Source organism: Taudactylus pleione, unplaced genomic scaffold (assembly GCF_031769625.1).
Source record: "Taudactylus pleione unplaced genomic scaffold, aTauple2 ptg001026l, whole genome shotgun sequence".
NCBI lineage: Eukaryota > Metazoa > Chordata > Amphibia > Anura > Myobatrachidae > Taudactylus > Taudactylus pleione.
In genome coordinates, this window is record NW_028285427.1 from 1 (window position 1) to 144,179 (window position 144,179).

Sequence of the window (144,179 nt, forward strand, 5' to 3'; positions counted from 1 at the left end):
CCCCCCTCTCTCTCTCTCTCTCTCTCATCACTGTGAGTGCATGTGCCCCCCCTCTCTCTCTCTCTCTCATCACTGTGAGTGCATGTGCCTCTCTCTCTCTCATCACTGTAAGTGCATGTGCCCCTCTCTCTCTCTCTCTCTCTCTCTCTCTCTCTCTCTCTCTCCTCTCTCTCTCATCACTGTGAGTGCATGTCTCCCTCTCTCTGTCTGTCATAGTTTTAGCATGCCCTAATAGCAAAACTGTAGCAGTGCATGCTGGGTTATGTAGTTCCATAACAGCTGGAGTGTCAAGGTTAGCCAACACTGCACTACACCATAAGTTACCAAACGTGGTCCTCAAGGCTCCCAACAGTTCAGGTGTTAGATCTCCATGGCTGAGCACAGGTGGTTAAATCAAATTGACTGAGGTATTAAATAAGTTACCTATGCTCGGCCACGGCCCTCTCTAACGCCTGTGCTGTTGGGGAGCCTTGAGGACCGCGTTTGGGAACCTCTGCACTACACAATATTTTGACCGATTTGGCCAATTCTGACACGGGACGGCAAATCGTTCAAAATGTGTAGTGTGTACCCCCTATCATGATCCCGATGTGCCCTCCAACCGCTCCTACTTTGCATTCTCACATCTTTTGTACATGCAGCAAGATCTGAGGATGTCGTTAGCGATATCAGCATGGCCCCCGCTACCCCCCTCTGCCGTCGCTCCATCACTGCCGCCATCGGCAAGTGTGTATGCACTTGCCAATGCCGGCACCCCTGCCGGGTTTGTCGCTGATGAGGTTGGTACACGTTCGACATCGTCTGGTGCAGTGGTTCTCAAACTTGGTCCTCAGGACCCCACACAGGTCACGTTTTCCAGGTCACCCAGGTGGTGCACAGGTGTAGTCATTACTCATTGACACATTTTAAAAGATCCACAGATGAAGCTAATTATTTCACTTTTGATTCTGTGAGGATACCTGGAAAACATGCACTGTTTGGGGTCCTGAGGACCGAGTTTGAGAACCTGTGGTCTAGTGTGTACCGGTCTTAAGTTTGTTATTTACTATTATTTTCTTACATGTAATTTATGTCTATTTTTACAGCTGTCTTTTAAAAAAGAAAAACTGCTCCTGATGTCGTCTGATCAGCAAGATATAAACTACTGGTATCAGTGTTTGCTGACAGCGGTGAGGTCAGTGTCCTCTGTGTCAGTGTCCTCTGTGTCAGTGACCAATGACCTTTGTGTCTGTGACCTGTGTTTGTGTCTGTGACACGTGACCCGTGTGTCTGTGACACGTGACCCGTGTGTCTGTGACCCGTGTGTCTGTGACCCGTGTGTCTGTGACCCGTGTGTCTGTGACCTGTGACCCGTGTGTCTGTGACCTGTGACCCGTGTGTCTGTGACCTGTGACCCGTGTGTCTGTGTCCTGTGACCCGTGTGTCTGTGACCTGTGTCTGTGACCTGTGACCCGTGTGTCTGTGACCTGTGTGCCTTCTGTCCCTGCCTGTCAGTTACTGCCAAGTTCCAGACACCCCTCCACTTAGTCCTGTTCATAAATACAGAATTTGCCCATCCCGCACATTTATATTCCCTTGCTGTATTACCTCGGTTAGGATAACATTCATTTATCCATTACCTTTTTGATGATGTAATTTTTCCTCAAAGTTTGCCTAATCCCACCAGTCTCCAGTGTTAGTACATGTCCTCCTATTCTGTAGAATACTCCCCTCCTGGATCTTTGTAAATCCATTGATATATGTCATTGGGTTCTTTCCTTTCCTCCAAGTTGTACATGCTTAGACTAGCGGTCAAGGTTAACACTTCGGCTCGGGGGCCCGGTGAGAGGGCTCCCCTGGCTGTGGCATTAGCCCCCCGCTAGAAAAAGTCCGGTGCTGGTTCTAGATAATACAGGGGAACCTTACTCATTTTTTCCCCCTGTATTTCCAGAACTAGGACCGGATAAGAGCCCAGAGCTGGTTGCTCAAAGTACGGGGGACCCCTACGTCGTTTGTCCCCCGTATTTTGGCAACCAGGGATGGCTCTGATTAGCCCAGTGCTGGTTGTGCTTAAGTATAGGGGACTCCTACATCGTTTGTCCACTGTATTTAAGCACAACCAGCACTGGGTCACTAAAAGCCCGGAGCTGGTTGCTCTCCTTTGGGGGGTGGGGGGTCACGCCATTTTTTTCTTTTTTTACATAGGTTTTCATTTTTACCACAGCAGAACAGATGGGGGTCTATGATCCCGTCCGTGCTCTCTGTCAATGACACAGATGCATGTAGCACGGATCTCCCTGGTCCATGCTACATGCATCTGTGTCATATCGCACTCGATGTAATGATTATACAAATAGACCGTGCAGGATAGATTGGGTGAACATCATTCACCTCAGCTGCGGGAGAGAGTTCTAGGGCGATTGCTTATGAGATCGCATCGTGTATGGGCACCTCTAGGCCTGAGATGTTGAAGTACTTCCTTGACATAATTGGAATAATGGAGCGCTTATCAAACTGCTATGCACTGATAAAAATAATTCAAGTTTTAATAAGATTAATAGAACACTCCTAAAATACACTTCAAAAATTTTCATAAAAAGCACAAAATTCAAATGGTGATTCCTAAATAATAAAATCATAACCATCAAAGTGACTTCACATTTGGATTAGTTTCTCTATAGAGTTTAAAAAACTCTGCAATTATGAATACCTAATGATCTACAGTCAGGTGCATAAATATTGGGACATTGACAGAATTTTCAGATTTTGGCCTCTATTCACCACCACAATGGCTTTGAAATGAAACAAACAAGATGTGATTTACCTGCAGACTTTCAGATTTAATTTGAGGGTAATTACATCCAAATCAGGTGAACGGTGTAGGAATTGCAACGGTTTCTATATGTGCCTCCCACTTTTTAAGGGGCCAAAAGTAATGGGACTATCAACTCAAAAGCTATTTCATGGACAGGTGTTGGCTATTCCCTCGTTATTTCATTATCAATTAAGCAGGTAAAAGGTCTGGAGTTGATTCTAGGTGTGACATTTGCATTTGGAATCAGTTGCTGTCGACTCTCAATATGAGATCCAAAGAGCTGTCACTATCAGTGAAGCAAGCCATCATTAGGCTGAAAAATCAAAACAAATCCATCAGAGAGATAGCAAAGACATTAGGTGTGGCCAAATCAACTGTTTGGAACATTCTTAAAAAGAGAGAACGCATCGGAGAGCTCAGCAATACCAAAAGACCCGGAAGACCACGGAAAACAACTGTGGTGGATGACAAGAATTATTTCCCTGGTGAAGAAAAACCCCTTCACAACAGTTGGCCAAATCAAGAACACTCTCCAGGAGGTAGGTGTATATGTGTCAAAGTCAACAATCAAGAGAAGACTTCACAAGAGTGAATATAGAGGGTTCACCACAAGATGTAAACCATTGGTGAGCCTAAAAACAGGAAGATCAGATTAGAGTTTGCCAAACAACATCTAAAAAAGCCATTACAGTTCTGGAACAACATCCTATTGACAGATGAGACAAATATCAACTTGAACCAGATTGATGGGAAGAGAAGGAAAGGAACTGCTCATGATCCAAATCATACCACCTCATCAGTGAAGCATGGTGGTGGTAGTGTCATGGCGTGGGCATGTATGGCTGCCAATGGAACTGGTTCCCTTGTATTTATTGATGATGTGACTGCTGACAAAAGCAGCAGAATTAATTCTGAAGTGTTTCGGGCAATATTATATGCTCATATTCAGTCAAATGCTTCAGAACTCATTGGACGGCGCCTCACAGTGCAGATGGACAATGACCCGAAGCATACTGCAAAAGCAACCAAAGAGTTTTGTAAGGCTAAAAAGTGGAATGTTATGCAATGGCCAAGTCAATCCCCTGACCTGAATCCGATTGAGCATGCATTTCACTTGATGAAGACAAAACTGAAGGGAAAATGCCCCAAGAACAAGCAGGAACTGAAGACATTTGCAGTAGAGGCCTGGCAGAGCATCACCATGGATGAAACCCAGCGTCTGGTGATGTCTATGTGTTCCAGACTTCAGGCTGTAATTGCCTGCAAAGGATTTGCAACAAAGTATTAAAAAGTGAAAGTTAGATTTAGGATTGTTTAGTTTGTCCCATTACTTTTGGCCCCTTAAAAAGTGGGAGGCACATATAGAAACCGTTGTAATTCCTACACCGTTCACCTGATTTGGATGTAATTACCCTCAAATTAAATCTGAAAGTCTGCAGTTAAATCACATCTTGTTTGTTTCATTTCAAAGCCATTGTGGTGGTGAGTAGAGGCCAAAATATGAAAATTCTGTCAATGTCCCAATATTTATGCACCTGACTGTATACACCCTAAATGTCGCTATTTAGCGTTATAAGTCGCACAAGAAATAATTGCTTTCCAGACTTGGATTGTGGTTCCGAAGCACATAAAGATATTATTCACCAAAAAGCAGATAGTTACACGCTGTGATCTAAATACAATTAGCGCAAACAAATTATACAATCACAAGGTACAGTCGATACATACGCATGCGCTCTGAATCCAGATTCCCGGCATCAACTATGAAACCTCCATCAACAGCAAAGAAAGATGACTGACTAACAGATCCAGGTGCTTGCATATAAACCCTTGCAGAGATAGGCAATTCAATAGAACAAGTTGGCATAATCCCATTGGTTCTTCTTCCTGGTTCTTCTGTTACGATGCAGTTCATAGGTCAGTTTGTATTGTTATAGTTCAGCCTCCAACAGTTCTTTGTGTCTGTTTTCCCGCCGAAGAACAAGTCTAAACTGGCTGCATTGTAGAGTACATTTCAATGCCTAACTCTCTATGATCCATAATTTGCAGACGCATGTTGCGATTTCCTCGCCGATGGAACTGGGAATCTGCAAATAAAGTGGTTCAGAATGGCACCAAACACCGTCTGCTTATCATGTACTAAACCTGAGATCTTAAATAGTCGCTTTATTGCATAATTAATAATGAATAAAACCTTGGATATTAACCTTAATGCTAGGGAACCTTCCTATGTAAGTGTGCAGTGTGTAAGTGTAAGGATATTAAGAAAAGAAGCTAGTTAGCGTTGTGCGTCTACATGTTTGTGGAGTACACCGTGGTACGTGTTTTGCAGGATTGTTCATATTATATGTTTCAGTAAATGTATGTATTTATATAATGAGGACTTTTAACATTGTTCTATTGCGTGGGAATCGCACGACGCTAAATAATATCAAATAGTCTGTACTTATATTGTGTGAGATTCGCTAAAATGGCTCTGGGCAGCCATTCGCAAAATGGCGTCGTGTTGCCATTCGCAAAATGGCGTCATGCAGATTTAAATTTTAACAGATTCTGTCTCAGCCACTTATGCGGCTTCGACACAATTGGCCATACAAGATATGCAGTGTGTTGTTAATAAAAATCAGTTTATCATTCAGCATTAATAAAAGTAAGTAGCAGCAGAGTTAGTATCCCTTCTTTCTACTGCAGGGTCCATAGGGTATCCACAGGGATACCTTGGAGTATAGGTGATGGCTCTGCCGTCGGGCGCCACATAGTTAAACTTTCGGTCCCAGGATGCATCGGGGCCTCCTCTCCTATACCCCGCCCCCAGGCCAAGGCATCCTCAGTTTCGTGGGTGCCCGGCCGGAGATCGGGTCACCGCACAGAGGGGCTGCTCCGACAGCCCCTTAAGAACTTCAAGAATGGCTACATGGACAGTCCAGTGGACGTCCGTGATACCACTCAGACACCCCGCCGGCTACGACCACCGATATGGATCCGGGGAACTTGGCAGGCACCTGGGCGGTCCAGCTAGCAGGGAACCCCCAGGGGGCCTGGGACTGTGGCCGGACTTCACGAGGGACATTGAGGTAAGCAGCGGGCGTCTGCAGTAGGCGCCCGCTGACACACACTCCTTATTTTTTCCCCAGGGTTGGGGGCTCCCTGGGGACAGCTGCTTGTGGGGCCAGGTACTAACCTGCGCTGCCACTGAACCTCCTGGATAGGGGGCTAGAGCGGTGTGGATTCTCGCATCCTAGAGGTTAAATGCATGCCAGGGGAGCACGCTTCCCTGTTCAGCACAGGCGGCGCCTCCCCAGCTGCACACAAACCGCTTTACTCATTGAGTTCAGCGGGCTGTCCCAGCGTTACTCTCCTGGGCCTGCCCACTCAGAGTTCTTCGGCGGCCATCTTTTTTGTGCAATTCACCGGTCTCTGCACGCGGTGCCTGGGTCCCCCTGCATACCTCTTCTCTAGTCAGATCGGTGTATGTGGCGCTTTTTCCTAGTGCACATAATCTATTGGTTGATAATAGCGCTATTGTGCAGGCTGTTTCTGCTTCGTGTGTGATATGTTAGCGCTGTGTGTCTGATTTCTACTGCCAGACATTTTACTAATCTTCCTCCCTTTAACCCTCTCATTACCAGTACTGTCAGCAGGACTTACTGTGCGGTGGGTCACACTGTTTATGACGATTCCCCACAATTTGGCGCCCCTCCCCCAATCGCTGCACTAAATGTAATGTGGATATGGGTGAGAGTGATGTGTTTCAGGAGGTCTTGGGTACATCTTGCTATGCCCTTTCCTGTACTCCAACTATGCCAGTGATATCACTCCCAGGGGCTCAGGACCCGTGGGCTTCCCTGGCCCAGGCGTTACATGTTGGTGGATTGGTTGTCAGCCCCTCCTGCGTTCCCGCCAATGGGTTTCCAGCAGCAGGCGGTCATCCCGTCCCCCGTTATGGGGGTCCCGGGACTCATGATGGTGAAATGTCCCTCTTAGCAGACGCTTCCCCCTGCGGAACCTGTCTGGGTGAATCCGCTGTCCACTACGGTGCAGAACCTGACGGACATGTTACATGATCCTCCGTCTAGGTCTGCTAAGAGACTGTTTTTGTCACATCTCATCCCACAGTATAATGATGCTGTTGACATATCTTCTGCTGAAGGTGAACTCCTGGACGTATCGGAGTCCACTCCCAAGGAAGTGGAAGCCAAGTCTGCAATATTTATTCCAGGTCTAATTAGGGGCCATGCTAAATCATGGACGACGGCCATCCCCCCAGGTGGATTCTCATGTGACCCGTTTAGTGAAGAGTGCAACTCTGCCTACGCCGTCCATCTCTGACTGATGCCATGGACCGTAGGGTAGAGGTGTGTCTCAAGTCCATTTACTCCATTGCCGGAGTAGCCTCCAGACTGGCCAGGGCCGTCTGGTGGGTGGCCCAGGCCATAGAGAGTTGGGCGGATGCTCTGGAGGCGTCTTTTCCTCCAAAGGCTTCCAGTGAGCAAATTGTGCTGGTGGGCAAACTCCGAGATTCAGCTGTGTACATTAACGAGGCAGCTTTGGATATTGGTCTACTTACATCAAGGATTTTCGCAGCAGCAGTTTCTGCTAGTCGCTCCTTGTGGTTACGGTCTGGGAGAGCGGATGCTGAATCCAAGAAGGGATTAGAATGCTTACCTTATAATGGTCAGGTTATGTTTGGCCCTGATTTGGATGACAGCCATATCTGCTTGTCTTCCATCTGCTAAAGCCCCATCTGGGCCAGGGACCTCGTCCTTTTGGCCTTATCGTCCCCAGGGTAAGCCTAAGGTCAGTCCTTTCCGAGGCCCTCAGGGACCCAGCAAACAGGCTTGGAGCACCAGGCGTCCAGCCACCAAGCTGGACGACAAACCCTCAGCCTGACGGAACGGGCCTCCCCTTGGGGACCCCAGGGTGGGAGGCCGACTTCTACAATATGCCCAGTGCTGGTGTCAGACACTTGAGTAAGGGAAGTGGTCTCTCAGGGGTACACCCTCTTCTTCCGTAGCAGGCTTCCCCTCAGACACGCTCTATGCTCTAGTCAGGGGTCATAGTGCGGTCCTGTTCCCTCAAAGGGGGACGGGTATTATTTCAATCTCTTTCTGGTGCAGAAACCAAACTGTTCCTACCGTCCTATTCTCAACCTAAAATCCCTAAACAAGTTTCTCAAGGTACCCCGGTTCAGGATGGAAACCCTACGTTCCATTATTTTGGCTATGGAACCTGGGGATTTTATGGTGTCGCTGGATATTCAGGATGCTTACCTCCATATCCCAATTGCCGCAGCTCATCAATGGTTTCTCCAATTTGCTGTGCTGGATCACAATTACCAGTTTCAAGCTCTGCCGTTTGGCCTCTCTACGGCACCGCGGGTGTTTACCGAAGTAATGGCGGTCATGGCGGCCCATCTGCACTTACAGGGGGTTCGCCTACTCGCCTACCTGGACGACCACCTCCTATTGGCTGGGTCTCCAGAGGTGTTTTGCTGCCATCTGCAACTGAAGATATCAGTGTTGCAGGCTCACGGCTGGCTGATCAATTGGAAGAAGTCCTCCCTCATCCCATCCTAGAGAAGGCTATATCTGCGTGCGCTGTTATACTCTCTTCAACAGAGGATCTTCCTGACTGAAGAGAAGATCTCTTTGTTACATACAAGGATTCGCACTTGTCTCCACAGTCGCCGAGTGTCCATTCACTCGGCGATGAGATTACTGGGCTCCATGGTGTCGACATTCGACATGGTGGAATATGCAGAGGCTCTCCTGCTAGACGCTCTGGCAGTTCGGTGGACCTTCCAGTCTGCGTATCTGTTTCCTCAGTTCTCCCTTCCTTGAGTACTTCGCAAGTTCAAGCAAGAAGGGGGCAAGATCCTGCTGGTGGCTCCAGCTTGGCCCAGACGTCACTGGTACTCAGATCTTTATAGTTTCTCCATCGACACTCCTTTGCTGTTGCCTCAACGTCCGGACCTGTGGTCTCGGGGTTCTTGCCTTTACCCGGCTCTGGGTCATTTGTCTTTGACGGCGTGGCTCTTGAGACATGCCTCCTAAGGGCAAAGGGGTTCTTCAGCTATGTGGTGCATACCATGCTCGGAAGTCCGTTTCTGCCAGGATTTACCACAGGGTGTGGCATACCTACTTTGACTGGTGTCGCCCCAGGGGGTACGATCCCCAGGGATTTCGGATATCCATGGATTTCCTACAGGCGGGCCTGGACAAGGGTCTCCGCCTCGCCTCTTTGAAGGTAAATGTGTCCGCACTGCCAGTGTGGTTCCAGCGTAGGATTGCTTTGCTTCCTGATATCCACACCTTTATGCAAGGTGCTCTTCGCTTTGAGCCTCCCTTTGTCCCTACAGTGGCTCCTTGGGAATTGGTTGTGATCCTTTGGGCTCTCCAAGGACCTTCATTTGAACCCCTGGGCTCAGTGGCCTTCAAATGGCTTACAATGAAGATTAATTCTTCTAGCAGTGGCTTCTGCTAGAAGGGTGTCTGATTTGGGGGCTCTGTCATGTTACTCTCCTTTTCTGATTTTTCACAGGAACAGGGCGGTACTTATGACTCGCCCTGGTTTCCTTCCTAAGGTGCTCTGTAGTTTCCACATTACCAGGGAAATTATAGTACCGGCCCTTAACTCACCAGACCTTTCAGCAGGTGAGGCCTCATTGGACGTGGTACGTGCCCTTCGAATCTGCATGGACCGTACTAGTTCCCTTCGGAAGTCGGACTCTTTGTTCGTACCCTATGGTTTCCATAAGAAGGGTTGGCCGGCCAACAAACAGTCGTGGGTCAGGTGGATTCGCTTGGCAATCTCTGAGGCTTGCACTCATGAGGGTCTTCAGTGCCGCCCTCTGTTTCTGCTCATTCTACTCGGTCTGTGGATCCCTCTTGGGCAGCTTTCTGTGGCGCCTCGGTTGTTCAGCTTTGTAAGGCGGCCACGTGGTCTTCTGAACATACCTTTTGAAGGTATTATGCATTTGATACCTTTGACTCTCAGGATGCTTCCTTCGGGCGGCGGATTCTTTTTTCTGCACAGAAGCGTCCCCACCCTTGAAGGTACTGCTTTGGGACATCCCCAAGGTATCCCTGTGGATACCCTATGGACCCTGCAGTAGAAAATGAGAGATGGCAAGAACTTTTGTTATCTCTATTTCTATGAAGTCCATAGAGTTCCACAGGACACCCACCCTGTCGCCCTGTGCTTCAGATGGGTTTGGTTCTGGTCACCGGTTTCCCCTCTCCTTCTATGTGAGAAGACTTTGTGTTCCAGACTTCCTTCTCTCTGTTCATTCCTCCTCCGGCCTATGGCTTGGTACGAAACTGAGGATGCCTTGGCCTGGGGGCGGGGTATAGGAGAGGAGGCCCCGGTGCATCCTGGGACCGAAAGTTTAACTATGTGGTGCCCGACGGCAGAGCCATCAACTATACTCCAACGTATCCCTGTGGAACCCTATGAACTTCGTAGAAATAGAGATAACAAAGGTAAGTTCTTACCATATCTCTCATTTTAGGAACACTTAAACAGACAAGGAGTTAAATCCTACTAATCAGTGGGAAATGGTTAATCAGCTGGATCATTTTTGAGTGGGAAGTAGTGAGTCATTTGCAAATTGGCACAGTCCAAAAGTTAGATGTCATCCACACACTATCACATCAGTATACGAGTCTCTATAGACAATCAGACAGCGCAGGTGTCATCCACACACTATCACATCAGTATAGGAGTCTCTATAGACAATCAGACAGCGCAGGTGAGATCCACACACTATCACATCAGTATAGGAGTCTCTATAGACAATCAGACAGCGCAGGTGAGATCCACACACTATCACATCAGTATAGAAGTCTCTATAGACAATCAGACAGCGAAGGTGTCATCCACACACTATCACATCAGTATAGGAGTCTCTAGACAATCAGACAGCGCAGGTGTCATCCACACACTATCACATCAGTATAGGAGTCTCTATAGATAATCAGACAGCGCAGGTGTCATCCACACACCATCACATCAGTATAGGAGTCTCTATAGACAATCAGACAGCGCAGGTGTCATCCACACACTATCACATCAGTATAGGAGTCTCTATAGACAATCAAACAGCGCAGGTGTTATCCACACACTATCACATCAGTATAGGAGTCTCTATAGACAATCAGACAGCGCAGGTATCATCCACACACTATCACATCAGTATAGGAGTCTCTATAGACAATCAGACAGCGCAGGTGACATCCCACAATCCATGTCTCACAGCTGTGGTAGAAGAAATACTCTGTACAGTTTGCTGCCTTTATTCCGGGTATCATAGTAACTGCTGGCAGATGCCAATGGGATGCACTCAGGAAGCTGACGGTGGAAATGCCGACCGCCGGCTTCCCGGCTGTCAAATCCCGGCAAGGTACTAATAGTCATCGATATCCCGACTCCTGTCATTATACCTAGTCCGGGAGCCCGATGCCCGGCATACCGAACGAAGGTTAGCTGGGCACGGACAGCTGCAAGGATTTAGGTTTTAGGGCTCCCGGGAGGACTTAGGGTTGGGCACCCACCCCGGGAGGGTTAGGTTCAGGCTAGGGGAAGGGGGGGTTAGGGTTAGGTACTAGGGGGGGAGGTTAGGGTTAGGCACCCATCCCGGGAGGGTTAGGTTCAGGCTAGGGGAAGGGGGGGTTAGTGTTAGTTACCCCCCTCCCCCCCCCCCCGGGAGACTTAGGTTTAGGCTGCAGGGAAGGGGAGGTTAGGGTTAGGTACTAGGTTGGGGAGGTTAAGGTTAGGCACCCCTAAGGGAGGGTTAGGGTAGGGTTAGGGGTACTTACCAAATTCAGCTGTCGGGATCTTCACCCCTGCCGGGCTTCCGCTGTCGGGATTTGAACCATGCGGCCGGCGGTGTTACATACTGAATCCGCTGCCAATGAGCAGTCAGATGAGGGTGAATGAGAAAGATGTTACCAGCCCTCTCTGACCTTTCCTGCTGCTATTAGCAGTGATAAGATGTTTCCAGCCCTCTCTGACCTTTCCTGCTGCTATTAGCAGTGATAAGATGTTACCAGCCCTCTCTGACCTTTCCTGCTGCTATTAGCAGTGATAAGATGTTACCAGCGCTCTCTGACCTTTCCTGCTGCTATTAGCAGTGATAAGATGTTACCGGCCCTCGCTGACCTTTCCTGCTGCTATTAGCAGTGATAAGATGTTACCGGCCCTCGCTGACCTTTCCTGCTGCTATTAGCAGTGATAAGATGTTACCAGCCCTCTCTGACCTTTCCTGCTGCTATTAGCAGTGATAAGATGTTTCCAGCCCTCTCTGACCTTTCCTGCTGCTATTAGCAGTGATAAGATGTTACCAGCGCTCTCTGACCTTTCCTGCTGCTATTAGCAGTGATAAGATGTTACCAGCCCTCTCTGACCTTTCCTGCTGCTATTAGCAGTGATAAGATGTTACCAGCGCTCTCTGACCTTTCCTGCTGCTATTAGCAGTGATAAGATGTTACCGGCCCTCGCTGACCTTTCCTGCTGCTATTAGCAGTGATAAGATGTTACCGGCCCTCGCTGACCTTTCCTGCTGCTATTAGCAGTGATAAGATGTTACCGGCCCTCTCTGACCTTTCCTGCTGCTATTAGCAGTGATAAGATGTTACCGGCCCTCTCTGACCTTTCCTGCTGCTATTAGCAGTGATAAGATGTTACCGGCCCTCTCTGACCTTTCCTGCTGCTATTAGCAGTGATAAGATGTTACCAGCGCTCTCTGACCTTTCCTGCTGCTATTAGCAGTGATAAGATGTTACCGGCCCTCGCTGACCTTTCCTGCTGCTATTAGCAGTGATAAGATGTTACCGGCCCTCGCTGACCTTTCCTGCTGCTATTAGCAGTGATAAGATGTTACCAGCCCTCTCTGACCTTTCCTGCTGCTATTAGCAGTGATAAGATGTTTCCAGCCCTCTCTGACCTTTCCTGCTGCTATTAGCAGTGATAAGATGTTACCAGCGCTCTCTGACCTTTCCTGCTGCTATTAGCAGTGATAAGATGTTACCAGCCCTCTCTGACCTTTCCTGCTGCTATTAGCAGTGATAAGATGTTACCAGCGCTCTCTGACCTTTCCTGCTGCTATTAGCAGTGATAAGATGTTACCGGCCCTCGCTGACCTTTCCTGCTGCTATTAGCAGTGATAAGATGTTACCGGCCCTCGCTGACCTTTCCTGCTGCTATTAGCAGTGATAAGATGTTACCGGCCCTCGCTGACCTTTCCTGCTGCTATTAGCAGTGATAAGATGTTACCGGCCCTCGCTGACCTTTCCTGCTGCTATTAGCAGTGATAAGATGTTACCAGCCCTCGCTGACCTTTCCTGCTGCTATTAGCAGTGATAAGATGTTACCGGCCCTCGCTGACCTTTCCTGCTGCTATTAGCAGTGATAAGATGTTACCGGCCCTCGCTGACCTTTCCTGCTGCTATTAGCAGTGATAAGATGTTACCGGCCCTCGCTGACCTTTCCTGCTGCTATTAGCAGTGATAATCGAGCTGAGCTACACGGAATCTTGATGCTAAAGGTGCACACACAGGGTCACACTTTGTAGGACGATATGAACAATATCGTTATTTCGTTCATTTTTTGCCCCCTTCCAACCACCAAACGACGGATGATGCGCGGGCACGGATGAACGATAACGACCATCGCCCCTGCATGCAGTCCAACCTGGTCGATATCAACCAAGTGACTAGAGGGACGCGTGATTGTTGATTTCGGGGTGTTATAGTGGTTTGGGGGTTGGTGGTGTGCTGGATGATCGATATCTGACTGTGTATGCACTATAAGAGCTGAGTGTAGATGGTAACTGCTGTCTGTTCCTTTAGCTGGCAATGACTTAGCTGGCAGTGAGTGCTTCTTAGTGTGTGGTAATGAAATGCTGCCCTCTCCTGCTTCTGTGTGCTGAGGACTTCCGCATCCGTCACAGTGGGGGGCCTTGCTTAACCTTCGTATATCCAAAATGGGGTCAAAGATTTTTATATGCATACTGAATAGTATTTATACATAATTATTGATAATTTTTGTATTTTACTTTTAGTCAGTAATGCTATTGTGAATTTTGATCTAAAAAATAACACAATTATTTGTTAAAATCAATTAGTATTAGTCGGGTCAAATCTGACCCCATTTTGGGATGCTGCGTCATGACTTGCATCGGTGCGAATATTTATTTGTCTAGTAAAAGGAGGGGTTACCTGCACCACATTATAATGGTCAGTTGTGACACGTGCCAGGGCATCACATAAACTTGTGGCGTCTAACAAATCATTCATTTCACATGTTTTTACAAAGTTCATTGCGTAATGTCGAGATTTTTGACCCAAAAAGAGTTGGAGAAAGAACAGAAAATGTGGAAGATGACCTTTCGTGGTTTTCATGAATTGCATTGATATTGGAGCAATAAATGCTTATATTTTATATTGCATCAAGAATCCCGATTATCAACATGCTCAAGAGGATTATTCCTGAAAGAATTGATGCGTCCTCTGGTGCAGCAACGTGTAGAAAGAGGATTCACCGGAGTCCAGAAAAGTATTCAACGTGCTATAAAAGTTGTCGTCAATGTCAAAGTCGTCAGTGAAATATCTCAGTCTAGATGAGCTGTGAAATGAGGACGTTGTAAATTATGCCCCAGGGAGAGCGGCAGAAAAAGCTCTGAACGATGTGAGGAAAGCGACGACTATTTCTGTGAGGACCATATACAAATAGAGATTTATAAGCGATGTTGTGACTGCAACAAGTGAATTTAGTGTATTGCTAACCACACTCACTTACCAGCTATTACAAGTACATTTTGATTTAATTGTCTGTGCAATGTATGAATTGTATTTCATTAAATTTCGTTAATTAGATTACTGGGGGTAAATTTACTAAAGTGAGTTTTTAGAAGTGGAGATGTTGCCCATAGCAACCAATCAGATTCTGCTTAACATTTAACCAACTAGAACAGGGTTTCCAACCGCGGTTCTCAAGGCACACGAACAGTCCAGGTCTTAAGGATAACCATACTTGAACACAGCTGACTTAATTAGTACATCAGTTATTTTTACTTAACCTTCTGTGCGTAACCATGGATATCACTAATACCAGGACTTGTGCCTTGAGGGCCGAGGTTGGGAATCACTGTTCTAGAAGATAATAGCTAGAATCTGATTGGTTGCTATGGGCAACAGCTTCATTTCTAAAAACTCTCAGTTTAGTAAATATACCCCCTGGTGTTGCGTATTATTGAATATAGTAGGTATAGGATAGCCTCACCATACATTTCAATGCAGAATAACTCATTTAACCTGGGGTCAACTTTGACCCCATATCGGGCTAAAGTACACACGAGAATATTTTGGGCACCCGAAGGCTGTTTCCTCAGAAGCAGTAACAGACCCTCAGGGCCTGATTCAGAGCCGCTCGTTCGCTCCGAGCGATGTTCGCACATCTGCACATGCGTATGGGTTGTAATACGCATGCGCGAACCAGTCAGTGCGGTCAGAAATCGTGTGCTCGCAAAATAGCGAATGCCTGCTAATTTGAGTGACAGGATGAGGCGTTTGTGGGTGGTAACAAGGGAAGGTGCTTGAAAACGGGGAGTGGCGATCCGAACGCAGGCGTGCCAAAAGGTCAAAACGGGCGTTTTAAGGGTGTGCATAATTAACAAAGCAGCGTCATCGACCACGTCACTTGGTTCACTTTTAGCCTGAACTGCTCGCATGATTGCAGTAGGAAAATGCAACCACAAGAATAGCGAGCAGTTCATACGCCGTTCAATGTACTCGAATAATCTAATAAATGGCGGAGATGACTTATGATGCGAGCGGGCAGGGGGCGTTTTTTACAAAATAGCGAGCGCATGTTTCGTTCATTCCTTCAGACATAGAGGTGTCAACAGACCGCAAAGAGTGAGTGCTCAATTTAAATAGCCAGACCCTTTTGCTGAATGAGCGAGCGCAAATAGCGTCCGGCTCTGAATCAGACCCTCAGTCTCTTCACATAACCAATCAACTATCTCAATTAACCCATATTGTTCCAAAGCAAAAAGTGCTCCATAGAGAGGAATCACTTAAAAGCCAGCATGGCATAATAAAAAAATATATACAGTACATTTACCACTTAAAAGCATCATTATATATAAAATTCAAAGTTTACAAATAAAAAGAGTGGTTTTTAAAGCATGTCTGATTGAAGTGTATTAGAATAAATTAGATATGGAGGGATGGGAGATATCTGCAGAATTTACTCAGATCATAGTACACAAATATAAATAAATAAAAAAATGTAAATGAAAAAAAAAATTAAGAAAATTAAAGTGTTTAAAAAAAAAATATATATATATAATATGGTCCTCCCTGCCTCGCAGGTCTTGACACGGCCTCCCACTGGCCTGGCTTTGCAAACTGGGCTCTATAGCTGCCACAGTCCCACTTAGTCTCCACATTCAGCCTGATTGGTCTGCCTCAGTCCTACCTGGACTGACTCCACTCGGCAGGCATTAGATGGGGTGAAAGCTCCTTTTTCTTCCATGTGTGGACGGCCTCTCCTGTCCCACACAGAATCCTTGGCTCAGTATAGCCACCTAGCTTTATCTTGCCACACCTGTCAAACAACTCTGAAATTAATGGTAAAGGATATTAACCTTTCACTGTAATTTAATTGAGGCCACAGTAATTGATACAGGGGCGATGACTGCTATCCTTTTTCTTAGCAAAGAAATAACCGCTCTGGCTGGAGATGTAGCTGGTCGCATAAAGCCCATTTTAATGTACTTCGAGATAGCTAGTAAGGAGAGTGGGTAAATTTGGCCTCTAGGTGGTGTTTTGCCTGGAAGCATATCAATGGGACTGCTCCAGTCCCTTTGTGGAGGCAAAGTCTAGGATGCCTGTTTATTGAAAACATCCAGATATTCCCTATAGGTAATTGGAGAGAGTGCTGCATCTAGTAATAGACTGATGTGGCAAAACCCTTGCATGCAGAACCCCAAGACAGCACTTGGAGTGAAGACCAATCGATGTGTGGTTTGTGTCTCAGGAGTCAAGGGAATCCAAGCACCAGCGAGTTGGAAGCTTTAAAATGATGAGGATTGGCAGTTCCGAATGAAGAGGCCCCACCTCAGCACTTAAAAGGAAAGTTTAGTGGATACAACGGTTATCCACAGCCATGAGATAATTGTTCATAGACAGGGGAATTGGAGGATAAACCAGTTCCTCAGCCAAGGCTGCTGTCATAAATTTCCTGCAGCTCCAGAATTACTCAAAGCTGGTAGATACTTAGACCCTAAAGGGTACTTTAAAGTAACATAACTGGTACAGTCAAAAGAGCTTGTGCAGACACACCTCAACTGACCTCACCCGATTCAGGTGCTGACGGTTCCTGATTTTTTGGGTCATGAGACCAGAACATAACAAGGACCGCATAGTACAAAGACAGATTTTCACGGGAACGTCTTTGATGTGAGGCATGCCCAGTTTACTTGCATGGGTTCCCCCATGTTTTGAGATGATTGCTGTAAGCGAGGACTTAAGCGGGCTTTAGGACGCTCGTTACTTCCCATTTCTTGTACTTGTTTTCTGAAGCACAGACCTACTTTGTTATATAGAGATATTGGATCATTGAGATCAGTGGGTAAGTCCCGAGCAGATAATTCATCTTTCAAACTATCTGAAAAAACCTTGCCAAAAGGCAGCAAGCAGTGCCTTGTTATTCCACTTCAATTCTGATGCCAATGTATGGAACTGAACTGCATTCTGGCCCACCCTGCAATACCCCTGGCACAGCCGCAGAATGTAAAAGGCAGTAAATGTACTCCTGCCGGCTTTATCGAAGATCCTTCGAATTGTAGTCACAACCCGATAATAATTGTATAGTAAGGTGTCCCAAAAGTGGTGATACCCGGGGCTAAGGCTTGCCCGGAGAGAAGAGACACAATATAGGCAATCTTGTCAGGAGCGGGAAGGTTAGATGAGGCGTAGAGGACGGAGAGCTGAATCTTTTAAGGTCAGCTTAGAATCCGGACTCTATCAAGGATGACTTGAATACTGTTTATCCAAGATGAGTTGCGTCTTGGTTCCCCAACCGTTTAGCCGGACTCTGTATTGAGTCCACCATTTGGGTTTGTCCACCTGCCAAGTACATTTGATCCAGAATAAACTGTCAGGTCACTGGGGATTTCTGAATTCAGTTTTGGACTCGGAGGGTCGACTTGGGTATTATGAAAATGAAGTAAGTGAGGAGGCTTGATGAGACTCCTCATGTGGAAGACGATTGAGTACCAGGGTTTACGGGGTGTAGCCTGGTAAATAGGGAGTGCTACAGGACCCGCAATCAGTCCTAAGATGGATGCTGAAACTGGTATAGAGACACCGTGTAGAGTGAATGTCGACACTTACAGGAAAATAAGCTCCACTCACTGTAGTAATAGAGCCTTTGAGAAGTGGAATACACCACACTGAGTCTTAATAGATGAATGCACAGTGAGGAATGGATACTGGTACTTGCAGACTGAACAAGGAACACAACTAGTAACCAGGACATACCAGGGAATAGTGGGTGGGAGCCAGTAGCAGGTCCCAGGAGTGAAGTTGTTCTGGCACCATCTGCTCATCGGAACAGCCTTAAATAGCTGATCCTAGAGCGGCTTCTTCTTGCTGATCAGATAATCAGCTGATCGGAATCAAGATGGCGGCGCCCATGCACTGCCAATGTGAGTGATGATCCCATTTATATGCCTATCACCTGGCTGATTGGCAGATACCAGAACCAGAGATGTCTTCGGCGGCCCACGGAAACTCCCAAGGCAATGAAGTGGCAGCTCTAGTATCGAAGCTTGGAAGCACGATGTGTGACATTATTATTCATTGGGAAGGGTGAACTAGAGGTACTGCACTATGGTCTTACATTTATACATTACAATAAGGAATCGCCAACCCTGGAGGTGCAACGTAAAAGCCTCAGTTTCTCCCTCCGAAAACCACATTAATGCATACTTCTAACTGAATAGCAAAATGTTGCTGCCATGAAGTTTACCTGCGTAAAATATGTGTTCCTAGTTAATGCACCATGCTATATTAGAATATATAAACGCTGATTCTCACATTGTGGGCCACTTTCTAATGTGACATCAAATAGAGCAAATTTATATTGTATGTATAAACAATGCTTTGTACAAATGTGCTATGCCTTCCAGCTGTACCTTACTGCTATGGCTTTGTTATTTTTGTATCTTAAAACAATGTTTTTTTGTACCATTAGGCTGCCATTTTGTGTTCTTACTGTCCAAATTCATCCAACATGTAACAAAACAACTTTAACACTAGAGATTTATCACCTTTGAGTTAATACTCTGTGATGAAAACTTTTTGAAAGGAGAATTTCAGGTTTATAACCAATAAGATCTGGTTTTGCAGGAAACTTCACCCAGACGGCAGCAGTAATTCAAAGAATGACGGCCTGCAGATGTCTCAGCGATGTCCTCAGTTACCACAAAACCTTTCTTCTACTCGAGCTCCCAAGAGACAACATGTGAGAAATGTGTGCTGAAGGTAGAAGAGTGGAATGCTGGAGAATGTGGAGGTAGTAAAGGAATAGTGGAGGAAGTCCAGAAAGAGTGTGACAGAATGTAATGGTAGTAAAGTATGAGTAGTGACAGAAAGTAATGGTAGTAAAGTATGAGTGTGACAGAATGTAATGGTAGTAAAGTATGAGTGGTAGAATGTAATGGTAGTAAAGTATGAGTGTGACAGAATGTAATGGTAGTAAAGTATGAGTAGTGACAGAAAGTAATGGTAGTAAAGTATGAGTAGTGACAGAATGTAATGGTAGTAAAGTATGAGTGTGACAGAATGTAATGGTAGTAAAGTATGAGTGGTAGAATGTAATGGTAGTAAAGTATGAGTGTGACAGAATGTAATGGTAGTAAAGTATGAGTGGTAGAATGTAATGGTAGTAAAGTATGAGTGTGACAGAATGTAATGGTAGTAAAGTATGAGTGGTAGAATGTAATGGTAGTAAAGTATGAGTGGTAGAATGTAATGGTAGTAAAGTATGAGTGGTAGAATGTAATGGTAGTATAGTATGAGTAGTGACAGAATGTAATGGTAGTAAAGTATGAGTGGTAGAATGTAATGGTAGTAAAGTATGAGTGTGACAGAATGTAATGGTAGTAAAATATGAGTGTGACAGAATGTAATGGTAGTAAAGTATGAGTGTGACAGAATGTAATGGTAGTAAAGTATGAGTGTGGTAGAATGTGGGTGTAGTGCAGCAGGAAGAGGAGTTGGTAATAGGAGAGTGCAGCAGAAAGGAGTTTTTTAATAGAAGTATGTAGCAGGGAGGAGTTGGTAATAGAAGAGAGCAGCAGGAAGAGGAGTTGGTAGTAGAAGAGAGCAGCAGGAAGAGGAGTTGGTAGTAGAAGAGAGCAGCAGGAAGAGGAGTTGGTAGTAGAAGAGAGCAGCAGGAAGAGCAGTTGGTAGTAGAAGAGAGCAGCAGGCAGAGGAGTTGGTAATAGAAGAGAGCAGCAGGAAGAGGAGTTGGTAGTAGAAGAGAGCAGCAGGAAGAGGAGTTGGTAATAGAAGAGAGCAGCAGGAAGAGGAGTTGGTAGTAGAAGAGAGCAGCAGGAAGAGGAGTTGGTAATAGAAGAGAGCAGCAGGAAGAGGAGTTGGTAGTAGAAGAGAGCAGCAGGAAGAGGAGTTGGTAGTAGAAGAGAGCAGCAGGAAGAGGAGTTGGTAGTAGAAGAGAGCAGCAGGAAGAGGAGTTGGTAGTAGAAGAGAGCAGCAGGAAGAGGAGTTGGTAATAGAAGAGAGCAGCAGGAAGAGGAGTTGGTAGTAGAAGAGAGCAGCAGGAAGAGGAGTTGGTAATAGAAGAGAGCAGCAGGAAGAGGAGTTGGTAGTAGAAGAGAGCAGCAGGAAGTTGTAGTATAGAACATATGGATCACCCAGACTGAGACCCACATGTCATAAAGGACATTTTGTTCATAAAAATTACACATCTATGTAAATTATTTAATGCTTAAAGGTAGACTAAAGCCTCTGTTTATCATTTATATGTATGCCAGTCTATACATATCTAAGTAACTGCAGTGCCCATATATAGATAATTATGTCCCCTGAGCTCTCCTACCCACATACAGTAATTATAATGATAGGTCAGACTTTGCAGTGTACATTGGTGATTTATACACATGTGCTCGGTAAGTGATCTGAACTGAATCAGACATGACCAGGACATTGTCCTAAAGATATGGTAGAAGCTGGAGTTTGATGCTGGGTACACACTGACCGATATATTGGCCGATGAATTGATCGGCCAATATATCGGGTGCCCGTCGACCAGTGTGTACCAGCGATATGTCTGTGAACGATGTTCAGACATATCGCGCCGGCTCTGCTGAACAGCCGATGGCAGATATATCTGTCCATCCAGCAGTGTGTATGGGCAGTCTGCCGACCACCCGCACACTTGCAGCAGAGGCCGTGGGGAGGGGGACGGGACCCGAGACCAGAGACAGATGATGGTCATTGTGTATGTGTGCCCATCAGCTGCAGATATCTGGTGAGTGTGTTCCCAGATTGAGGTAGAAATATTTCTCTTTGTGGTAGAGCTACATTGGATATTGGGTAATAATGAAATAGCTCTTTTACCTCTGTGGCTTGTCCAACGTAAAGTTTTTTAAATACTGCAATGAAAAACTCCACATTTATCCTAAACTTATGCAACACAGGTAAAACCACCTCAACCTCTCCTTACAGCAGATCCTCTAACATTGAAACTAACTTGTCCCCTCCACACGGCCTAAGAGAAGCATTGCAGTAAGTGTGTGATTCTTTCTCTAGGTGGACGGTGTGATCCCATTTGACGCCACAATACTTGGAGACACATCAGCCAAGAGACTGAAAACTTCAGAGTGGTACGTTCTTACTCACACAGACATAGAACATTCCGCACTAACTGAACCAAACAGCCATGAGACTGTCATTAGTCTGATAAGATGAGACAGGGATGTGAGGGTTAATAGGGGGTTATTTAGTGATAATTGTCACGCTCCGGACTATTAACACCACTTTCTTACCTCTCCGGTGCCTGTCCGGGATAGCACAGAGGTCTGCTCACGCTGCACATTGCTCCCGGCTGGTGCTGAGATCTGTCCAGGATAGCACAGAGGTCTGCTCACGCTGCACACTGATCCCGGCTGGTGCTGAGGCCTGTCCAGGATAGCACAGAGGTCTGCTCACGCTGCACATTGCTCCCGGCTGGTGCTGAGGCCTGTCCAGGATAGCACAGAGGTCCGCTCACGCTGCACATTGCCCTCGGCTGCTGCTGAGGCCTGTCCAGGATAGCACAGAGGTCCGCTCACGCTGCACATTGCTCCCGGCTGGTGCTGAGGTCTGTCCAGGATAGCACAGAGATCTGCTCACGCTGCACATTGCTCCCGGCTGGTGCTGAGGCCTGTCCAGGTTAGCACAGAGGTCTGCTCACGCTGCACATTGCTCCTGGCTGGTGCTGAGGTCTGTCCAGGATAGCACAGAGGTCTGCTCACGCTGCACATTGCTCCCGGCTGGTGCTGAGGCCTGTCCAGGATAGCATAGAGGTCTGCTCACGCTGCACATTGCTCCCGGCTGGTGCTGAGGTCTATCCAGGATAGCACAGAGGTCCGCTCACGCTGCACATTGCTCCCGGCTGGTACTGATGTCTGTCCAGGATAGCACAGAGGTCTGCTCACGCTGCACAACACTCCCGGCTGGTGCTGAGGCCTGTCCAGGATAGTACAGAGGTCTGCTCACGCTGCACATTGCTCCCGGCTGGTGCTGAGGCCTGTCCAGGATAGCACAGAGGTCCGCTCACGCTGCACATTGCCCTCGGCTGCTGCTGAGGCCTGTCCAGGATAGCACAGAGGTCTGCTCACGCTGCACATTGCTCCCGGTTGGTGCTGAGGTCTGTCCAGGATAGCACAGAGATCTGCTCACGCTGCACATTGCTCCCGGCTGGTGCTGAGGTCTGTCCAGGATAGCACAGAGATCTGCTCACGCTGCACGTTGCTCCCGGCTGGTGCTGAGGCCTGTCCAGGATAGCACAGAAGTCTGCTCACGCTGCACATTGCTCCCGGCTGGTACTGAGGCCTGTCTGTGCTGCTCCTGCCCCGTGTCTTGTCACTGAGCATGGAGAGGGCTCTCTGCAGCCTCTCGGTCACAGCGTGTCTCCCCAGTATGATGTCACACAGGCTGCACACCAGAGCTCCCTCCTAAACAACAGTATGGGCGCAGCCATGTTGTACTCAGTCACCTGACACTCTTCCTCTACTCAGAGCGCTGCTCCCAGACCAGCTGATTGCAGCAACCAATCCCTGGGGATCCTCTCCTATAAATTCTAGACTGGTCTCTGTTGCCAGTACAACGTCGCTTCTTGCTGAAGTTACTCTCAGTGCTGAGCTCCCAGGCCTGATTCACTACGGATCGCGATATTGCGTACGCACGCAGTTGAACTGTGATACCATGCTAATACATTGCTCCCTCCTGGTGCTGAGGCCTGTCTGTGCTGCTCCTGCCCCGTCCGCTTAGTTTCCCTGTTACTGAGCATGGCAATGGCTCTTCGCATCCTCTTGGTCACAGCGTGTCTCCCCAGTATGATGGCACAGGCTGCACGCCAGAGTTCCCTTCTAAACCGACAGTATGGGCGCAGCCATGTTGGACTCTGTCACCTGACACTCTTCCTCCACTCGGAGTGCTGATCCCAGACCAGCTGATCACAGCATCCAATCCCTGGGGATCCTCCCCTATAAATTCCATTTCCAGACTGGCCTCTGTTGCCAGTACATCTCGTCTTGCTGAAGTTATGCTCAGTGCTGAGCTCCCAGGTACTATGTATCTGTACGGTCCCAGTTGGTTATATCCCGTTCCTATATCTGGTAAACAAGTCTCCTATACCATCTTGCACACCAGTCTGGTTTTTACCACTGAGACTTGTTCTCACAGTCACCATTAGTTCCAGCCGATACCTCCAACCATCGGTCTCATCCAATGCTTCCAACATTGGACTCTTATCAATTAAGTTCCTCATTTCATCAACATCTGTTCCAACTGATCAAGTTTGTCAATTCATCAACATCTGATTCAAATCCGTCAAGTTTTTAAAATCAACATCGGTCTCATACCAATTCAGCTCTTAATCCAGCATCATTGGTCCCAATCTGATTCTGCTCATTCATTCAGTATTATCACCTCCAGTTCTCATTCCAACCTGCTGTTTAATAAAGATATTATATTTCTGTCCTCGCCTTCGGGCCCATCATCCACTGCTGTATTTCTGTCTCCTCACATCATTACCCGAGGAAGTCCTGGCTCAAACCACCCAAGTTCCTTCACACATCTCTGATCTTCCCTTCAGCCTCCCACGTCTGTACCTACCCAAACCAACCCTCAGGCGTGACAATAAGATAACATTGGGATGTGAGGGTTAATAGGGGGGTATTAAGTGATTAAATGAAACAGGGAAGTGAGGTTTAATAGGGGGACACTCAGTAATTAAATGAAACCGGAATGTGAGGGTTAATAAGGGGTTATTTAATGATCAGATGACATTGGGATGTGAGGGTTAATAGGGGGTTACTCTGATAAAATGACACAGGAATGTGAGTGTTAATAGGGGTTATTCAGTGAGAAGCAGAGACATGGATGTGGCTGTTAATTATTATCCTTTATATGGCGCCAGAAGGGTTCCGGAGCGCTTCACAAAGTACATAAACAGTTGACCAGAACAAGAGAACAGTGACTTGCAGGACAAGTACATGGTACAATGCCGCAACAGCGGCCATAACACACAAATAAGTTGCAGGGTGGCAGAAGTCCAGGGTTAGGAACCTTTGTAAGGTGCATAGAGTAGATCACAGGTTCTCAAACTCTGTCCTCAGGACAACAAACGGTGCATGTTTTGCAGGTCTCCACAGAATCACAAGTGCAATCATTTGCTCAACTTGTGGATCTTTTAAATTGAATGTGAGTAATGAGTACACCTGTGCATCTGCGAGGTGATCTGCAAAAAGAGAACTCTCTTTGGTCCTGAGGACCACTGGAGTAGATAATAGTATAAGTAAGGGAAGGAAAAGCACATGGGGGAAGAGGGCCCTGCTCATAAGACCTTACATTCTAAAGGGGGAGGGTCAGACATACAAGGGTGACACAGATTGGGTAGACAGTGAGTATGGAATTGTGGGTTAGGATGAGAGATGGATGGTTTTGATGAAAACGTGGGTCTTGAGAGCCCATTTGAAGTTTTGTAAATAGGTTGAGAGTCATAGAGGAGAGGTAGAGAATTCCAGAGGTAGGGAGCTGCCCAGGCAAAATCTTGGCGGCTGGAGTGGGAGGAAGTGATCAGTTGGCAGGAGAGACGGCATTCATTTGTAGAGTGAAGAAGAGCGGGCAGGATTGTGAAGGAAGATGTAAATGGGGGATTTGTTAGTGAGTGTGAGATGCTTGAATTAGGTTCTGAAGGGGAAGGGGAGGCAGATGTAATACTTCTTGAGAGTAATATGAGCTGGGTAGCAGAATTGAGAACAGATTGGAGGCAGGAGTGAAGGAGTCCAGATAAGAGGAGGTTACAGTAGTCCAATCTGAAGATGACCAGTGAGTGGATGAGATACTTAGTTGCCTCCTGGTTGAGAGAGGGTCTGGTCCTGGAAATGTTTTTGAGTTGGAAACTGCAGGACTGCGAGATATACTGAATGTGTGGTTTGAAGGAGAGGGAGGAGTCCAGGATAACTTCAAGACAGCGCACTTGGACGCTAGAGGAGATGTGCTGGCAATAGATTATGAAATTGTGTGAATGCGGTTATGCGGGAGGATGGGAAGATGATCAGTTCACTCTTAGACATGTTAAGTGTACAAAAGCACTGGGACATCCAGGAAGAGGTAGCAAAGAGACAGTTGGAGATACAAGTGAGGAGGAGAGGTCATGGGAGGAAAGGTAGATCTAAGTATCATTACCATAGAAATTTTTTTGGACTCCTAAAGAGCTGATGAACTCACCAAAAGAGGCAGAATAGGTGAGGTCCAAGTATAGAACCTTTGGTGACACCTACTGTTAGTGGAAGTGGGGTTACTTGAGTCATGAGAAAGAGCGGTCAGAGAGGTAGGAGGATAGTCACGAGAGGGCTGTATCTTGTAGACCAAGAGTGTGAAGGATTTGCAGGATGAGAGGGTGGTCCATTGTGTCAAAAGCAGCAGAGAGGTCAAGAAGCAGAGAGTAATTCCCTTGGACCTGGCAGCAAGGAGGTCATTAGTGACTTTCGTCAGGGCATTTTTAGTGGAGTGGAGAGGACGGAAGCCAGGCTGAAATGGGTGAAGCAGGAAGTGGGAGGAAAGAAAGGTGGTAAGGCGGTTGTAAACGATACACTCAAGGAGTTGGAGGAAAAAGGGAGGAGAGAGATGGGTCTGGTAGTTGGAGAGTGTGTTAGGATCAAGGATAGGTTTTTTAAGAATGGAGGTGACAAGGGCATGTTTGAATGCAGTGGGGACAGTGCCTGATGAGAGGGAGAGATTGAGGTGGGCAAGATGGGAACAGGCAGAAGGAGAGAGGTAGCGGAGGAGGTTGGAGAGGATGAGGTCACGGGAGCAGATAGAGCAGGGGTCTTCAACCTTTGGCCCTCCAGCTGCTGTGGAACGACACATCCCAGCATGCCCTTCCACCATTTTAATATAACTGCATGCTAAAACTGTGGCAGGGCGTACTGGGATCTGTAGTTCCACAGCAGCTGGAGGGCCAAAGGTTGAAGACCCATGAGATAGAGGGAGGGGTGATATTGGATGAGGGCCATCTCCAGATACCTTGGAAAAAATAGCCAGAGTTGGTAAGATGGATGGGGAGGGGTAGGCTGGCAAAGAAGGGGGTGGGGTGCTGTGGGTCTTGTGGATATGTCTTGACTTTTGGAGGTTCTTAAAATACGACTGTATAAAGAGGGAAAGGGCAGCATTGTAGGATGAGGGCATACATTTGAAATGGAGGTAGTCAGTCTTAGAGCAAGATTTCCTCCTCTGATGCTTGGCAGTTCATGAACCTTTTTGTAGGTATCTGGTGTATTTGGAATACCAGGGTTGAAGTGTGTCTCTGCAAGGCTGAGTAGTGATTGCTTTAGAAAGTCCAGAGCAGAAGTAAGAGAGGCATTGTATAGGGAAGTGGCTTTTTATGGGCAGTAGAGAGAATGAATAGGGGAGAGAAGTGAGGATAAGGAAACGGTGTCTATAGCCTCAATGTTATGTTTAGTTATGGTAGACTTAGGAGGCAGAGGTGGAGACGGAGAGAGGGGTAAGTTAAAAGAGAAAAAGTGATGGTCACCGAAGAGGAATGGGGAGTTGGTGAATCAGAGATATCACAACGGTGAGTGAAGACCAGGACAAGTGAGTGTCCACTCACATGGGAGAGTGAGGAGGTCCATTGGGAGAGACCAAACGATGATGTTAGGGTAAGGTATTTTGGAGCAGAGGATTATGTGGGGATATTGATATTGAAGTCACCTAAAATAATGGAGGAAAGATCTGAAGAAATGCAGTTAGGGAACCAGTAGCTTATGAAACCAGGGATATCTGTGTTAATGGGGGTTACGCAGTGATAAACAGATACAGGAATGTGAGTTAATATGGGGTCTCCCAGTGGTTAGCATTTAGGGAATGAGGGGTTAATATGCAGTCACTAAGTGATAATCACACACACACAAAGCAAGGTTCCCTAAATCTCCTGGTCTTTGTTACTGATGGATGGGTTTTCTTCCCTTGTCAGCCATGAAGAGCAGATGGAACCTTCCCCTGATGTAGCTGCCGGGTGGAGGTGTCTGATCCTGTAAGAGACTGAAGGGATGGAGTTGTATAGAGAGCTGGCTTATCCCTTAGCTCTCATCTTCTCACGTTGGACATGGATGGGAGGAGGTGCAGGACCTAGGTGCAGAGTGTGTTGTTGAAAAGTATTAGAAGAAAGTTGTACCCCATAATTACTTTACTATTTTTTATTTCAATAAAATTGTGTAGTAATTGAATTTTAGTCATCATGTTTTCAGTCATGGTGCTTTTTATGTGAGATAGATGATACATAGCCCATCATGGCTGCAATATACATCACATGAGATTACAGGGTGTAATATACATCACATGAGATTACAGGGTGTAATATACATCACATGAGATTACAGGGTGTAATATACATCACATGAGATTACAGGGTATAATATACATCACATGAGATTACAGGGTATAATATACATCGCATGAGATTACAGGGTGTAATATACACCACATGAGAGTACAGGGTGTAATATACGCCACATGAGATAAATGATACATAGCCCATCATGGCTGCAATTTACACCACATGAGATTACAGGGTGTAATATACACCACATGAGAGTACAGGGTGTAATATACACCGCATGAGATAAATGATACATAGCCCATCATGGCTGCAATATACACCACATGAGATTGCAGGGTGTAATATACATCGCATGAGATTACAGGGTATAATATACACCACATGAGATTACAGGGTGTAATATACATCACATGAGATTACAGGGTGTAATATACATCACATGAGATTACAGGGTGTAATATACATCACATGAGATTACAGGGTATAATATACACCACATGACATTACAGGGTGTAATATACGCCACATGAGATAAATGATACATAGCCCATCATGGCTGCAATTTACACCACATGAGAGTACAGGGTGTAATATACACCGCATGAGATAAATGATACATAGCCCATCATGGCTGCAATATACACCACATGAGATTGCAGGGTGTAATATACATTGCATGAGATTACAGGGTGTAATATACACCACATGAGATTACAGGGTGTAATATACACCGCATGAGATAAATGATACATAGCCCATCATGGCTGCAATATACACCACATGAGATTACAGGGTGTAATATACATTACATGAGATTACAGGGTGTAATATACATCGCATGAGATTACAGGGTGTAATATACACCACATGAGATAAATGATACATAGCCCATCATGGCTGCAATATACATCACATGAGATTACATGGTGTAATATACATGACATGAGATTGCAGGGTATAATATACACCACATGAGATAAATGATACATAGCCCATCATGGCTGCAATATACACCACATGAGATTACAGGGTATAATATACACCACATGAGATTACAGGGTGTAATATACACCACATGAGATTTCAGGGTGTAATATACACCACATGAGATTTCAGGGTATAATATACATCACATGAGATAAATGATACATAGCCCATCGTGGCTGCAATATACACCACATGAGATTACAGGGTGTAATATACATCACATGAGATTACAGGGTATAATATACATCACATGAGATAAATGATACATAGCCCATCATGGCTGCAATATACACCACATGAGTTTACAGGGTGTAATATACATCACATGAGATTACAGGGTGTAATACACCACATGAGATAAATGATACATAGCCCATCATGGCTGCAATATACATCACATGAGATTACATGGTGTAATATACACCACATGAGATTACAGGGTGTAATATACAGTACATGAGATTACAGGGTGTAATATACATCACATGAGATTACAGGGTGTAATATACATCACATGAGATAAATGATACATAGCCCATCATGACTGCAATATACACCACATGAGTTTACAGGGTGTAATATACATCACATGAGATTACAGGGTGTAATACACCACATGAGATAAATGATACATAGCCCATCATGGCTGCAATATACATCACATGAGATTACATGGTGTAATATACACCACATGAGATTACAGGGTGTAATATACAGTACATGAGATTACAGGGTGTAATATACATCACATGAGATTTCAGGGTATAATATACATCACATGAGATAAATGATACATAGCCCATCGTGGCTGCAATATACACCACATGAGATTACAGGGTGTAATATACATCACATGAGATTACAGGGTATAATATACATCACATGAGATAAATGATACATAGCCCATCATGGCTGCAATATACACCACATGAGTTTACAGGGTGTAATATACATCACATGAGATTACAGGGTGTAATACACCACATGAGATAAATGATACATAGCCCATCATGGCTGCAATATACATCACATGAGATTACATGGTGTAATATACACCACATGAGATTACAGGGTGTAATATACAGTACATGAGATTACAGGGTGTAATATACATCACATGAGATTACAGGGTGTAATATACATCACATGAGATAAATGATACATAGCCCATCATGACTGCAATATACACCACATGAGTTTACAGGGTGTAATATACATCACATGAGATTACAGGGTGTAATACACCACATGAGATAAATGATACATAGCCCATCATGGCTGCAATATACATCACATGAGATTACATGGTGTAATATACACCACATGAGATTACAGGGTGTAATATACAGTACATGAGATTACAGGGTGTAATATACATCACATGAGATTACAGGGTGTAATAAACATCACATGAGATTACAGGGTGTAATATACATCACATGAGATTACAGGGTGTAATACACCACATGAGATAAATGATACATAGCCCATCATGGCTGCAATATACACCACATGAGATTACAGGGTGTAATATACAGTACATGAGATTACAGGGTGTAATAAACATCACATGAGATTACAGGGTGTAATAAACATCACATGAGATTACAGGGTGTAATATACATCACATGAGATTACAGGGTGTAATATATAGTACATGAGATTACAGGGTGTAATATACACCACATGAGATTACAGGGTGTAATATACACCACATGAGATTACAGGGTGTAATAAACATCACATGAGATTACAGGGTGTAATATACATCACATGAGATTACAGGGTGTAATACACCACATGAGATAAATGATACATAGCCCATCATGGCTGCAATATACACCACATGAGATTACAGGGTGTAATATACAGTACATGAGATTACAGGGTGTAATATACATCACATGAGATTACAGGGTGTAATAAACATCACATGAGATTACAGGGTGTAATATACATCACATGAGATTACAGGGTGTAATATATAGTACATGAGATTACAGGGTGTAATATACACCACATGAGATTACAGGGTGTAATATACACCACATGAGATTACAGGGTGTAATATACACCACATGAGATTACAGGGTGTAATATACACCACATGAGATTACAGGGTGTAATATACACCACATGAGATTACAGGGTGTAATATACATCACATGAGATTACAGGGTGTAATATACATCACATGAGATTACAGGGTGTAATATACATCACATGAGATTACAGGGTGTAATATACATCACATGAGATTACAGGGTGCTTCCTAATTGTCACTAGAAATGTATGACAGGAGCTCTTGATCAATATGACACTATTCAGGCAAAGGAATCGGTAACGGCAGATTTACCTGGATATCCCAGCAGTGTATTCACTTCAGATGTGCTCATCATATTATGGTAATAATTAATACTCTTATTGTATTAAATACGAAACATATATATTATTATTATCCTTTATTTATATGGCGCCACAAGTGTTCCGCAGCGCCTTACATAGTACATAGAACTAATAGGTGAACAAGAAACAAGTAACATACAGTACAGGACAAGGACACAACTTATATACATTGCTGAAATAGTGATTAAAGCACTCACAATAAGCTGCCGGGAGTTGGCAGTCACGTGTTAGGTGCCCTAATGGGGAGTAGAGAGTAGAAGAAAATGTAAAGAGAAGCACATGAGGGAAGAGGTCCCTGCTCGTGAGAGCTTACATTCTAAGGGGAGGGGCAGACAGACAGGCGTGTCACAGAAGGGGAAGATGGGAAGGAAAGAGCATGAGGTGGGTTAGGATGAGTGCTGGAAGGCCTTTATGAAGTAGTGGGTCTTGAGAGCCCGTTTGAAGATTTGTTGAGAGGGGGAGAGGGAGAGCATTCCAAAGGTAGGGAGCAGCACGGGCAAAATCTCGGATGCGGGAGTTGGAGGAAGTAATCAGTTGGCAAGAGAGGCGGCATGCATTAGTTGAGCGAAGTGGGCGGGCGGGAGTGTGAAGGGAGAGAAGGTCAGAAATGTATGCGGGAGAGGATTTGGTGAGGGCTTTGTAGGCGAATGTAAGAACCTTGAATTGGCATCTGAAGGGGAAGGGGAGCCAGTGTAGGGCTTGAAGGAGAGGGGAAGCAGATGTAGAATGTCTGAAGAGGAAGATGAGCCGAGCAGCAGCATTAAGAACAGATTGTAGTGGAGAGAGGTGAGAGACTGGGAGGCCAGCTAGGAGAAGGTTACAGTAGTCCAATCTGGATATGACTAGTGAGTGGATGAGGGTTTTAGTGGCATCCTGGGTGAGGAAGGGTCTAATCCTGGAGATATTTTTTAGGTGAAAACGGCAGGACTGCGAGAGGTGCTGAATGTGCGGTTTAAATGAGAGGGAGGAGTCTAGGATAACTCCAAGACAGCGCACTTTGGGGCTAGAGGAGATAGTTGTGCCATCAATAGATAATCAAATTGTGTAAAGTGATGTAGTGGAAGAGGGTGGGAAGATGATCAGCTCAGTCTTAGACATGTTAAGTTTAAGAAAGCGCTGGGACATCCACAAAGAGACAGCAGAGAGACAGTTGGAGATACGGGTAAGGAGCTCAGGGGTGGAAAGGTAAATTTGAGTATCATCTGCATAGAGATGATATTGGAGGTCAAAGGAGTTAATGAGTTCACCCAAAGAGGATGTATATAGGGAGAAAAGGAGAGGTCCAAGAACAGAACCCTGGGGAACTCCTACCTTTAGTGGAAGTGGAGGGGAAGAGGAGTCATGAGAGGACACAGTGAAGGAACGATCAGAGAGGTAGGAGGAAAGCCAGGAGTTTGCAGTGTCACGTAGACCGAGAGAGTAAAGGATTTGCAGGAGGAGAGGGTGGTCTACAGTGTCAAATGCAGCAGAGAGGTCAAGGAGAATGAGCTGAGAGTAGTGGCCCTTGGATTTGACAGCAAGGAGGTCGTTGCTGACTTTCGTGAGGGCAGTTTCAGTGGAGTGGAGAGATCGGAAGCCAGATTGAAATGAGTCAAGGAGGGAGTGGTAAGAAAGAAAGGTGGTAAGGCGGTTGTAGACAATACGCTCAAGGAGTTTGGAAGCAAAAGGGAGAAGAGAGATGGGTCGATAGTTGGAAAGTATATTAGGATCAAGGGTAGGTTTTTAAAGAATGGGGGAGACAAGAGCATGTTTGAATGCAGAAGGGACAGTGCCAGATGATAGGGAGAGATTAAGGAGGTGAGCCAGATGGGAACAGGCAGATGGAGACAGGTGGGAGAGGAGACGGGAAGGGATAGGGTCAAGGGGGGAGGACCGGATGAGGGCCATGACTTCCTCTCCAGAAGCAGGGGAGAAGGATGTCAGAGTTGGTGAGACAGAAGGGGAGGGGTGGTAAGGGCAAGGAGGGGGAGGAGTGCTGAGGGTCTGATGGGATATGATGTCCTCACGTATGGAGTGAATTTTAGATGTAAAGTAGTTGGCAAAGTTGAGGGCAGAGAGCGAGGAGGGAAGGCAAGGAGGGAGTTGAAAGTGGCAAAGAGACGCCGGGGGTTTGAGGACTGGGAGGAGATGAGGTTCTTGAAATATGTTTGTTTGGAGAGAGACAAGGCAGCACTGTAGGAAGAGAGAATAAATTTGAAATGGTGGAAGTCAGCCTTAGAGCGTGACTTTCTCCACTGACGCTCTGCAATTCTTGAACACTTTTGTAGGTATCTGGTGCATTTGGAATGCCAGGGTTGTGGTGTGGATCTGCGAGGGTGACTGGTTATTGCTGGAGCAACAGAATCAAGAGCAGAAGTAAGGGAGGAATTGTACAGGGAAGTAGCTTGTTCAGGACAGGAGAGAGAAATGATAGGGGAGAGAAGAGAGTCCAGCAGGGAGGAAAAGGCAACAGTGTCAATAGCCTCAATATTACGCTTAGTAATTGTAGCTTTAGGAGTTAGAGGAGGGGAAGGAGAGAGGGATAGGTTAAAAGAGAGAAGGTGATGGTCAGAGAGGGGGAATGGGCAATTGGAGTAATCAGAAATATCACAACGGTGCGTAAAGACCAGGTCAAGTGAGTGCCCACTCACATGGGAGGGTGATTAGGTCCATTGGGCGAGACCAAATGAAGAGGTGAGGGTAAGGAGTTTAGCTGCAGAGGATTCTGTGGGAATGTCAATAGGAATATTAAAATCACCTAGGATAATGGAGGGAAGATCTGAGGAGAGAAAGTGAGGGAGCCAGGAAGCGAAGTTGTCAAGGAATTTGGAGGGAGAGCCAGGGGGACGGTAAATGACAGCTACTCTGAGGTTTACTGGTTGGAAGAGGCGTATAGCATGAACCTCAAATGTGGGGAATGTAAGGGATGGTTCAGAGGGTATTCGGAGTAACTGGTTGATAGAAGGACCCCAACACCACCACCATGGCGACCCCCAGGCCGGGGGGTGTGGGAGAAGGCGAGGCCCCCAGAGGATAGAGCAGCAGGAGAAGTGGTGTCAGAGGGTGAGATCCAAGTTTCAGTGATGGCTAGGAGATTCAGAGAGTTGGAGATAAAAAGGTCATGGGTGGGGACCAGTTTATTACAGACTGACCTGGCATTCCAGAGGGCACAGGATAGAGAGATAGCATTTGTGGGGGAGATGTGAATAAGATTATCCGGGTTGCTGTAACGTGTAATAAATATATTATTACATACTAAAGTAGTCTGTTTGTATAAATGTGACCACGGCCATAGAATATTGTTACACAGCTAGTTACTGAGAGAAGTCTCATGTAGCATCATATATGTCAGACCTCGGCGTATGTACCCTGTGTTACTCAGCACTGTCTCCTGGTACATGCTAGTTACTGAGAGAAGTCTCATGTAGCATCATATATGTCAGACCACGACGTATGGTACCCTGTGTTACTCAGCACTGTCTCCTGGTACGTGCTAGTTACTGAGAGAAGTATCATGTAGCATCATATATGTCAGACCACGGCGTAAGGTACCCTGTGTTACTCAGCACAGTCTCCTGGTACGTGCTAGTTACTGAGAGAAGTCTCATGTAGCATCATATGTCAGACCACGGCGTATGGTACCCTGTGTTACACAGCACAGTCTCCTGGTACATGCTAGTTACTGAGAGAAGTCTCATGTAGCATCATATATGTCAGACCACGACGTATGGTACCCTGTGTTACTCAGCACAGTCTCCTGCTACGTGCTAGTTACTGAGAGAAGTCTCATGTAGCATCATATGTCAGACCACGGCGTATGGTACCCTGTGTTACACAGCACAGTCTCCTGGTACATGCTAGTTACTGAGAGAAGTCTCATGTAGCATCATATATGTCAGACCACGGCGTATGGTACCCCGTGTTACTCAGCGCAGTCTCCTTGTATGTGCTGGTTACTGAGAGAAGTCTCATATAGCATCATATATGTCAGACCACGGCGTATGGTACCCTGTGTTACACAGCACAGTCTCCTGGTATGTGCTAGTTACTGAGAGAAGTCTCATTTAGCATCATATATGTCAGACCACGACGTATGGTACCCTGTGTTACTCAGCACAGTCTCCTGGTACGTGCTAGTTACTGAGAGAAGTCTCATGTAGCATCATATATGTCAGACCACGGCGTATGGTACCCTGTGTTACTCAGCACAGTCTCCTGGTATGTGCTAGTTACTGAGAGAAGTCTCATGTAGCATCATATATGTCATACCACAGCGTATGGTACACTGTGTTACTCAGCACAGTCTCCTGGTACGTGCTAGTTACTGAGAGAAGTCTCATGTAGCATCGTATATGTCAGACCACGGAGTATGGTACCCTGTGTTACTCAGCACAGTCTCCTGGTACATGCTAGTTACTGAGAGAAGTCTCATGTAGCATCATATGTCAGACCACGGCGTATGGTACCCTGTGTTACACAGCACAGTCTCCTGGTACATGCTAGTTACTGAGAGAAGTCTCATGTAGCATCATATATGTCAGACCACGGCGTATGGTACCCCGTGTTACTCAGCGCAGTCTCCTTGTATGTGCTAGTTACTGAGAGAAGTCTCATGTAGCATCATATATGTCTGACCACGGCGTATGGTACCCTGTGTTACTCAGCACACAGTCTCCTGGTATGTGCTAGTTACTGAGAGAAGTCTCATTTAGCATCATATATGTCAGACCACGACGTATGGTACCCTGTGTTACTCAGCACAGTCTCCTGGTACGTGCTAGTTACTGAGAGAAGTCTCATGTAGCATCATATATGTCAGACCACGGCGTATGGTACCCTGTGTTACTCAGCACAGTCTCCTGGTATGTGCTAGTTACTGAGAGAAGTCTCATGTAGCATCATATATGTCATACCACAGCGTATGGTACACTGTGTTACTCAGCACAGTCTCCTGGTACGTGCTAGTTACTGAGAGAAGTCTCATGTAGCATCGTATATGTCAGACCACGGAGTATGGTACCCTGTGTTACTCAGCACAGTCTCCTGGTACATGCTAGTTACTGAGAGAAGTCTCATGTAGCATCATATATGTCAGACCACGGCGTATGGTACCCTGTGTTACTCAGCACACAGTCTCCTGGTACATGCTAGTTACTGAGAGAAGTCTCATGTAGCATCATATATGTCAGACCACGACATATGGTACCCTGTGTTACTCAGCATAGTCTCCTGGTACATGCTAGTTACTGAGAGAAGTCTCATGTAGCATCATATATGTCTGACCACGGCGTATGGTACCCTGTGTTACTCAGCACAGTCTCCTGGTACATGCTAGTTACTGAGAGAGGTCTCATGTAGCATCATATATGTCAGACCACGACGTATGGTACACTGTGTTACTCAGCACAGTCTCCTGGTATGTGCTAGTTACTGAGAGAAGTCTCTTGTTGCATCATATATGTCTGACCACGGCGTATGGTACCCTGTGTTACTCAGCACAGTCTCCTGGTATGTGCTAGTTACTGAGAGAAGTCTCATGTAGCATAATATATGTCTGACCACGGCGTTTGGTACCCTGTGTTACTCTGCACAGTCTCCTGGTATGTGCTAGTTACTGAGAGAAGTCTCATGTGGCATCATATATGTCAGACCACGGCGTATGGTACCCTATGTTACTCAGCACAGTCTCCTGGTACGTGCTAGTTACTGAGAGAAGTCTCATGTAGCATCATATATGTCTGACCACGGCGTATGGTACCTGTGTTACACAGCACAGTCTCCTGGTACATGCTAGTTACTGAGAGAAGTATCATGTAGCATCATATATGTCTGACCACGGCGTATGGTACCCTGTGTTACTCAGCACAGTCTCCTGGTACGTGCTAGTTACTGAGAGAAGTCTCATGTAGCATCATATATGTCAGACCACGGCATATGGTACCCTGTGTTACTCAGCACAGTCTCCTGGTATGTGCTAGTTACTGAGAGAAGTCTCATGTAGCATCATATATGTCAGACCACGGCATATGGTACCCTGTGTTACTCAGCACAGTCTCCTGGTATGTGCTAGTTACTGAGAGAAGTCTCATGTGGCATCATATATGTCAGACCACGGCGTATGGTACCCTATGTTACTCAGCACAGTCTCCTGGTACGTGCTAGTTACTGAGAGAAGTCTCATGTAGCATCATATATGTCAGAACACGACGTATGGTACCCTGTGTTACTCAGCACAGTCTCCTGGTATGTGCTAGTTACTGAGAGAAGTCTCATGTAGCATCATATATGTCAGACCACGACGTATGGTTCACTGTGTTACTCAGCACTGTCTCCTGGTACATGCTAGTTACTGAGAGAAGTCTCATGTAGCATTATATATGTCAGACCACGACGTATGGTACCCTGTGTTACACAGCACAGTCTCCTGGTAAATGCTAGTTACTGAGAGAAGTCTCATGTGGCATCATATATGTCAGACCACGGCGTATGGTACCCTGTGTTACTCAGCACACAGTCTCCTTGTACGTGCTAGTTACTGAGAGAAGTCTCATGTAGCATCATATATGTCAGACCACGACATATGGTACCCTGTGTTACTCAGCATAGTCTCCTGGTATGTGCTAGTTACTGAGTGAAGTCTCATGTAGCATCATATATGTCAGACCACGGCGTGTGGTACCCTGTGTTACTCAGCACAGTCTCCTGGTACGTGCTAGTTACTGTGAGAAGTCTCATGTAGCATCATATGTCAGACCACGGCGTATGGTACCCTGTGTTACACAGCACAGTCTCCTGGTACATGCTAGTTACTGAGAGAAGTCTCATGTAGCTTCATATATGTCAGACCACGGCGTATGGTACCCTGTGTTACTCAGCACAGTCTCCTGATACATGCTAGTTACTGAGAGAAGTCTCATGTAGCATCATATATGTCAGAACACGACGTATGGTACCCTGTGTTACTCAGCACAGTCTCCTGCTACGTGCTAGTTACTGAGAGAAGTCTCATGTAGCATCATATATGTCAGACCACGGCGTATGGTACCCTGTGTTACTCAGCACAGTCTCCTGGTACGTGCTAGTTACTGAGAGAAGTCTCATGTGGCATCATATATGTCAGACCACGGCATATGGTACCCTGTGTTACTCAGCACAGTCTCCTGGTACGTGCTAGTTACTGAGAGAAGTCTCATGTAGCATCATATATGTCAGACCACGGCGTATGGTACCCTGTATTACTCAGCACAGTCTACTGGTATGTGCTAGTTACTGAGAGAAGTCTCATGTACCATCATATATGTCTGATCACGGCGTATGGTGCCCTGTGTTACACAGCACAGTCTCCTGGTATGTGCTAGTTACTGAGAGATGTCTCATGTAACATCATATATGTCAGACCACGGCGTATGGTACCCTGTGTTACACAGCACAGTCTCCTTGTATGTGCTAGTTACTGAGAGAAGTCTCATATAGCATCATATATGTCAGACCACGACGTATGGTACCCTGTGTTACTCAGCACTGTCTCCTGGTACATGCTAGTTACTGAGAGAAGTCTCATGTAGCATTATATATGTCAGACCACGACGTATGGTACCCTGTGTTACTCAGCACACAGTCTCCTAGTACATGCTAGTTACTGAGAGAAGTCTCATGTAGCATCATATATGTCAGACCACGACATATGGTACCCTGTGTTACTCAGCACAGTCTCCTGGTACATGCTAGTTACTGAGAGAAGTCTCATGTAGCATCATATATGTCTGACCACGGCGTATGGTACCCTGTGTTACTCAGCACACAGTCTCCTGGTATGTGCTAGTTACTGAGAGAAGTCTCATTTAGCATCATATATGTCAGACCACGGCGTATGGTACCCTGTGTTACTCAGCACAGTCTCCTGGTACGTGCTAGTTACTGAGAGAAGTCTCATGTAGCATCATATATGTCAGACCACGGCGTATGGTACCCTGTGTTACTCAGCACAGTCTCCTGGTATGTGCTAGTTACTGAGAGAAGTCTCATGTAGCATCATATATGTCATACCACAGCGTATGGTACACTGTGTTACTCAGCACAGTCTCCCGGTACATGCTAGTTACTGAGAGAAGTCTCATGTAGCATCGTATATGTCAGACCACGGCGTATGGTACCCTGTGTTACTCAGCACAGTCTCCTGGTACATGCTAGTTACTGAGAGAAGTCTCATGTAGCATCATATATGTCAGACCACGGCGTATGGTACCCTGTGTTACTCAGCACAGTCTCCTGGTACGTGCTAGTTACTGAGAGAAGTCTCATGTAGCATCATATATGTCTGACCACGGCGTATGGTACCTGTGTTACTCAGCACACAGTCTCCTGGTACATGCTAGTTACTGAGAGAAGTCTCATGTAGCATCATATGTCAGACCACGACGTATGGTACCCTGTGTTACTCAGCGCTGTCTCCTGGTACATGCTAGTTACTGAGAGAAGTCTCATGTAGCATCATATATGTCAGACCACGACGTATGGTACCCTGTGTTACTCAGCACAGTCTCCTGGTACGTGCTAGTTACTGAGAGATGTCTCATGTAACATCATATATGTCAGACCACGGCGTATGGTACCTATGTTACTCAGTACAGTCTCCTGGTATGTGCTAGTTACTGAGAGAAGTCTCATGTAGCATCATATATGTCAGTCCACGGCGTATGGTACCCTGTGTTACTCAGCACAGTCTCCTGGTATGTGCTAGTTACTGAGAGAAGTCTCATGTAGCATAATATATGTCTGACCACGGCGTTTGGTACCCTGTGTTACTCAGCACAGTCTCCTGGTATGTGCTAGTTACTGAGAGAAGTCTCATGTGGCATCATATATGTCAGACCACGGCGTATGGTACCCTATGTTACTCAGCACAGTCTCCTGGTACATGCTAGTTACTGAGAGAAGTCTCATGTAGCATCATATATGTCAGACCACGACATATGGTACCCTGTGTTACTCAGCATAGTCTCCTGGTACATGCTAGTTACTGAGAGAAGTCTCATGTAGCATCATATATGTCTGACCACGGCGTATGGTACCCTGTGTTACTCAGCACAGTCTCCTGGTACATGCTAGTTACTGAGAGAAGTCTCATGTAGCATCATATATGTCAGACCACGACGTATGGTACACTGTGTTACTCAGCACAGTCTCCTGGTATGTGCTAGTTACTGAGAGAAGTCTCTTGTTGCATCATATATGTCTGACCACGGCGTATGGTACCCTGTGTTACTCAGCACAGTCTCCTGGTATGTGCTAGTTACTGAGAGAAGTCTCATGTAGCATAATATATGTCTGACCACGGCGTTTGGTACCCTGTGTTACTCTGCACAGTCTCCTGGTACGTGCTAGTTACTGAGAGAAGTCTCATGTAGCATCATATATGTCAGACCACGGCATATGGTACCCTGTGTTACTCAGCACAGTCTCCTGGTACGTGCTAGTTACTGAGAGAAGTCTCATGTAGCATCATATATGTCAGACCACGGCGTATGGTACCCTATGTTACTCAGCACAGTCTCCTGGTACGTGCTAGTTACTGAGAGAAGTCTCATGTAGCATCATATATGTCAGAACACGACGTATGGTACCCTGTGTTACTCAGCTCAGTCTCCTGGTACATGCTAGTTACTGAGAGAAGTCTCATGTGGCATCATATATGTCAGACCACGGCGTATGGTACCCTGTGTTACTCAGCACACAGTCTCCTTGTACGTGCTAGTTACTGAGAGAAGTCTCATGTAGCATCATATATGTCAGACCACGACATATGGTACCCTGTGTTACTCAGCATAGTCTCCTGGTATGTGCTAGTTACTGAGAGAAGTCTCATGTAGCATCATATATGTCTGACCACGGCGTATGGTACCTGTGTTACACAGTACAGTCTCCTGGTATGTGCTAGTTACTGAGTGAAGTCTCATGTAGCATCATATATGTCAGACCACGGCGTGTGGTACCCTGTGTTACTCAGCACAGTCTCCTGGTACGTGCTAGTTACTGTGAGAAGTCTCATGTAGCATCATATGTCAGACCACGGCGTATGGTACCCTGTGTTACACAGCACAGTCTCCTGGTACATGCTAGTTACTGAGAGAAGTCTCATGTAGCTTCATATATGTCAGACCACGGCGTATGGTACCCTGTGTTACTCAGCACAGTCTCCTGATACATGCTAGTTACTGAGAGAAGTCTCATGTAGCATCATATATGTCAGAACACGACGTATGGTACCCTGTGTTACTCAGCACAGTCTCCTGCTACGTGCTAGTTACTGAGAGAAGTCTCATGTAGCATCATATATGTCAGACCACGGCGTATGGTACCCTGTGTTACTCAGCACAGTCTCCTGGTACGTGCTAGTTACTGAGAGAAGTCTCATGTGGCATCATATATGTCAGACCACGGCATATGGTACCCTGTGTTACTCAGCACAGTCTCCTGGTACGTGCTAGTTACTGAGAGAAGTCTCATGTAGCATCATATATGTCAGACCACGGCGTATGGTACCCTGTATTACTCAGCACAGTCTACTGGTATGTGCTAGTTACTGAGAGAAGTCTCATGTACCATCATATATGTCTGATCACGGCGTATGGTGCCCTGTGTTACACAGCACAGTCTCCTGGTACGTGCTAGTTACTGAGAGATGTCTCATGTAACATCATATATGTCAGACCACGGCGTATGGTACCCTGTGTTACACAGCACAGTCTCCTTGTATGTGCTAGTTACTGAGAGAAGTCTCATGTAGCATCATATATGTCAGACCACGACGTATGGTACCCTGTGTTACTCAGCACTGTCTCCTGGTACATGCTAGTTACTGAGAGAAGTCTCATGTAGCATTATATATGTCAGACCACGACGTATGGTACCCTGTGTTACTCAGCACACAGTCTCCTAGTACATGCTAGTTACTGAGAGAAGTCTCATGTAGCATCATATATGTCAGACCACGACATATGGTACCCTGTGTTACTCAGCACAGTCTCCTGGTACATGCTAGTTACTGAGAGAAGTCTCATGTAGCATCATATATGTCTGACCACGGCGTATGGTACCCTGTGTTACTCAGCACACAGTCTCCTGGTATGTGCTAGTTACTGAGAGAAGTCTCATTTAGCATCATATATGTCAGACCACGGCGTATGGTACCCTGTGTTACTCAGCACAGTCTCCTGGTACGTGCTAGTTACTGAGAGAAGTCTCATGTAGCATCATATATGTCAGACCACGGCGTCTGGTACCCTGTGTTACTCAGCACAGTCTCCTGGTATGTGCTAGTTACTGAGAGAAGTCTCATGTAGCATCATATATGTCATACCACAGCGTATGGTACACTGTGTTACTCAGCACAGTCTCCCGGTACATGCTAGTTACTGAGAGAAGTCTCATGTAGCATCATATATGTCAGACCACGGCGTATGGTACCCTGTGTTACACAGCACAGTCTCCTGGTACATGCTAGTTACTGAGAGAAGTCTCATGTAGCTTCATATATGTCAGACCACGGCGTATGGTACCCTGTGTTACTCAGCACAGTCTCCTGATACATGCTAGTTACTGAGAGAAGTCTCATGTAGCATCATATATGTCAGAACACGACGTATGGTACCCTGTGTTACTCAGCACAGTCTCCTGCTACGTGCTAGTTACTGAGAGAAGTCTCATGTAGCATCATATATGTCAGACCACGGCGTATGGTACCCTGTGTTACTCAGCACAGTCTCCTGGTACGTGCTAGTTACTGAGAGAAGTCTCATGTGGCATCATATATGTCAGACCACGGCATATGGTACCCTGTGTTACTCAGCACAGTCTCCTGGTACGTGCTAGTTACTGAGAGAAGTCTCATGTAGCATCATATATGTCAGACCACGGCGTATGGTACCCTGTATTACTCAGCACAGTCTACTGGTATGTGCTAGTTACTGAGAGAAGTCTCATGTACCATCATATATGTCTGATCACGGCGTATGGTGCCCTGTGTTACACAGCACAGTCTCCTGGTACGTGCTAGTTACTGAGAGATGTCTCATGTAACATCATATATGTCAGACCACGGCGTATGGTACCCTGTGTTACACAGCACAGTCTCCTTGTATGTGCTAGTTACTGAGAGAAGTCTCATGTAGCATCATATATGTCAGACCACGACGTATGGTACCCTGTGTTACTCAGCACTGTCTCCTGGTACATGCTAGTTACTGAGAGAAGTCTCATGTAGCATTATATATGTCAGACCACGACGTATGGTACCCTGTGTTACTCAGCACACAGTCTCCTAGTACATGCTAGTTACTGAGAGAAGTCTCATGTAGCATCATATATGTCAGACCACGACATATGGTACCCTGTGTTACTCAGCACAGTCTCCTGGTACATGCTAGTTACTGAGAGAAGTCTCATGTAGCATCATATATGTCTGACCACGGCGTATGGTACCCTGTGTTACTCAGCACACAGTCTCCTGGTATGTGCTAGTTACTGAGAGAAGTCTCATTTAGCATCATATATGTCAGACCACGGCGTATGGTACCCTGTGTTACTCAGCACAGTCTCCTGGTACGTGCTAGTTACTGAGAGAAGTCTCATGTAGCATCATATATGTCAGACCACGGCGTCTGGTACCCTGTGTTACTCAGCACAGTCTCCTGGTATGTGCTAGTTACTGAGAGAAGTCTCATGTAGCATCATATATGTCATACCACAGCGTATGGTACACTGTGTTACTCAGCACAGTCTCCCGGTACATGCTAGTTACTGAGAGAAGTCTCATGTAGCATCGTATATGTCAGACCACGGCGTATGGTACCCTGTGTTACTCAGCACAGTCTCCTGGTACATGCTAGTTACTGAGAGAAGTCTCATGTAGCATCATATATGTCAGACCACGGCGTATGGTACCCTGTGTTACTCAGCACAGTCTCCTGGTACGTGCTAGTTACTGAGAGAAGTCTCATGTAGCATCATATATGTCTGACCACGGCGTATGGTACCTGTGTTACTCAGCACACAGTCTCCTGGTACATGCTAGTTACTGAGAGAAGTCTCATGTAGCATCATATGTCAGACCACGACGTATGGTACCCTGTGTTACTCAGCGCTGTCTCCTGGTACATGCTAGTTACTGAGAGAAGTCTCATGTAGCATCATATATGTCAGACCACGACGTATGGTACCCTGTGTTACTCAGCACAGTCTCCTGGTACGTGCTAGTTACTGAGAGATGTCTCATGTAACATCATATATGTCTGACCACGGCGTATGGTACCTGTGTTACTCAGCACACAGTCTCCTGGTACATGCTAGTTACTGAGAGAAGTCTCATGTAGCATCATATGTCAGACCACGACGTATGGTACCCTGTGTTACTCAGCGCTGTCTCCTGGTACATGCTAGTTACTGAGAGAAGTCTCATGTAGCATCATATATGTCAGACCACGACGTATGGTACCCTGTGTTACTCAGCACAGTCTCCTGGTACGTGCTAGTTACTGAGAGAAGTCTCATGTAGCATCGTATATGTCAGACCACGGCGTATGGTACCCTGTGTTACTCAGCACAGTCTCCTGGTACATGCTAGTTACTGAGAGAAGTCTCATGTAGCATCATATATGTCAGACCACGGCGTATGGTACCCTGTGTTACTCAGCACAGTCTCCTGGTACGTGCTAGTTACTGAGAGAAGTCTCATGTAGCATCATATATGTCTGACCACGGCGTATGGTACCTGTGTTACTCAGCACACAGTCTCCTGGTACATGCTAGTTACTGAGAGAAGTCTCATGTAGCATCATATGTCAGACCACGACGTATGGTACCCTGTGTTACTCAGCGCTGTCTCCTGGTACATGCTAGTTACTGAGAGAAGTCTCATGTAGCATCATATATGTCAGACCACGACGTATGGTACCCTGTGTTACTCAGCACAGTCTCCTGGTACGTGCTAGTTACTGAGAGATGTCTCATGTAACATCATATATGTCTGACCACGGCGTATGGTACCTGTGTTACTCAGCACACAGTCTCCTGGTACATGCTAGTTACTGAGAGAAGTCTCATGTAGCATCATATGTCAGACCACGACGTATGGTACCCTGTGTTACTCAGCGCTGTCTCCTGGTACATGCTAGTTACTGAGAGAAGTCTCATGTAGCATCATATATGTCAGACCACGACGTATGGTACCCTGTGTTACTCAGCACAGTCTCCTGGTACGTGCTAGTTACTGAGAGATGTCTCATGTAACATATATGTCAGTCCACGGCGTATGGTACCCTGTGTTACTCAGCACAGTCTCCTGGTATGTGCTAGTTACTGAGAGAAGTCTCATGTAGCATAATATATGTCTGACCACGGCGTTTGGTACCCTGTGTTACTCAGCACAGTCTCCTGGTATGTGCTAGTTACTGAGAGAAGTCTCATGTGGCATCATATATGTCAGACCACGGCGTATGGTACCCTATGTTACTCAGCACAGTCTCCTGGTACATGCTAGTTACTGAGAGAAGTCTCATGTAGCATCATATATGTCAGACCACGACATATGGTACCCTGTGTTACTCAGCATAGTCTCCTGGTACATGCTAGTTACTGAGAGAAGTCTCATGTAGCATCATATATGTCTGACCACGGCGTATGGTACCCTGTGTTACTCAGCACAGTCTCCTGGTACATGCTAGTTACTGAGAGAAGTCTCATGTAGCATCATATATGTCAGACCACGACGTATGGTACACTGTGTTACTCAGCACAGTCTCCTGGTATGTGCTAGTTACTGAGAGAAGTCTCTTGTTGCATCATATATGTCTGACCACGGCGTATGGTACCCTGTGTTACTCAGCACAGTCTCCTGGTATGTGCTAGTTACTGAGAGAAGTCTCATGTAGCATAATATATGTCTGACCACGGCGTTTGGTACCCTGTGTTACTCTGCACAGTCTCCTGGTACGTGCTAGTTACTGAGAGAAGTCTCATGTAGCATCATATATGTCAGACCACGGCATATGGTACCCTGTGTTACTCAGCACAGTCTCCTGGTACGTGCTAGTTACTGAGAGAAGTCTCATGTAGCATCATATATGTCAGACCACGGCGTATGGTACCCTATGTTACTCAGCACAGTCTCCTGGTACGTGCTAGTTACTGAGAGAAGTCTCATGTAGCATCATATATGTCAGAACACGACGTATGGTACCCTGTGTTACTCAGCTCAGTCTCCTGGTACATGCTAGTTACTGAGAGAAGTCTCATGTGGCATCATATATGTCAGACCACGGCGTATGGTACCCTGTGTTACTCAGCACACAGTCTCCTTGTACGTGCTAGTTACTGAGAGAAGTCTCATGTAGCATCATATATGTCAGACCACGACATATGGTACCCTGTGTTACTCAGCATAGTCTCCTGGTATGTGCTAGTTACTGAGAGAAGTCTCATGTAGCATCATATATGTCTGACCACGGCGTATGGTACCTGTGTTACACAGTACAGTCTCCTGGTATGTGCTAGTTACTGAGTGAAGTCTCATGTAGCATCATATATGTCAGACCACGGCGTGTGGTACCCTGTGTTACTCAGCACAGTCTCCTGGTACGTGCTAGTTACTGTGAGAAGTCTCATGTAGCATCATATGTCAGACCACGGCGTATGGTACCCTGTGTTACACAGCACAGTCTCCTGGTACATGCTAGTTACTGAGAGAAGTCTCATGTAGCTTCATATATGTCAGACCACGGCGTATGGTACCCTGTGTTACTCAGCACAGTCTCCTGATACATGCTAGTTACTGAGAGAAGTCTCATGTAGCATCATATATGTCAGAACACGACGTATGGTACCCTGTGTTACTCAGCACAGTCTCCTGCTACGTGCTAGTTACTGAGAGAAGTCTCATGTAGCATCATATATGTCAGACCACGGCGTATGGTACCCTGTGTTACTCAGCACAGTCTCCTGGTACGTGCTAGTTACTGAGAGAAGTCTCATGTGGCATCATATATGTCAGACCACGGCATATGGTACCCTGTGTTACTCAGCACAGTCTCCTGGTACGTGCTAGTTACTGAGAGAAGTCTCATGTAGCATCATATATGTCAGACCACGGCGTATGGTACCCTGTATTACTCAGCACAGTCTACTGGTATGTGCTAGTTACTGAGAGAAGTCTCATGTACCATCATATATGTCTGATCACGGCGTATGGTGCCCTGTGTTACACAGCACAGTCTCCTGGTACGTGCTAGTTACTGAGAGATGTCTCATGTAACATCATATATGTCAGACCACGGCGTATGGTACCCTGTGTTACACAGCACAGTCTCCTTGTATGTGCTAGTTACTGAGAGAAGTCTCATGTAGCATCATATATGTCAGACCACGACGTATGGTACCCTGTGTTACTCAGCACTGTCTCCTGGTACATGCTAGTTACTGAGAGAAGTCTCATGTAGCATTATATATGTCAGACCACGACGTATGGTACCCTGTGTTACTCAGCACACAGTCTCCTAGTACATGCTAGTTACTGAGAGAAGTCTCATGTAGCATCATATATGTCAGACCACGACATATGGTACCCTGTGTTACTCAGCATAGTCTCCTGGTACATGCTAGTTACTGAGAGAAGTCTCATGTAGCATCATATATGTCTGACCACGGCGTATGGTACCCTGTGTTACTCAGCACACAGTCTCCTGGTATGTGCTAGTTACTGAGAGAAGTCTCATTTAGCATCATATATGTCAGACCACGGCGTATGGTACCCTGTGTTACTCAGCACAGTCTCCCGGTACATGCTAGTTACTGAGAGAAGTCTCATGTAGCATCGTATATGTCAGACCACGGCGTATGGTACCCTGTGTTACTCAGCACAGTCTCCTGGTACATGCTAGTTACTGAGAGAAGTCTCATGTAGCATCATATATGTCAGACCACGGCGTATGGTACCCTGTGTTACTCAGCACAGTCTCCTGGTACGTGCTAGTTACTGAGAGAAGTCTCATGTAGCATCATATATCTCTGACCACGGCGTATGGTACCTGTGTTACTCAGCACACAGTCTCCTGGTACATGCTAGTTACTGAGAGAAGTCTCATGTAGCATCATATGTCAGACCACGACGTATGGTACCCTGTGTTACTCAGCGCTGTCTCCTGGTACATGCTAGTTACTGAGAGAAGTCTCATGTAGCATCATATATGTCAGACCACGACGTATGGTACCCTGTGTTACTCAGCACAGTCTCCTGGTACGTGCTAGTTACTGAGAGATGTCTCATGTAACATCATATATGTCAGACCACGGCGTATGGTACCTATGTTACTCAGTACAGTCTCCTGGTATGTGCTAGTTACTGAGAGAAGTCTCATGTAGCATCATATATGTCAGTCCACGGCGTATGGTACCCTGTGTTACTCAGCACAGTCTCCTGGTATGTGCTAGTTACTGAGAGAAGTCTCATGTAGCATAATATATGTCTGACCACGGCGTTTGGTACCCTGTGTTACTCAGCACAGTCTCCTGGTATGTGCTAGTTACTGAGAGAAGTCTCATGTGGCATCATATATGTCAGACCACGGCGTATGGTACCCTATGTTACTCAGCACAGTCTCCTGGTACATGCTAGTTACTGAGAGAAGTCTCATGTAGCATCATATATGTCAGACCACGACATATGGTACCCTGTGTTACTCAGCATAGTCTCCTGGTACATGCTAGTTACTGAGAGAAGTCTCATGTAGCATCATATATGTCTGACCACGGCGTATGGTACCCTGTGTTACTCAGCACAGTCTCCTGGTACATGCTAGTTACTGAGAGAAGTCTCATGTAGCATCATATATGTCAGACCACGACGTATGGTACACTGTGTTACTCAGCACAGTCTCCTGGTATGTGCTAGTTACTGAGAGAAGTCTCTTGTTGCATCATATATGTCTGACCACGGCGTATGGTACCCTGTGTTACTCAGCACAGTCTCCTGGTATGTGCTAGTTACTGAGAGAAGTCTCATGTAGCATAATATATGTCTGACCACGGCGTTTGGTACCCTGTGTTACTCTGCACAGTCTCCTGGTACGTGCTAGTTACTGAGAGAAGTCTCATGTAGCATCATATATGTCAGACCACGGCATATGGTACCCTGTGTTACTCAGCACAGTCTCCTGGTACGTGCTAGTTACTGAGAGAAGTCTCATGTAGCATCATATATGTCAGACCACGGCGTATGGTACCCTATGTTACTCAGCACAGTCTCCTGGTACGTGCTAGTTACTGAGAGAAGTCTCATGTAGCATCATATATGTCAGAACACGACGTATGTTACCCTGTGTTACTCAGCTCAGTCTCCTGGTACATGCTAGTTACTGAGAGAAGTCTCATGTGGCATCATATATGTCAGACCACGGCGTATGGTACCCTGTGTTACTCAGCACACAGTCTCCTTGTACGTGCTAGTTACTGAGAGAAGTCTCATGTAGCATCATATATGTCAGACCACGACATATGGTACCCTGTGTTACTCAGCATAGTCTCCTGGTATGTGCTAGTTACTGAGAGAAGTCTCATGTAGCATCATATATGTCTGACCACGGCGTATGGTACCTGTGTTACACAGTACAGTCTCCTGGTATGTGCTAGTTACTGAGTGAAGTCTCATGTAGCATCATATATGTCAGACCACGGCGTGTGGTACCCTGTGTTACTCAGCACAGTCTCCTGGTACGTGCTAGTTACTGTGAGAAGTCTCATGTAGCATCATATGTCAGACCACGGCGTATGGTACCCTGTGTTACACAGCACAGTCTCCTGGTACATGCTAGTTACTGAGAGAAGTCTCATGTAGCTTCATATATGTCAGACCACGGCGTATGGTACCCTGTGTTACTCAGCACAGTCTCCTGATACATGCTAGTTACTGAGAGAAGTCTCATGTAGCATCATATATGTCAGAACACGACGTATGGTACCCTGTGTTACTCAGCACAGTCTCCTGCTACGTGCTAGTTACTGAGAGAAGTCTCATGTAGCATCATATATGTCAGACCACGGCGTATGGTACCCTGTGTTACTCAGCACAGTCTCCTGGTACGTGCTAGTTACTGAGAGAAGTCTCATGTGGCATCATATATGTCAGACCACGGCATATGGTACCCTGTGTTACTCAGCACAGTCTCCTGGTACGTGCTAGTTACTGAGAGAAGTCTCATGTAGCATCATATATGTCAGACCACGGCGTATGGTACCCTGTATTACTCAGCACAGTCTACTGGTATGTGCTAGTTACTGAGAGAAGTCTCATGTACCATCATATATGTCTGATCACGGCGTATGGTGCCCTGTGTTACACAGCACAGTCTCCTGGTACGTGCTAGTTACTGAGAGATGTCTCATGTAACATCATATATGTCAGACCACGGCGTATGGTACCCTGTGTTACACAGCACAGTCTCCTTGTATGTGCTAGTTACTGAGAGAAGTCTCATGTAGCATCATATATGTCAGACCACGACGTATGGTACCCTGTGTTACTCAGCACTGTCTCCTGGTACATGCTAGTTACTGAGAGAAGTCTCATGTAGCATTATATATGTCAGACCACGACGTATGGTACCCTGTGTTACTCAGCACACAGTCTCCTAGTACATGCTAGTTACTGAGAGAAGTCTCATGTAGCATCATATATGTCAGACCACGACATATGGTACCCTGTGTTACTCAGCACAGTCTCCTGGTACATGCTAGTTACTGAGAGAAGTCTCATGTAGCATCATATATGTCTGACCACGGCGTATGGTACCCTGTGTTACTCAGCACACAGTCTCCTGGTATGTGCTAGTTACTGAGAGAAGTCTCATTTAGCATCATATATGTCAGACCACGGCGTATGGTACCCTGTGTTACTCAGCACAGTCTCCTGGTACGTGCTAGTTACTGAGAGAAGTCTCATGTAGCATCATATATGTCAGACCACGGCGTCTGGTACCCTGTGTTACTCAGCACAGTCTCCTGGTATGTGCTAGTTACTGAGAGAAGTCTCATGTAGCATCATATATGTCATACCACAGCGTATGGTACACTGTGTTACTCAGCACAGTCTCCCGGTACATGCTAGTTACTGAGAGAAGTCTCATGTAGCATCGTATATGTCAGACCACGGCGTATGGTACCCTGTGTTACTCAGCACAGTCTCCTGGTACATGCTAGTTACTGAGAGAAGTCTCATGTAGCATCATATATGTCAGACCACGGCGTATGGTACCCTGTGTTACTCAGCACAGTCTCCTGGTACGTGCTAGTTACTGAGAGAAGTCTCATGTAGCATCATATATGTCTGACCACGGCGTATGGTACCTGTGTTACTCAGCACACAGTCTCCTGGTACATGCTAGTTACTGAGAGAAGTCTCATGTAGCATCATATGTCAGACCACGACGTATGGTACCCTGTGTTACTCAGCGCTGTCTCCTGGTACATGCTAGTTACTGAGAGAAGTCTCATGTAGCATCATATATGTCAGACCACGACGTATGGTACCCTGTGTTACTCAGCACAGTCTCCTGGTACGTGCTAGTTACTGAGAGATGTCTCATGTAACATCATATATGTCTGACCACGGCGTATGGTACCTGTGTTACTCAGCACACAGTCTCCTGGTACATGCTAGTTACTGAGAGAAGTCTCATGTAGCATCATATGTCAGACCACGACGTATGGTACCCTGTGTTACTCAGCGCTGTCTCCTGGTACATGCTAGTTACTGAGAGAAGTCTCATGTAGCATCATATATGTCAGACCACGACGTATGGTACCCTGTGTTACTCAGCACAGTCTCCTGGTACGTGCTAGTTACTGAGAGAAGTCTCATGTAGCATCGTATATGTCAGACCACGGCGTATGGTACCCTGTGTTACTCAGCACAGTCTCCTGGTACATGCTAGTTACTGAGAGAAGTCTCATGTAGCATCATATATGTCAGACCACGGCGTATGGTACCCTGTGTTACTCAGCACAGTCTCCTGGTACGTGCTAGTTACTGAGAGAAGTCTCATGTAGCATCATATATGTCTGACCACGGCGTATGGTACCTGTGTTACTCAGCACACAGTCTCCTGGTACATGCTAGTTACTGAGAGAAGTCTCATGTAGCATCATATGTCAGACCACGACGTATGGTACCCTGTGTTACTCAGCGCTGTCTCCTGGTACATGCTAGTTACTGAGAGAAGTCTCATGTAGCATCATATATGTCAGACCACGACGTATGGTACCCTGTGTTACTCAGCACAGTCTCCTGGTACGTGCTAGTTACTGAGAGATGTCTCATGTAACATCATATATGTCTGACCACGGCGTATGGTACCTGTGTTACTCAGCACACAGTCTCCTGGTACATGCTAGTTACTGAGAGAAGTCTCATGTAGCATCATATGTCAGACCACGACGTATGGTACCCTGTGTTACTCAGCGCTGTCTCCTGGTACATGCTAGTTACTGAGAGAAGTCTCATGTAGCATCATATATGTCAGACCACGACGTATGGTACCCTGTGTTACTCAGCACAGTCTCCTGGTACGTGCTAGTTACTGAGAGATGTCTCATGTAACATATATGTCAGTCCACGGCGTATGGTACCCTGTGTTACTCAGCACAGTCTCCTGGTATGTGCTAGTTACTGAGAGAAGTCTCATGTAGCATAATATATGTCTGACCACGGCGTTTGGTACCCTGTGTTACTCAGCACAGTCTCCTGGTATGTGCTAGTTACTGAGAGAAGTCTCATGTGGCATCATATATGTCAGACCACGGCGTATGGTACCCTATGTTACTCAGCACAGTCTCCTGGTACATGCTAGTTACTGAGAGAAGTCTCATGTAGCATCATATATGTCAGACCACGACATATGGTACCCTGTGTTACTCAGCATAGTCTCCTGGTACATGCTAGTTACTGAGAGAAGTCTCATGTAGCATCATATATGTCTGACCACGGCGTATGGTACCCTGTGTTACTCAGCACAGTCTCCTGGTACATGCTAGTTACTGAGAGAAGTCTCATGTAGCATCATATATGTCAGACCACGACGTATGGTACACTGTGTTACTCAGCACAGTCTCCTGGTATGTGCTAGTTACTGAGAGAAGTCTCTTGTTGCATCATATATGTCTGACCACGGCGTATGGTACCCTGTGTTACTCAGCACAGTCTCCTGGTATGTGCTAGTTACTGAGAGAAGTCTCATGTAGCATAATATATGTCTGACCACGGCGTTTGGTACCCTGTGTTACTCTGCACAGTCTCCTGGTACGTGCTAGTTACTGAGAGAAGTCTCATGTAGCATCATATATGTCAGACCACGGCATATGGTACCCTGTGTTACTCAGCACAGTCTCCTGGTACGTGCTAGTTACTGAGAGAAGTCTCATGTAGCATCATATATGTCAGACCACGGCGTATGGTACCCTATGTTACTCAGCACAGTCTCCTGGTACGTGCTAGTTACTGAGAGAAGTCTCATGTAGCATCATATATGTCAGAACACGACGTATGGTACCCTGTGTTACTCAGCTCAGTCTCCTGGTACATGCTAGTTACTGAGAGAAGTCTCATGTGGCATCATATATGTCAGACCACGGCGTATGGTACCCTGTGTTACTCAGCACACAGTCTCCTTGTACGTGCTAGTTACTGAGAGAAGTCTCATGTAGCATCATATATGTCAGACCACGACATATGGTACCCTGTGTTACTCAGCATAGTCTCCTGGTATGTGCTAGTTACTGAGAGAAGTCTCATGTAGCATCATATATGTCTGACCACGGCGTATGGTACCTGTGTTACACAGTACAGTCTCCTGGTATGTGCTAGTTACTGAGTGAAGTCTCATGTAGCATCATATATGTCAGACCACGGCGTGTGGTACCCTGTGTTACTCAGCACAGTCTCCTGGTACGTGCTAGTTACTGTGAGAAGTCTCATGTAGCATCATATGTCAGACCACGGCGTATGGTACCCTGTGTTACACAGCACAGTCTCCTGGTACATGCTAGTTACTGAGAGAAGTCTCATGTAGCTTCATATATGTCAGACCACGGCGTATGGTACCCTGTGTTACTCAGCACAGTCTCCTGATACATGCTAGTTACTGAGAGAAGTCTCATGTAGCATCATATATGTCAGAACACGACGTATGGTACCCTGTGTTACTCAGCACAGTCTCCTGCTACGTGCTAGTTACTGAGAGAAGTCTCATGTAGCATCATATATGTCAGACCACGGCGTATGGTACCCTGTGTTACTCAGCACAGTCTCCTGGTACGTGCTAGTTACTGAGAGAAGTCTCATGTGGCATCATATATGTCAGACCACGGCATATGGTACCCTGTGTTACTCAGCACAGTCTCCTGGTACGTGCTAGTTACTGAGAGAAGTCTCATGTAGCATCATATATGTCAGACCACGGCGTATGGTACCCTGTATTACTCAGCACAGTCTACTGGTATGTGCTAGTTACTGAGAGAAGTCTCATGTACCATCATATATGTCTGATCACGGCGTATGGTGCCCTGTGTTACACAGCACAGTCTCCTGGTACGTGCTAGTTACTGAGAGATGTCTCATGTAACATCATATATGTCAGACCACGGCGTATGGTACCCTGTGTTACACAGCACAGTCTCCTTGTATGTGCTAGTTACTGAGAGAAGTCTCATGTAGCATCATATATGTCAGACCACGACGTATGGTACCCTGTGTTACTCAGCACTGTCTCCTGGTACATGCTAGTTACTGAGAGAAGTCTCATGTAGCATTATATATGTCAGACCACGACGTATGGTACCCTGTGTTACTCAGCACACAGTCTCCTAGTACATGCTAGTTACTGAGAGAAGTCTCATGTAGCATCATATATGTCAGACCACGACATATGGTACCCTGTGTTACTCAGCACAGTCTCCTGGTACATGCTAGTTACTGAGAGAAGTCTCATGTAGCATCATATATGTCTGACCACGGCGTATGGTACCCTGTGTTACTCAGCACACAGTCTCCTGGTATGTGCTAGTTACTGAGAGAAGTCTCATTTAGCATCATATATGTCAGACCACGGCGTATGGTACCCTGTGTTACTCAGCACAGTCTCCTGGTACGTGCTAGTTACTGAGAGAAGTCTCATGTAGCATCATATATGTCAGACCACGGCGTATGGTACCCTGTGTTACTCAGCACAGTCTCCTGGTATGTGCTAGTTACTGAGAGAAGTCTCATGTAGCATCATATATGTCATACCACAGCGTATGGTACACTGTGTTACTCAGCACAGTCTCCCGGTACATGCTAGTTACTGAGAGAAGTCTCATGTAGCATCGTATATGTCAGACCACGGCGTATGGTACCCTGTGTTACTCAGCACAGTCTCCTGGTACATGCTAGTTACTGAGAGAAGTCTCATGTAGCATCATATATGTCAGACCACGGCGTATGGTACCCTGTGTTACTCAGCACAGTCTCCTGGTACGTGCTAGTTACTGAGAGAAGTCTCATGTAGCATCATATATGTCTGACCACGGCGTATGGTACCTGTGTTACTCAGCACACAGTCTCCTGGTACATGCTAGTTACTGAGAGAAGTCTCATGTAGCATCATATGTCAGACCACGACGTATGGTACCCTGTGTTACTCAGCGCTGTCTCCTGGTACATGCTAGTTACTGAGAGAAGTCTCATGTAGCATCATATATGTCAGACCACGACGTATGGTACCCTGTGTTACTCAGCACAGTCTCCTGGTACGTGCTAGTTACTGAGAGATGTCTCATGTAACATCATATATGTCTGACCACGGCGTATGGTACCTGTGTTACTCAGCACACAGTCTCCTGGTACATGCTAGTTACTGAGAGAAGTCTCATGTAGCATCATATGTCAGACCACGACGTATGGTACCCTGTGTTACTCAGCGCTGTCTCCTGGTACATGCTAGTTACTGAGAGAAGTCTCATGTAGCATCATATATGTCAGACCACGACGTATGGTACCCTGTGTTACTCAGCACAGTCTCCTGGTACGTGCTAGTTACTGAGAGATGTCTCATGTAACATATATGTCATACCACGGCGTATGGTACCTATGTTACTCAGTACAGTCTCCTGGTATGTGCTAGTTACTGAGAGAAGTCTCATGTAGCATCATATATGTCAGTCCACGGCGTATGGTACCCTGTGTTACTCAGCACAGTCTCCTGGTATGTGCTAGTTACTGAGAGAAGTCTCATGTAGCATAATATATGTCTGACCACGGCGTTTGGTACCCTGTGTTACTCAGCACAGTCTCCTGGTATGTGCTAGTTACTGAGAGAAGTCTCATGTGGCATCATATATGTCAGACCACGGCGTATGGTACCCTATGTTACTCAGCACAGTCTCCTGGTACATGCTAGTTACTGAGAGAAGTCTCATGTAGCATCATATATGTCTGACCACGGCGTATGGTACCTGTGTTACACAGCACAGTCTCCTGGTACATGCTAGTTACTGAGAGAAGTATCATGTAGCATCATATATGTCTGACCACGGCGTATGGTACCCTGTGTTACTCAGCACAGTCTCCTGGTGTGTGCTAGTTACTGAGAGAAGTCTCATGTGGCATCATATATGTCAGACCACGGCGTATGGTACCTGTGTTACTCAGCACACAGTCTCCTGGTACATGCTAGTTACTGAGAGAAGTCTCATGTAGCATCATATGTCAGACCACGACGTATGGTACCCTGTGTTACTCAGCGCTGTCTCCTGGTACATGCTAGTTACTGAGAGAAGTATCATGTAGCATCATATATGTCTGACCACGGCGTATGGTACCCTGTGTTACTCAGCACAGTCTCCTGGTACATGCTAGTTACTGAGAGAAGTCTCATGTAGCATCATATATGTCAGACCACGGCGTATGGTACCCTGTGTTACTCAGCACAGTCTCCTGGTATGTGCTAGTTACTGAGAGAAGTCTCATGTGGCATCATATATGTCAGACCACGGCGTATGGTACCCTATGTTACTCAGCACAGTCTCCTGGTACGTGCTAGTTACTGAGAGAAGTCTCATGTAGCATCATATATGTCAGAACACGATGTATGGTACCCTGTGTTACTCAGCACAGTCTCCTGGTATGTGCTAGTTACTGAGAGAAGTCTCATGTAGCATCATATATGTCAGACCACGGCGTATGGTACCCTGTGTTACTCAGCACAGTCTCCTGGTACATGCTAGTTACTGAGAGAAGTCTCATGTAGCATCATATATGTCTGATCACGGCGTATGGTGCCCTGTGTTACACAGCACAGTCTCCTGGTACGTGCTAGTTACTGAGAGATGTCTCATGTAACATCATATATGTCAGACCACGGCGTATGGTACCCTGTGTTACACAGCACAGTCTCCTGGTACATGCTAGTTACTGAGAGAAGTCTCATGTAGCATCATATATGTCAGACCACGGCGTATGGTACCCCGTGTTACTCAGCGCAGTCTCCTTGTATGTGCTAGTTACTGAGAGAAGTCTCATGTAGCATCATATATGTCAGACCACGGCGTATGGTACCCTGTGTTACACAGCACAGTCTCCTGGTATATGCTAGTTACTGAGAGAAGTCTCATGTAGCATCATATATGTCAGACCACGGCGTATGGTACCCTGTGTTACTCAGCACAGTCTCCTGGTATATGCTAGTTACTGAGAGAAGTCTCATGTAGCATCATATGTCAGACCACGGCGTATGGTACCCTGTGTTACAAAGCACAGTCTCCTGGTATGTGCTATTTACTGAGAGAAGTCTCATGTAGCATCATATATGTCAGACCACGACGTATGGTACCCTGTGTTACTCAGCACTGTCTCCTGGTACATGCTAGTTACTGAGAGAAGTCTCATGTAGCATCATATATGTCTGACCACGGCGTATGGTACCCTGTGTTACTCAGCACAGTCTCCTGGTACATGCTAGTTACTGAGAGAAGTCTCATGTAGCATCATATATGTCAGACCACGACGTATGGTACACTGTGTTACTCAGCACAGTCTCCTGGTATGTGCTAGTTACTGAGAGAAGTCTCTTGTTGCATCATATATGTCTGACCACGGCGTATGGTACCCTGTGTTACTCAGCACAGTCTCCTGGTATGTGCTAGTTACTGAGAGAAGTCTCATGTAGCATAATATATGTCTGACCACGGCGTTTGGTACCCTGTGTTACTCTGCACAGTCTCCTGGTATGTGCTAGTTACTGAGAGAAGTCTCATGTGGCATCATATATGTCAGACCACGGCGTATGGTACCCTATGTTACTCAGCACAGTCTCCTGGTACGTGCTAGTTACTGAGAGAAGTCTCATGTAGCATCATATATGTCTGACCACGGCGTATGGTACCTGTGTTACACAGCACAGTCTCCTGGTACATGCTAGTTACTGAGAGAAGTATCATGTAGCATCATATATGTCTGACCACGGCGTATGGTACCCTGTGTTACTCAGCACAGTCTCCTGGTACGTGCTAGTTACTGAGAGAAGTCTCATGTAGCATCATATATGTCAGACCACGGCATATGGTACCCTGTGTTACTCAGCACAGTCTCCTGGTATGTGCTAGTTACTGAGAGAAGTCTCATGTAGCATCATATATGTCAGACCACGGCATATGGTACCCTGTGTTACTCAGCACAGTCTCCTGGTATGTGCTAGTTACTGAGAGAAGTCTCATGTGGCATCATATATGTCAGACCACGGCGTATGGTACCCTATGTTACTCAGCACAGTCTCCTGGTACGTGCTAGTTACTGAGAGAAGTCTCATGTAGCATCATATATGTCAGAACACGACGTATGGTACCCTGTGTTACTCAGCACAGTCTCCTGGTATGTGCTAGTTACTGAGAGAAGTCTCATGTAGCATCATATATGTCAGACCACGACGTATGGTTCAGTGTGTTACTCAGCACTGTCTCCTGGTACATGCTAGTTACTGAGAGAAGTCTCATGTAGCATTATATATGTCAGACCACGACGTATGGTACCCTGTGTTACACAGCACAGTCTCCTGGTAAATGCTAGTTACTGAGAGAAGTCTCATGTGGCATCATATATGTCAGACCACGGCGTATGGTACCCTGTGTTACTCAGCACACAGTCTCCTTGTACATGCTAGTTACTGAGAGAAGTCTAATGTAGCATCATATATGTCAGACCACGACATATGGTACCCTGTGTTACTCAGCATAGTCTCCTGGTATGTGCTAGTTACTGAGAGAAGTCTCATGTAGCATCATATATGTCTGACCACGGCGTATGGTACCTGTGTTACTCAGCACACAGTCTCCTGGTACATGCTAGTTACTGAGAGAAGTCTCATGTAGCATCATATATGTCAGACCACGGCGTGTGGTACCCTGTGTTACTCAGCACAGTCTCCTGGTATGTGCTAGTTACTGAGAGAAGTCTCATGTAGCATCATATATGTCAGAACACGACGTATGGTACCCTGTGTTACTCAGCACAGTCTCCTGGTACGTGCTAGTTACTGTGAGATGTCTCATGTAGCATCATATGTCAGACCACGGCGTATGGTACCCTGTGTTACACAGCACAGTCTCCTGGTACATGCTAGTTACTGAGAGAAGTCTCATGTAGCTTCATATATGTCAGACCACGGCGTATGGTACCCTGTGTTACTCAGCACAGTCTCCTGATACATGCTAGTTACTGAGAGAAGTCTCATGTAGCATCATATATGTCAGAACACGACGTATGGTACACTGTGTTACTCAGCGCAGTCTCCTTGTATGTGCTAGTTACTGAGAGAAGTCTCATGTAGCATCATATATGTCAGACCACGACGTATGGTACCCTGTGTTACTCAGCACTGTCTCCTGGTACATGCTAGTTACTGAGAGAAGTCTCATGTAGCATTATATATGTCAGACCACGACGTATGGTACCCTGTGTTACACAGCACAGTCTCCTGGTACATGCTAGTTACTGAGAGAAGTCTCATGTGGCATCATATATGTCAGACCACGGCGTATGGTACCCTGTGTTACTCAGCACACAGTCTCCTAGTACATGCTAGTTACTGAGAGAAGTCTCATGTAGCATCATATATGTCAGACCACGACATATGGTACCCTGTGTTACTCAGCACAGTCTCCTGGTACATGCTAGTTACTGAGAGAAGTCTCATGTAGCATCATATATGTCTGACCACGGCGTATGGTACCCTGTGTTACTCAGCACAGTCTCCTGGTATGTGCTAGTTACTGAGAGAAGTCTCATGTGGCATCATATATGTCAGACCACGGCGTATGGTACCCTATGTTACTCAGCACAGTCTCCTGGTACGTGCTAGTTACTGAGAGAAGTCTCATGTAGCATCATATATGTCAGAACACGATGTATGGTACCCTGTGTTACTCAGCACAGTCTCCTGGTATGTGCTAGTTACTGAGAGAAGTCTCATGTAGCATCATATATGTCAGACCACGGCGTATGGTACCCTGTGTTACTCAGCACAGTCTCCTGGTACATGCTAGTTACTGAGAGAAGTCTCATGTAGCATCATATATGTCTGATCACGGCGTATGGTGCCCTGTGTTACACAGCACAGTCTCCTGGTACGTGCTAGTTACTGAGAGATGTCTCATGTAACATCATATATGTCAGACCACGGCGTATGGTACCCTGTGTTACACAGCACAGTCTCCTGGTACATGCTAGTTACTGAGAGAAGTCTCATGTAGCATCATATATGTCAGACCACGGCGTATGGTACCCCGTGTTACTCAGCGCAGTCTCCTTGTATGTGCTAGTTACTGAGAGAAGTCTCATGTAGCATCATATATGTCAGACCACGGCGTATGGTACCCTGTGTTACACAGCACAGTCTCCTGGTATATGCTAGTTACTGAGAGAAGTCTCATGTAGCATCATATATGTCAGACCACGGCGTATGGTACCCTGTGTTACTCAGCACAGTCTCCTGGTATATGCTAGTTACTGAGAGAAGTCTCATGTAGCATCATATGTCAGACCACGGCGTATGGTACCCTGTGTTACAAAGCACAGTCTCCTGGTATGTGCTATTTACTGAGAGAAGTCTCATGTAGCATCATATATGTCAGACCACGACGTATGGTACCCTGTGTTACTCAGCACTGTCTCCTGGTACATGCTAGTTACTGAGAGAAGTCTCATGTAGCATCATATATGTCTGACCACGGCGTATGGTACCCTGTGTTACTCAGCACAGTCTCCTGGTACATGCTAGTTACTGAGAGAAGTCTCATGTAGCATCATATATGTCAGACCACGACGTATGGTACACTGTGTTACTCAGCACAGTCTCCTGGTATGTGCTAGTTACTGAGAGAAGTCTCTTGTTGCATCATATATGTCTGACCACGGCGTATGGTACCCTGTGTTACTCAGCACAGTCTCCTGGTATGTGCTAGTTACTGAGAGAAGTCTCATGTAGCATAATATATGTCTGACCACGGCGTTTGGTACCCTGTGTTACTCTGCACAGTCTCCTGGTATGTGCTAGTTACTGAGAGAAGTCTCATGTGGCATCATATATGTCAGACCACGGCGTATGGTACCCTATGTTACTCAGCACAGTCTCCTGGTACGTGCTAGTTACTGAGAGAAGTCTCATGTAGCATCATATATGTCTGACCACGGCGTATGGTACCTGTGTTACACAGCACAGTCTCCTGGTACATGCTAGTTACTGAGAGAAGTATCATGTAGCATCATATATGTCTGACCACGGCGTATGGTACCCTGTGTTACTCAGCACAGTCTCCTGGTACGTGCTAGTTACTGAGAGAAGTCTCATGTAGCATCATATATGTCAGACCACGGCATATGGTACCCTGTGTTACTCAGCACAGTCTCCTGGTATGTGCTAGTTACTGAGAGAAGTCTCATGTAGCATCATATATGTCAGACCACGGCATATGGTACCCTGTGTTACTCAGCACAGTCTCCTGGTATGTGCTAGTTACTGAGAGAAGTCTCATGTGGCATCATATATGTCAGACCACGGCGTATGGTACCCTATGTTACTCAGCACAGTCTCCTGGTACGTGCTAGTTACTGAGAGAAGTCTCATGTAGCATCATATATGTCAGAACACGACGTATGGTACCCTGTGTTACTCAGCACAGTCTCCTGGTATGTGCTAGTTACTGAGAGAAGTCTCATGTAGCATCATATATGTCAGACCACGACGTATGGTTCAGTGTGTTACTCAGCACTGTCTCCTGGTACATGCTAGTTACTGAGAGAAGTCTCATGTAGCATTATATATGTCAGACCACGACGTATGGTACCCTGTGTTACACAGCACAGTCTCCTGGTAAATGCTAGTTACTGAGAGAAGTCTCATGTGGCATCATATATGTCAGACCACGGCGTATGGTACCCTGTGTTACTCAGCACACAGTCTCCTTGTACATGCTAGTTACTGAGAGAAGTCTAATGTAGCATCATATATGTCAGACCACGACATATGGTACCCTGTGTTACTCAGCACAGTCTCCTGGTATGTGCTAGTTACTGAGAGAAGTCTCATGTAGCATCATATATGTCTGACCACGGCGTATGGTACCTGTGTTACTCAGCACACAGTCTCCTGGTACATGCTAGTTACTGAGAGAAGTCTCATGTAGCATCATATATGTCAGACCACGGCGTGTGGTACCCTGTGTTACTCAGCACAGTCTCCTGGTATGTGCTAGTTACTGAGAGAAGTCTCATGTAGCATCATATATGTCAGAACACGACGTATGGTACCCTGTGTTACTCAGCACAGTCTCCTGGTATGTGCTAGTTACTGTGAGATGTCTCATGTAGCATCATATGTCAGACCACGGCGTATGGTACCCTGTGTTACACAGCACAGTCTCCTGGTACATGCTAGTTACTGAGAGAAGTCTCATGTAGCTTCATATATGTCAGACCACGGCGTATGGTACCCTGTGTTACTCAGCACAGTCTCCTGATACATGCTAGTTACTGAGAGAAGTCTCATGTAGCATCATATATGTCAGAACACGACGTATGGTACACTGTGTTACTCAGCGCAGTCTCCTTGTATGTGCTAGTTACTGAGAGAAGTCTCATGTAGCATCATATATGTCAGACCACGACGTATGGTACCCTGTGTTACTCAGCACTGTCTCCTGGTACATGCTAGTTACTGAGAGAAGTCTCATGTAGCATTATATATGTCAGACCACGACGTATGGTACCCTGTGTTACACAGCACAGTCTCCTGGTACATGCTAGTTACTGAGAGAAGTCTCATGTGGCATCATATATGTCAGACCACGGCGTATGGTACCCTGTGTTACTCAGCACACAGTCTCCTAGTACATGCTAGTTACTGAGAGAAGTCTCATGTAGCATCATATATGTCAGACCACGACATATGGTACCCTGTGTTACTCAGCACAGTCTCCTGGTACATGCTAGTTACTGAGAGAAGTCTCATGTAGCATCATATATGTCTGACCACGGCGTATGGTACCCTGTGTTACTCAGCACAGTCTCCTGGTATGTGCTAGTTACTGAGAGAAGTCTCATGTGGCATCATATATGTCAGACCACGGCGTATGGTACCCTATGTTACTCAGCACAGTCTCCTGGTACGTGCTAGTTACTGAGAGAAGTCTCATGTAGCATCATATATGTCTGACCACGGCGTATGGTACCTGTGTTACACAGTACAGTCTCCTGGTATGTGCTAGTTACTGAGTGAAGTCTCATGTAGCATCATATATGTCAGACCACGGCGTGTGGTACCCTGTGTTACTCAGCACAGTCTCCTGGTACGTGCTAGTTACTGTGAGAAGTCTCATGTAGCATCATATGTCAGACCACGGCGTATGGTACCCTGTGTTACACAGCACAGTCTCCTGGTACATGCTAGTTACTGAGAGAAGTCTCATGTAGCTTCATATATGTCAGACCACGGCGTATGGTACCCTGTGTTACTCAGCACAGTCTCCTGATACATGCTAGTTACTGAGAGAAGTCTCATGTAGCATCATATATGTCAGAACACGACGTATGGTACCCTGTGTTACTCAGCACAGTCTCCTGCTACGTGCTAGTTACTGAGAGAAGTCTCATGTAGCATCATATATGTCAGACCACGGCGTATGGTACCCTGTGTTACTCAGCACAGTCTCCTGGTACGTGCTAGTTACTGAGAGAAGTCTCATGTGGCATCATATATGTCAGACCACGGCATATGGTACCCTGTGTTACTCAGCACAGTCTCCTGGTACGTGCTAGTTACTGAGAGAAGTCTCATGTAGCATCATATATGTCAGACCACGGCGTATGGTACCCTGTATTACTCAGCACAGTCTACTGGTATGTGCTAGTTACTGAGAGAAGTCTCATGTACCATCATATATGTCTGATCACGGCGTATGGTGCCCTGTGTTACACAGCACAGTCTCCTGGTACGTGCTAGTTACTGAGAGAAGTCTCATGTAGCATCATATATGTCAGACCACGACGTATGGTACCCTGTGTTACTCAGCACTGTCTCCTGGTACATGCTAGTTACTGAGAGAAGTCTCATGTAGCATTATATATGTCAGACCACGACGTATGGTACCCTGTGTTACTCAGCACACAGTCTCCTAGTACATGCTAGTTACTGAGAGAAGTCTCATGTAGCATCATATATGTCAGACCACGACATATGGTACCCTGTGTTACTCAGCACAGTCTCCTGGTACATGCTAGTTACTGAGAGAAGTCTCATGTAGCATCATATATGTCTGACCACGGCGTATGGTACCCTGTGTTACTCAGCACACAGTCTCCTGGTATGTGCTAGTTACTGAGAGAAGTCTCATTTAGCATCATATATGTCAGACCACGGCGTATGGTACCCTGTGTTACTCAGCACAGTCTCCTGGTACGTGCTAGTTACTGAGAGAAGTCTCATGTAGCATCATATATGTCAGACCACGGCGTATGGTACCCTGTGTTACTCAGCACAGTCTCCTGGTATGTGCTAGTTACTGAGAGAAGTCTCATGTAGCATCATATATGTCATACCACAGCGTATGGTACACTGTGTTACTCAGCACAGTCTCCCGGTACATGCTAGTTACTGAGAGAAGTCTCATGTAGCATCGTATATGTCAGACCACGGCGTATGGTACCCTGTGTTACTCAGCACAGTCTCCTGGTACATGCTAGTTACTGAGAGAAGTCTCATGTAGCATCATATATGTCAGACCACGGCGTATGGTACCCTGTGTTACTCAGCACAGTCTCCTGGTACGTGCTAGTTACTGAGAGAAGTCTCATGTAGCATCATATATGTCTGACCACGGCGTATGGTACCTGTGTTACTCAGCACACAGTCTCCTGGTACATGCTAGTTACTGAGAGAAGTCTCATGTAGCATCATATGTCAGACCACGACGTATGGTACCCTGTGTTACTCAGCGCTGTCTCCTGGTACATGCTAGTTACTGAGAGAAGTCTCATGTAGCATCATATATGTCAGACCACGACGTATGGTACCCTGTGTTACTCAGCACAGTCTCCTGGTACGTGCTAGTTACTGAGAGATGTCTCATGTAACATCATATATGTCTGACCACGGCGTATGGTACCTGTGTTACTCAGCACACAGTCTCCTGGTACATGCTAGTTACTGAGAGAAGTCTCATGTAGCATCATATGTCAGACCACGACGTATGGTACCCTGTGTTACTCAGCGCTGTCTCCTGGTACATGCTAGTTACTGAGAGAAGTCTCATGTAGCATCATATATGTCAGACCACGACGTATGGTACCCTGTGTTACTCAGCACAGTCTCCTGGTACGTGCTAGTTACTGAGAGATGTCTCATGTAACATATATGTCAGACCACGGCGTATGGTACCTATGTTACTCAGTACAGTCTCCTGGTATGTGCTAGTTACTGAGAGAAGTCTCATGTAGCATCATATATGTCAGTCCACGGCGTATGGTACCCTGTGTTACTCAGCACAGTCTCCTGGTATGTGCTAGTTACTGAGAGAAGTCTCATGTAGCATAATATATGTCTGACCACGGCGTTTGGTACCCTGTGTTACTCAGCACAGTCTCCTGGTATGTGCTAGTTACTGAGAGAAGTCTCATGTGGCATCATATATGTCAGACCACGGCGTATGGTACCCTATGTTACTCAGCACAGTCTCCTGGTACATGCTAGTTACTGAGAGAAGTCTCATGTAGCATCATATATGTCTGACCACGGCGTATGGTACCTGTGTTACACAGCACAGTCTCCTGGTACATGCTAGTTACTGAGAGAAGTATCATGTAGCATCATATATGTCTGACCACGGCGTATGGTACCCTGTGTTACTCAGCACAGTCTCCTGGTGTGTGCTAGTTACTGAGAGAAGTCTCATGTGGCATCATATATGTCAGACCACGGCGTATGGTACCTGTGTTACTCAGCACACAGTCTCCTGGTACATGCTAGTTACTGAGAGAAGTCTCATGTAGCATCATATGTCAGACCACGACGTATGGTACCCTGTGTTACTCAGCGCTGTCTCCTGGTACATGCTAGTTACTGAGAGAAGTATCATGTAGCATCATATATGTCTGACCACGGCGTATGGTACCCTGTGTTACTCAGCACAGTCTCCTGGTACATGCTAGTTACTGAGAGAAGTCTCATGTAGCATCATATATGTCAGACCACGGCGTATGGTACCCTGTGTTACTCAGCACAGTCTCCTGGTATGTGCTAGTTACTGAGAGAAGTCTCATGTGGCATCATATATGTCAGACCACGGCGTATGGTACCCTATGTTACTCAGCACAGTCTCCTGGTACGTGCTAGTTACTGAGAGAAGTCTCATGTAGCATCATATATGTCAGAACACGATGTATGGTACCCTGTGTTACTCAGCACAGTCTCCTGGTATGTGCTAGTTACTGAGAGAAGTCTCATGTAGCATCATATATGTCAGACCACGGCGTATGGTACCCTGTGTTACTCAGCACAGTCTCCTGGTACATGCTAGTTACTGAGAGAAGTCTCATGTAGCATCATATATGTCTGATCACGGCGTATGGTGCCCTGTGTTACACAGCACAGTCTCCTGGTACGTGCTAGTTACTGAGAGATGTCTCATGTAACATCATATATGTCAGACCACGGCGTATGGTACCCTGTGTTACACAGCACAGTCTCCTGGTACATGCTAGTTACTGAGAGAAGTCTCATGTAGCATCATATATGTCAGACCACGGCGTATGGTACCCCGTGTTACTCAGCGCAGTCTCCTTGTATGTGCTAGTTACTGAGAGAAGTCTCATGTAGCATCATATATGTCAGACCACGGCGTATGGTACCCTGTGTTACACAGCACAGTCTCCTGGTATATGCTAGTTACTGAGAGAAGTCTCATGTAGCATCATATATGTCAGACCACGGCGTATGGTACCCTGTGTTACTCAGCACAGTCTCCTGGTATATGCTAGTTACTGAGAGAAGTCTCATGTAGCATCATATGTCAGACCACGGCGTATGGTACCCTGTGTTACAAAGCACAGTCTCCTGGTATGTGCTATTTACTGAGAGAAGTCTCATGTAGCATCATATATGTCAGACCACGACGTATGGTACCCTGTGTTACTCAGCACTGTCTCCTGGTACATGCTAGTTACTGAGAGAAGTCTCATGTAGCATCATATATGTCTGACCACGGCGTATGGTACCCTGTGTTACTCAGCACAGTCTCCTGGTACATGCTAGTTACTGAGAGAAGTCTCATGTAGCATCATATATGTCAGACCACGACGTATGGTACACTGTGTTACTCAGCACAGTCTCCTGGTATGTGCTAGTTACTGAGAGAAGTCTCTTGTTGCATCATATATGTCTGACCACGGCGTATGGTACCCTGTGTTACTCAGCACAGTCTCCTGGTATGTGCTAGTTACTGAGAGAAGTCTCATGTAGCATAATATATGTCTGACCACGGCGTTTGGTACCCTGTGTTACTCTGCACAGTCTCCTGGTATGTGCTAGTTACTGAGAGAAGTCTCATGTGGCATCATATATGTCAGACCACGGCGTATGGTACCCTATGTTACTCAGCACAGTCTCCTGGTACGTGCTAGTTACTGAGAGAAGTCTCATGTAGCATCATATATGTCTGACCACGGCGTATGGTACCTGTGTTACACAGCACAGTCTCCTGGTACATGCTAGTTACTGAGAGAAGTATCATGTAGCATCATATATGTCTGACCACGGCGTATGGTACCCTGTGTTACTCAGCACAGTCTCCTGGTACGTGCTAGTTACTGAGAGAAGTCTCATGTAGCATCATATGTCAGACCACGGCGTATGGTACCCTATGTTACTCAGCACAGTCTCCTGGTACGTGCTAGTTACTGAGAGAAGTCTCATGTAGCATCATATATGTCAGAACACGACGTATGGTACCCTGTGTTACTCAGCACAGTCTCCTGGTATGTGCTAGTTACTGAGAGAAGTCTCATGTAGCATCATATATGTCAGACCACGACGTATGGTTCAGTGTGTTACTCAGCACTGTCTCCTGGTACATGCTAGTTACTGAGAGAAGTCTCATGTAGCATTATATATGTCAGACCACGACGTATGGTACCCTGTGTTACACAGCACAGTCTCCTGGTAAATGCTAGTTACTGAGAGAAGTCTCATGTGGCATCATATATGTCAGACCACGGCGTATGGTACCCTGTGTTACTCAGCACACAGTCTCCTTGTACATGCTAGTTACTGAGAGAAGTCTAATGTAGCATCATATATGTCAGACCACGACATATGGTACCCTGTGTTACTCAGCATAGTCTCCTGGTATGTGCTAGTTACTGAGAGAAGTCTCATGTAGCATCATATATGTCTGACCACGGCGTATGGTACCTGTGTTACTCAGCACACAGTCTCCTGGTACATGCTAGTTACTGAGAGAAGTCTCATGTAGCATCATATATGTCAGACCACGGCGTGTGGTACCCTGTGTTACTCAGCACAGTCTCCTGGTATGTGCTAGTTACTGAGAGAAGTCTCATGTAGCATCATATATGTCAGAACACGACGTATGGTACCCTGTGTTACTCAGCACAGTCTCCTGGTACGTGCTAGTTACTGTGAGATGTCTCATGTAGCATCATATGTCAGACCACGGCGTATGGTACCCTGTGTTACACAGCACAGTCTCCTGGTACATGCTAGTTACTGAGAGAAGTCTCATGTAGCTTCATATATGTCAGACCACGGCGTATGGTACCCTGTGTTACTCAGCACAGTCTCCTGATACATGCTAGTTACTGAGAGAAGTCTCATGTAGCATCATATATGTCAGAACACGACGTATGGTACACTGTGTTACTCAGCGCAGTCTCCTTGTATGTGCTAGTTACTGAGAGAAGTCTCATGTAGCATCATATATGTCAGACCACGACGTATGGTACCCTGTGTTACTCAGCACTGTCTCCTGGTACATGCTAGTTACTGAGAGAAGTCTCATGTAGCATTATATATGTCAGACCACGACGTATGGTACCCTGTGTTACACAGCACAGTCTCCTGGTACATGCTAGTTACTGAGAGAAGCCTCATGTGGCATCATATATGTCAGACCACGGCGTATGGTACCCTGTGTTACTCAGCACACAGTCTCCTAGTACATGCTAGTTACTGAGAGAAGTCTCATGTAGCATCATATATGTCAGACCACGACATATGGTACCCTGTGTTACTCAGCACAGTCTCCTGGTACATGCTAGTTACTGAGAGAAGTCTCATGTAGCATCATATATGTCTGACCACGGCGTATGGTACCCTGTGTTACTCAGCACAGTCTCCTGGTATGTGCTAGTTACTGAGAGAAGTCTCATGTGGCATCATATATGTCAGACCACGGCGTATGGTACCCTATGTTACTCAGCACAGTCTCCTGGTACGTGCTAGTTACTGAGAGAAGTCTCATGTAGCATCATATATGTCAGAACACGATGTATGGTACCCTGTGTTACTCAGCACAGTCTCCTGGTATGTGCTAGTTACTGAGAGAAGTCTCATGTAGCATCATATATGTCAGACCACGGCGTATGGTACCCTGTGTTACTCAGCACAGTCTCCTGGTACATGCTAGTTACTGAGAGAAGTCTCATGTAGCATCATATATGTCTGATCACGGCGTATGGTGCCCTGTGTTACACAGCACAGTCTCCTGGTACGTGCTAGTTACTGAGAGATGTCTCATGTAACATCATATATGTCAGACCACGGCGTATGGTACCCTGTGTTACACAGCACAGTCTCCTGGTACATGCTAGTTACTGAGAGAAGTCTCATGTAGCATCATATATGTCAGACCACGGCGTATGGTACCCCGTGTTACTCAGCGCAGTCTCCTTGTATGTGCTAGTTACTGAGAGAAGTCTCATGTAGCATCATATATGTCAGACCACGGCGTATGGTACCCTGTGTTACACAGCACAGTCTCCTGGTATATGCTAGTTACTGAGAGAAGTCTCATGTAGCATCATATATGTCAGACCACGGCGTATGGTACCCTGTGTTACTCAGCACAGTCTCCTGGTATATGCTAGTTACTGAGAGAAGTCTCATGTAGCATCATATGTCAGACCACGGCGTATGGTACCCTGTGTTACAAAGCACAGTCTCCTGGTATGTGCTATTTACTGAGAGAAGTCTCATGTAGCATCATATATGTCAGACCACGACGTATGGTACCCTGTGTTACTCAGCACTGTCTCCTGGTACATGCTAGTTACTGAGAGAAGTCTCATGTAGCATCATATATGTCTGACCACGGCGTATGGTACCCTGTGTTACTCAGCACAGTCTCCTGGTACATGCTAGTTACTGAGAGAAGTCTCATGTAGCATCATATATGTCAGACCACGACGTATGGTACACTGTGTTACTCAGCACAGTCTCCTGGTATGTGCTAGTTACTGAGAGAAGTCTCTTGTTGCATCATATATGTCTGACCACGGCGTATGGTACCCTGTGTTACTCAGCACAGTCTCCTGGTATGTGCTAGTTACTGAGAGAAGTCTCATGTAGCATAATATATGTCTGACCACGGCGTTTGGTACCCTGTGTTACTCTGCACAGTCTCCTGGTATGTGCTAGTTACTGAGAGAAGTCTCATGTGGCATCATATATGTCTGACCACGGCGTATGGTACCTGTGTTACACAGTACAGTCTCCTGGTATGTGCTAGTTACTGAGTGAAGTCTCATGTAGCATCATATATGTCAGACCACGGCGTGTGGTACCCTGTGTTACTCAGCACAGTCTCCTGGTACGTGCTAGTTACTGTGAGAAGTCTCATGTAGCATCATATGTCAGACCACGGCGTATGGTACCCTGTGTTACACAGCACAGTCTCCTGGTACATGCTAGTTACTGAGAGAAGTCTCATGTAGCTTCATATATGTCAGACCACGGCGTATGGTACCCTGTGTTACTCAGCACAGTCTCCTGATACATGCTAGTTACTGAGAGAAGTCTCATGTAGCATCATATATGTCAGAACACGACGTATGGTACCCTGTGTTACTCAGCACAGTCTCCTGCTACGTGCTAGTTACTGAGAGAAGTCTCATGTAGCATCATATATGTCAGACCACGGCGTATGGTACCCTGTGTTACTCAGCACAGTCTCCTGGTACGTGCTAGTTACTGAGAGAAGTCTCATGTGGCATCATATATGTCAGACCACGGCATATGGTACCCTGTGTTACTCAGCACAGTCTCCTGGTACGTGCTAGTTACTGAGAGAAGTCTCATGTAGCATCATATATGTCAGACCACGGCGTATGGTACCCTGTATTACTCAGCACAGTCTACTGGTATGTGCTAGTTACTGAGAGAAGTCTCATGTACCATCATATATGTCTGATCACGGCGTATGGTGCCCTGTGTTACACAGCACAGTCTCCTGGTACGTGCTAGTTACTGAGAGAAGTCTCATGTAGCATCATATATGTCAGACCACGACGTATGGTACCCTGTGTTACTCAGCACTGTCTCCTGGTACATGCTAGTTACTGAGAGAAGTCTCATGTAGCATTATATATGTCAGACCACGACGTATGGTACCCTGTGTTACTCAGCACACAGTCTCCTAGTACATGCTAGTTACTGAGAGAAGTCTCATGTAGCATCATATATGTCAGACCACGACATATGGTACCCTGTGTTACTCAGCACAGTCTCCTGGTACATGCTAGTTACTGAGAGAAGTCTCATGTAGCATCATATATGTCTGACCACGGCGTATGGTACCCTGTGTTACTCAGCACACAGTCTCCTGGTATGTGCTAGTTACTGAGAGAAGTCTCATTTAGCATCATATATGTCAGACCACGGCGTATGGTACCCTGTGTTACTCAGCACAGTCTCCTGGTACGTGCTAGTTACTGAGAGAAGTCTCATGTAGCATCATATATGTCAGACCACGGCGTATGGTACCCTGTGTTACTCAGCACAGTCTCCTGGTATGTGCTAGTTACTGAGAGAAGTCTCATGTAGCATCATATATGTCATACCACAGCGTATGGTACACTGTGTTACTCAGCACAGTCTCCCGGTACATGCTAGTTACTGAGAGAAGTCTCATGTAGCATCGTATATGTCAGACCACGGCGTATGGTACCCTGTGTTACTCAGCACAGTCTCCTGGTACATGCTAGTTACTGAGAGAAGTCTCATGTAGCATCATATATGTCAGACCACGGCGTATGGTACCCTGTGTTACTCAGCACAGTCTCCTGGTACGTGCTAGTTACTGAGAGAAGTCTCATGTAGCATCATATATGTCTGACCACGGCGTATGGTACCTGTGTTACTCAGCACACAGTCTCCTGGTACATGCTAGTTACTGAGAGAAGTCTCATGTAGCATCATATGTCAGACCACGACGTATGGTACCCTGTGTTACTCAGCGCTGTCTCCTGGTACATGCTAGTTACTGAGAGAAGTCTCATGTAGCATCATATATGTCAGACCACGACGTATGGTACCCTGTGTTACTCAGCACAGTCTCCTGGTACGTGCTAGTTACTGAGAGATGTCTCATGTAACATCATATATGTCTGACCACGGCGTATGGTACCTGTGTTACTCAGCACACAGTCTCCTGGTACATGCTAGTTACTGAGAGAAGTCTCATGTAGCATCATATGTCAGACCACGACGTATGGTACCCTGTGTTACTCAGCGCTGTCTCCTGGTACATGCTAGTTACTGAGAGAAGTCTCATGTAGCATCATATATGTCAGACCACGACGTATGGTACCCTGTGTTACTCAGCACAGTCTCCTGGTACGTGCTAGTTACTGAGAGATGTCTCATGTAACATATATGTCAGACCACGGCGTATGGTACCTATGTTACTCAGTACAGTCTCCTGGTATGTGCTAGTTACTGAGAGAAGTCTCATGTAGCATCATATATGTCAGTCCACGGCGTATGGTACCCTGTGTTACTCAGCACAGTCTCCTGGTATGTGCTAGTTACTGAGAGAAGTCTCATGTAGCATAATATATGTCTGACCACGGCGTTTGGTACCCTGTGTTACTCAGCACAGTCTCCTGGTATGTGCTAGTTACTGAGAGAAGTCTCATGTGGCATCATATATGTCAGACCACGGCGTATGGTACCCTATGTTACTCAGCACAGTCTCCTGGTACATGCTAGTTACTGAGAGAAGTCTCATGTAGCATCATATATGTCTGACCACGGCGTATGGTACCTGTGTTACACAGCACAGTCTCCTGGTACATGCTAGTTACTGAGAGAAGTATCATGTAGCATCATATATGTCTGACCACGGCGTATGGTACCCTGTGTTACTCAGCACAGTCTCCTGGTGTGTGCTAGTTACTGAGAGAAGTCTCATGTGGCATCATATATGTCAGACCACGGCGTATGGTACCTGTGTTACTCAGCACACAGTCTCCTGGTACATGCTAGTTACTGAGAGAAGTCTCATGTAGCATCATATGTCAGACCACGACGTATGGTACCCTGTGTTACTCAGCGCTGTCTCCTGGTACATGCTAGTTACTGAGAGAAGTATCATGTAGCATCATATATGTCTGACCACGGCGTATGGTACCCTGTGTTACTCAGCACAGTCTCCTGGTACATGCTAGTTACTGAGAGAAGTCTCATGTAGCATCATATATGTCAGACCACGGCGTATGGTACCCTGTGTTACTCAGCACAGTCTCCTGGTATGTGCTAGTTACTGAGAGAAGTCTCATGTGGCATCATATATGTCAGACCACGGCGTATGGTACCCTATGTTACTCAGCACAGTCTCCTGGTACGTGCTAGTTACTGAGAGAAGTCTCATGTAGCATCATATATGTCAGAACACGATGTATGGTACCCTGTGTTACTCAGCACAGTCTCCTGGTATGTGCTAGTTACTGAGAGAAGTCTCATGTAGCATCATATATGTCAGACCACGGCGTATGGTACCCTGTGTTACTCAGCACAGTCTCCTGGTACATGCTAGTTACTGAGAGAAGTCTCATGTAGCATCATATATGTCTGATCACGGCGTATGGTGCCCTGTGTTACACAGCACAGTCTCCTGGTACGTGCTAGTTACTGAGAGATGTCTCATGTAACATCATATATGTCAGACCACGGCGTATGGTACCCTGTGTTACACAGCACAGTCTCCTGGTACATGCTAGTTACTGAGAGAAGTCTCATGTAGCATCATATATGTCAGACCACGGCGTATGGTACCCCGTGTTACTCAGCGCAGTCTCCTTGTATGTGCTAGTTACTGAGAGAAGTCTCATGTAGCATCATATATGTCAGACCACGGCGTATGGTACCCTGTGTTACACAGCACAGTCTCCTGGTATATGCTAGTTACTGAGAGAAGTCTCATGTAGCATCATATATGTCAGACCACGGCGTATGGTACCCTGTGTTACTCAGCACAGTCTCCTGGTATATGCTAGTTACTGAGAGAAGTCTCATGTAGCATCATATGTCAGACCACGGCGTATGGTACCCTGTGTTACAAAGCACAGTCTCCTGGTATGTGCTATTTACTGAGAGAAGTCTCATGTAGCATCATATATGTCAGACCACGACGTATGGTACCCTGTGTTACTCAGCACTGTCTCCTGGTACATGCTAGTTACTGAGAGAAGTCTCATGTAGCATCATATATGTCTGACCACGGCGTATGGTACCCTGTGTTACTCAGCACAGTCTCCTGGTACATGCTAGTTACTGAGAGAAGTCTCATGTAGCATCATATATGTCAGACCACGACGTATGGTACACTGTGTTACTCAGCACAGTCTCCTGGTATGTGCTAGTTACTGAGAGAAGTCTCTTGTTGCATCATATATGTCTGACCACGGCGTATGGTACCCTGTGTTACTCAGCACAGTCTCCTGGTATGTGCTAGTTACTGAGAGAAGTCTCATGTAGCATAATATATGTCTGACCACGGCGTTTGGTACCCTGTGTTACTCTGCACAGTCTCCTGGTATGTGCTAGTTACTGAGAGAAGTCTCATGTGGCATCATATATGTCAGACCACGGCGTATGGTACCCTATGTTACTCAGCACAGTCTCCTGGTACGTGCTAGTTACTGAGAGAAGTCTCATGTAGCATCATATATGTCTGACCACGGCGTATGGTACCTGTGTTACACAGCACAGTCTCCTGGTACATGCTAGTTACTGAGAGAAGTATCATGTAGCATCATATATGTCTGACCACGGCGTATGGTACCCTGTGTTACTCAGCACAGTCTCCTGGTACGTGCTAGTTACTGAGAGAAGTCTCATGTAGCATCATATATGTCAGACCACGGCATATGGTACCCTGTGTTACTCAGCACAGTCTCCTGGTATGTGCTAGTTACTGAGAGAAGTCTCATGTAGCATCATATATGTCAGACCACGGCATATGGTACCCTGTGTTACTCAGCACAGTCTCCTGGTATGTGCTAGTTACTGAGAGAAGTCTCATGTGGCATCATATATGTCAGACCACGGCGTATGGTACCCTATGTTACTCAGCACAGTCTCCTGGTACGTGCTAGTTACTGAGAGAAGTCTCATGTAGCATCATATATGTCAGAACACGACGTATGGTACCCTGTGTTACTCAGCACAGTCTCCTGGTATGTGCTAGTTACTGAGAGAAGTCTCATGTAGCATCATATATGTCAGACCACGACGTATGGTTCAGTGTGTTACTCAGCACTGTCTCCTGGTACATGCTAGTTACTGAGAGAAGTCTCATGTAGCATTATATATGTCAGACCACGACGTATGGTACCCTGTGTTACACAGCACAGTCTCCTGGTAAATGCTAGTTACTGAGAGAAGTCTCATGTGGCATCATATATGTCAGACCACGGCGTATGGTACCCTGTGTTACTCAGCACACAGTCTCCTTGTACATGCTAGTTACTGAGAGAAGTCTAATGTAGCATCATATATGTCAGACCACGACATATGGTACCCTGTGTTACTCAGCATAGTCTCCTGGTATGTGCTAGTTACTGAGAGAAGTCTCATGTAGCATCATATATGTCTGACCACGGCGTATGGTACCTGTGTTACTCAGCACACAGTCTCCTGGTACATGCTAGTTACTGAGAGAAGTCTCATGTAGCATCATATATGTCAGACCACGGCGTGTGGTACCCTGTGTTACTCAGCACAGTCTCCTGGTATGTGCTAGTTACTGAGAGAAGTCTCATGTAGCATCATATATGTCAGAACACGACGTATGGTACCCTGTGTTACTCAGCACAGTCTCCTGGTACGTGCTAGTTACTGTGAGATGTCTCATGTAGCATCATATGTCAGACCACGGCGTATGGTACCCTGTGTTACACAGCACAGTCTCCTGGTACATGCTAGTTACTGAGAGAAGTCTCATGTAGCTTCATATATGTCAGACCACGGCGTATGGTACCCTGTGTTACTCAGCACAGTCTCCTGATACATGCTAGTTACTGAGAGAAGTCTCATGTAGCATCATATATGTCAGAACACGACGTATGGTACACTGTGTTACTCAGCGCAGTCTCCTTGTATGTGCTAGTTACTGAGAGAAGTCTCATGTAGCATCATATATGTCAGACCACGACGTATGGTACCCTGTGTTACTCAGCACTGTCTCCTGGTACATGCTAGTTACTGAGAGAAGTCTCATGTAGCATTATATATGTCAGACCACGACGTATGGTACCCTGTGTTACACAGCACAGTCTCCTGGTACATGCTAGTTACTGAGAGAAGCCTCATGTGGCATCATATATGTCAGACCACGGCGTATGGTACCCTGTGTTACTCAGCACACAGTCTCCTAGTACATGCTAGTTACTGAGAGAAGTCTCATGTAGCATCATATATGTCAGACCACGACATATGGTACCCTGTGTTACTCAGCACAGTCTCCTGGTACATGCTAGTTACTGAGAGAAGTCTCATGTAGCATCATATATGTCTGACCACGGCGTATGGTACCCTGTGTTACTCAGCACAGTCTCCTGGTATGTGCTAGTTACTGAGAGAAGTCTCATGTGGCATCATATATGTCAGACCACGGCGTATGGTACCCTATGTTACTCAGCACAGTCTCCTGGTACGTGCTAGTTACTGAGAGAAGTCTCATGTAGAATCATATATGTCAGAACACGATGTATGGTACCCTGTGTTACTCAGCACAGTCTCCTGGTATGTGCTAGTTACTGAGAGAAGTCTCATGTAGCATCATATATGTCAGACCACGGCGTATGGTACCCTGTGTTACTCAGCACAGTCTCCTGGTACATGCTAGTTACTGAGAGAAGTCTCATGTAGCATCATATATGTCTGATCACGGCGTATGGTGCCCTGTGTTACACAGCACAGTCTCCTGGTACGTGCTAGTTACTGAGAGATGTCTCATGTAACATCATATATGTCAGACCACGGCGTATGGTACCCTGTGTTACACAGCACAGTCTCCTGGTACATGCTAGTTACTGAGAGAAGTCTCATGTAGCATCATATATGTCAGACCACGGCGTATGGTACCCCGTGTTACTCAGCGCAGTCTCCTTGTATGTGCTAGTTACTGAGAGAAGTCTCATGTAGCATCATATATGTCAGACCACGGCGTATGGTACCCTGTGTTACACAGCACAGTCTCCTGGTATATGCTAGTTACTGAGAGAAGTCTCATGTAGCATCATATATGTCAGACCACGGCGTATGGTACCCTGTGTTACTCAGCACAGTCTCCTGGTATATGCTAGTTACTGAGAGAAGTCTCATGTAGCATCATATGTCAGACCACGGCGTATGGTACCCTGTGTTACAAAGCACAGTCTCCTGGTATGTGCTATTTACTGAGAGAAGTCTCATGTAGCATCATATATGTCAGACCACGACGTATGGTACCCTGTGTTACTCAGCACTGTCTCCTGGTACATGCTAGTTACTGAGAGAAGTCTCATGTAGCATCATATATGTCTGACCACGGCGTATGGTACCCTGTGTTACTCAGCACAGTCTCCTGGTACATGCTAGTTACTGAGAGAAGTCTCATGTAGCATCATATATGTCAGACCACGACGTATGGTACACTGTGTTACTCAGCACAGTCTCCTGGTATGTGCTAGTTACTGAGAGAAGTCTCTTGTTGCATCATATATGTCTGACCACGGCGTATGGTACCCTGTGTTACTCAGCACAGTCTCCTGGTATGTGCTAGTTACTGAGAGAAGTCTCATGTAGCATAATATATGTCTGACCACGGCGTTTGGTACCCTGTGTTACTCTGCACAGTCTCCTGGTATGTGCTAGTTACTGAGAGAAGTCTCATGTGGCATCATATATGTCAGACCACGGCGTATGGTACCCTATGTTACTCAGCACAGTCTCCTGGTACGTGCTAGTTACTGAGAGAAGTCTCATGTAGCATCATATATGTCTGACCACGGCGTATGGTACCTGTGTTACACAGCACAGTCTCCTGGTACATGCTAGTTACTGAGAGAAGTATCATGTAGCATCATATATGTCTGACCACGGCGTATGGTACCCTGTGTTACTCAGCACAGTCTCCTGGTACGTGCTAGTTACTGAGAGAAGTCTCATGTAGCATCATATATGTCAGACCACGGCATATGGTACCCTGTGTTACTCAGCACAGTCTCCTGGTATGTGCTAGTTACTGAGAGAAGTCTCATGTAGCATCATATATGTCAGACCACGGCATATGGTACCCTGTGTTACTCAGCACAGTCTCCTGGTATGTGCTAGTTACTGAGAGAAGTCTCATGTGGCATCATATATGTCAGACCACGGCGTATGGTACCCTATTTTACTCAGCACAGTCTCCTGGTACGTGCTAGTTACTGAGAGAAGTCTCATGTAGCATCATATATGTCAGAACACGACGTATGGTACCCTGTGTTACTCAGCACAGTCTCCTGGTATGTGCTAGTTACTGAGAGAAGTCTCATGTAGCATCATATATGTCAGACCACGACGTATGGTTCAGTGTGTTACTCAGCACTGTCTCCTGGTACATGCTAGTTACTGAGAGAAGTCTCATGTAGCATTATATATGTCAGACCACGACGTATGGTACCCTGTGTTACACAGCACAGTCTCCTGGTAAATGCTAGTTACTGAGAGAAGTCTCATGTGGCATCATATATGTCAGACCACGGCGTATGGTACCCTGTGTTACTCAGCACACAGTCTCCTTGTACATGCTAGTTACTGAGAGAAGTCTAATGTAGCATCATATATGTCAGACCACGACATATGGTACCCTGTGTTACTCAGCATAGTCTCCTGGTATGTGCTAGTTACTGAGAGAAGTCTCATGTAGCATCATATATGTCTGACCACGGCGTATGGTACCTGTGTTACTCAGCACACAGTCTCCTGGTACATGCTAGTTACTGAGAGAAGTCTCATGTAGCATCATATATGTCAGACCACGGCGTGTGGTACCCTGTGTTACTCAGCACAGTCTCCTGGTATGTGCTAGTTACTGAGAGAAGTCTCATGTAGCATCATATATGTCAGAACACGACGTATGGTACCCTGTGTTACTCAGCACAGTCTCCTGGTACGTGCTAGTTACTGTGAGATGTCTCATGTAGCATCATATGTCAGACCACGGCGTATGGTACCCTGTGTTACACAGCACAGTCTCCTGGTACATGCTAGTTACTGAGAGAAGTCTCATGTAGCTTCATATATGTCAGACCACGGCGTATGGTACCCTGTGTTACTCAGCACAGTCTCCTGATACATGCTAGTTACTGAGAGAAGTCTCATGTAGCATCATATATGTCAGAACACGACGTATGGTACACTGTGTTACTCAGCGCAGTCTCCTTGTATGTGCTAGTTACTGAGAGAAGTCTCATGTAGCATCATATATGTCAGACCACGACGTATGGTACCCTGTGTTACTCAGCACTGTCTCCTGGTACATGCTAGTTACTGAGAGAAGTCTCATGTAGCATTATATATGTCAGACCACGACGTATGGTACCCTGTGTTACACAGCACAGTCTCCTGGTACATGCTAGTTACTGAGAGAAGTCTCATGTGGCATCATATATGTCAGACCACGGCGTATGGTACCCTGTGTTACTCAGCACACAGTCTCCTAGTACATGCTAGTTACTGAGAGAAGTCTCATGTAGCATCATATATGTCAGACCACGACATATGGTACCCTGTGTTACTCAGCACAGTCTCCTGGTACATGCTAGTTACTGAGAGAAGTCTCATGTAGCATCATATATGTCTGACCACGGCGTATGGTACCCTGTGTTACTCAGCACAGTCTCCTGGTATGTGCTAGTTACTGAGAGAAGTCTCATGTGGCATCATATATGTCAGACCACGGCGTATGGTACCCTATGTTACTCAGCACAGTCTCCTGGTACGTGCTAGTTACTGAGAGAAGTCTCATGTAGCATCATATATGTCAGAACACGATGTATGGTACCCTGTGTTACTCAGCACAGTCTCCTGGTATGTGCTAGTTACTGAGAGAAGTCTCATGTAGCATCATATATGTCAGACCACGGCTTATGGTACCCTGTGTTACTCAGCACAGTCTCCTGGTACATGCTAGTTACTGAGAGAAGTCTCATGTAGCATCATATATGTCAGACCACGGCGTATGGTACCCCGTGTTACTCAGCGCAGTCTCCTTGTATGTGCTAGTTACTGAGAGAAGTCTCATGTAGCATCATATATGTCAGACCACGGCGTATGGTACCCTGTGTTACACAGCACAGTCTCCTGGTACGTGCTAGTTACTGAGAGATGTCTCATGTAACATCATATATGTCAGACCACGGCGTATGGTACCTATGTTACTCAGTACAGTCTCCTGGTATGTGCTAGTTACTGAGAGAAGTCTCATGTAGCATCATATATGTCAGTCCACGGCGTATGGTACCCTGTGTTACTCAGCACAGTCTCCTGGTATGTGCTAGTTACTGAGAGAAGTCTCATGTAGCATAATATATGTCTGACCACGGCGTTTGGTACCCTGTGTTACTCAGCACAGTCTCCTGGTATGTGCTAGTTACTGAGAGAAGTCTCATGTGGCATCATATATGTCAGACCACGGCGTATGGTACCCTATGTTACTCAGCACAGTCTCCTGGTACATGCTAGTTACTGAGAGAAGTCTCATGTAGCATCATATATGTCTGACCACGGCGTATGGTACCTGTGTTACACAGCACAGTCTCCTGGTACATGCTAGTTACTGAGAGAAGTATCACGTAGCATCATATATGTCTGACCATGGCGTATGGTACCCTGTGTTACTCAGCACAGTCTCCTGGTACATGCTAGTTACTGAGAGAAGTCTCATGTAGCATCATATATGTCAGACCACGGCGTATGGTACCCTGTGTTACTCAGCACAGTCTCCTGGTATGTGCTAGTTACTGAGAGAAGTCTCATGTGGCATCATATATGTCAGACCACGGCGTATGGTACCCTATGTTACTCAGCACAGTCTCCTGGTACGTGCTAGTTACTGAGAGAAGTCTCATGTAGCATCATATATGTCAGAACACGATGTATGGTACCCTGTGTTACTCAGCACAGTCTCCTGGTATGTGCTAGTTACTGAGAGAAGTCTCATGTAGCATCATATATGTCAGACCACGGCATATGGTACCCTGTGTTACTCAGCACAGTCTCCTGGTACATGCTAGTTACTGCGAGAAGTCTCATGTAGCATCATATATGTCTGATCACGGCGTATGGTGCCCTGTGTTACACAGCACAGTCTCCTGGTACGTGCTAGTTACTGAGAGATGTCTCATGTAACATCATATATGTCAGACCACGGCGTATGGTACCCTGTGTTACACAGCACAGTCTCCTGGTACATGCTAGTTACTGAGAGGTCTCATGTAGCATCATATATGTCAGACCACGGCGTATGGTACCCCGTGTTACTCAGCGCAGTCTCCTTGTATGTGCTAGTTACTGAGAGAAGTCTCATGTAGCATCATATGTGTCAGACCACGGCGTATGGTACCCTGTGTTACACAGCACAGTCTCCTGGTATATGCTAGTTACTGAGAGAAGTCTCATGTAGCATCATATATGTCAGACCACGGCGTATGGTACCCTGTGTTACTCAGCACAGTCTCCTGGTATATGCTAGTTACTGAGAGAAGTCTCATGTAGCATCATATGTCAGACCACGGCGTATGGTACCCTGTGTTACAAAGCACAGTCTCCTGGTATGTGCTATTTACTGAGAGAAGTCTCATGTAGCATCATATATGTCAGACCACGACGTATGGTACCCTGTGTTACTCAGCACTGTCTCCTGGTACATGCTAGTTACTGAGAGAAGTCTCATGTAGCATCATATATGTCTGACCACGGCTTATGGTACCCTGTGTTACTCAGCACAGTCTCCTGGTACGTGCTAGTTACTGAGAGAAGTCTCATGTAGCATCATATATGTCAGACCACGGCGTATGGTACCCTGTGTTACTCAGCACAGTCTCCTGGTATGTGCTAGTTACTGAGAGAAGTCTCATGTTGCATCATATATGTCTGACCACGGCGTATGGTACCCTGTGTTACTCAGCACAGTCTCCTGGTACATGCTAGTTACTGAGAGAAGTCTCATGTAGCATCATATATGTCTGACCACGGCGTATGGTACCCTATGTTACTCAGCACAGTCTCCTGGTACGTGCTAGTTACTGAGAGAAGTCTCATGTAGCATCATATATGTCAGAACACGATCTATGGTACCCTGTGTTACTCAGCACAGTCTCCTGGTATGTGCTAGTTACTGAGAGAAGTCTCATGTAGCATCATATATGTCAGACCACGGCGTATGGTACCCTGTGTTACTCAGCACAGTCTCCTGGTACGTGCTAGTTACTGAGAGATGTCTCATGTAACATCATATATGTCAGACCACGGCGTATGGTACCCCGTGTTACTCAGCGCAGTCTCCTGGTACATGCTAGTTACTGAGAGAAGTCTCATGTAGCATCATATATGTCACCCACGGCGTATGGTACCCCGTGTTACTCAGCGCAGTCTCCTTGTATGTGCTAGTTACTGAGAGAAGTCTCATGTAGCATCATATATGTCAGACCACGGCGTATGGTTCCCTGTGTTACACAGCACAGTCTCCTGGTATATGCTAGTTACTGAGAGAAGTCTCATGTAGCATCATATATGTCAGAACACGATGTATGGTACCCTGTGTTACTCAGCACAGTCTCCTGGTATGTGCTAGTTACTGAGAGAAGTCTCATGTAGCATCATATATGTCAGACCACGACGTATGGTACCCTGTGTTTCTCAGCACTGTCTCCTGGTACATGCTAGTTACTGAGAGAAGTCTCATGTAACATCATATATGTCAGACCACGACGTATGGTACACTGTGTTACTCAGCACAGTCTCCTGGTATGTGCTAGTTACTGAGAGAAGTCTCTTGTTGCATCATATATGTCAGACCACGGCGTATGGTACCCTGTGTTACTCAGCACAGTCTCCTGGTATGTGCTAGTTACTGAGAGAAGTCTCATGTAGCATAATATATGTCTGACCACGGCGTTTGGTACCCTGTGTTACTCAGCACAGTCTCCTGGTATGTGCTAGTTACTGAGAGAAGTCTCATGTGGCATCATATATGTCAGACCACGGCGTATGGTACCCTATGTTACTCAGCACAGTCTCCTGGTACATGCTAGTTACTGAGAGAAGTCTCATGTAGCATCATATATGTCTGACCACGGCGTATGGTACCTGTGTTACACAGCACAGTCTCCTGGTACATGCTAGTTACTGAGAGAAGTATCATGTAGCATCATATATGTCTGACCACGGCGTATGGTACCCTGTGTTACTCAGCACAGTCTCCTGGTACGTGCTAGTTTCTGAGAGAAGTCTCATGTAGCATCATATATGTCAGACCACGGCGTATGGTACCCTGTGTTACTCAGCACAGTTTCCTGGTATGTGCTAGTTACTGAGAGAAGTCTCATGTTGCATCATATATGTCTGACCACGGCGTATGGTACCCTGTGTTACTCAGTACAGTCTCCTGGTACATGCTAGTTACTGAGAGAAGTCTCATGTAGCATCATATATGTCTGACCACGGCATATGGTACCTGTGTTACTCAGTACAGTCTCCTGGTATGTGCTAGTTACTGAGAGAAGTCTCATGTAGCATCATATATATCAGACCACGGCGTTTGGTACCCTGTGTTACTCAGCACAGTCTCCTGGTATGTGCTAGTTACTGAGAGAAGTCTCATGTGGCATCATATATGTCAGACCACGGCGTATGGTACCCTATGTTACTCAGCACAGTCTCCTGGTACATGCTAGTTACTGAGAGAAGTCTCATGTAGCATCATATATGTCTGACCACGGCGTATGGTACCTGTGTTACACAGCACAGTCTCCTGGTACATGCTAGTTACTGAGAGAAGTATCATGTAGCATCATATATGTCTGACCACGGCGTATGGTACCCTGTGTTACTCAGCACTGTCTCCTGGTACGTGCTAGTTACTGAGAGAAGTCTCATGTAGCATCATATATGTCAGACCACGGCGTATGGTACCCTGTATTACTCAGCACAGTCTCCTGGTATGTGCTAGTTACTGAGAGAAGTCTCATGTGGCATCATATATGTCAGACCCCGGCGTATGGTACCCTATGTTACTCAGCACAGTCTCCTGGTATGTGCTAGTTACTGAGAGAAGTCTCATGTAGCATCATATATGTCTGACCACGGCGTATGGTACCTGTGTTACTCAGTACAGTCTCCTGGTATGTGCTAGTTACTGAGAGAAGTCTCATGTAGCATCATATATGTCAGACCACGGCGTATGGTACCCTGTGTTACTCAGCACAGTCTCCTGGTATGTGCTTGTTACTGAGAGAAGTCTCATGTAGCATAATATATGTCTGACCACGGCGTTTGGTACCCTGTGTTACTCAGCACAGTCTCCTGGTATGTGCTAGTTACTGAGAGAAGTCTCATGTGGCATCATATATGTCAGACCACGGCGTATGGTACCCTATGTTACTCAGCACAGTCTCCTGGTACATGCTAGTTACTGAGAGAAGTCTCATGTAGCATCATATATGTCTGACCACGGCGTATGGTACCTGTGTTACACAGCACAGTCTCCTGGTACATGCTAGTTACTGAGAGAAGTATCATGTAGCATCATATATGTCTGACCACGGCGTATGGTACCCTGTGTTACTCAGCACAGTCTCCTGGTACGTGCTAGTTACTGAGAGATGTCTCATGTAACATCATATATGTCAGACCACGGCGTATGGTACCCTGTGTTACACAGCACAGTCTCCTGGTACATGCTAGTTACTGAGAGAAGTCTCATGTAGCATCATATATGTCAGACCACGGCGTATGGTACCCCGTGTTACTCAGCGCAGTCTCCTTGTATGTGCTAGTTACTGAGAGAAGTCTCATGTAGCATCATATGTGTCAGACCACGGCGTATGGTACCCTGTGTTACACAGCACAGTCTCCTGGTATATGCTAGTTACTGAGAGAAGTCTCATGTAGCATCATATGTGTCAGACCACGGCGTATGGTACCCTGTGTTACACAGCACAGTCTCCTGGTATATGCTAGTTACTGAGAGAAGTCTCATGTAGCATCATATATGTCAGACCACGGCGTATGGTACCCTGTGTTACTCAGCACAGTCTCCTGGTATATGCTAGTTACTGAGAGAAGTCTCATGTAGCATCATATGTCAGACCACGGTGTATGGTACCCTGTGTTACAAAGCACAGTCTCCTGGTATGTGCTATTTACTGAGAGAAGTCTCATGTAGCATCATATATGTCAGACCACGATGTATGGTACCCTGTGTTACTCAGCACTGTCTCCTGGTACATGCTAGTTACTGAGAGAAGTCTCATGTAGCATCATATATGTCTGACCACGGCTTATGGTACCCTGTGTTACTCAGCACAGTCTCCTGGTACGTGCTAGTTACTGAGAGAAGTCTCATGTAGCATCATATATGTCAGACCACGGCGTATGGTACCCTGTGTTACTCAGCACAGTCTCCTGGTATGTGCTAGTTACTGAGAGAAGTCTCATGTTGCATCATATATGTCTGACCACGGCGTATGGTACCCTGTGTTACTCAGCACAGTCTCCTGGTACATGCTAGTTACTGAGAGAAGTCTCATGTAGCATCATATATGTCTGACCACGGCGTATGGTACCCTATGTTACTCAGCACAGTCTCCTGGTACGTGCTAGTTACTGAGAGAAGTCTCATGTAGCATCATATATGTCAGAACACGATGTATGGTACCCTGTGTTACTCAGCACAGTCTCCTGGTATGTGCTAGTTACTGAGAGAAGTCTCATGTAGCATCATATATGTCAGACCACGGCGTATGGTACCCTGTGTTACTCAGCACAGTCTCCTGGTACGTGCTAGTTACTGAGAGATGTCTCATGTAACATCATATATGTCAGACCACGGCGTATGGTACCCCGTGTTACTCAGCGCAGTCTCCTGGTACATGCTAGTTACTGAGAGAAGTCTCATGTAGCATCATATATGTCACCCACGGCGTATGGTACCCCGTGTTACTCAGCGCAGTCTCCTTGTATGTGCTAGTTACTGAGAGAAGTCTCATGTAGCATCATATATGTCAGACCACGGCGTATGGTACCCTGTGTTACACAGCACAGTCTCCTGGTATATGCTAGTTACTGAGAGAAGTCTCATGTAGCATCATATATGTCAGACCACGGCGTATGGTACCCTGTGTTACTCAGCACAGTCTCCTGGTATATGCTAGTTACTGAGAGAAGTCTCATGTAGCATCATATGTCAGACCACGGCGTATGGTACCCTGTGTTACAAAGCACAGTCTCCTGGTATGTGCTATTTACTGAGAGAAGTCTCATGTAGCATCATATATGTCAGACCACGACGTATGGTACCCTGTGTTTCTCAGCACTGTCTCCTGGTACATGCTAGTTACTGAGAGAAGTCTCATGTAACATCATATATGTCAGACCACGACGTATGGTACACTGTGTTACTCAGCACAGTCTCCTGGTATGTGCTAGTTACTGAGAGAAGTCTCTTGTTGCATCATATATGTCAGACCACGGCGTATGGTACCCTGTGTTACTCAGCACAGTCTCCTGGTATGTGCTAGTTACTGAGAGAAGTCTCATGTAGCATCATATATGTCAGAACACGACGTATGGTACACTGTGTTACTCAGCGCAGTCTCCTTGTATGTGCTAGTTACTGAGAGAAGTCTCATGTAGCATCATATATGTCAGACCACGACGTATGGTACCCTGTGTTACTCAGCACTGTCTCCTGGTACATGCTAGTTACTGAGAGAAGTCTCATGTAGCATTATATATGTCAGACCACGACGTATGGTACCCTGTGTTACACAGCACAGTCTCCTGGTACATGCTAGTTACTGAGAGAAGTCTCATGTGGCATCATATATGTCAGACCACGGCGTATGGTACCCTGTGTTACTCAGCACACAGTCTCCTAGTACATGCTAGTTACTGAGAGAAGTCTCATGTAGCATCATATATGTCAGACCACGACATATGGTACCCTGTGTTACTCAGCACAGTCTCCTGGTACATGCTAGTTACTGAGAGAAGTCTCATGTAGCATCATATATGTCTGACCACGGCGTATGGTACCCTGTGTTACTCAGCACAGTCTCCTGGTATGTGCTAGTTACTGAGAGAAGTCTCATGTGGCATCATATATGTCAGACCACGGCGTATGGTACCCTATGTTACTCAGCACAGTCTCCTGGTACGTGCTAGTTACTGAGAGAAGTCTCATGTAGCATCATATATGTCAGAACACGATGTATGGTACCCTGTGTTACTCAGCACAGTCTCCTGGTATGTGCTAGTTACTGAGAGAAGTCTCATGTAGCATCATATATGTCAGACCACGGCTTATGGTACCCTGTGTTACTCAGCACAGTCTCCTGGTACATGCTAGTTACTGAGAGAAGTCTCATGTAGCATCATATATGTCAGACCACGGCGTATGGTACCCCGTGTTACTCAGCGCAGTCTCCTTGTATGTGCTAGTTACTGAGAGAAGTCTCATGTAGCATCATATATGTCAGACCACGGCGTATGGTACCCTGTGTTACACAGCACAGTCTCCTGGTACGTGCTAGTTACTGAGAGATGTCTCATGTAACATCATATATGTCAGACCACGGCGTATGGTACCTATGTTACTCAGTACAGTCTCCTGGTATGTGCTAGTTACTGAGAGAAGTCTCATGTAGCATCATATATGTCAGTCCACGGCGTATGGTACCCTGTGTTACTCAGCACAGTCTCCTGGTATGTGCTAGTTACTGAGAGAAGTCTCATGTAGCATAATATATGTCTGACCACGGCGTTTGGTACCCTGTGTTACTCAGCACAGTCTCCTGGTATGTGCTAGTTACTGAGAGAAGTCTCATGTGGCATCATATATGTCAGACCACGGCGTATGGTACCCTATGTTACTCAGCACAGTCTCCTGGTACATGCTAGTTACTGAGAGAAGTCTCATGTAGCATCATATATGTCTGACCACGGCGTATGGTACCTGTGTTACACAGCACAGTCTCCTGGTACATGCTAGTTACTGAGAGAAGTATCACGTAGCATCATATATGTCTGACCATGGCGTATGGTACCCTGTGTTACTCAGCACAGTCTCCTGGTACATGCTAGTTACTGAGAGAAGTCTCATGTAGCATCATATATGTCAGACCACGGCGTATGGTACCCTGTGTTACTCAGCACAGTCTCCTGGTATGTGCTAGTTACTGAGAGAAGTCTCATGTGGCATCATATATGTCAGACCACGGCGTATGGTACCCTATGTTACTCAGCACAGTCTCCTGGTACGTGCTAGTTACTGAGAGAAGTCTCATGTAGCATCATATATGTCAGAACACGATGTATGGTACCCTGTGTTACTCAGCACAGTCTCCTGGTATGTGCTAGTTACTGAGAGAAGTCTCATGTAGCATCATATATGTCAGACCACGGCATATGGTACCCTGTGTTACTCAGCACAGTCTCCTGGTACATGCTAGTTACTGCGAGAAGTCTCATGTAGCATCATATATGTCTGATCACGGCGTATGGTGCCCTGTGTTACACAGCACAGTCTCCTGGTACGTGCTAGTTACTGAGAGATGTCTCATGTAACATCATATATGTCAGACCACGGCGTATGGTACCCTGTGTTACACAGCACAGTCTCCTGGTACATGCTAGTTACTGAGAGGTCTCATGTAGCATCATATATGTCAGACCACGGCGTATGGTACCCCGTGTTACTCAGCGCAGTCTCCTTGTATGTGCTAGTTACTGAGAGAAGTCTCATGTAGCATCATATGTGTCAGACCACGGCGTATGGTACCCTGTGTTACACAGCACAGTCTCCTGGTATATGCTAGTTACTGAGAGAAGTCTCATGTAGCATCATATATGTCAGACCACGGCGTATGGTACCCTGTGTTACTCAGCACAGTCTCCTGGTATATGCTAGTTACTGAGAGAAGTCTCATGTAGCATCATATGTCAGACCACGGCGTATGGTACCCTGTGTTACAAAGCACAGTCTCCTGGTATGTGCTATTTACTGAGAGAAGTCTCATGTAGCATCATATATGTCAGACCACGACGTATGGTACCCTGTGTTACTCAGCACTGTCTCCTGGTACATGCTAGTTACTGAGAGAAGTCTCATGTAGCATCATATATGTCTGACCACGGCTTATGGTACCCTGTGTTACTCAGCACAGTCTCCTGGTACGTGCTAGTTACTGAGAGAAGTCTCATGTAGCATCATATATGTCAGACCACGGCGTATGGTACCCTGTGTTACTCAGCACAGTCTCCTGGTATGTGCTAGTTACTGAGAGAAGTCTCATGTTGCATCATATATGTCTGACCACGGCGTATGGTACCCTGTGTTACTCAGCACAGTCTCCTGGTACATGCTAGTTACTGAGAGAAGTCTCATGTAGCATCATATATGTCTGACCACGGCGTATGGTACCCTATGTTACTCAGCACAGTCTCCTGGTACGTGCTAGTTACTGAGAGAAGTCTCATGTAGCATCATATATGTCAGAACACGATCTATGGTACCCTGTGTTACTCAGCACAGTCTCCTGGTATGTGCTAGTTACTGAGAGAAGTCTCATGTAGCATCATATATGTCAGACCACGGCGTATGGTACCCTGTGTTACTCAGCACAGTCTCCTGGTACGTGCTAGTTACTGAGAGATGTCTCATGTAACATCATATATGTCAGACCACGGCGTATGGTACCCCGTGTTACTCAGCGCAGTCTCCTGGTACATGCTAGTTACTGAGAGAAGTCTCATGTAGCATCATATATGTCACCCACGGCGTATGGTACCCCGTGTTACTCAGCGCAGTCTCCTTGTATGTGCTAGTTACTGAGAGAAGTCTCATGTAGCATCATATATGTCAGACCACGGCGTATGGTTCCCTGTGTTACACAGCACAGTCTCCTGGTATATGCTAGTTACTGAGAGAAGTCTCATGTAGCATCATATATGTCAGAACACGATGTATGGTACCCTGTGTTACTCAGCACAGTCTCCTGGTATGTGCTAGTTACTGAGAGAAGTCTCATGTAGCATCATATATGTCAGACCACGACGTATGGTACCCTGTGTTTCTCAGCACTGTCTCCTGGTACATGCTAGTTACTGAGAGAAGTCTCATGTAACATCATATATGTCAGACCACGACGTATGGTACACTGTGTTACTCAGCACAGTCTCCTGGTATGTGCTAGTTACTGAGAGAAGTCTCTTGTTGCATCATATATGTCAGACCACGGCGTATGGTACCCTGTGTTACTCAGCACAGTCTCCTGGTATGTGCTAGTTACTGAGAGAAGTCTCATGTAGCATAATATATGTCTGACCACGGCGTTTGGTACCCTGTGTTACTCAGCACAGTCTCCTGGTATGTGCTAGTTACTGAGAGAAGTCTCATGTGGCATCATATATGTCAGACCACGGCGTATGGTACCCTATGTTACTCAGCACAGTCTCCTGGTACATGCTAGTTACTGAGAGAAGTCTCATGTAGCATCATATATGTCTGACCACGGCGTATGGTACCTGTGTTACACAGCACAGTCTCCTGGTACATGCTAGTTACTGAGAGAAGTATCATGTAGCATCATATATGTCTGACCACGGCGTATGGTACCCTGTGTTACTCAGCACAGTCTCCTGGTACGTGCTAGTTTCTGAGAGAAGTCTCATGTAGCATCATATATGTCAGACCACGGCGTATGGTACCCTGTGTTACTCAGCACAGTTTCCTGGTATGTGCTAGTTACTGAGAGAAGTCTCATGTTGCATCATATATGTCTGACCACGGCGTATGGTACCCTGTGTTACTCAGTACAGTCTCCTGGTACATGCTAGTTACTGAGAGAAGTCTCATGTAGCATCATATATGTCTGACCACGGCATATGGTACCTGTGTTACTCAGTACAGTCTCCTGGTATGTGCTAGTTACTGAGAGAAGTCTCATGTAGCATCATATATATCAGACCACGGCGTTTGGTACCCTGTGTTACTCAGCACAGTCTCCTGGTATGTGCTAGTTACTGAGAGAAGTCTCATGTGGCATCATATATGTCAGACCACGGCGTATGGTACCCTATGTTACTCAGCACAGTCTCCTGGTACATGCTAGTTACTGAGAGAAGTCTCATGTAGCATCATATATGTCTGACCACGGCGTATGGTACCTGTGTTACACAGCACAGTCTCCTGGTACATGCTAGTTACTGAGAGAAGTATCATGTAGCATCATATATGTCTGACCACGGCGTATGGTACCCTGTGTTACTCAGCACTGTCTCCTGGTACGTGCTAGTTACTGAGAGAAGTCTCATGTAGCATCATATATGTCAGACCACGGCGTATGGTACCCTGTATTACTCAGCACAGTCTCCTGGTATGTGCTAGTTACTGAGAGAAGTCTCATGTGGCATCATATATGTCAGACCACGGCGTATGGTACCCTATGTTACTCAGCACAGTCTCCTGGTATGTGCTAGTTACTGAGAGAAGTCTCATGTAGCATCATATATGTCTGACCACGGCGTATGGTACCTGTGTTACTCAGTACAGTCTCCTGGTATGTGCTAGTTACTGAGAGAAGTCTCATGTAGCATCATATATGTCAGACCACGGCGTATGGTACCCTGTGTTACTCAGCACAGTCTCCTGGTATGTGCTTGTTACTGAGAGAAGTCTCATGTAGCATAATATATGTCTGACCACGGCGTTTGGTACCCTGTGTTACTCAGCACAGTCTCCTGGTATGTGCTAGTTACTGAGAGAAGTCTCATGTGGCATCATATATGTCAGACCACGGCGTATGGTACCCTATGTTACTCAGCACAGTCTCCTGGTACATGCTAGTTACTGAGAGAAGTCTCATGTAGCATCATATATGTCTGACCACGGCGTATGGTACCTGTGTTACACAGCACAGTCTCCTGGTACATGCTAGTTACTGAGAGAAGTATCATGTAGCATCATATATGTCTGACCACGGCGTATGGTACCCTGTGTTACTCAGCACAGTCTCCTGGTACGTGCTAGTTACTGAGAGATGTCTCATGTAACATCATATATGTCAGACCACGGCGTATGGTACCCTGTGTTACACAGCACAGTCTCCTGGTACATGCTAGTTACTGAGAGAAGTCTCATGTAGCATCATATATGTCAGACCACGGCGTATGGTACCCCGTGTTACTCAGCGCAGTCTCCTTGTATGTGCTAGTTACTGAGAGAAGTCTCATGTAGCATCATATGTGTCAGACCACGGCGTATGGTACCCTGTGTTACACAGCACAGTCTCCTGGTATATGCTAGTTACTGAGAGAAGTCTCATGTAGCATCATATGTGTCAGACCACGGCGTATGGTACCCTGTGTTACACAGCACAGTCTCCTGGTATATGCTAGTTACTGAGAGAAGTCTCATGTAGCATCATATATGTCAGACCACGGCGTATGGTACCCTGTGTTACTCAGCACAGTCTCCTGGTATATGCTAGTTACTGAGAGAAGTCTCATGTAGCATCATATGTCAGACCACGGTGTATGGTACCCTGTGTTACAAAGCACAGTCTCCTGGTATGTGCTATTTACTGAGAGAAGTCTCATGTAGCATCATATATGTCAGACCACGATGTATGGTACCCTGTGTTACTCAGCACTGTCTCCTGGTACATGCTAGTTACTGAGAGAAGTCTCATGTAGCATCATATATGTCTGACCACGGCTTATGGTACCCTGTGTTACTCAGCACAGTCTCCTGGTACGTGCTAGTTACTGAGAGAAGTCTCATGTAGCATCATATATGTCAGACCACGGCGTATGGTACCCTGTGTTACTCAGCACAGTCTCCTGGTATGTGCTAGTTACTGAGAGAAGTCTCATGTTGCATCATATATGTCTGACCACGGCGTATGGTACCCTGTGTTACTCAGCACAGTCTCCTGGTACATGCTAGTTACTGAGAGAAGTCTCATGTAGCATCATATATGTCTGACCACGGCGTATGGTACCCTATGTTACTCAGCACAGTCTCCTGGTACGTGCTAGTTACTGAGAGAAGTCTCATGTAGCATCATATATGTCAGAACACGATGTATGGTACCCTGTGTTACTCAGCACAGTCTCCTGGTATGTGCTAGTTACTGAGAGAAGTCTCATGTAGCATCATATATGTCAGACCACGGCGTATGGTACCCTGTGTTACTCAGCACAGTCTCCTGGTACGTGCTAGTTACTGAGAGATGTCTCATGTAACATCATATATGTCAGACCACGGCGTATGGTACCCCGTGTTACTCAGCGCAGTCTCCTGGTACATGCTAGTTACTGAGAGAAGTCTCATGTAGCATCATATATGTCACCCACGGCGTATGGTACCCCGTGTTACTCAGCGCAGTCTCCTTGTATGTGCTAGTTACTGAGAGAAGTCTCATGTAGCATCATATATGTCAGACCACGGCGTATGGTACCCTGTGTTACACAGCACAGTCTCCTGGTATATGCTAGTTACTGAGAGAAGTCTCATGTAGCATCATATATGTCAGACCACGGCGTATGGTACCCTGTGTTACTCAGCACAGTCTCCTGGTATATGCTAGTTACTGAGAGAAGTCTCATGTAGCATCATATGTCAGACCACGGCGTATGGTACCCTGTGTTACAAAGCACAGTCTCCTGGTATGTGCTATTTACTGAGAGAAGTCTCATGTAGCATCATATATGTCAGACCACGACGTATGGTACCCTGTGTTTCTCAGCACTGTCTCCTGGTACATGCTAGTTACTGAGAGAAGTCTCATGTAACATCATATATGTCAGACCACGACGTATGGTACACTGTGTTACTCAGCACAGTCTCCTGGTATGTGCTAGTTACTGAGAGAAGTCTCTTGTTGCATCATATATGTCAGACCACGGCGTATGGTACCCTGTGTTACTCAGCACAGTCTCCTGGTATGTGCTAGTTACTGAGAGAAGTCTCATGTAGCATAATATATGTCTGACCACGGCGTTTGGTACCCTGTGTTACTCAGCACAGTCTCCTGGTATGTGCTAGTTACTGAGAGAAGTCTCATGTGGCATCATATATGTCAGACCACGGCGTATGGTACCCTATGTTACTCAGCACAGTCTCCTGGTACATGCTAGTTACTGAGAGAAGTCTCATGTAGCATCATATATGTCTGACCACGGCGTATGGTACCTGTGTTACACAGCACAGTCTCCTGGTACATGCTAGTTACTGAGAGAAGTATCATGTAGCATCATATATGTCTGACCACGGCGTATGGTACCCTGTGTTACTCAGCACAGTCTCCTGGTACGTGCTAGTTTCTGAGAGAAGTCTCATGTAGCATCATATATGTCAGACCACGGCGTATGGTACCCTGTGTTACTCAGCACAGTCTCCTGGTATGTGCTAGTTACTGAGAGAAGTCTCATGTTGCATCATATATGTCTGACCACGGCGTATGGTACCCTGTGTTACTCAGTACAGTCTCCTGGTACATGCTAGTTACTGAGAGAAGTCTCATGTAGCATCATATATGTCTGACCACGGCATATGGTACCTGTGTTACTCAGTACAGTCTCCTGGTATGTGCTAGTTACTGAGAGAAGTCTCATGTAGCATCATATATATCAGACCACGGCGTTTGGTACCCTGTGTTACTCAGCACAGTCTCCTGGTATGTGCTAGTTACTGAGAGAAGTCTCATGTGGCATCATATATGTCAGACCACGGCGTATGGTACCCTATGTTACTCAGCACAGTCTCCTGGTACATGCTAGTTACTGAGAGAAGTCTCATGTAGCATCATATATGTCTGACCACGGCGTATGGTACCTGTGTTACACAGCACAGTCTCCTGGTACATGCTAGTTACTGAGAGAAGTATCATGTAGCATCATATATGTCTGACCACGGCGTATGGTACCCTGTGTTACTCAGCACAGTCTCCTGGTACGTGCTAGTTACTGAGAGAAGTCTCATGTAGCATCATATATGTCAGACCACGGCGTATGGTACCCTGTATTACTCAGCACAGTCTCCTGGTATGTGCTAGTTACTGAGAGAAGTCTCATGTGGCATCATATATGTCAGACCACGGCGTATGGTACCCTATGTTACTCAGCACAGTCTCCTGGTATGTGCTAGTTACTGAGAGAAGTCTCATGTAGCATCATATATGTCTGACCACGGCGTATGGTACCTGTGTTACTCAGTACAGTCTCCTGGTATGTGCTAGTTACTGAGAGAAGTCTCATGTAGCATAATATATGTCTGACCACGGCGTTTGGTACCCTGTGTTACTCAGCACAGTCTCCTGGTATGTGCTAGTTACTGAGAGAAGTCTCATGTGGCATCATATATGTCAGACCACGGCGTATGGTACCCTATGTTACTCAGCACAGTCTCCTGGTACATGCTAGTTACTGAGAGAAGTCTCATGTAGCATCATATATGTCTGACCACGGCGTATGGTACCTGTGTTACACAGCACAGTCTCCTGGTACATGCTAGTTACTGAGAGAAGTATCATGTAGCATCATATATGTCTGACCACGGCGTATGGTACCCTGTGTTACTCAGCACAGTCTCCTGGTACGTGCTAGTTACTGAGAGAAGTCTCATGTAGCATCATATATGTCAGACCACGGCGTATGGTACCCTGTATTACTCAGCACAGTCTCCTGGTATGTGCTAGTTACTGAGAGAAGTCTCATGTGGCATCATATATGTCAGACCACGGCGTATGGTACCCTATGTTACTCAGCACAGTCTCCTGGTATGTGCTAGTTACTGAGAGAAGTCTCATGTAGCATCATATATGTCTGACCACGGCGTATGGTACCTGTGTTACTCAGTACAGTCTCCTGGTATGTGCTAGTTACTGAGAGAAGTCTCATGTAGCATCATATATGTCAGACCACGGCGTATGGTACCCTGTGTTACTCAGCACAGTCTCCTGGTATGTGCTTGTTACTGAGAGAAGTCTCATGTAGCATAATATATGTCTGACCACGGCGTTTGGTACCCTGTGTTACTCAGCACAGTCTCCTGGTATGTGCTAGTTACTGAGAGAAGTCTCATGTGGCATCATATATGTCAGACCACGGCGTATGGTACCCTATGTTACTCAGCACAGTCTCCTGGTACATGCTAGTTACTGAGAGAAGTCTCATGTAGCATCATATATGTCTGACCACGGCGTATGGTACCTGTGTTACACAGCACAGTCTCCTGGTACATGCTAGTTACTGAGAGAAGTATCATGTAGCATCATATATGTCTGACCACGGCGTATGGTACCCTGTGTTACTCAGCACAGTCTCCTGGTACGTGCTAGTTACTGAGAGAAGTCTCATGTAGCATCATATATGTCAGACCACGGCGTATGGTACCCTGTGTTACTCAGCACAGTCTCCTGGTACATGCTAGTTACTGAGAGAAGTCTCATGTAGCATCATATATGTCTGACCACGGCGTATGGTACCTGTGTTACACAGCACAGTCTCCTGGTATGTGCTAGTTGCATCTCTTTGCGACTTAGATGTATTTTCGCCAAAAAAAAAGATGGCGGGCGCTAGAAGAATTGCACAGGACCTGACTGCTCACTTACTCCAGGCATATCTTGCTGCATGGCGTATTCAGGCTAGATGAGCAAGGAAACATCTGTGTGTGACATACAGTACTCAGGGGACACTAATGTATGTAACACATGGTACTCAACACATGGTATACATAAATGCCCCCTGAGAACCATGTGTTACATACATTAGTGTCTCCTGAGTGTCACATACATTTATGTATGTGACACTCAGGGGACACTAATGTATGTAACACATGGTACTCAGGGGGCATTTATGTATGTGACACTCAGGGGACACTAATGTATGCAACACATGGTACTTGGGGCATTTATGTATGTGACACTCAGGAGACACTAATGTATGTAACACATGGTACTCAGGGGGCATTTATGTATGTGACACTCAGGAGACACGAATGTATGTAACACATGGTACTCACAGGACATTTATGTATGTGACACTCAGGGGACACTAATGTATGTAACACATGGTACTCAGGGGGGCACTAATGTATGTAACACATGGTACTCAGGGGGCATTTATGTATGTGACACTCAGGAGACACTAATGTATGTAACACATGGTACTCAGGGGGCATTTATGTATGTGACACTCAGGGGACACTAATGTATGTAACACATGGTACTCAGGGGGCATTTATGTATGTTACACTCAGGGGACACTAATGTATGTAACACATGGTACTCGGGGCATTTATGTATGTGACACTCAGGAGACACGAATGTATGTAACACATTGTACTCACAGGGCATTTATGTATGTGACACTCAGGGGACACTAATGTATGTAACACATGGTACTCGGGGGCACTAATGTATGTAACACATGGTACTCAGGGGGCATTTATGTATGTGACACTCAAGGGACACTAATATATGTAACACATGTTACTCAGGGGGCATTTATGTATGTGACACTCGGGACACTAATGTATGTAACACATGGTACTCTGCATTTATGTATGTGACACTCAGTAGACACTAATGTATGTAACACATGGTACTCTGCATTTATGTATGTGACACTCATGTATGTGACACTCATGTATGTAACACATGGTACTCAGGGGGCATTTATGTATGTGACAGGCGACACGAATGTATGTAACACATGGTATTCAGGGGGCATTTATGTATGTAACACATGGTTCTCAGGGGGCATTTATGTATGTGACACTCAACGGACACTAATGTATGTAACACATGGTACTCAGGGGGCATTTATGTATGTGACACTCAGGAGACAATAATGTATGTAACACATGGTACTCAGGGGGCAATTATGTATGTGACACTCAGGGGACACTAATGTGTGTAACACATGGTACTCAGGGGGCATTTATGTATGTGACACTCGGGACACTAATGTATGTAACACATGGTACGCAGGGGGCACTAATGTATGTAACACATGGTACTCTGCATTTATGTATGTGACACTCAGGAGACACTAATGTATGTAACACATGGTACTCAGGGGACAATAATGTATGTAACACATGGTACTCAGGGGGCATTTATGTATGTGACACTCAGGAGACACTAATGTATGTAACACATGGTACTCAGGGGGCATTTATGTATGTGACACTCAGGGGACACTATTGTATGTAACACATGGTACTCGTGGCATTTATGTATGTGACACTCATGTATGTGACACTAATGTATGTAACACATGGTACTCAGGGGGCATTCATGTATGTGACAGGAGACACGAATGTATGTAACACATGGTACTCAGGGGGCATTTATTTATGTGACACTCAGGAGACACTAATGTATGTAACACATGGTACTCACAGGGCATTTATGTATGTGACACTCAGGGGACACTAATGTATGTAACACATGGTACTCAGGGGGCACTAATGTATGTAACACATGGTACTCAGGAGACAATGTGTGTAACACATGGTACTCAGGGGGCATTTATGTATGTGACACTCAGGAGACACTAATGTATGTAACACATGGTACTCAGGGGGCATTTATGTATGTGACACTCAGGGGACACTAATGTATGTAATACATGGTACTCGGGGCATTTATGTATGTGACACTCATGTATGTGACACTAATGTATGTAACACATGGTACTCAGGGGGCATTCATGTATGTGACAGGAGACACGAATGTATGTAACACATGGTACTCAGGGGGCATTTATTTATGTGACACTCAGGAGACACTAATGTATGTAACACATGGTACTCACAGGGCATTTATGTATGTGACACTCAGGGGACACTAATGTATGTAATACATGGTACTCAGGGGGCATTTATGTATGTGACACTCAGGGGACACTAATGTATGTAATACATGGTACTCGGGGCATTTATGTATGTGACACTCAGGGGACACTAATGTATGTAACACATGGTACGCAGGGGGGCACTAATGTATGTAACACATGGTACTCTGCATTTATGTATGTGACACTCAGGAGACACTAATGTATGTAACACATGGTGCTCAGGGGGCACTAATGTATGTAACACATGGTACTCAGGAGACACTAATGTATGTAACACATGGTACTCAGGGGGCATTTATGTATGTGACAGGGGACACTAATGTATGTAACACATGGTACTCAGGGGGCATTTATGTATGTGACACTCGGGACACTAATGTATGTAACACATGGTACGCAGGGGGGCACTAATGTATGTAACACATGGTACTCTGCATTTATGTATGTGACACTCAGGAGACACTAATGTATGTAACACATGGTACTCAGGGGGCACTAATGTATGTAACACATGGTACTCAGGAGACACTAATGTATGTAACACATGGTACTCAGGGGGCATTTATGTATGTGACAGGGGACACTAATGTATGTAACACATGGTTCTCAGGGGGCATTTATGTATGTGACACTCAGGAGACACTAATGTATGTAACACATGGTACTCACAGGGCATTTATGTATGTGACACTCAGGGGACACTAATGTATGTAACACATGGTACGCAGGGGGGCACTAATGTATGTAACACATGGTACTCTGCATTTATGTATGTGACACTCAGGAGACACTAATGTATGTAACACATGGTACTCAGGGGGCACTAATGTATGTAACACATGGTACTCAGGAGACACTAATGTATGTAACACATGGTACTCAGGGGGCACTAATTTATGTAACACTCAGGAGACACTAATGTATGTAACACATGGTACTCAGGAGACAATAATGTGTGTAACACATGGTACTCAGGTGGCATTTATGTATGTGACACTCGGGACACTAATGTATGTAACACATGGTACTCAGGGGGGCACTAATGTATGTAACACATGGTACTCTGCATTTATGTATGTGACACTCAGGAGACACTAATGTATGTAACACATGGTACTCAGGAGACAATAATGTGTGTAACACATGGTACTCAGGGGGCATTTATGTATGTGACAGGAGACACTAATGTATGTAACACATGGTACTCAGGGGGCATTTATGTATGTGACAGGAGACACTAATGTATGTAACACATGGTTCTCAGGGGGCATTTATGTATGTGACACTCAACGGACACTAATGTATGTAACACATGGTACTCAGGGGGCATTTATGTATGTGACACTCAGGAGACAATAATGTATGTAACACATGGTACTCACAGGGCATTTATGTATGTGACACTCAGGGGACACTAATGTATGTAACACATGGTACTCAGGGGGCACTAATGTATGTAACACATGGTACTCAGGAGACACTAATGTATGTAACACATGGTACTCAGGGGGCATTTATGTATGTGACAGGAGACACTAATGTATGTAACACATGGTTCTCAGGGGGCATTTATGTATGTGACACTCAACGGACACTAATGTATGTAACACATGGTACTCAGGGGGCATTTATGTATGTGACACTCAGGAGACAATAATGTATGTAACACATGGTACTCACAGGGCATTTATGTATGTGACACTCAGGGGACACTAATGTATGTAACACATGGTACGCAGGGGGGCACTAATGTATGTAACACATGGTACTCTGCATTTATGTATGTGACACTCAGGAGACACTAATGTATGTAACACATGGTACTCAGGGGGCACTAATGTATGTGACACTCAGGGGACACTAATGTATGTAACACATGGTACTCTGCATTTATGTATGTGACACTCAGGAGACACTAATGTGTGTAACACATGGTACTCAGGGGGCACTAATTTATGTAACACTCAGGGGACACTAATATATGTAACACATGGTACTCAGGGGGCATTCATGTATGTGACACTCAGGGGACACTAATATATGTAACACATGGTACTCAGGGGGGCATTTATGTATGTAACACTCAGGAGACAATAATGTGTGTAACACATGGTACTCGGGGGCATTCATGTATGTGACACTCAGGGGACACTAATATATGTAACACATGGTACTCAGGGGGGCATTTATGTATGTGACACTCTGGAGACCATGTATGTTACACAAAGTAGGGACACTAATGTATGACACATGGGGTTGGTGGAAATCTAATTAATACTAAAATCATTTAATAAGATAAACTGATATTGTTAATGGAAAAAGAAGGAACGAGACCCTCAGGTCTCGTATTAGAAATACACTGAGGTGGACACCAGCTTATGGGATGGGAGAGTAGGGAGGGATCTAGACCCCTTTCCTTGGGGTCTAGATCTGAAGCAGTGCGTGCAGATGAGATGGCTTACCAGGCCGAAATGACAGAAGGATGACATGGCTGTAAGCTCAGCTGCAGCAAAGGTCGCAGAGGTAGAGAACTCTGTATCATGACTGATAGTGTGGACATTAGGTTTGTGAGGCTTCTCTGTGTACCTGGCATAGCAGGGCGTCCCCTACACCCAGAAGAGGGAAATAGTGTGTGTAGCAGTGTCCCTCAAAACTGTGTTTCAAATAATATACAAAATATAAATGAATACATGTAGTATCAAACTTTTATTGCATATAAACTGAGTAACAAATGATAAGTGCAGTTTTGGAGTCAATAACACTGGAGCAAGTGGTATCAAATCTGGTAAATTGAAGTTATGACTCCCCAATATGGAATCTAGAAAGATAATGATGAGCCAATATAAATACTGATGTTCTCAGAGTGGTCTGATTTATCAAGGCTCATAGGCCAAGAAAGTACTAATAGTATGTTAATAGTAAATCCCCTGACAGTGAAAGTATTAATAACAATATAAATTACAAATTAGCTCCAAAAGGAGCAAGTAGGTATAAAACTAAGTCAAGTAGTCCCAATGGGCAGAAGGAATATAGCAGCATATATTAAAGTGCATCATACCAGTTGGTGGATGTGAGTGTCTTCCAGGTAAGTAGCAGGTTGTCCCCGCAAAAGACTCTGCTAGACACTCACAGGCTTAGGTTCCAAAAGTCTGGTGACTGCATACAGTTACTGTCAATGTGTTTTGAGCTCTGAGCTATTTTTCAAGGATGTCTGGCTGGTACTGGTGGCTTCACCGGAAGTGCACATCTGGCAACTCCCTGTTCATCTAATGATTGGAGATGACAGGGGTGGAGGATAGGGGGGAGCACTTGAGAGGGTCTAAGGGAGGTGAATTCCAGTTTCTCTCCAAAACCGGTAATGCTCGGCTATCCACTTCTGGTTTTTAGACAATTCCCTTTAATTCATCCTTTAATGACCGTATTTTGTTCCCTCCTCTTGTCTTGTGTTTTAATTTCTCCAAATCCTCCTCCCTCTTTCAAAAAAAGCTTTGGAAGTGCTTGCTTGTTCATCAGGAGCATCAAACCTATTTGAGGTATCAATCTTCTGGGAAAAAATAGTTCCTTTATAGACTTATAAAGGTACGTCTCAGGGTCTCCCATTAGTTTTGAAATGATTGACTGTTTTGTTCTGGAGCTGACATCTCGAATATTGGTGATGGGAAGGTCTCTCTTCTCTCGTTCTCTCCTTCAATCTCGTCTCTGTAGGGGTAATATCTATAGTTGTAGAATTTCCTTTACTGTTGTGACTGAATGTTTTAAATGCAGCAAAAAGTGTACAACTCTGAATCAGGCCCATTGTGCAAAGGGATCCCACCAGTGAGTGGATTATCCCAGTTGGGAGGACTCCAATCCTTGCAAATTTAATGAGAAGAGTAATTTTCCTGGTGGCACAGAGCAATATAAGAGCAGTGATTGATTGTTTAGTTACCGCAGATAATAGTGAACACATAATTTCAGTCCAATGTTTGTTTCCTCATGGGGACCTCTGGTGACCTGTCAGAATATTATTTTGTACATGCGGCACCCACCTCTATCATTTTAAAACAACAAAATGCCTTATTAATAAAATAATGCAGATGGGCATCATACAATAACAACACACCCCAGGTGACATAACCGGAATGGACATTGGGTGGACTTAACTTTTATTTAGAAAATGCCTGATGTCCAGCTCACACCCAAAATATAATACTGTTTACCACCTCCCTCTGCAAAGAGAGGGCAAGGGAAAATGGTCCATCAGTAATTCCCCTAGCTCATCTCTTACATCTTCCCCTATGTGAGGTAAACCATCTGCGTTCCTATGTGACGACATATTGCTGCAGTGCTAGGTTCCACCGGAGTAATTTCCATTGTCACGCGGCTTCTAATGTAACCAGCTAAGGCGATCGTACTCTGTCATCCATAGCGGTAGAGCTCTAGCTTATATAGGGCCTATGCAATACCCAAATACGCTTATTCCAGACTAACTCCCTGGGAAGAAACATCCTGCTCAAATATAGAACTGCTTGTTCTTCCCTTCTGTTATTTACCTGGCTAAGGATGGCACCAGGACAATAGACACTGGCATCCGGCTGTACCAAAAAGTCAAAATATAGGACCTTGAACATAGCATAGATATGTAGAGCAAAAAGAATTGTGTAGTGCTTAGTGGCGCTCAAAAATACAAGAACTCAATCTACCCAAAAAATTATAATTTTTAATAATAGTTACAATCGGAAATTAAAATGAAAAATAGTCAATTCATCCACATTGTAAACGGCTCCCAGGAATACATATATGGAATACAATTTAAAATGTAAACATTACACAACAGAAAATATAAACAATTAAATCTTCCACAGTTGTAATAATAGCACTGTCTGGATAATGGTTATAATGATACTATGTAAAAGAGCTCAAAATGAACAAAGTAGCAAATAACTTGTTGTCAGTCCAGAAGCATGTATGTAAAAATCAGCCTTTTCTTATAGTTCCATAAGCGCTGAACACAGTAGAAGATAACAACTCGTGCACTTTTGTGTTTCTCTACTAAGTCTCTGGACTCTTAATGCTTGAAATTGGTTGCTAAGATGGTATACTCACAATTTTGAGAAGTAAGTAACCGGTGTCAATCATTTACCCATTATTTCAGGACAGTAATCTATGTTAAGAACCCACAGCGGGCTGAAGCTGCTCCAGTAGCTCACGCTGCCGATGTAGCACACTAAGAGAGTGAGAGCAGAAGGAGCAGCACCCAGTGACACAGGTAATGTACCGCTCCAATAGTTGTCTGTATTGGCGGGCAGCATAAACGCCGACGGCAGATGGAGGCTCCAGCAGTGGTCACACTGTGAAGGGGAGTCTCACCTGCAGCCAGCCGATCGCACAGCAGCTGATGGACTGGAGCAAGAGTACAGCGTTCCGGCTATTTGGCGGCAGCAAATAACAAATCAAGCCAACCTAGGCAAGACCTCCAGAAAAGCAGTAAATCCACAATGGTGAATCCCAAGTGGGACTTCAATCCAAAAGGCAGTAGGGGAACACTTGCACAGTGCAGCGGAAACCAGCACCTGTAACTTCAACGCGTTTCTCCGTATGACGCGGCTTTCTCAAGAAGCAGGTGCACCCGGAGACCGGCCACACATGGGTAAAATATTCGCTGCGGCACTAAAAGGGTTAACTCCCGTGCTGCGGTGCCATATTTAAATGTATAGGCGCTAGGCGTCCATTGTAAATGTGTACTCTACGCTAAGTGCCGAGTGTTAGTAAGTGTGCTTTTAATGTTTTATATGTCACTGGGGGAGTGTGGGTAGAGTGTGTTCGTACGCTGGGGGACAGGGAGAGCCAGCTCCCACTATGACCAGTGCTGAAAGAGTTAAAGTCCCAGTGTGGACACAGTTTAAAAGAACAAACACTGCACATGGTTTATATTAAACTTATAGCAATATATATATATACTTTAAAATGCACTACAGCTGATCTGCAATACATTAGTGCATTTTCTGTCTAATATTGGCCTACCCTCATTGACTTCTGACCAGCTGGCTGATCTTAATGCTCCCTGGACATAGTTAGAGATAGAAACGGCTATTCGGTCTCTTCCGTATGGCAAAGCTCAAGGCCTTGACTGTCTTTTATGTTACTTTCTAAGACCTTTAAGTCTCGATTTTGACAACCATGTATAATGAGGTTACAGGCCCTGGGATTTTTCCCCCTGAGATGCTGGAAGCTCAAGTCGTGACCCTGCCTAAACCAGGGAAAGACTCGGCATATTGTCGGAACTACCGACCAATTGCAGTGGAGATGTTGAGCTTTACGCTAAAGTAATTGTTACTCGCCTCAACCCCTTTCTTCCCTCCCTGGTTCATCTCATCCATGTGGGGATTGTGGGCTTCATTCAGAGGCGGCCGTACGGTCTACGACCGCTCGGCCGCCTTGATGTTTGTCCAGTGCGCATGCGCACGAGGGAGCCAGCTCCTTCGTGCGCATGCGTGAGACCCGCTACGACCGACAGCGCCGGTCGTGGTGGGTCTCTTTCCAAAGGGGGCGAGCTGTCGATGTTGATTGACAGCTCGCCCCATTTGGAAGGCGAGCCGGGGGGGGTGGCAGCCCAAACGGAGGCATTCCCATGGGAACGCCTGCCGTTTGGGGGAGGCCCCACTGACATCACTAGTGATGTCAGTGGAGAGCTTCCGGCTCTGACAGAGCCAGAAGCTCTCCGGGGCTTACGACAAGTGAGACCCTACACTAGGGTCTCGTCGTAAGACCCGATGGTCGCGATCGTCTATGACCATCGCGACCATCACCCTAGCAGTCGTTAGAGCTGTGGGTGTAAACCCACAGCCTAACGACCGAAACAGAGGCGGCCGGTCAGGATGCAAGCGGCCGCCCAGTTTCTGAGCGACCGCTTGCATCCTCCGACCGCCTCTGAATGAGGGCCTGTGTCCTTGCAGACAGGCTTCAGACAATACCAACAGAGTCTTTAATTTGATTATTTTTCTATCTCTAAAGCTGCATACACACACAACGATGTTAGTAACCAGCGATTTTAGTGAACTATTTTCATTCAGATTTTCCCTTGAAAAAGTGAACGAAAATCGTTGGTTACTAATTAATGAGCGATTTTCAAAAACAATGAACGATTTTTTAATCATGCATACAGTGAATGGAAATCGTTCATCGTTTATTGTTCATTCTGCACAACATGAACGATTTTCTGAATAAAAATTGTTTGTTGGACAGTCAGAATGGACGATAAACTACAAACGTGAACGCGCATTAACTATTATCGTTCATCGTTCAGCTTAATAAGATAAATGACTTTACAAACAATTTAAAGATAACAACGTCGTTATAGTTAAATCATTCAAAAAATCGTTGTGTGTACGCACCTTAAGAACGGCCTTGTATTGCTTTCTCTTGATGCGGAAAAAGTATTTTACCAGCAGACTTGGTTATACATTCGTATAGTGCTTTCTAGATTTGGTTTTCATGATCAATTTCTATCATCTTTTCTAGCTTTATATAGTTCTCCTAATGCTAGGGTGTTCAGTAATGGTTTTCTGTTGGACACGTTCCCTAATACCAATGTTACCCTGTTGGGTTACCCCTGTTCCCTACCCATTTTTGTTTTATCAATTGAGCCATTAGCAGCCAAAATTAGGGCGGACAGGGCATTCCCTGGGGTTGTAGTTGGTGACCTGTCACATAAACTTAGTCTTTTTGTGGATGACGTTCTTTTCGCTACGGAGCCTCTGACCTCTTTACCTCATCTACACAATCTGTTGGACGAGTATAGTGAGGGCTCTTTCTCTAAGTTAAACACAACTAAAACTAACGCATTACCCATTAACCTTTTGGATACTGCTGTTTCTCTACTTCACTCTCAATTTCCTTATTATGGGCAAACTACTTCTATTCAATATCTATGCATTTACATTCTTCCACTCCTTTCTTCAGTTTTTGATGTTAATCTCCCGTCTCTGATTGAACGCTTGATGGAATTTATGAAGTCATGGCTATCTTATGACATCTCATGGCTCGGCCGATTAGCGGCATTTAAGATGTCACTCCTCCCTAAGCTTATGTACCTTTTCCGTACAATACTTCTCACCTTTCCTAGTAAATACCTTGATAAATGCTGCTCTGTTTTCTCTAAATATATATGGAAAAGTTCCCCTCCGAAACTTGCACGATCTAAACATTGAGGTGGGTTAGCTCTCCCAGACCTGGTAAAATATCAAGAGGCATGCCTCCTAGCTCAACTTCGAGATTGGTTCTGTCAGCCTATTACTAATAGCTGGGTAACCCTTGAAAGATCTCACTGTTTAGGATTCCCTATTTTGGACCTCCTATGGATACCTAAACATATGCGACCTTCTACTTTACCATTGCGCTCCTCTACAAAAGCTTCTTTATATGTTTCAGACAAATTAGTGTCTCTTGAGAGATTTCTCCCTTCTCTTATTTCCGTACAAGTTATTTCTAAATTAATCCCAGATCTTAATGTGTCTAATTGGCACACTCTGGGTATTAGCACTGTAGGAGATCTGATGGATGGGTGTGCTTTTACTTTCATTCCTCCAGCTACAAGTATGTTACTCCCTCCTCTCTAAAGATACAAGTGCTGATTAAAAAGTAATGAGACTGGCTCTGTTTTTCTGTCCCATAGGTAGATGTGACAACGCTATGCTGGTTCTTGTGAATTTCATACATCTATGTGTCTGAACCTGCGGTTGGACTGCTGTAGTCGTCTTTGTTTGGTCACAGCGAGTGGAAGATATTTGTACATTTCATCATGGCGGATGAGGAAGTCGTGTCTGTGAGATTACGCCAGAGATTTGTGATTGAGTTTTGTGTTAAATTTACAAAAAGTGGAAATGTTTCCATACACTGGACTGTTGTTTTGATTCCGGATCATAATGATGAATCCATGATTCGTCACACGTCATAATCGATGTCAGGAAATCGGGTATCCTGAACACAGGAACAAGGGGCTGGAACCAGTGTTTGAGAGCAGAACAGTGAGTAATACAGATAATCATTAGCCGGTCTGGAAACTACTAAGGATGGTGCAAACCGATTACCAGAGCTAGATACCTGAAGTCTCCCCCCTCATAGATGGAAATGGATCCAGTACCCAGGCCCTAGCACCGGAGTGGAAACTCAGCTTGAACCCCAAAACTCAGAGAGTACCCTCAGAAAAACAGCAACATTGATGGTGATACCGATAGTATGAGGAGCAGAGTCCCAGAATCGGGTTTTGAGCTGCGATGCTAAAATAGATGATAGTCTCACTGAGCAGTAATACAGGGCCTAATCAGCAAGGGACACACAGGAGAGAGAGCGCGCGCTTGCCTGATGTTTTCGTACTGCGCATGAGTATGTGTCGCAATGCGTGTGCGCGAACTCGCCAGTGCGATCGGGTTAGGGTACACAGACCCTTCCTAAAGTGATTGACAAGAAGTGCTGTTTGTGGATGGTGACGGGGAGGGCATGTGAATGCAGGCGTGCCTGTGCGCTTCGACCAGTTATAGGGGCGTGCATAATTAAGGCAGTGTTGCGGCATACACAGCCATACCTTACTTGCTTGAAGTAAGGATAACAGCAGACTGAAGACTGGCCCATGAAAGCACTATTACAGGCTATGGGATATGTTAGTATTCTTTCCTCCCACTCCCTGCTTGACCCATTCTACTCTGGCTTCCATCCACTCCACTAAAACTGCCCTCATGAAATTTAGCAACCACCTCCTTGCTGCCACGTCCAAGGGTCACTACTCTGCTCATTCTCCTTCACCTCTCCGCAGCTTTTGACACTGTGAACCACCCTCTGCTCATGCAAATCCTTGGTCTACGTTATACTGTCCTCCTACCTCTCCTGACTGTCCCTTCTGTCTCCTCCCATGACTCCTCTCCCCCCTCACTATCAGTAGGTGTTCCCCAAGGTTCTGTTCTTGGACCTCTCCTACTCTCCCTCTATACGTCCTCTTTAGGTAAACTCAGCTCTTGTGGCCTCAAATATCAATAATATTACAGTGTGTGTTGGAACTGAAAGTGGGCATCTCAGTCCCTGCACATTGGGACGCACCAATGTCCATTTAGTAAATGTTGATATTTGTTTTTATTTGCAGGTTTTGGCCCCCACAGGAAAAATAACCAAAACGCACATTATTGCCCCAGCCCCCCTACAAAAGACTTACCTGACCTGTCTGTTGCAGAGAGGAAGAGCTCCCTGTCCCTCTACTGGGTGCTGGAGCCACCTCTGGTTGTGTCGGTGATGCGGCATGTGACTGTGTGGCCTATAATGTCTTCCCGACGCATCCCCTTAGATTACAGCACGGCTGCATCTGAGCTGGCAGGAAGAGCCCAGAGCTGCCCTGGCCCACAGTCAGAACTAGTGGTGCGGCCACCAGTCTTGATTGCTCCAGGACCACTGTGTTGGCTGTGCACTGGCAAACATGGCTCTGCTTCTACAGCGGCACACCTGAGGGCTGATGCTCTAAGGACTCCAGAGGGCTGTAGCTTCTTTAGGGCACATAGAAGTGCACATAGGGTAAGGGCACATACTGTATAAGTGCATATAGGGTTAAGGCACATATAAGTGCACATACGTTTAGGGTTAGGGCACATATACTGTAAGTGCACTTAGGGTTAGGGCACATATAAGTGCACAGAGAGTTAGAGTTAGGGCACATAGAACTGCACATAGGGTTAGGGCACATATAAGTGCACATAGTGTTAGAGTTAGGGCACATAGAAGTGCACATAGTGTTAGAGTTAGGGCACATAGAAGTGCACATAGGGTAAGGGCACATACTGTATAAGTGCATATAGGGTTAAGGCACATATAAGTGCACATACGTTTAGGGTTAGGGCACATATACTGTAAGTGCACTTAGGGTTAGGGCACATATAAGTGCACAGAGAGTTAGAGTTAGGGCACATAGAAGTGCACATAGGATTAGAGTTAGGGCACATATAATTGCACATAGGATTAGAGTTAGGGCACATATAATTGCACATAGGGTTAGAATTAGGGCACATAGAAGTGCACATAGGGTTAGAGTTAGGGCACATAGAAGTGCACATAGGGTTAGAGTTAGGGCACATATAAGTGCACATAGGGTTAGGACACATATAAGTGTACATAGGGTTAGGGCACATATAACTGCACATAGGATTAGAGTTAGGGCACATATAATTGCACATAGGATTAGAGTTAGGGCACATATAACTGCACATAGGGTTAGAGTTAGGGCACATAGAAGTGCACATAGGGTTAGAGTTAGGGCACATATAAGTGCACATAGGGTTAGGACACATATAAGTGTACATAGGGTTAGGGCACATATAACTGCACATAGGATTAGAGTTAGGGCACATATAAGTGCACATAGGGTTAGGGCACATAGAAGTGCACATAGTGTTAGGGCACATAGAAGTGCACATAGGATTATTATTATTACCGTTTATTTATATGGCGCCACAAGTGTTCCGCAGCGCCTTACAAAGTACATAAACAAATAGATTGATTTACAGTACAATACAGTACAGCACATGGATAATATACATTGCTACATTCACGACCATAACACCCAGATAAGCAACAATGCAAAGCAACCAAGTGTTACGTGCCCTGGTAGAGAGTAAGAAGTAGATGAAGGTATAGTAAGGAGATGCACAAGAGGGTAGAGGGCCCTGCTCATAGGAGCTTACATTCTAAGGGGGAGGGACAGACAAACGGGTGAAACAGATGGGGTAGACAGGGAGGAAGGAGTATGTAGCAGCAAGTTAAGGTGAGAGCTGGAAGGCTTTAATGAATAATGCATATATGTGCCCTGACCCTAATCCTATGTGCACTTCTATGTGTCCTAACACTATGTGGACTTCTATATGCCCTAACTCTAATCCTATGTGCACTTAGAAGTCCACATAGTGTTAGGGCACATAGAAGTGCACATAGGGTTAGGGCACATAGAAGTGCACATAGGGTTAGGGCACATAGAAGTGCACATAGGGTTAGGGCACATAGAAGTGCACTTAGGGTTAGGACACATATCAGTACACATAGGATTAGGGCACATAGAAGTGCACATAGGGTTAGGGCACATATAATTGCACATAGGATTAGAGTTAGGGCACATATAAGTACACATAGGGTGAGGGCACATATAAGTGCACATAGGGTTAGGGCACATATAATTGCACATTGGGTTAGGGCACATAGAAGTGCAGATAGGGTTAGGGCACATAATTGCACATAGGATTAGAGTTAGGGCACATATAAGTGCACATAGGATTAGAGTTAGGGCACATAAGTGCACATAGGATTAGAGTTAGGGCACATATAAGTACACATAGGGTGAGGGCACATATAAGTGCACATAGGGTTAGGGCACATAAAATTGCACATAGGGTTAGGGCACATATAAGTGCACATAGGGTTAGGGCACATAGAAGTGCACATAGGATTAGAGTTAGGGCACATATAAGTGCACATAGGGTTAGGGCACATATAAGTGCAGATAGGATTAGAGTTAGGGCACATATAAGTGCACAAAGGGTTAGGGCACATATAATTGCACATAGGGTTAGGGCACATATAAGTGCACATAAGATTAGAGTTAGGGCACATATAAGTGCACATAGGGTTAGGGCACATATAACTGCACATAGGATTAGAGTTAGGGCACATATAACTGCACATAGGATTAGAGTTAGGGCACATAAGTGCACATAGGATTAGAGTTAGGGCACATATAAGTACACATAGGGTGAGGGCACATATAAGTGCAAATAGGGTTAGGGCACATAGGATTAGAGTTAGGGCACATATAACTGCACATAGGATTAGAGTTAGGGCACATAAGTGCACATAGGATTAGAGTTAGGGCACATATAAGTACACATAGGGTGAGGGCACATATAAGTGCACATAGGGTTAGGGCACATGTAAGTGCAGATAGGATTAGAGTTAGGGCACATAAGTGCACATAGGATTAGATTTAGGGCACATATAATTGCACATAGGATTAGGGCACATATAAGTGCACATAAGATTAGAGTTAGGGCACATATAAGTGCACATAGGGTTAGGGCACATATAAGTGCAGATAGGATTAGAGTTAGGGCACATAAGTGCACATAGGATTAGAGTTAGGGCACATATAAGTGCACTTAGGGTTAGGGCACATATAAGTGCAGATAGGATTAGAGTTAGGGCACATAAGTGCACATAGGATTAGAGTTAGGGCACATATAAGTGCACCTAGGGTTAGGGCACATAAGTGCAGATAGGATTAGAGTTAGGGCACATAAGTGCACATAGGATTAGAGTTAGGGCACATATAAGTGCACATAGAGTTAGGGTGAGGGCACATATAAGTGCACATAGGGTTAGTTAGGGTACATATAAGTGCACATAGGGTTAGTTAGGGCACATATAAGTGCACATAGGGTTAGGGCACATATAAGTGCACATATGATTAGAGTTAGGGCACATATAAGTGCACATATGGTTAGAGTTAGGGCACATATAAGTACACATAGGGTGAGGGCACATATAAGTGCACATAGGATTAGGGCACATAAAAGTGCACATAGGGTTAGGGCACATATAAGTGCACATAGGGTTAGGGCACATATAATTGCACATAGGGTTAGGGCACATATAAGTGCACATAGGGTTAGGGCACATATAAGTGTACATAGGGTGAGGGCACATATAAGTGCACATATGATTAGAGTTAGGGCACATATAAGTGCACATAGGATTAGAGTTAGGGCACATATAAGTGCACATAGGGTTAGGGTACATATAAGTGCAGATAGGATTAGAGTTAGGGCACATAAGTGCACATAGGATTAGAGTTAGGGCACATATAAGTGCACTTAGGGTTAGGACACATATAAGTGCACATAGGGTTAGGGCACATATAAGTGCACATAGGATTAGAGTTAGGGCACATATAAGTGCACATAGGGTTAGGGCACATATAAGTGCACATAGGATTAGAGTTAGGGCACATAAGTGCACATAGGATTAGAGTTAGGGCACATATAAGTGCACTTAGGGTTAGGACACACATAAGTGCACATAGGGTTAGGGCACATATAATTGCACATAGGGTTAGGGCACATATAATTGCACATAGGGTTAGGGCACATATAAGTACACATAGGGTGAGGGCACATATAAGTGCACATAGGATTAGAGTTAGGGCACATATAAGTGCACATATGGTTAGAGTTAGGGCACATATAAGTACACATAGGGTGAGGGCACATATAAGTGCACATAGAGTTAGGGTGAGGGCACATATAAGTGCACATAGGGTTATTTAGGGCACATATAAGTGCACATAGGGTTAGGGCACATATAAGTGCACATATGATTAGAGTTAGGGCACATATAAGTGCACATACGGTTAGAGTTAGGGCACATATAAGTGCACATATGATTAGAGTTAGGGCACATATAAGTGAACATAGGGTGAGGGCACATATAAGTGCACATAGGATTAGGGCACATATAAGTGCACATAGGGTTAGGGCACATATAATTGCACATAGGGTTAGGGCACATATAAGTATACATAGGATTAGAGTTAGGGCACATATAAGTGCACATAGGGTTAGGGCACATATAAGTGCACATAGGATTAGAGTTAGGGCACATAAGTGCACATAGGATTAGAGTTAGGGCACATATAAGTGCACTTAGGGTTAGGACACATATAAATGCACATAGGATTAGAGTTAGGGCACATATAAGTGCACATAGGGTTAGGGCACATATAAGTGCAGATAGGATTAGAGTTAGGGCACATAAGTGCACATAGGATTAGAGTTAGGGCACATATAAGTACACATAGGGTGAGGGCACATATATGTGCCCTCACCCTAACTTTATGTGCACTTATATGTGCCCTCACCCTATGTGTACTTATATGTGCCCTATCTCTAACCCTATGTGCCCTAACCCTATGTGTACTTATATGTGCCCTAACTCTAATCATATGTGCACTTATATGTGCCCTAACTCTAATCATATGTGCACTTATATGTGCCCTAACTAACCCTATGTGCACTTATATGTGCCCTCACCCTAACTTTATGTGCACTTATAAGTGCACATAGGGTTAGTTAGGGCACATATAAGTGCACATATGATTAGAGTTAGGGCACATATAAGTGCACATATGATTAGAGTTAGGGCACATATAAGTACACATAGGGTGAGGGCACATAGGGTTAGAGATAGGGCACATATAAGTGCACATAGAGTTAGGGCACATATAAGTGCACATAGGATTAGAGTTAGGGCACATATAAGTGCACATAGGGTGAGGGTACATATAAGTGCACATAGGGTTAGGGCACATATAAGTGCACATAGGGTGAGGGTACATATAAGTGCACATAGGGTTAGGGCACATATAAGTGCACATAGGGTTAGGGCACATATAAGTGCACATAGGGTTAGGGCACATATAATTGCACATAGGGTTAGGGCACATATAAGTGCACATAGGGTTAGGGCACATATAAGTGTACATAGGGTGAGGGCACATATAAGTGCACATATGATTAGAGTTAGGGCACATATAAGTGCACATAGGATTAGAGTTAGGGCACATATAAGTGCACATAGGGTTAGGGTACATATAAGTGCAGATAGGATTAGAGTTAGGGCACATAAGTGCACATAGGATTAGAGTTAGGGCACATATAAGTGCACTTAGGGTTAGGACACATATAAGTGCACATAGGGTTAGGGCACATATAAGTGCACATAGGATTAGAGTTAGGGCACATATAAGTGCACATAGGGTTAGGGCACATATAAGTGCACATAGGATTAGAGTTAGGGCACATAAGTGCACATAGGATTAGAGTTAGGGCACATATAAGTGCACTTAGGGTTAGGACACACATAAGTGCACATAGGGTTAGGGCACATATAATTGCACATAGGGTTAGGGCACATATAATTGCACATAGGGTTAGGGCACATATAAGTACACATAGGGTGAGGGCACATATAAGTGCACATAGGATTAGAGTTAGGGCACATATAAGTGCACATATGGTTAGAGTTAGGGCACATATAAGTACACATAGGGTGAGGGCACATATAAGTGCACATAGAGTTAGGGTGAGGGCACATATAAGTGCACATAGGGTTATTTAGGGCACATATAAGTGCACATAGGGTTAGGGCACATATAAGTGCACATATGATTAGAGTTAGGGCACATATAAGTGCACATACGGTTAGAGTTAGGGCACATATAAGTGCACATATGATTAGAGTTAGGGCACATATAAGTGAACATAGGGTGAGGGCACATATAAGTGCACATAGGATTAGGGCACATATAAGTGCACATAGGGTTAGGGCACATATAATTGCACATAGGGTTAGGGCACATATAAGTATACATAGGATTAGAGTTAGGGCACATATAAGTGCACATAGGGTTAGGGCACATATAAGTGCACATAGGATTAGAGTTAGGGCACATAAGTGCACATAGGATTAGAGTTAGGGCACATATAAGTGCACTTAGGGTTAGGACACATATAAATGCACATAGGATTAGAGTTAGGGCACATATAAGTGCACATAGGGTTAGGGCACATATAAGTGCAGATAGGATTAGAGTTAGGGCACATAAGTGCACATAGGATTAGAGTTAGGGCACATATAAGTACACATAGGGTGAGGGCACATATATGTGCCCTCACCCTAACTATGTGCACTTATATGTGCCCTCACCCTATGTGTACTTATATGTGCCCTATCTCTAACCCTATGTGCCCTAACCCTATGTGTACTTATATGTGCCCTAACTCTAATCATATGTGCACTTATATGTGCCCTAACTCTAATCATATGTGCACTTATATGTGCCCTAACTAACCCTATGTGCACTTATATGTGCCCTCACCCTAACTTTATGTGCACTTATATGTGCCCTAACTAACCCTATGTGCACTTATATGTGCCCTCACCCTAACTTTATGTGCACTTATAAGTGCACATAGGGTTAGTTAGGGCACATATAAGTGCACATATGATTAGAGTTAGGGCACATATAAGTGCACATATGATTAGAGTTAGGGCACATATAAGTACACATAGGGTGAGGGCACATAGGGTTAGAGATAGGGCACATATAAGTGCACATAGAGTTAGGGCACATATAAGTGCACATAGGATTAGAGTTAGGGCACATATAAGTGCACATAGGGTGAGGGTACATATAAGTGCACATAGGGTTAGGGCACATATAAGTGCACATAGGGTGAGGGTACATATAAGTGCACATAGGGTTAGGGCACATATAAGTGCACATAGGGTTAGAGTTAGGGCACATATAAGTGCACATAGGATTAGAGTTAGGGCACATATAAGTGCACATAGGGTTAGGGCACATATAAGTGCACATAGGGTTAGGGTGAGGGCACATATAAGTGCACCTAGGGTTAGGGCACATATAAGTGCACCTAGGGTTAGGACACATATAAGTGCACATAGGGTTAGGGTGAGGGCACATATAAGTGCACCTAGGGTTAGGGCACATATAAGTGCACATAGGATTAGAGTTAGGGCACATATAAGTGCACATAGGATTAGGGTGAGTGCACCTAGGGTTAGGGCACATATAAGTGCACATAGGATTAGAGTTAGGGCACTTAGGGTTAGGGCACATATAAGTGCACATAGGATTAGGGTGAGTGCACCTAGGGTTAGGGCACATATAAGTGCACATAGGATTAGAGTTAGGGCACTTAGGGTTAGGGCACATATAAGTGCACATAGGATTAGAGTTAGGGCACTTAGGGTTAGGGCACATATAAGTGCACATAGGGTTAGGGCACATATAAGTGCACATAGGGTTAGGGTGAGGGCACATATAAGTGCACCTAGGGTGAGGGCACATATAAGTGCACCTAGGGTTAGGGCACATATAAGTGCACATAGGATTAGAGTTAGGGCACATAAGTGCACATAGGATTAGAGTTAGGGCACATATAAGTGCACTTAGGGTTAGGACACATATAAGTGCACATAGGATTGAAGTGGAAATATTTGAGAATTGTGAAAGCATAAAATACTTTACACATTACAGAATCATTAATCAATACAACTTCAGTACTGGCAGGAGGGGATGCCAAGCTGATCTTATTTTCTGATGCCCGGCACTCGGCTCTCACCACAGGGCTGCAGATGTTTCCTGGATTGGTGTATCCGCATCTCCTCACATTGTGCGATTCAGCACATGATTGAAGCATTTTTACATACTTCTGCCAGCACTGATTCACTATACTGTATTATTATTATTATATTACCAGTTATTTATCTGTATCTATGATCTTATACGTCTTCCTCCCCATTATTAGTAATGTCTCTCACAGCCCAATCTATACTAATTTGCTGTCTCTATAATTTCTTATCTCCTCTAGTGCTAACATGCGACACTGCGCTTTGTACTGTACAGCTTGTAACTAGCAGCCAGCTGCGTTTATCCTGCCTCCATGTAATGGACACTTGCTCCTGTCTCTTACCTGGGTCCTGATGCAGAGTCGCACACAAAGCTGATGTTCACGTAGTGAGCGATTATTTGCACATGCACAAACATTTTCCAAACCCCTATGGCGCATGCGTTACACAGAGTCTATGCACAAAGGTGCTGGTGTGATTGGGACAGATGGTATAACAAAGATGGAAGACAAGTGATGGGCGTTCCTGGGAGGAGGCTAGTAGTGAACTCGAGTGGCCGTGCCAAACGTCTGTATTCACAGATGCAGACACCGGTGGCCAAGGTCAGGCGCTGCAGGACTGGTGCGACAGATGGAGGTGTATAAGAATGCTCCAATCATTATTACACCGTCCACGGATGCTAAATGTGGGCATTTCAGTCCATTCACCCTCACAGATGTACACAAGGGTAGATGATCCTAGAGGCAGATGAGTGACCCACAATAGACGCTGCTGTATGCAACTCACTATCAGGACCCTACTGTGTGGTATGCAGACAGGAAGCAGACGATCGAACTGCAGACCCCGGCTTCCCGTCTGTGCAATCTAGGGGTGAGCGGGTTCGGATTTCTGAAATCCGAACCCCCCCGAGCCCCCCCGATCCGAGTCCGATCCGAGTCAGGCTCGACTTTTCCCGCCTGACTCGGATCTGACATCGAGGCAAAACGTCATCATCCCGCCTTCCGAGTCTCGCGGGTTTTGGATCCTATATAAGGTACCCGCGTCGGCGCCATTTTCTCACTCGGCTGTGGACAGTGAAGAGGGAGGGTGGGAGTTAGTGCTGTGTAGTGTAGTGTAGTGTAGTGCTGCTGTTGTCCACTACTTCAAAGTCCATAGGGGCTGGCTGTGTTGTGCTGTGCTGCTGTTGTTAATAGGGGCTGTGTCCACTACTTCAAAGTCCATAGGGGCTGGCTGGACTGTGTTGTGCAGTCAGTTCTCCATAGGGGCTGTGTCCACTCCAAAGTCCTGTGCAGTGTCCCAGTCCTAAAGGGGTGCTGTAGTGTTGTCCAGGGGGTGCTCTGTCCATCAGGGGTGCTCCCCCCAAGTGCTAAAAAAATAATATATTTTCTGTGTTTGTGAATTGTGTGCGCAGTAGCCGCACGTGCATCAACAAAGTAGTGCCAAGCGTGCGCCTGTGTCATAAGTAAAGGGCCGGCTGGCTTGACCGTTAAGGGTGCTGTAACCCCCGAAAGTACACTCCAGTCCAAACCAAAAAAAAAATTATTTTCTGTGTTTGTGAATTGTGTGCGCAGTAGCCGCACGTGCATCAACAAAGTAGTGCCAAGCGTGCGCCTGTGTCATAAGTAAAGGGCCGGCTGGCTTGACCGTTAAGGGTGCTGTAACCCCCGAAAGTACACTCCAGTCCAAACCAAAAAAAAAATTATTTTCTGTGTTTGTGAATTGTGTGCGCAGTAGCCGCACGTGCATCAACAAAGTAGTGCCAAGCGTGCGCCTGTGTCATAAGTAAAGGGCCGGCTGGCTTGACCGTTAAGGGTGCTGTAACCCCCGAAAGTACACTCCAGTCCAAACCTAAAAAAAAATTATTTTCTGTGTTTGTGAATTGTGTGCGCAGTAGCCGCACGTGCATCAACAAAGTAGTGCCAAGCGTGCGCCTGTGTCATAAGTAAAGGGCCGGCTGGCTTGACCGTTAAAGGGTGCTGTAACCCCCGAAAGTACACTCCAGTCCAAACCAAAAAAAAATTATTTTCTGTGTTTGTGAATTGTGTGCGCAGTAGCCGCACGTGCATCAACAAAGTAGTGCCAAGCGTGCGCCTGTGTCATAAGTAAAGGGCCGGCTGGCTTGACCGTTAAGGGTGCTGTAACCCCCGAAAGTACACTCCAGTCCAAACCTAAAAAAAAATTATTTTCTGTGTTTGTGAATTGTGTGCGCAGTAGCCGCACGTGCATCAACAAAGTAGTGCCAAGAGTGCCCCTGTGTCATAAGTAAAGGGCCGGCTGGCTTGACCGTTAAAGGGTGCTGTAACCCCCGAAAGTACACTCCAGTCCAAACCAAAAAAAAATTATTTTCTGTGTTTGTGAATTGTGTGCGCAGTAGCCGCACGTGCATCAACAAAGTAGTGCCAAGCGTGCGCCTGTGTCATAAGTAAAGGGCCGGCTGGCTTGACCGTTAAAGGGTGCTGTAACCCCTGAAAGTACACTCCAGTCCAAACCAAAAAAAAATTATTTTCTGTGTTTGTGAATTGTGTGCGCAGTAGCCGCACGTGCATCAACAAAGTAGTGTCAAGCGTTCGCCTGTGTCATAAGTAAAGGGCCGGCTGGCTTGACCGTTAAGGGTGCTGTAACCCCCGAAAGTACACTCCAGTCCAAACCAAAAAAAAAATTATTTTCTGTGTTTGTGAATTGTGTGCGCAGTAGCCGCACGTGCATCAACAAAGTAGTGCCAAGCGTGCGCCTGTGTCATAAGTAAAGGGCCGGCTGGCTTGACCGTTAAGGGTGCTGTAACCCCCGAAAGTACACTCCAGTCCAAACCTAAAAAAAAATTATTTTCTGTGTTTGTGAATTGTGTGCGCAGTAGCCGCACGTGCATCAACAAAGTAGTGCCAAGCGTGCGCCTGTGTCATAAGTAAAGGGCCGGCTGGCTTGACCGTTAAGGGTGCTGTAACCCCCGAAAGTACACTCCAGTCCAAACCTAAAAAAAAATTATTTTCTGTGTTTGTGAATTGTGTGCGCAGTAGCCGCACGTGCATCAACAAAGTAGTGCCAAGCGTGCGCCTGTGTCATAAGTAAAGGGCCGGCTGGCTTGACCGTTAAAGGGTGCTGTAACCCCCGAAAGTACACTCCAGTCCAAACCAAAAAAAAATTATTTTCTGTGTTTGTGAATTGTGTGCGCAGTAGCCGCACGTGCATCAACAAAGTAGTGCCAAGCGTGCGCCTGTGTCATAAGTAAAGGGCCGGCTGGCTTGACCGTTAAAGGGTGCTGTAACCCCCAAAGTACACTCCAGTCCAAACCAAAAAAAAATTATTTTCTGTGTTTGTGAATTGTGTGCGCAGTAGCCGCACGTGCATCAACAAAGTAGTGCCAAGAGTGCGCCTGTGTCATAAGTAAAGGGCCGGCTGGCTTGACCGTTAAAGGGTGCTGTAACCCACAAAGTACACTCCAGTCCGAACCAAAAAAAAATTTATTTTCTGTGTTTAGCCGCACGTATATATCAAATCGATATAACATAAATGGAGGACCAAACTTTCTCCGATAAAAATAAAATAGAGAAAGATCAAGAACCACTTCCTCCTAGTGCTGAAGCTGCTGCCACTAGTCATGACATAGACGATAACATGCCATCAACGTCGTCTGCCAAGGCCGATGCCCAATGTCATAGTAGAGGGCACATACAATCCCAAATGGCAAAGTTCAGGAAAATGACCTTGAAAAAGACATTTAAATCAGCTGAAGAGAAACGTAAACTTGCCAATATGCCATTTACGACACGGAGTGGCAAGGAACGGCTAAGGTCGATCCCTAGTATGTTCATGACTAGTGGTTCAGCTTCACATGACGATGGAAGCACTCCTCCCACTAAAAAAATCAAAAGAGTTAAGCTGGCAAAAGCACAGCGAAGAACTGTGCTTTCTAAGAAGATATCACAAATCCCCAAAGAGAGTCCAAGTGTGGTGGTGGTTGCGATGCCTGACCTTCCCAGCACTGGACGGGAAGAGGTGGCTCTTTCCACCATTTGCACGCCCCCTGCAAGTGCTGAAAGGAGCACCCACAGTCCACTTGCTGATATGCAAATTGAAGATGTCACTGTTGAAGTACAACAGGATGAGGATACTGGTGTAGCTGGCGCTGAGGAGGAAGTTGGCGAGGAGGATTCTGATGGTGATGTGGTTTGTTTAAATCAGGCTCCGGGGGAGACAGTTGTTGTCCGTGGGATGAAAAAGCCCATCACGGTCATGCCTGGGCAGAAGACCAAACATTCCACCTCTTTGGTCTGGCAATATTTCTATCCAAATCCGGACAACAACTGTCTTGCCATATGTACCATATGTAAAGGTGAAATAAGTAGGGGTAGGGACGTCAACCACCTAGGAACATCCTCCCTTATACGGCACCTGCAGCGCGTTCATAAAAAGTTACTGTCAAGTTCAGAAACTTTGGCTCAGACCGTAAGCAGTCCAGGGACACCTAAATCCCGTTGTCCTGTTGTATCCAAGCGCCTGCAAACCACACCGTCAACTCCCTCCTCGTCAATTTCCTCCTTAGTCAGGATCGGAAGTAGTCCTGCAGGCCATATCACTGGCATGACTGACTCTCCTATCCGGGATTCCTCCGGAGGATCCTGCATTGCTACGCCTACTGCTGCCGCTGCTGCTGTTGCTGCTGCTGCTGGGAGTCGTTCATCATCCCAGAGAGGAAGTAGGAACACCACTACTTTTACTAAACAATTGACCCTCCAACAGTCCTTAGCGAGGAGGATGAAGTACGACAGCAGTCATCCTGAAGCAAAACGTATAACTGAGGCCTTGACTGCTATGTTGGTGTTAGACGTGCGTCCGGTATCCGCCATTAGTGCAGTGGGATTTAGACAATTGATGGAGGTAGTGTGTCCCCGGTTCCAAATCCCGTCTAGATTCCACTTCACTAGGCAGGCGATACCGAGACTGTACAGAAACGTCAGAAAAAGTGTCCTCAGTGTCCTGAAAAATGCCGTTGTACACAATGTCCACTTAACCACGGACATGTGGACAAGTGGAACAGGGCAGACTAAGGACTATATGACTGTGACAGCCCACTGGGTAGATGTATCACCTTACGCAGCAACAGCAGCAGCGTCACCAGTAGCAGCATCTCAGAAACGCCAGCTCGTTACAAGGCAGGCTACGCTGTGTATCACCGGTTTCAGTAAGAGGCACACCGCCGACAACCTCTTAGAAAAACTGAGGGAAATCATCGCCCAGTGGCTTACCCCACTTAGACTCTCCTGGGGATTTGTGATATCTGACAACGCCACCAATATTGTGCGGGCATTACATCTGGGCAAATTCCAGCACGTCCCATGTTTTGCTCACACAATAAACTTGGTGGTGCAGAATTTTCTGAAAAGCGACAGGGGCGTGCAGGAGACGCTTTGGGTGGCCCGAAAAATTTCTGGCCACTTTCGCCATTCAGCGACTGCGTGCCGAAGACTGGAGCGCCAGCAAACACTCTTGAACCTGCCCCGCCATCACCTGAAGCAAGAGGTTGTGACGCGGTGGAACTCAACCCTCTATATGCTTCAGAGGATGGAGGAGCAGCAAAAGGCCATACAAGCCTATACATCCACCTATGACATAGGCAAAGGAGGGGGTATGCACCTGACTCAAGCGCAGTGGAGAATGATTTCCGTGTTGTGCAAGGTTCTTCAGCCCTTCGAACTTGCCACACGTGAAGTCAGTTCAGACACTGCCAGCTTGAGTCAGGTCATTCCCCTCATCAGGCTTTTGCAGAAGCAGCTGGAGAAAGTGAAGGAGGAGCTAAGACGGAGCGATTCCGCTCGGCATGTGGGACTTGTGGATGAAGCCCTTCATTCGCTTTGCCAGGATTCCAGGGTGGTCAATCTGTTGAAATCAGACCACTACATTTTGGCCACCGTGCTCGATCCTAGGTTTAAAGCCTATGTGGTGTCTCTCTTTCCGGCCGACACAAGCCTGCAGAGGTGCAAAGACCTGCTGGTGAACACACTGTCAGCTGAAGCGGAACGTGACACGTCAACGGCTCCTTCTTCATTTTCTCCCGCAACTGGGGCTGCCAGGAAAAAACTTAGGTATCCTAAGCAACCCGCTGGCGGTGATGCAGGGCAGGCAGGACCAAGTTTGGACATCTGGTCCGGACTGAAGGACCTGGCAACAATTTCTGACATGTCTACTGTCACTGCATATGATACTGTCACCATTGACAGAATGGTGGAGGATTACATCGGTGACAGCATCCAAGTAGGCATGTCAGACAGTCCATACCTGTACTGGCAGGAAAAAGAGGCAATTTGGAGGCCCCTGTACAAACTGGCTCTATTTTACCTGAGTTGCCCCCCCTCCAGTGTGTACTCCGAAAGAGTGTTTAGTGCAGCCGGGAACCTTGTCAGCGAAAGGCGTAGGAGGTTGCTTCCACAGAATGTGGAGAAGATGATGTTCATCAAAATGAATTATCAGCTCTTCCAGGGAGACCAGCCTCCAGAAGGTACAGAGGGACCTGTGGTGGTGGATTCAAGTGGGGACGAGTTAATACTTTGTGAGGATGAGGATGTACACACTGAAGAGGGTGAGGAATCGGTGGATGAGGAGGATGAGGATGACATCTTGCCTCCGTAGAGCCAGTTTGTGCAGGGACACATTAATTGCCAGCTTGTTTTGTGGGGGCCCAAACGAACCAATCATTTCAGCCACAGTTGTGTGGCAGACCCTGGCGCTGAAATGATTGATTTGTTAAAGTGTGCATGTCCTGTTTATACAACATAAGGGTGGGTGGGAGGGCCCAAGGACAATTCCATCTTGCACCTCTTTTTTTCTTTGCATTATGTACAGTTTGGGGCCTAGTTTTTCTAACTGCCATCCTGCCTGCCACTGCAGTGTCACTCCTAGATGGGTCACGTGTTTGTGCCGCCCACTCGTGTCGCTTAGCATAGTCATCCAGCTACCTCGGTGCAACCTTTTGGACATAAAAACACTATTGTGAGGTGTGAGGTGTTCAGAATAGACTGGAAATGAGTGGAAATTAAGGTTATTGAGGTTAATAATAGCATAGGAGCAGAAAAACCTACAAATTCTGTGATTTTAGCTGTTTTTATGCTTTTTTTCAAAAAAATACAGATCCAAAACACAAAACCCAGAACCCAAAACACGGAAGGGTGGTTTTGGCAAAACCAATCCAGATCCAAAACACGAAGAAAGATCCAGATCCAAAACCAAAACACAAAACACGAAAAGTGGCCGGTGCACACCCCTAGTGCAATCCCAACAGGGGACTAATGATACTGTAGGCATCGAAATCCGACACCTATCATTATCCCTACACTGGGAGCCCTACGCTCAACATATGGAACGAAGGTAAGCCGGCGCGGACAGCTGCGGGGTTAGGGGCTCCCAGGGGGGACTTAGGGTCAGGCACATCCCCGAGAGGGTTAGGCTAGGGGAAGGGGGAGGTTAGTGTTAGGCACCCCTGAGGGGAGGCACCTCCCCAGGAGGATTATGTTTAGGGGGTGGGGGGTTAGGTTTAGGCACTTATGAGGGGGGTTAGGCACTAGGGGTGGAGGTTAGGGTTAGCCACCCCTAAGGGAGGGTTAGGGGGGGGAGAGGGTTAGGTGTAGTTACTTTACTTACCTGTCGGGATCTTCACTGCTGCTGGTCTTCCAGCGTCGGGATTTGAACCACCAGACATAGGTCCAGCGGTCATTCATACTGATCCCTACTGTGTGACATATACATATAATGCAATGCCTGGCCAACCTGTGGCTCTTCAGCTGTTGTGAAGCTACAAGTCCCAGCATGCTTTATTAGCTGATTAGTGGGAGGGTATGCTGGGACTTGTGGTTTCACAAAAGCTGGAGAGCCACAGCTTGGCCAGGCCTGATGTAATGTTTTGTCATTTCCTTTGTAAAGTCCTGTTAAACCTTGTTGTATTTTTGGGGAAGTAGAGCACTGCCCGGGGCATCCTAAAGACTCTCCCGGCAGCTCCACAGACTGCAGGGTGCCTGCCCATAGTGCCCTTTGGAAGCTCCGGAGGGGTCCTGCAGTAGCGCTACTGGCTGCAATACACATGCAGGTGCCATGGGGCAGAAATGGTGCCGCCCCCATTGCCCTGCACGATGGCACAGCTCACATACCCCTAGTTACATCCACGCCTTACTTATGCACTGTAACTCTGTAATATTTTTATGTTTACCCCTTACTTATAAGTCAGACACTTTGTGGTGCTTTTAAATAAAAGGTGGTAACAACAAGTAACAAATATCAGTCATTAACTCTAATTTCACTGGTTACATTTCAATGAGTTACAATCAGTGAGCAAACATCAGACAGTGAATAGAATGAGGAGCAAAACAACAATTAGCAAATACAAAAGTAAAGGAATGTAACTGTTTTTTGTTAGTGTTAAATATGGATTCCATAGACAAATAACCATACGGTTTCACATGTCCCATTAAGGCTTCCTACACATGATTGGAAATTTCAGAAACTTGTTATAACTCAAACTAAAAAAAAAGCAATGAAATTCTGATCATTAAGGCTAATACCTTAATGGACGTGTTCCATGTGCAATGCAGATATGGTTCCATCATACCCTGTGGTTACCTGCACATCAACACTCTCACAGAGTGAGATTGCTGTCATACAATAAAGATGCGGTGCAGTCACACCCTGTGGTAACTGCCGATTCAGCACTCTCATAGAGTGAGATTACTGTCACTCACACAATACAGATATGGTGCCATCACACTCTGTGGGTAACTGCAGGCTCAGCACTCTCATAGAGTGAAATTGCTGTCACTCACACAATACAGATATGGTGCCATCACACCCTGTGGTAACTGCCGATTCAGCACTCTCATAGAGTGAGATTACTGTCACTCACACAATACAGATATGGTGCCATCACACTCTGTGGGTAACTGCAGGCTCAGCACTCTCATAGAGTGAAATTGCTGTCACTCACACAATACAGATATGGTGCCATCACACCCTGTGGTAACTGCCGATTCAGCACTCTCATAGAGTGAAATTGCTGTCACTCACACAATACAGATATGGTGCCATCACACCTTGTGGGTAACTGCAGGCTCAGCACTCTCATAGAGTGAAATTGCTGTCATTCACACAATACAGATATGGTGCCATCACACTCTGTGGATAACTGCAGGCTCAGCACTCTCATAGAGTGAAACTGCTGTCACTCACACAATACAGATATGGTGCCATCACACTCTGTGGGTAACTGCAGGCTCAGCACTCTCATAGAGTGAAATTGCTGTCACTCACACAATACAGATATGGTGCCATCACACTCTGGGTAACTGCAGGCTCGGCACTCTCATGGAGTGAGATTACTGTCACTCACACAATACAGATATGGTGCCATCACACTCTGGGTAACTGCAGGCTCAGCACTCTCCTGGAGTGAGATTACTGACACACAATACAGATATGGTGCCATCACCCTTAATTGTAAAGCGCAACAGAATTTGTTGCACTATATAAGAAACTGTTAATAAATAAATAAATCACCCTGTGGGTAACTACAGGCTCAGCACTCTCATGGAGTGAGATTGCTGTCACTCACAAAATGGTGGCGCTGCTAATTCAGAGATGTGTGCTCACTGGATTACACACATGCAGTATATGCAACTGACGGTCTGCACAGTTATGTGGCACACTCATACCACTCAGTATCTCCAACCATTCCAATGGGTTCCAAAATCCCTCTCACTTCCCTCATCCATCTAATTTAATGCCCACATTCAGCTCCCACAGACATTCCGCTTAATAGCAAAAACCATCATCCTCTAATGCTTAGTCCACACAGCCCAAATGCCAACCTCAGTCCTGAAATCTCAGTCAATACACCCATCTCAAGTGCCATTCAGCTTTCTATATACGCACCCTGTTCCCACAACTTACAGTCTATATCACACTCATCACTCTACTTACCACATCACTCAGTCCCCACACTCAGATGTCACCACATCACTCAGTCCCCACACTCAAATGTCACCACATCACTCAGTCCCCACACTCAAATGTCACCACATCACTCAGTCCACACATTCAGATGTCACCACATCACTCAGTCCCCACACTCAAATGTCACCACATCACTCAGTCCACACACTCAAATGTCACCACATCACCCAGTCCCCACACTCAGATGTCACCACATCACTCAGTCCCCACACTCAGATGTCACCACATCACTCAGTCCCCACACTCAGATGTCACCACATCACTCAGTCCCCACACTCAAATGTCACCACATCACTCAGTCCCCACACTCAAATGTCACCACATCACTCAGTCCCCACACTCAGATGTCACCACATCACTCAGTCCCCACACTCAGATGTCACCACATCACTCAGTCCCCACACTCAGATGTCACCACATCACTCAGTCCCCACACTCAAATGTCACCACATCACTCAGTCACCACACTCAGATGTCACCACATCACTCAGTCCCCACACTCAGATGTCACCACATCACTCAGTCCCCACACTCAGATGTCACCACATCACTCAGTCCCCACACTCAGATGTCACCACATCACTCAGTCCCCACACTCAGATGTCACCACATCACTCTACTTACAACTTTCTCACCACATCACTCAGTCCCCACACTCAGATGTCACCACATCACTCAGTCCTCACACTCAAATGTCACCAAATCACTCAGTCCCCACACTCAAATGTCACCACATCACTCAGTCCCCACACTCAGATGTCACCACATCACTCAGTCCCCACACTCAGATGTCACCACATCACTCAGTCCCCACACTCAGATGTCACCACATCACTCAGTCCCCACACTCAGATGTCACCACATCACTCAGTCCCCACACTCAGATGTCACCACATCACTCAGTCCCCACACTCAGATGTCACCACATCACTCAGTCCCCACACTCAGATGTCACCACATCACTCAGTCCTCACACTCAAATGTCACCAAATCACTCAGTCCCCACACTCAAATGTCACCACATCACTCAGTCCCCACACTCAGATGTCACCACATCACTCAGTCCCCACACTCAGATGTCACCACATCACTCAGTCCCCACACTCAGATGTCACCACATCACTCAGTCCCCACACTCAAATGTCACCACATCACTCAGTCACCACACTCAGATGTCACCACATCACTCAGTCCCCACACTCAGATGTCACCACATCACTCAGTCCCCACACTCACATGTCACCACATCACTCAGTCCCCACACTCACATGTCACCACATCACTCAGTCCCCACACTCAAATGTCACCACATCACTCAGTCCCCACACTGAAATGTCACCACATCACTCAGTCCCCACACTGAAATGTCACCACATCACTCAGTCCCCACACTCAAATGTCACCACATCACTCAGTCCCCACACTCAAATGTCACCACATCACTCAGTCCCCACACTCAGATGTCACCACATCACTCAGTCCCCACACTCAGATGTCACCACATCACTCAGTCCCCACACTCAAATGTCACCACATCACTCAGTCCCCACACTCAAATGTCACCACATCACTCAGTCCCCACACTCAGATGTCACCACATCACTCAGTCCCCACACTCAGATGTCACCACATCACTCAGTCCCCACACTCAAATGTCACCACATCACTCAGTCCACACACTCAAATGTCACCACATCACTCAGTCCCCACACTCAGATGTCACCACATCACTCAGTCCCCACACTCAAATGTCACCACATCACTCAGTCCCCACACTCAAATGTCACCACATCACTCAGTCCCCACACTCAAATATCACCACATCACTCAGTCCCCACACTCAGATGTCACCACATCACTCAGTCTCCACACTCAGATGTCACCACATCACTCAGTCCCCACACTCAGATGTCACCACATATTCTTAAACATGCTGACACCCAACATTTTACTTCCTTTTAGATCAATACTTACAAACATGTATTGAAAGTCTATCTGAGCTCTGAGTTTGATAGATCATGTGAGGACTGACCAAGTTGTGGGATTAATGAACAACATGGGGAGGGGTCAGAGCTGTGTGGTGTAAGAAGACAGGGCACCACAGGTGGGGGGCAGAGTGGCACAAGGTGGAAAGACAGTGCAGCCCAGATGGGTGAGAGGAAGAAAGATGCAGATGTGGAGGAGAGAATGGTGGGGAGACAAAGCAGCACGCATAGGGGGAGACAAAGGAGCACGCATAGGGGGAGACAAAGCAGCATGCTTAGGGGGAGACAAAGCAGCACGCATAGGGGGAGACAAAGCAGCACGCATAGGGGAGACAAAGCAGCACGCATAGGGGGAGACAAAGCAGCACGCATAGGGGGAGACAAAGCAGCACGCATAGGGGGAGACAAAGCAGCACGCATAGGGGGAGACAAAGCAGCACACATAGGGGGAGACAGGAGAACGCATAGGGGGAGACAGAGCAGAATGCATAAGGGGAGACAGAGCAGAATGCATGGGAGACAAAGCAGCAAGCATAGGGGGAGACAAAGCAGCACGCATAGGGGGAGACAAAGCAGCACGCATAGGGGGAGACAAAGCAGAACGCATAGGGGGAGACAAAGCAGCAGGCATAGGGGGAGTCAAAGCAGCACGCATAGGGGGAGACAAAGGAGCACGCATAGGGGGAGACAAAAGAGCACGCATAGGGGGAGACAAAGGAGAGACACAGCAGAACGCATAGGGAGAGACAAAGCAGCAACCATAGGGGGAGACAAAGCAGCACGCATAGGGAGAGACAAAGCAGCACGCATAGGGAGAGACAAAGCAGAACGCATAGGGAGAGACAAAGCAGCACGCATAGGGGGAGACAAAGCAGAACGCATAGGGGGAGACAAAGCAGCAACCATAGGCGGAGACAAAGCAGCACGCATAGGGGGAGACAAAGGAGCACGCAAAGGGGGAGACAAAGGAGCACGCATAGGGGGAGACAAAGCAGCACGCATAGGGGGAGACAAAGCAGAATGCATAGGGGGAGACAAAGCAGCAGGCATAGGGGGAGTCAAAGCAGCACGCATAGGGGGAGACAAAGGAGCACGCATAGGGGGAGACAAAAGAGCACGCATAGGGGGAGACAAAGGAGAGACACAGCAGAACGCATAGGGAGAGACAAAGCAGCAACCATAGGGGGAGACAAAGCAGCACGCATAGGGGGAGACAAAGGAGCACGCTTAGGGGGAGACAAAGCAGCACGCATAGGGGGAGACAAAGCAGCACGCATAGGGGGAGACAAAGGAGCACGCAAAGGGGGAGACAAAGGAGCACGCAAAGGGGGAGACAAAGGAGCACGCATAGTGGGAGACAAAAGAGCACGCATAGGGGGAGACAAAGGAGAGACAAAGCAGAACGCATAGGGAGAGAGAAAGCAGCAACCATAGGGGGAGACAAAGCAGCACGCATAGGGGGAGACAAAGCAGCACGCATAGGGGGAGACAAAGGAGCACGCATAGGGGGAGACAGAGCAGCACGCGTACGGGGAGACAAAGCAGAACGCGTAGGGGGAGACAAAGCAGAACGCGTAGGGTGAGACATAGCAGCACGCGTAGGGGGAGTCAAAGCAGCACGCGTAGGGGGAGACAAAGCAGCACGCGTAGGGGGAGACAAAGCAGCACGCGTTGGGGGAGACAAAGCAGCCCGCAGAGGGGGAGACAAAGGAGCACGCATAGGGGGAGACAAAGGAGCACGCATAGGGGGAGACAAAGGAGAACGCATAGGGGGAGACAAAGCAGCACGCATAGGGGGAGACAAAGCAGCACGCACAGGGGGAGACAAAGCAGCACGCATAGGGAGAGACAAAGCAGCAACCATAGGGGGAGACAAAGCAGCAACCATAGGGGGAGACAAAGCAGCACGCATAGGGGGAGACAAAGCAGCACGCATAGGGGAAGACAAAGCAGAATGCATAGGGGGAGACAAAGCAGCATGCATAGGGGGAGACAAAGCAGCAACCATAGGGGGAGACAAAGCAGCACGCATAGGAGGAGACAAAGCAGCACGCATAGGGGGAGACAAAGCAGAACGCATAGGGGGAGACAAAGCAGCACGCATAGGGGGAGACAAAGCAGCAACCATAGGGGGAGACAAAGCAGCACGCATAGGGGGAGACAAAGCAGCACGCATAGGGGGAGACAAAGCAGCACGCATAGGGAGAGACAAAGCAGAACGCATAGGGAGAGACAAAGCAGCACGCATAGGGGGAGACAAAGCAGAACGCATAGAGGGAGACAAAGCAGCAACCATAGGGGTAGACAAAGCAGCACGCATAGGGGGAGACAAAGCAGCACGCATAGGGGGAGACAAAGCAGCACGCATAGGGGGAAACAAAGTAGCAACCATAGGGAGAGACAAAGCAGCACGCATAGAGGGAGACAAAGGAGGACGCATAGGGGGAGACAAAGGAGCATGCATAAGGGGAGACAAAGGAGCACGCATAGGGGGAGACAAAGGAGAGACAAAGCAGAACGCATAGGGAGAGACAAAGCAGCACGCATAGGGGGAGACAAAGCAGCACGCATAGGGGGAGACAAAGCAGCACGCATAGGGGGAGACAAAGCAGCACGCATAGGGAGAGACAAAGCAGAACGCATAGGGAGAGACAAAGCAGCACGCATAGGGGGAGACAAAGCAGAACGCATAGAGGGAGACAAAGCAGCAACCATAGGGGTAGACAAAGCAGCACGCATAGGGGGAGACAAAGCAGCACGCATAGGGGGAGACAAAGCAGCACGCATAGGGGGAAACAAAGTAGCAACCATAGGGAGAGACAAAGCAGCACGCATAGAGGGAGACAAAGGAGCACGCATAGGGGGAGACAAAGGAGCACGCATAAGGGGAGACAAAGGAGCACGCATAGGGGGAGACAAAGGAGAGACAAAGCAGAACGCATAGGGAGAGACAAAGCAGCACGCATAGGGGGAGACAAAGCAGCACGCATAGGGGGAGACAAAGCAGCACGCATAGGGGGAGACAAAGCAGAACGCATAGGGGGAGACAAAGCAGCACGCATAGGGGGAGACAAAGCAGCACGCATAGGGGGAGACAAAACAGAACGCATAGGGGGAGACAAAGCAGCACGCATAGGGGGAGACAAAGCAGCAACCATAGGGGGAGACAAAGCAGCACGCATAGGGGGAGACAATGCAGCACGCATAGGGGGAGACAAAGCAGAACGCATAGGGGGAGACAAAGCAGCACGCATAGGGGGAGACAAAGCAGCACGCATAGGGGGAGACAAAGCAGCACGCATAGGGGGAGACAAAGCAGCACGCATAGGGGGAGACAAAGCAGCACGCATAGGGAGAGACAAAGCAGCACGCATAGGGGGAGACAAAGCAGAACGCATAGAGGGAGACAAAGCAGCAACCATAGGGGGAGACAAAGCAGCACACATAGGGGGAGACAAAGCAGCACGCATAGGGGGAGACAAAGCAGCACGCATAGGGGGAAACAAAGTAGCAACCATAGGGAGAGACAAAGCAGCACGCATAGAGGGAGACAAAGGAGCACGCATAGGGGGAGACAAAGGAGCACGCATAAGGGGAGACAAAGGAGCACGCATAGGGGGAGACAAAGGAGAGACAAAGCAGAACGCATAGGGAGAGACAAAGCAGCACGCATAGGGGGAGACAAAGCAGCACGCATAGGGGGAGACAAAGCAGCACGCATAGGGGGAGACAAAGCAGCACGCATAGGGGGAGACAAAGCAGAACGCATAGGGGGAGACAAAGCAGCAGGCATAGGGGGAGTCAAAGCAGCACGCATAGGGGGAGACAAAGGAGCACGCATAGGGGGAGACAAAAGAGCACGCATAGGGGGAGACAAAGGAGAGACACAGCAGAACGCATAGGGAGAGACAAAGCAGCACGCATAGGGAGAGACAAAGCAGAACGCATAGGGAGAGACAAAGCAGAACGCATAGGGGGAGACAAAGCAGCAACCATAGGGGGAGACAAAGCAGCACGCATAGGGGGAGACAAAGGAGCACGCAAAGGGGGAGACAAAGGAGCACGCATAGGGGGAGACAAAAGAGCACGCATAGGGGGAGACAAAGGAGAGACAAAGCAGAACGCATAGGGAGAGAGAAAGCAGCAACCATAGGGGGAGACAAGCAGCACGCATAAGGGGAGACAAAGCAGAACGCATAGGGGGAGACAAAGCAGCACGCATAGGGGGAGACAAATGAGCACGCAAAGGGGGAGACAAAGGAGCATGCATAGGGGGAGACAAAAGAGCACGCATAGGGGGAGACAAAGGAGAGACAAAGCAGAACGCATAGGGAGAGAGAAAGCAGCAACCATAGGGGGAGACAAAGCAGCACGCATAGGGGGAGACAAAGCAGCACGCATAGGGGGAGACAAAGGAGCACGCATAGGGGGAGACAGAGCAGCACGCGTAGGGGGAGACAGAGCAGAACGCGTAGGGAGAGACAGAGCAGAACGCGTAGGGTGAGACAGAGCAGCACGCGTAGGGGGAGTCAAAGCAGCACGCGTAGGGGGGAGTCAAAGCAGCACGCGTAGGGGGAGACAAAGCAGCACGCGTTGGGGGAGACAAAGCAGCCCGCAGAGGGGGAGACAAAGCAGCACGCACAGGGGGAGACAAAGCAGCACGCACAGGGGGAGACAAAGCAGCACGCATAGGGAGAGACAAAGCAGCACGCATAGGGGGAGACAAAGCAGCACGCATAGGGGGAGACAAAGCAGCACGCATAGGGGGAGACAAAGCAGCACGCATAGGGGGAGACAAAGCAGAACGCATAGGGGGAGACAAAGCAGCACGCGTAGGGGGAGACAAAGCAGCAACCATAGGGGGAGACAAAGCAGCACGCATAGGGGGAGACAATGCAGCACGCATAGGGGGAGACAAAGCAGAACGCATAGGGGGAGACAAAGCAGCACGCATAGGGGGAGACAAAGCAGCACGCATAGGGGGAGACAAAGCAGCATGCATAGGGGGAGACAAAGCAGCACGCATAGGGGGAGACAAAGCAGCACGCATAGGGAGAGACAAAGCAGCACGCATAGGGGGAGACAAAGCAGAACGCATAGAGGGAGACAAAGCAGCAACCATAGGGGGAGACAAAGCAGCACGCATAGGGGGAGACAAAGCAGCACGCATAGGGGGAGACAAAGCAGCACGCATAGGGGGAAACAAAGTAGCAACCATAGGGAGAGACAAAGCAGCACGCATAGAGGGAGACAAAGGAGCACGCATAGGGGGAGACAAAGGAGCACGCATAAGGGGAGACAAAGGAGCACGCATAGGGGGAGACAAAGGAGAGACAAAGCAGAACGCATAGGGAGAGACAAAGCAGCACGCATAGGGGGAGACAAAGCAGCACGCATAGGGGGAGACAAAGCAGCACGCATAGGGGGAGACAAAGCAGCACGCATAGGGGGAGACAAAGCAGAACGCATAGGGGGAGACAAAGCAGCAGGCATAGGGGGAGTCAAAGCAGCACGCATAGGGGGAGACAAAGGAGCACGCATAGGGGGAGACAAAAGAGCACGCATAGGGGGAGACAAAGGAGAGACACAGCAGAACGCATAGGGAGAGACAAAGCAGCAACCATAGGGGGAGACAAAGCAGCACGCATAGGGAGAGACAAAGCAGCACGCATAGGGAGAGACAAAGCAGAACGCATAGGGAGAGACAAAGCAGAACGCATAGGGGGAGACAAAGCAGCAACCATAGGGGGAGACAAAGCAGCACGCATAGGGGGAGACAAAGGAGCACGCAAAGGGGGAGACAAAGGAGCACGCATAGGGGGAGACAAAAGAGCACGCATAGGGGGAGACAAAGGAGAGACAAAGCAGAACGCATAGGGAGAGAGAAAGCAGCAACCATAGGGGGAGACAAAGCAGCACGCATAAGGGGAGACAAAGCAGAACGCATAGGGGGAGACAAAACAGCAACCATAGGGGGAGACAAAGCAGCACGCATAGGGGGAGACAAAGGAGCACGCAAAGGGGGAGACAAAGGAGCACGCATAGGGGGAGACAAAAGAGCACGCATAGGGGGAGACAAAGGAGAGACAAAGCAGAACGCATAGGGAGAGAGAAAGCAGCAACCATAGGGGGAGACAAAGCAGCACGCATAGGGGGAGACAAAGCAGCACGCATTGGGGGAGACAAAGCAGCACGCATAGGGGGAGACAAAGGAGCACGCATAGGGGGAGACAGAGCAGCACGCGTAGGGGGAGACAGAGCAGAACGCGTAGGGGGAGACAGAGCAGAACGCGTAGGGTGAGACAGAGCAGCACGCGTAGGGGGAATCAAAGCAGCACGCGTAGGGGGAGTCAAAGCAGCACGCGTAGGGGGAGACAAAGCAGCACGCGTTGGGGGAGACAAAGCAGCCCGCAGAGGGGGAGACAAAGGAGCACGCAGAGGGGGAGACAAAGGAGAACGCATAGGGGGAGACAAAGCAGCACGCATAGGGTGAGACAAAGCAGCCCGCATAGGGGGAGACAAAGCAGCCCGCATAGGGGGAGACAAAGCAGCAACCATAGGGGGAGACAAAGCAGCACGCACAGGGGGAGACAAAGCAGCACGCACAGGGGGAGACAAAGCAGCACGCATAGGGAGAGACAAAGCAGCACGCATAGGGGGAGACAAAGCAGCACGCATAGGGGGAGACAAAGCAGCACGCATAGGGGGAGACAAAGCAGCATGCATAGGGGGAGACAAAGCAGAACGCATAGGGGGAGACAGCAGCACGCATAGGGGGAGACAAAGCAGCAACCATAGGGGGAGACAAAGCAGCACGCATAGGGGGAGACAAAGCAGCACGCATAGGGGGAGACAAAGCAGAACGCATAGGGGGAGACAAAGCAGCACGCATAGGGGGAGACAAAGCAGCACGCATAGGGGGAGACAAAGCAGCAACCATAGGGGGAGACAAAGCAGCACGCATACGGGGAGACAAAGCAGCACGCATAGGGGGAGACAAAGCAGCACGCATAGGGAGAGACAAAGCAGAACGCATAGGGAGAGACAAAGCAGCACGCATAGGGGGAGACAAAGCAGAACGCATAGAGGGAGACAAAGCAGCAACCATAGGGGTAGACAAAGCAGCACGCATAGGGGGAGACAAAGCAGCACGCATAGGGGGAGACAAAGCAGCACGCATAGGGGGAAACAAAGTCGCAACCATAGGGAGAGACAAAGCAGCACGCATAGAGGGAGACAATGGAGCACGCATAGGGGGAGACAAAGGAGCATGCATAAGGGGAGACAAAGGAGCACGCATAGGGGGAGACAAAGGAGAGACAAAGCAGAACGCATAGGGATAGACAAAGCAGCACGCATAGGGGGAGACAAAGCAGCACGCATAGGGGGAGACAAAGCAGCACGCATAGGGGGAGACAAAGCAGAACGCATAGGGGGAGACAAAGGAGCACGCAAAGGGGGAGACAAAGGAGCACGCATAGGGGGAGACAAAAGAGCAAGCATAGGGGGAGACAAAGGAGAGACAAAGCAGAACGCATAGGGAGAGAGAAAGCAGCAACCATAGGGGGAGACAAAGCAGCACGCATAGGGGGAGACAAAGCAGCACGCATAGGGGGAGACAAAGGAGCACGCATAGGGGGAGACAGAGCAGCACGCATAGGGGGAGACAGAGCAGCACGCGTAGGGGGAGACAAAGCAGAACGCGTAGGGGGAGTCAAAGCAGCACGCGTAGGGGGAGACAAAGCAGCACGCGTAGGGGGAGACAAAGCAGCACGCGTAGGGAGAGACAAAGCAGCAACCGTAGGGGGAGACAAAGCAGCACGCATAGGGGGAGACAAAGCAGAACGCATAGGGGGAGACAAAGCAGCACTCATAGGGGGAGTCAAAGCAGCACGCATAGGGGGAGACAAAGCAGAACGCATAGGGGGAGACAAAGCAGCACGCATAGGGGGAGACAAAGCAGCACGCATAGGGAGAGACCAAGCAGCACGCATAGGGGGAGACCAAGCAGCACGCATAGGGGGAGACAAAGCAGCACGCATAGGGAGAGACAAAGCAGAACGCATAGGGAGAGACAAAGCAGCACGCATAGGGGGAGACAAAGCAGCAACCATAGGGGGAGACAAAGCAGCACGCATAGGGGGAGACAAAGCAGCACGCATAGGGGGAGACAAAGCAGCACGCATAGGGGGAAACAAAGTAGCACGCATAGGGGGAGACAAAGCAGAACGCATAGGGGGAGACAAAGCAGCACGCATAGGAGGAGTCAAAGCAGCACGCATAGGGGGAGACAAAGGAGCACGCATAGGGGGAGACAAAAGAGCACGCATAGGGGGAGACAAAGGAGAGACACAGCAGAACGCATAGGGAGAGACAAAGCAGCAACCATAGGGGGAGACAAAGCAGCACGCATAGGGGGAGACAAAGCAGCATGCATAGGGAGAGACAAAGCAGCACGCATAGCGAGAGACAAAGCAGAACGCATAGGGAGAGACAAAGCAGCACGCATAGGGGGAGACAAAGCAGAACGCATAGGGGGAGACAAAGCAGCAACCATAGGGGGAGACAAAGCAGCACGCATAGGGGGAGACAAAGGAGCACACAAAGGGGGAGACAAAGGAGCACGCATAGGGGGATACAAAAGAGCACGCATAGGGGGAGACAAAGGAGAGACAAAGCAGAACGCATAGGGAGAGAGAAAGCAGCAACCATAGGGGGAGACAAAGCAGCACGCATAGGGGGAGACAAAGCAGCACGCATAGGGGGAGACAAAGCAGCACGCATAGGGGAGACAAAGGAGCACGCATAGGGGGAGACAGAGCAGCACGCGTAGGGGGAGACAGAGCAGCACGCGTAGGGGGAGACAGAGCAGAAAGCGTAGGGGGAGACAGAGCAGAACGCGTAGGGGGAGACAGAGCAGCACGCGTAGGGGAGACAGAGCAGCCCGCGTAGGGGGAGACAGAGCAGCCCGCGTAGGGGGAGACAGAGCAGCCCGCAGAGGGGGAGACAAAGGAGCACGCAGAGGGGGAGACAAAGGAGCACGCAGAGGGGGAGACAAAGGAGCACGCATAGGGGGAGACAAAGGAGAACGCATAGGGGGAGACAAAGCAGCACGCATAGGGGGAGACAAAGCAGCACGCATAGGGGGGAGACAAAGCAGCATGCATAGGGGGAGACAAAGCAGCAACCATAGGGGGAGACAAAGCAGCACGCATAGGGGGAGACAAAGCAGCCCGCATAGGGGGAGACAAAGCAGCCCGCAGAGGGGGAGACAAAGCAGCACGCATAGGGGGAGACAAAGCAGCACGCATAGGGGGAGACAAAGGAGCACGCATAGGGGGAGACAAAGGAGAACGCATAGGGGGAGACAAAGGAGAACGCATAGGGGGAGACAAAGCAGAACGCATAGAGGGAGATAAAGCAGCACGCATAGGGGGAGACAAAGCAGCACGCATAGGGGGAGACAAAGCAGCAACCATAGGGGAGACAAAGCAGCACGCATAGGGGGAGACAAAGCAGAACGCATAGGGGGAGACAAAGCAGCACGCATAGGGGGAGACAAAGCAGCACGCATAGGGAGAGACAAAGCAGAACGCATAGGGAGAGACAAAGCAGCACGCATAGGGGGAGACAAAGCAGAACGCATAGGGGGAGACAAAGCAGCACGCATAGGGGAAGACAAAGCAGCACGCATAGGGGGAGACAAAGCAGCACGCATAGGGGGAGACAAAGCAGCACGTATAGGGGGAAACAAAGTAGCAACCATAGGGAGAGACAAAGCAGCACGCATAGAGGGAGACAAAGGAGCACGCATAGGGGGAGACAAAGGAGCATGCATAAGGGGAGACAAAGGAGCACGCATAGGGGGAGACAAAGGAGAGACAAAGCAGAACGCATAGGGGGAGACAAAGCAGCACGCATAGGGGGAGACAAAGCAGAACGCATAGGGGGAGACAAAGCAGCACGCATAGGGGGAGACAAAGCAGCACGCATAGGGAGAGACAAAGCAGAACGCATAGGGAGAGACAAAGCAGCACGCATAGGGGGAGACAAAGCAGAACGCATAGGGGGAGACAAAGCAGCACGCATAGGGGAAGACAAAGCAGCACGCATAGGGGGAGACAAAGCAGCACGCATAGGGGGAGACAAAGCAGCACGTATAGGGGAAACAAAGTAGCAACCATAGGGAGAGACAAAGCAGCACGCATAGAGGGAGACAAAGGAGCACGCATAGGGGGAGACAAAGGAGCATGCATAAGGGGAGACAAAGGAGCACGCATAGGGGGAGACAAAGGAGAGACAAAGCAGAACGCATAGGGAGAGACAAAGCAGCACGCATAGGGGGAGACAAAGCAGCACGCATAGGGGGAGACAAAGCAAAACGCATAGGGGGAGACAAAGCAGCACGCATAGGGGGAGTCAAAGCAGCACGCATAGGGGGAGACAAAGCAGCACGCAGAGGGGGAGACAAAGCAGCACGCATAGGGGGAGACAAAGCAGCCCGCAGAGGGGGAGACAAAGCAGCACGCAGAGGGGGAGACAAAGCAGCACGCAGAGGGGGAGACAAAGCAGCACGCATAGGGGGAGACAAAGGAGAACGCATAGGGGGAGACAAAGCAGCACGCATAGGGGGAGACAAAGCAGCACGCATAGGGGGAGACAAAGCAGAACGCATAGGGGGAGACAAAGCAGCATGCATAGGGGGAGACAAAGCAGAACGCATAGGGGGAGACAAAGCAGAACGCATAGGGGGAGACAAAGCAGCACGCATAGGGGAGACAGAGCAGCACGCATAGGGAGAGAAAGAGCAGAACGCATAGGGGGAGACAAAGCAGCACGCATAGGGGGAGACAAAGCAGAACGCATAGGGGTAGACAAAGCAGCAACCATAGGGGGAAACAAAGCAGCACGCATAGGGGGAGACAAAGTAGCTCGCATAGGGGGAGACAGAGCAGCACGCATAGGGGGAGACAGAGCAGAACGCATAAGGGGAGACAGAGCAGCACGCATAGGGAGAGCCAAAGCAGAACGCATAGGGGGAGACAAAGCAGCAACCATAGGGGGAGACAAAGCAGCACGCATAGGGGGAGACAGAGCAGCACGCATAGCGGGAGACAGAGCAGCACGCATAGGGTGAGACAGAGCAGCCCGCATAGGGTGAGACAAAGCAGCCCGCATAGGGGGAGACAAAGCAGCCCGCAGAGGGGGAGACAAAGCAGAACGCATAGGGGGAGACAAAGCAGCACGCATAGGGGAGACAGAGCAGCACGCGTAGGGAGAGAAAGAGCAGAACGCATAGGGGGAGACAAAGCAGCACGCATAGGGGGAGACAAAGCAGCACGCATAGGGGGAGACAAAGCAGAACGCATAGGGGTAGACAAAGCAGCAACCATAGGGGGAAACAAAGCAGCACGCATAGGGGGAGACAAAGTAGCTCGCATAGGGGGAGACAGAGCAGCACGCATAGGGGGAGACAGAGCAGAACGCATAAGGGGAGACAGAGCAGCACGCATAGGGAGAGCCAAAGCAGAACGCATAGGGGGAGACAAAGCAGCAACCATAGGGGGAGACAAAGCAGCACGCATAGGGGGAGACAGAGCAGCACGCATAGCGGGAGACAGAGCAGCACGCATAGGGTGAGACAGAGCAGCCCGCATAGGGTGAGACAAAGCAGCCCGCATAGGGGGAGACAAAGCAGCCCGCAGAGGGGGAGACAAAGCAGAACGCATAGGGGGAGACAAAGCAGCACGCATAGGGGGAGACAAAGCAGCACGCATAAGGGGAGACAAAAAAGAATGCATAGGGGGAGACAAAGGAGCACGCATAGGGGGAGACAAAGCAGCAACCATAGGGGGAGACTAAGCAGCACGCATAGGGGGAGACAAAGCAGCACGCATAGGGTGAGACAAAGCAGCACGCATAGGGTGAGACATAGCAGCCCGCATAGGGTGAGACAAAGCAGCCCGCAGAGGGGGAGACAAAGCAGAACGCATAGGTGGAGACAAAGCAGCACGCATAGGGGGAGACAAAGCAGCACGCATAAGGGGAGACAAAAAAGAATGCATAGGGGGAGACAAAGGAGCACGCATAGGGGGAGACAAAGCAGCAACCATAGGGGGAGACTAAGCAGCACGCATAGGGGGAGACAAAGCAGCACGCATAGGGTGAGACAAAGCAGCACGCATAGGGTGAGACATAGCAGCCCGCATAGGGTGAGACAAAGCAGCCCGCAGAGGGGGAGACAAAGCAGAACGCATACGGGGAGACAAAGCAGCACGCATAGGGGGAGACAAAGCAGCACGCATAAGGGGAGACAAAAAAGAACGCATAGGGGGAGACAAAGGAGCACGCATAGGGAGAGACAAAGCAGCAACCATAGGGCGAGACTAAGCAGCACGCATAGGGGGAGACAAAGCAGCACGCATAGGGGGAGACAAAGCAGCACGCATAGGGGGAGACAAAGCAGCAACCATAGGGGGAGACAAAGCAGCACGCATAGGGGAAGACAAAGCAGCACGCATAGGGGGTGACAAAGTAGCAACCATAGGGAGAGACAAAGCAGCACGCATAGAGGGAGACAAAGGAGCACGCATAGGGGGAGACAAAGGAGCACGCATAGGGGGAGAAAAAAGAGCACGCATAGGGGGAGACAAAGCAGCATGCATAAGGGGAGACAAAAAAGAACGCATAGGGGGAGACAAAGCAGCACGCGTAGGGGGAGACAAAGCAGCACGCGTAGGGGGAGACAAAGCAGCACGCGTAGGGGGAGACAAAGCAGCAACCGTAGGGGGAGACAAAGCAGCACGCATAGGGGGAGACAAAGCAGAACGCATAGGGGGAGACAAAGCAGCACTCATAGGGGGAGTCAAAGCAGCACGCATAGGGGGAGACAAAGGAGCACGCATAGGGGGAGAGAAAAGAGCACGCATAGGGGAGACAAAGGAGAGACACAGCAGAACGCAGAGGGGGAGACAAAGGAGCACGCATAGGGGGAGACAAAGGAGCATGCATAGGGGGAGACAAAGGAGAACGCATAGGGGGAGACAAAGCAGCACGCATAGGGGGAGACAAAGCAGCACGCATAGGGGGAGACAAAGCAGCAACCATAGGGGGAGACAAAGCAGCACGCATAGGGGGAGAAAAGCAGAACGCATAGGGGGAGACAAAGCAGCACGCATAGGGGGAGACAAAGCAGCACGCATAGGGGGAGACAAAGCAGAACGCATAGGGGGAGACAAAGCAGCACGCATAGGGGGAGACAAAGCAGCACGCATAGGGGGAGACAAAGCAGCAACCATAGGGGGAGACAAAGCAGCACGCATAAGGGGAGACAAAGCAGCACGCATAGGGGGAGACAAAGCAGCCCGCAGAGGGGGAGACAAAGCAGCCCGCAGAGGGGGAGACAAAGCAGCACGCATAGGGGGAGAAAAAGCAGCA

The 144,179-nt window shown here is 46.8% G+C and overlaps 1 protein-coding gene across 2 annotated transcripts; it reads left to right on the top strand.

The window, feature by feature from the left end:
- The first annotated feature begins 1,091 nt into the window (after positions 1 to 1,091).
- On the top strand, positions 1,092 to 109,330 carry LOC148454219 (uncharacterized). 2 transcript variants are annotated; one of them, XM_088461189.1, is made up of 4 exons: positions 1,092 to 1,174; positions 19,210 to 19,324; positions 21,634 to 21,707; positions 109,208 to 109,330. In XM_088461189.1, exons 1-4 carry the CDS (start codon positions 1,116 to 1,118, stop codon positions 109,209 to 109,211), a joined length of 252 nt encoding a protein of 83 aa, XP_088317315.1. In that variant the 5' UTR covers positions 1,092 to 1,115; the 3' UTR covers positions 109,212 to 109,330. The 2 variants fall into 2 exon arrangements, with proteins under 2 accessions (XP_088317315.1, XP_088317314.1); XM_088461188.1 differs by lacking the exon at positions 109,208 to 109,330 and adding an exon at positions 27,566 to 27,818.
- Positions 109,331 to 144,179: the final 34,849 nt, after the last annotated feature.

Coding starts and splice junctions, on each gene's coding strand:
- LOC148454219 (XM_088461188.1), top strand. CDS start 1,116: ATGTCGTCTGATCAGCAAGATATAAACTACTGGTATCAGTGTTTGCTG. Junction 1,175..19,209: donor TGTTTGCTGACAGCGGTGAG/GTCAGTGTCCTC, acceptor CTGGTTTTGCAG/GAAACTTCACCCAGACGGCA. Junction 21,708..27,565: donor AGACTGAAAACTTCAGAGTG/GTACGTTCTTAC, acceptor TTCCCTTGTCAG/CCATGAAGAGCAGATGGAAC.